The 144,179-nt window shown below is 41.4% G+C and overlaps 2 protein-coding genes across 8 annotated transcripts; both read left to right on the plus strand.

The window, feature by feature from the left end:
- Positions 1-2,567: 2,567 nt before the first annotated feature.
- On the plus strand, positions 2,568-52,972 carry BRWD1 (bromodomain and WD repeat domain containing 1). 7 transcript variants are annotated; one of them, XM_065741730.1, is made up of 41 exons: positions 2,568-2,868; positions 2,996-3,054; positions 3,138-3,167; positions 3,295-3,354; positions 6,191-6,341; positions 7,607-7,705; positions 8,122-8,282; positions 8,897-9,118; positions 10,691-10,791; positions 11,523-11,593; positions 12,699-12,799; positions 14,764-14,804; positions 16,011-16,109; positions 17,463-17,613; positions 18,155-18,289; positions 19,601-19,729; positions 21,169-21,394; positions 21,820-22,008; positions 22,996-23,179; positions 24,020-24,113; positions 25,045-25,185; positions 27,205-27,290; positions 28,067-28,262; positions 29,329-29,445; positions 29,543-29,650; positions 30,044-30,168; positions 30,274-30,356; positions 30,788-30,899; positions 33,817-33,878; positions 35,368-35,523; positions 35,808-35,928; positions 37,273-37,398; positions 37,965-38,043; positions 38,691-38,735; positions 39,768-39,911; positions 41,257-41,409; positions 41,673-41,842; positions 42,805-43,043; positions 44,143-44,328; positions 44,840-45,778; positions 50,875-52,972. In XM_065741730.1, the coding sequence occupies exons 1-41, from the start codon at positions 2,808-2,810 to the stop codon at positions 52,005-52,007; spliced, it is 6,885 nt and encodes a 2,294-aa protein (XP_065597802.1). In that variant the 5' UTR covers positions 2,568-2,807; the 3' UTR covers positions 52,008-52,972. The 7 variants fall into 7 exon arrangements, with proteins under 7 accessions (XP_065597802.1, XP_065597803.1, XP_065597804.1 ...); XM_065741731.1 differs by having other exon boundaries at positions 42,808-43,043; XM_065741732.1 differs by having other exon boundaries at positions 42,808-43,043; positions 44,146-44,328.
- Positions 52,973-54,014: 1,042 nt separating this feature from the next.
- On the plus strand, positions 54,015-60,943 carry PSMG1 (proteasome assembly chaperone 1). The gene is made up of 7 exons (XM_065741762.1): positions 54,015-54,146; positions 54,224-54,324; positions 55,690-55,841; positions 56,231-56,293; positions 59,138-59,336; positions 60,062-60,198; positions 60,758-60,943. The coding sequence occupies exons 1-7, from the start codon at positions 54,028-54,030 to the stop codon at positions 60,827-60,829; spliced, it is 843 nt and encodes a 280-aa protein (XP_065597834.1). The 5' UTR covers positions 54,015-54,027; the 3' UTR covers positions 60,830-60,943.
- The last annotated feature ends 83,236 nt before the right edge of the window (positions 60,944-144,179 follow it).

A 144,179-nucleotide genomic window follows, 5' to 3' on the forward strand; every position in this document is an offset into this window, starting at 1 on the left:
TGTAAGAATTTGGCCAAGAGCTGTAAGGGAAGGAGAGAAAAACTTTCCTTCTTGTTCAGATGAGCTGCTACGTGAGTGTAGCATGCTTTGAGGAGCTGCACCCGCTATGTAGATCTGCAAGTTGGCAGAGCATGGATTCAAATAAAAGTAAAACATAACCAAGCTGAGAGCTCATTCATGTAGCACAAAACTGGTCTGATTCTCTTAAAAAATATTAAAAAATAAATTTTGTAAAGATTTAATAGCATTTCAGGAGAAAGGAGTAAATTTATGTATATGTTAAATATGTCTTAAAGTAAAAAATGAGACCTGCCTTATCATTTCAGTTTTTCCAGAGTGCACCTGATTTCCCCTCCCCCCCCCCCGCTTTATTTTGCTGTATTGCAGCATGTACACAGCTTTACCTGATAAGTCTGTTTGATGCCAGTCAGATAACTGTCAGCCTTGGCTTGGGAGGAGTCAAGATCAAAAAGCAAGTTTCTTCTTTTTCCTCTTGAATGAGAATTTGTCCATGCTCGGGTAACACCTGCAAGTACAGAATCTGCTGCTTCACTTTTGTGCCATCATCAACTTTTAATAGTTGCTTCTGAAGACATCAAAGTTTCACCTCTAACTTAGTTTCTCAAAGAATGCTTTCATTTAAGCACTTCCTCAAATGCTTTCAAATAATAAAGCATTTTCCCATTTTTCCTTCCTACATACTTAAGGAATGTTTAGGTTTTCCTTTACTTTATAACAGGGAATGTCTTTCAGCACTGGTTCACAATGGTCCCACCCCACCGCAGTTGTGTTCCGAGCAGAATGCACCTGGCTTTGACTTCAAATTCTGTGACATTTTTTAAAGACTTGAACTAAATTTGTCACTTTTTCTATACTTCTCCTCCCCCAGTTACCTTATTTGACTGCTTATTTCTGTAGTAGAGTGACACAGCTGCTTTTGCTCTGTTTGCTTTTTTGTGTGTGTTTTCAGCAAATCAGAAACATCAGTTCAATGACTAATAATCTTACTGGTAATTATCCCCAAATAACCTCTTACCTCTACTGAATGCTTACTTCTCACGTTTTGAGTCTCTAATGTTGAGACTGTTGACTTCAACACCTCATCTCTAACACAGATGCTGTTTAGTAATTTCCTAGTGTTTACTCTTGGAGATAAAAAGCGATTCCTTTTTATTTTGCGAGTGAAGGGACTTAAAGATACATTAGTGACAACTTATCTTTCACAGGACACAAATTCCCATATTGAAAAAACAAAGGAAGGCGATTGTGTCAGGAGCACAGAAGCCCCTGGTTTGATTTGAGCAGAGCAAGCCAGTGTTGATGCAGTAAAGAATGAAATGTGCTTTCACAGGAAGTGGAGGTGATTCATCTAGGAGTTCTCATTCTGCAATAGATGGGAAGGCCTTTCATATATGTCAGTGCTTGTTTCATCAGAGCTGAATCATGTGAATACTGGCATGAAAGGGTTCACTTAGCTTTTTCTGTGAAGATAGCTAGCGGTGGGGAGGATTTTGAGAAGGCAAGAAAACAAGCAAGGGATTGTTTAGTCATCATAAGCAGTCCCCTTAAGAAGGAGGAAATCTAATTTCAAGCTTAGCAGTTGTATCCCATGAAGTGTAAGGTTATGGCAGTGAAAGGTACTATAGCTTTTCTCCACAGAGCTTGAAATGACAAGTAATGGGGGGGGAAAAAGAAAAACTGGCAACACTTCACCTACTAGGAAGATGGGAAGGGTGTGTATGGGCACTAGATGCCAGCTGTATGGGTGGAGAACGGGAATGGGATGCATATGTGGGTCTCATGAGTTTCTTTCACAACTCGAGGTCCCTTTGCCCTGTGTGAGTAAGGAATGGGGTGACCGTTAACATTTACATACAGCACTATTCACGTAAGGGGAACCATCCTTTTAAAAACGTGTTTCTGTGAGGCTGATCACAGAAAGGTGGGGTTTTCGTGAAGGGTCTGGAGGTCAAGTCTGATGGGGATAAAATGGAGGTCAGTCTGGAAGAGGCTCAGGGAGGACCTCGTTGCCCTCTACAACCACCTGAGAGGAGTCTGTGGTGCGATGGGGATCGGCCTCTTCTCCTAAGTAGCAGCAGTAAGACTAGAGGGAACGGCCTCAAGTTGCACCAGGGATGTTCATTCAGATTGGATGTTTGGAACAGTTTCCTCGTACGCTCGTCCGTACCGCAGCACTCCAGGAGCGACCGAAGGCGCTGCCTAACAGCCACGCTGCACTGCTGCGTACTCATCGCGCGGAGCCTCCCAGAGCCTGGCAGCCCCGACTCGTCCCGCGCCACCGCCCGGCGCATGGGGCGCTCCGCCCACCGATGTTCGTCACTGCCCGTCTTCTAGCGCGATCCTTCCGCGCACGGGTTCTCCTTCCTCCGCCGGCCCCCTCGCTGCACGTTGTCCCGCGGCGTCGTGTTCCTTGCTCCTTCTCCCCGCCGAGCTCTCCTTGAGGGACTGCCGGACCCGGGGCGGCGGTGGTAGTGGTGGTGGGGGACTACTTTTTCCCCCCGCCCCCCCGGAACGCGCAGGTGGCGGCGGCGCCGTGGCAGTTGGAACGGCAGCGATGGCGGCGGCGCTGAGGCTGCGCTGAGCGGAGGCGCAGGGGGAGGGGAGAGCCGGAGCGCGAGAGGCGTCCGGCGGGGGGCGGCGCGCGCGGATGCGTGAGAGAGAGAGCGAGCAACAGAGGGAGAGAGAGAGCGCGGGGGGGCGCGGGGGAGGGGCGCGCTGACAGGGCTATGCCGGGCCGGGCCCTGCCCGCCTCAGACGCCGCCTGAGCCCTGAGCGCGGCAGCCGCCATGACCGAGTCCTCGGCTCCGTCTGGCTCCGGCGCGTCGCCGCCGCCGCTCATTGAGTCAGGTAACGGCGGCGGGCCGCGGGCCGCTGCTCCCTGCCGCCATCTTCTCGAGGGCGGCGATGGATTACAGCCGCCCCCGGGGCCCCCGCCTCACTCACTCCCGTCTGTCTCCCTCCGTCTCTCCCGCAGAGCTCTACTTCCTTATCGCCCGCTTTCTCAGCACCGGGCCGTGCCGCGGGACGCTGCGGGTGAGTGCGTGGGGCGGGCGGGCGGGAGGGAGCCTGGGGCTGCGCGCCTCGGCCCGCGCTGACCACGCTGTGTGTCCCCGCAGGTGCTGGTGCAGGAGCTGGAGCAGCACCAGGTGCGTGAGCCGCCCCACCGCCCCAACGGAGCGCTCTGCGGTGCCCCCAGCACCCCTCAGCACGCCTGCTGGCGGTACCGTCCCTCCTTTCCCCCTTTAATTTCACTCTTCTTATTTCTCGATTCAGTTGCTCCCTAAAAGGTTGGATTGGGAAGGCAACGAGCATTATAGAAGTTACGAAGAACTGGTGAGACTTTTATCTTTTTAAAAACTTTCCGTTAGGACGGTAACGTCGGAGCCGGGCGCGCCCCATCTAAGGCGGGCCCGGCCCTCCGTCTCCCAGCGTCGCTCCGTTGGGGTTCACTCTTCGGGGTTCCCGCGGCGGTCCGTACCGCGGCCGTGCCGTACGTTAGGATATTGTTTACATAGCAGAGGTGGAGCCCGGCGCGGTGCGGTGGTGCACGCCGCCGCCTGCGTGCGGCTGGCAGCCAATCCGCAGCTGGCTTTCGTTGTCGAGTTCCGCCGGCCAGCTTGTTAGGCGCGTTGTGATTGGGCGCTCGTTATTCTCTGCTCGGTTTCCTTCTTCGTTCCCCTGCAGCGGATTAGGAAACGAAATCGCCGCTCCGAAATCGACGGTTGTGGTTCTTGCGGGTGCGATCCTTCTGGTCTAAACGCCAGAAACACAGCGGTGGGCACTCCACGGCACGTACTCGGTTAAAGCAAACTGCCGCTTATGTGCTGACGCCCCCTAAAATTGGGGCATTGAGACAGCTCCGTTACCTGTCACTCTGCCTGTGCTGTAGTTGCACCCCCTCGTACCTCCTGTGTTGCATGTGAGCGTCTCAGGGTGGCATCTGTGCACAGACAATGACATACTTTTTAAAAATGCTTTCTTAAATTAAGTGCTGCTTCAGTTTGTAAACTGTGTTCCATTGCTTTCAGTTGTCAGTGTGGTTGGCAGAGCAAACGAGGTCTTAAATGAATTATTTAAGTCGCCAGAAGGACAGGTCTTGCTAAACAGGAATGCGCTGTCAAGCTCTGACTTGAATTTAACAGATGTGAAAGTAGCATTGAGTTTAAAAGGTCTTTATTTATTTTAATTCTTCTTACCTGACCCTAGTTCTAGTATGAAGTGATGGTATTTAGAGAAAGGAGGGCTCCTCTAACCTTTCTGTGTTGAGGTACATCACGTTGTCAGTTTAATCCTTCAACATGTACCACCTTCTCTCTCTCTTCTCTATCCAGTTTAAAAGAAGCATCTGTATATACTATCTGGCAGTAGTATTTAAGAGTATTTGGAATCTGTCGTCTGAAGGTCTTCACCTTCTGATCTTGAGGGGCTTTGGGAGCCTCTTTTTGTCTCATCTAGCCTCACTGAGTCTGCAGCGATGAAAACAAATAGCAGTTGTGGTACAGTTATTTGTTTCTGTCCATTGTTGAGTTGGAGTTCAGTTTAAGTGTTCCTTCCACAGTCTGAGTAAAGCTACTTATAAAAAGGTGCCTGGTTTGGTCAGCGTGCTTCTGCCAGTGGCTACATTTAGAATATAAGCTTCCTGATGGTGATGTGTGAGCAGAATGGTTTATAAGACCTGACATAGGTTGCGCTGCATTTTCTGCCCTGAATAATTTATCTGACACTAATCTGTGCCAGTTGAAGAGGCAGAATTTAGAAAGAAAGGGTGAAAAAGTGCCTTCTTGTAATCTTTGTACTGCCAAATAATTTCTCTACGTGTCTTTGGAGCTGATGTGCTGAAATAACATACCTACACAGTCAAAGCTAACTGTTTTACTGATATTTCCAGATGCTGTGCTTCTACCAGGAATACAGCCTATACCCCTGAAACTTTGTACATTACATGGATTCTTAGTATTAGAGCATGTTAGGCTGTTGCTTAAATCATATTGTTCTTGTTACTTGGTTTACATTTGGGCAAGTTTTTGTTTAACTGCTCTTGACTTGGTAGAGTGCAGTATTTTTATTCCTGCTCTTCTGATGATGAGATCAGCAGTGTTGAGACTTCTCTCACTGAACTTCGGTCGCTAGGCTGAGGGAATGGCATCGTAAGCATGAGCTAGTTCTGCCTGAGTTTTGAGCACTGTGGGCAGGAGGCCGCATACCTCTGTTGTTGTGGGCCTGCTTGCTTTTCTTGGGTGTGTTGTCTGGAAATGGCCTCAGTGCTGAAGCAGCAGTACAGCTTTTGGGTCCGACTGGTTCTTTCGTGGCCGGATCAGAGTCAGGTTGGCATGGGTCCATTTGTACCTGCTGATTCACACCTTCCTGGAGTGTAAGTTCACGGTAACAATGGTTTGTTTCATCTAAGTCTGTGTAAACTTTATTAATAGTTTGAGAGTTATTGTGATTAACTTCATTGTTGGATTAGGTTATTTTTTTTTCACCGATCTCCTGGGGAAGAAGAATTAAAAAAAGAAAGCCCCAGACCATATAACAGCACGGTTATTCTTGACTGAGACATCTAAGTGGTTGTGGAGGTCTGTGTATTTTGGAGTATTAGATGTAGACAACATGGGATCTTCCTAAATGGACAAGTGATTGTTCTGATCCCCTTGATTTAAGGAAGTAAGGAAGTCTGGTGTTGTGTAGTGTAGGCATCCTTCAAGGAACCTATTTGTACATTAGATTGCAGTCACCTAACAGGTTATGTGCAACTGAAGTTGTAGTTGCATAAATTCTTAGGCTTGATTATAACAAAGTTTTCCATGAACTTGAATTCTGAAGACCTGCTTTTTATCAATAGAAATAATTGGGTATATTAGGCAGCAGCATCCGCTGTAGAGTGCCGCACAAACAGTTACTGTATATGTGAATATTGTGGACTTTTGTGGGTTAAATGATGATACACAGAAGGTAATTTTGCTACGGTCATTTTTTACTACAGCTCTCCTGTTCTAGGCGAGCGCTTCCTGAATTCACTGGATGAGAGCTTTACAGCACTGTTTTTGTTTCGTAATTTGAATGCACGCACATAAAGCGTTGTCTGAATATTCTTAAGATTATTGACGTTTTTAGGTTCATCTTTTCAGAATGTACTGTATAAATGTTTAAAACTTTAATATTCTGTCAGGTGCAATCCAACAAGCATGTGGCTCCAGACCATTTATTACAAATTTGCAAGCGTATTGGCCCAATACTGGATAAGGAGATTCCACCCAGCATTTCGAGAGTGAATTCCTTACTTGGTGCAGGAAGGCAATCGCTGTTACGTACAGCAAAAGGTATGGTATAGTTTGTTTCTTATTTGAAATGGATATGGTGTGTTTTCCTTAGTATTTGCCTAACACTTTGGGAATATTTTGAAGGCAGTGGGCTTTCACCAAGTGTACTGCGTTTAATGAACCAAACCGCCATCAATCTGGGTATTAATAGCATAGCTGTGTGCTAATTGTTGGGGAGGTGTTAACTGCATCTCGAGAATCACCGTTATTCTGAGTGCTGAGGCTGCTGAATGTTGCCAGTTTTCTGTGTTACTGCAATAAAGTGAACCATCAGGAGACGAGTACTACTTCTTCAATATCCCCAGCATTCTGAATAGTATATTGATTGGCCCTTGTGGTTTTCGATTGTGGTAGCTGTTGTGCTGTATTCAGTGCCAACCTGAGACAGTAACACCATTTATTTTGATAGTTTGCTTGGTTAATGCAAACGGCATCAAAATTAGTACATTGTACATTTGTAGAAAGAGAGTTATTTTCTGTAATTTAAAGTGAATGGTTGGCAGTACTAAAGCACATGGATTATTTGATTTTCACAAAGTAAGTTTTGGCTTTAAACTTCACTCTCTGAATGTTTCGAGAGGTAGGTGTTTGTTCATGCATTTCTACAGTTTTGTTGGGTAGTGAGGCACTGTGGTGTAGGACTACTTTATTGGATGCTCTTGTTTTTTGGTTATCTATCCTAACTGCTTTAAAAGGTGCACTATGAATAACTCAGTGACTATTTTGTACTTCAAATTGGGATTGCTGTTATTTTAGCATGTGTCAAATGACTTTGTGTGAGAAATAGTCACCAAATTGTAAAGTTGGAAGGTGTCTCCTGAGATTTTGTCCAATAATTTGATATTAATAAACATTGTGTTTATTGTTTTTATATTTTTTTTAATCTTCAACGTTTTAATCTGAAAGCGAGTATAAAAATTTGAGGTGAGAATTGTAGTTATGTGTTCTGTGAGCTGCGGGGGCATCACCAGTTGCTATTCAGGGGTAGTACCAAAGCCAAGCTTTGGTTTCTTGATTTTCTTGGTTTCATGTTGTTGTTTTGGTTTGTTGTGTTTTTTTTTTTTTGCTGTTACTGTATAAAATCTGCATTTCTTTTATGCTGTACTGTTCATGACAAGTTTGGGGACTTTTGGTCTTAATTTTTAGTTCTTCCTCTCCTGTGTATGATACCACTGACTGTTATGTTCATTACTGTGCTTTGAAACTGTGGCTGGCTTGGTGTTCTTAACCTGCGTTTATGACAAACTTCCACTTGGTTTTTACAGATTGCAGGAACACTGTTTGGAAGGGCTCTGCGTTTGCTGCTCTTCACAGAGGACGACCTCCTGAATTTCCTGTTAACTATGGCACACCACCAAATCTTGGTATGCTGTTACTGATGCTCACTGCTGTTGGTATGAGCATATGATGCACATCTTATACTGGTCTCACTATGACGCTGGAAGTTATGCCTCAGAACTGGATCTGGAGGCTTATCTGGTGAACTTCACATGACTTCAGTGGAGTTATTCATACATGGGAATAGAGGCCTACCCACAGCACTAGTGAGATAGTAGCCACTAGCTGAGATCTTTTAATTAAACCTACAGATTAGTATTTAAGAATAATTTGCTTTCAGGTAGGAGGGCTCTTCAGAAAAGGGTGTCTGACATAATGAAGTATGTAAGTCTCTTTAGGTATATTCTCAAGTAGTACGTTAGCAGGTGATAAATAGAATGATATTTTAGAAGAAACGTTGTACGTTTTAATATACTAATTCTCTTATTTCTTTGTGTTCTAGTGGAAGTATATCGAGCACAGCAACTAACTGGACATGCAAAGTTCAGTACTTTGTTTCCAGGAAGTATGTATCAGCATGTAAAGATGCACAGACGGATCCTTGGCCATCTTTCTTCTGTGTACTGTGTTGCGTTCGATAGGACTGGACATAGAATATTCACTGTGAGTTGAAATTAATCTGAATCTGAAAATAATAGTAGTTGGATGCTAGGAAAAGAACCTTGAAATTCTGGCTTTGCTAAAGCTTGTGGAGGTGGATGTTAGTACTGTTGGAGTGTAACTGAGAGCTTCATCACAGTGCTGAGTGTAACATCGTTGTATAATTAAAGGTCAGAAGCATGTAAGAAATTGTTGTTACGCGATGTGAATGTCTGGGCAGATATCAGTGCAGGAGCTTTCTTTAGCAATATACTTGTGTGTTCAGCATGTTTCATGTTCATCATGAGATGACAGAGAACAAATAGCTTTTGCAGTATAGTGTAATATTTTAAATTGCAGCAGCAAATAATTGTAATTTCCAGGCTAAATTTAGTCCATACTTTCTGCTTTACCTGGAATAGATGTGCATTGATTGCAGTATAATCTTAAACCATAAAAGAATGTTTTGTTTCTTAATGTTGATCATGCAAACTTATTTCTGTCAAGTTAATTAGCGTGTGTTGTTTTAAATAGATGTATAAATTTACCAAACTCTGAAAGAAATTATTGAAATGAAACTTGAAAACTTATCTGAAATGTCTTCTAAACACTTTGCTAAGCATTGTAAATGTTTCTAGGGTTCAGATGACTGTCTGGTAAAGATATGGTCAACTCATAATGGCCGGTTATTTGCCACACTACGTGGACATTCAGCTGAAATTTCTGATATGGCTGTCAATTATGAAAACACTATGATTGCAGCTGGCAGCTGTGATAAGATGATCAGAGTGTGGTGTCTGAGAACTTGTGCGCCAGTTGCTGTCCTCCATGGGCACACAGGATCCATTACTTCATTGCAGGTATGTTTTGGGTTAATGCTTGCGTTCTGCATCATGAATAGATACTTTGTGTAGTAGTAGAGGTCCTATTAAACAGACAACTTGAGTAAGATACAGCAGGTTGGACAATAGAAGTAAAAATTCAAAAATAAAACTGCAGACTTCTAAAACAGCAAATGCAACTTGACCTGGTACTAACTTTGTTTTTGTTACTAAGTACTGCAAATTCTCTGAGTAAAAATCAATTCTTGCATAAAAGTTAATGAGTGGTAAATGTAAATAAACGGGAATAGAAGTTCCTGAGTACAACAAAAAACTTTTACTGGTACAGGATGTAAAATTTTCAACTCTGGCTTAATATAGTCCCTGGACTTCTTCACTAACTGAATGAAATAAAGTATAATAGCACTGAATTCCCACAAATTTAACCTTTATGATTTCATAAAAACAACACTGATGCCAAAAGACATGTAAAAACAATCTATAAAGTACTTTTCTTGAGAAAACTGTTTCCAGGTAATCACCAGGCATGCCACCTATCATGTTTGAGTTGTTGGAACTGGAGAGAATTTCTGGGTGATATTGTGACCTCCTTTTGTCTGTTACTGGAGATGGGATACGTGGGCTTATGTGGGTGGCTATTCTGATGCAGTCTGTGATTCTTACAGCTTCTGTGATATGGATATCTCTCTTAATCTTATAGCTGCATTATTTCAAATGTTCAAAGTTACATAGTATATTAGAAAACAATCTAAAACAGGTATTTTGTGGAGCAGATGAGCGAGCAAGTTGTTCAGTATGGAGAAGAGGAGGTGGAGGGGAGAGCTCGTTGCTCTCTACAAATGCCTGACCGGAGTTTGTAGTGAGGCGAGTGCTGGTCTCTTGTGAGAAGTGATAGGATGCTGCCTTCAACAATAGCAGTTTCTGTGGCATTTATTTATTTTGTAGCAAGAAACTTAATCATGATATTTATTGTAGTATGCTGGACATGCTGGATCTTTTGCTTAAAAGCTCTTAGTAAGAGGAAGCTTTTTAAGGCTGATTCCAGCACTGAAGGTAGCAGTAATTGATGAACAATTTAATCAGCTTGTCATCTAAAATGTTTTGAGGTTTTCTTGCTGTGTGCTGCAAGAAAAACTGTCTCAGTGAAGCGTCTGTGAGGACTTCCTATAAAGTTGTATGTGATGCTAGTTTGCACATACCCAAACTCTTCTAATGTATGCCCTATTAAATTACAGAATTGAAAAAGTGAATCTATCTAGTGAAAATTCGTTTGGTTTTCTAGTGCTGTCTGTTAGTTCCTTTGTACATTGACCAAATTTTTGATGGGTACTTGTGATTACTTAGGACTTCAAAGCAAAGCAGTGAATTAAATGTTATGTAATACAATAATTGAGACCTGCAGCACAGACTTATTTAGAGTATAGGAGGTGTTACTTTTGAAATGTTATCAGCAACCACTTTGAGTTCTGCTTAAAATGTTATATCATTGCTTTGTTTTTTTTTTATGCTGTGATTTTTTACAAGTTCATAAATAATTTTTAATTATCTGGGTTTATATGTTTCTGACCTTATTTTTTTTTGCCCTTGTAGTTTAGTCCAATGGTGAAAGGCTCCATGCGGTATATGGTGTCTACTGGTGCAGATGGAACTGTTTGCTTTTGGCAGTGGGATACAGATTCCATGAAATTCAGGTATGTAACTGGGGATGCTGATGGACTCCTTTTAATGCATTATTCTGCTTGATGAAAATAAACGGAGTGCTTTGGCAAGCTCGAACTGACTTAACTATCTAGAAACTTTGTATAAATATTTAAAAGCACTAATTATAGTCTTTACAAATGTGTTATTTTGTTACCCTGGGAAATCAATCTAGTTTTCTGTTTTTTCTTCTTAATGTGGTTCTTAATAGCCACTTTGTTTGAAATTTTGGCCACATTAACTGGAAGAGTGTGTTTGTGACTTGCAGAACAGGAAACCAATCACTTTGTGTAGAACTGCAAAACTTGTACCTACTTCTGTAAAATTTTGTGAATTTACATTCCTCAGTAATGATACTTAATAAGCCTTATTTCATGTATCGCTAATGGTTTGTAGCTTGTGAGCACGAGTTCAGCACTTTGTGGATACTGTGTGGGGAGGATGCACACTCCTTGGCTTGTCATGCTTAAGATTGTACCGAAACGTGTAAGCTACTGCTTATGTGGGTTTCAAATACCATTTGAGTGCATGAACTTATAGTAATTTAAAGAAGTAAACCTTATTGCTTATCCTCCTGCATGAGATGTATAGATGTTACTGAATGCATTTCAGTACCTGTTATGTAGGTGTTCAAAGAAACGTACATGTTATGTTTTGAAGCGAAGATAAAAGCTGATTTTTTTTTTTTGTGACAAGTCCTGTTTCAAACAATTTTTCTTTTAAGCAATCGGCCAGTGAAATTCACAGAGAAATCCAGACCAGGAGTACAGATGCTTTGTTCTTCATTCAGTGTAGGTAAGGCACATACAGGTTGAATTTAGCACTGTGATTTCTCCTCTTTCCCTGTGAGCACGTTTATAATACTTGTGCTGTGACAGCTTTAAAAACAAAACAGCCACTGAACAGTTAGCATTGATACGTGTGTGTGTGTGTGTGTTGTTAGGCTGTGACATAATTAAATGTTGTGAATTGCCTTGTTAACAGTAAAAGGCTGTGGAGCTAATATTTCCCATTTGTCAGTGATAGTTTGCTGAAGGAAAAATCAGCTGATGGCTCCTTCAGTCTTTGTCTTTACCAGATTGTTGTAGTACACTGCCATGATTTTGGAGAATTATTCTTGTCTAAGATACAGCAGCAGTGGTTATTGCCAATAGTAGGAGCTCCGGATTCCATGCTGGTTGTATGTGGAGATTGTCATAAAGGTCCCTTCTTACTTAAGAATCCATAAACATATCTGTAAATGTGCTTCAGTCTTGGCTCGTATTCATTCTTTATTCTAATCATGTGGGTAAAATTTTAGGGGAAAGCTTGCTGGTACGAGACAGCATAAACATCAGAAGAAAATTGGAAACAAATAAAATACAGTCAAAGTGTAGCTTGTTAGCTCCTGACCATTTTTAAATTGTTTTTTATTTTTTAAATCAACTTTGGGCAACACTTACCTGGAGCCAAGAAGCAGATTGTTATATTGCTGTCATCGCAGCTAAGCACTGCTCTACTTATGCTGGCGTACCCATACTTGTACCCACTTGTGATATGATTCTCATAGCAGAAATGGTACGCATGCTGCAGTGAAAGAATCATCTAGATGATTCTGATGATGGTTATCCTGATTTCCTGTAAATGAACACCTGTGAGTACAGTCAGTAGTGTTAGGTGTCAAGAGTTACTCCTAGTTACATGTTTTAAAATGTTTGTAACATTGAATATGACTTGCTTGTTTTTACTATGGCTGAGAAGGCATTCTGGGGTAAGAGGGGGATTCCAATCTATGCACATATGTCTGTGTAAATTTGTATTTTTTTTAAACTAAACATCTGAGAATTGTGATCTCTTTTACTTTGTTACACAATAGCCTGCTTACTGCTTGATATATTTTTTTTTAATTATTTTTTTGCAGGTGGTATGTTTTTAGCCACTGGCAGTACTGACCACATTATAAGGATGTATTATTTTGGATCTGAAACACCTGAGAGAATAGCAGAATTGGAGAGTCATGCTGTAAGATTTTTAAATCTACTAATTGGTTGCTTAAAGCAAGTTACTGTTGTTCGTGCAGTGCTTTTATTGAATATGTTTTTAAAACTTGTACAGAATTTCAGCCAGCCATTTTATGTGACTAAACTGTTTTAAAGGATGGCAGGTATCTGTAATTTTAAGGCATGTGTCTTGCTCACTTGCTTCCCTTTACAGTGCAAGTGTGCATAGCCACATGTTATATGATGTATTCAGGAAGTCACTATGTTGAGAAAATTGATTTAATTACCTAGACAGTTGTGATTTCACGTTTTGTGTTAAATCTTTAAATGAGGACTGAGTTTTTAGAGTTTTACAGAACACTCGTGTTCAGTTTTTGAAGCTTAGTCCAGTGAAATCTGCATTCTCTAGAGTCTAAGGGAAACTTGGCTGACATTCACATGGTGAAATTTTAGTGACTTTTTCTTGTTTGTGTTTTCAGCACTTAATACTCCAATCTTTAATGAGCAGTGTTAATGTACTGTTTTATGTAATCAGTACACAGAGTCTTCCTGTGAATGGGACTTGTGTCCTTACATTTGTATAATTTAACGCTTGGATTTTTTTTTCTCCATAATTTGGACACTTTCTTACATCTGTTCTTGTTCACGTGTTTCAATCTTGTTCCACATTGATATTTTTTGTCATATGGTGTGCGAGCTCTTTTTCCACTATATTTAAAAGCATTGAAGAACTTAAGGAAAGGCAGTATATTCTTCCTTAACATTTCATGCTGTACAAGATTTCCTTGAGAGGTACTATAGAGTATCAGGATGCTACTTATATATATATACATAACTGTAACTTAACTATAGGTGTTACTTGGGAGTGGTCACATATGTGGGATACAGAAAACATTCATTTCAGTAAGCAAGTTGAGAAGTATGTAATGAAATAGTGTTGTTTTGTCTGTTTTAAAAGACATCTGTCAAACCTGATCTTGGGAATAACTCTTTTGACGTAGTGAATCTAGCTATGTGGCTTCTGTGGGAGTAGTCAAGCAGCAAGAGCTTAAGCATATTTAAAACTATAAGTTTAGAATTCCACTATTGGACCTCTTTGAAAATTTCACACCAAAGTGTAGTGTTGGTATTTCCAAATGATAAAAATCAGAGCATTAGTAGGGTTCTTAGGTTGCTGGGTTGTATAATCTATGCATGTTTGGGTGGTTCTGCTCATAGGCCACTGTAGTTGGGTAAGGTGATTCTCTACTTCATGTGAGAAGGCAGCTTTTCTGCCAGATATGTTTTTAACACAAGTTTTTAAAGTACTCGGAGCTTTTGTTTTTCAGATGCACTTTGTCAGCCTCTATCACAAAGCACATGACGACAGCAGTCTTTTTTTTCCCCCAAATTTTAGTTTTAATGCTTAGAGTTGTATTTAGTTGAACTCTTAAAGCTCATTAAAGGTCAACTTTTCAAATACTCATCTTTCTTATTCTTTTTTAATATGATTACCATAGTGCTGAATCAAAGTTTAACTATTTCTGTTGTACTGATGAGACTTGATCAACGTGTATTCTGTCAGTGGAGAAGACTCAGCTCTGTAAGATAAATTGAGTGTAGTATCTGCATTTTCTATTACTTTCATTGTAATAAAAATTATAGCTAGCATATTTTTTTTAAGGATTGTGTGAGTGGGAGCAACAGAATTCTCTGGATTGTAATTGGCTTATGATATTAGAAGTATGTATTCAAGTTCATTGGCTGCCAAGTTATTAATGGACAGTTATTTCATCTGTTTATGCTTCAGGTTTAAAGGAAACATTTTTGTTAAGCTTGCATTTTAGATGTAGCATTAGTGGTTAGTGAAGTCTGTCAGGCTTGGGTGTCTCTGTTATAAAAAACACATTTTTTTCATCATTTCACATTTTTATAATCCCAGGTCTGTCAAAACCGCATTTCATTTTGAAAAATATAATTTCTGACAAACTTTTTTTTTTCTCACAGGACAAAGTTGACAGCATTCAGTTTTCCAACAATGGTGACAGGTATGTTGAAAGGTGACTTTGGAGTCAGGGATGTGTGCTTGTTCTTGCATGAAGCTTTCTAGTGAGATCTTACTAGTTCAAACTCAAAGGTCAAATAAGGACTAAGTAAGTGAGAATAGCGAAGTTGCAGCCTGTTCACCACCCTCATAGTAAAGCATTCCTTCCTATGAAAATTAGAATTTCTGTTGAAATGAAAATGTGGTTTTTAGCCTTCAAGGCAGGCTTCAGTATGCAAGCATAAGTTACAGCTGTATTTTTGTTAGGCCCTTTCTCTCTCAGAAGGCCAGGTAACTGAATGAGGACCCTAGTAGTTAGCTTAGTTGTAGTTGTCTGCCTTTTGAGCGTGTCTTTAACTATATACATCTTTGGCTCTATAATTTTGCACTGATACGTCATGCTTGAAGCGTATAAGGATTACCTTTGAAGGCCAAAGGTCCCTTTTGGGACCAAAAGTCCCAAAAGAAAAACAAACCTAAAAAAAGAAACAATCTCACTACTGCTGTTTTTCTTGGTGATACTTTCTCTGGAACATGTTTAGCAATTATTCATATTAGTAATAATTATAAATTCTAATTATAGTCATGATATACCCAGTACACAAGTTTTTCTGTGGGAGCTGAGTCAGCTGTCTTTTCTCAGTGTTGTGATTCATGGACTAGGGAGATTGTTAGGATGTCTGATTGCTTTTTAGTTTCTTGCTTAAAGAATTATTGTTCTTCTATGCTAATAGCTCAGCTGTTTGTGAAGCGTAAGCTGAACTGCTGTCATTTATACCTCAGTATCTCAACGAAAACCCTAGTAGCAGTCTTCTCATTTGTGCACAGTTGTGGGTGGTTTTGCTATGCTGGTCTGTCCTTGCTTCTACATCACTATCTGATACTCTTTGGTTTTAGAACACGTTACTTAAAATAGATACTTAGAGAATTGTAATTGAGAAGGAGTTGAAGATAAAGTTGTTAATTAAACTTGGAAGTTGATACTGTTCTGAGTGTTTTGACAGCTTTGCTCAGCTTCAGTGCAGGAAAACTCTTTTCTTCTTCTGGATAGAAAACTAATAACAGTTAACTGTGGAAAAACTCTTTATACAGAAATTGGCAATAACATTTTCATCAGTATTTCATGGTGATATTTTAATTTGTGGTGTTGTTTCCCTCTGAAAATGCTTCAAAACAAATTCTTCTAACCATCCTTTAAAACTTCTTTAAGGTTCATAAGTGGCAGTAGAGATGGGACAGCACGAATCTGGCGCTTTGAACAAGCTGAATGGAGGAGTATTTTGTTGGATATGTCTGATCGATTACCAGGGTAGGTTGTACTGTTCTCTTTCTTAATCTGTTACATGAAATCAGAATGATCCCAGAGCTCATCAAGCACTGTTAGGATTTAGAAGAAGCCTTAACAATGTTATGATCAGATGGTATGTTTTCTGAAGGGTGATAACGAGTCTTCCAGTGATGTAACAACTTGTTTCATTATTGTCTGTGCTTTCAAAAATGCATAAATACATATGTAGGTAAATACATAAATTCAGATGCATAACTTGTAATTAATTTGGTATAGTATATGTTTAAAGGCCTATTCTTATTAAATTAACAGAAAATCAGTAGGCTTCTATAGCTGGCATGCAGTCAGAAACCTGACATGGTGCCACAGGAGGAACTCCTTATATTAATGAGAATAAGATAGATAAGCTTCTTACAGGAGAGGTGATGAAGGGTAATAGGTGAATTTCATAAAGCTTTTTGTTGACTCTCTTCACTTTTTAGAAGTGTATTAAGAAGTATGTTTGTCACACAAAGTTTAAATTGCATTGTTACAGATGACGATCAGGATATTGCACTGCACTGAATAAAACCTGATAAGTAGATGATTTACAGTAGTACGAAATGCTTAAACACCTTGTGTGAAGACTAATTTGGAGGTGATTAGATAGGGGGAAATAAACAGAAAGCAAGATAAAAACCAACCCAAACTCAGGTATACTATGTAATGGCAAGTTCTCTCTATGAAGCAAAAAAAAAAAAAAAGTGGTTTTGGTAGAAATAATGACTAATGTTTGAAATATGACTGACATCTACCTTCCTGAGGTAACGGGCATAGTTATATTTTTGTATGATTCAGGGAGACTTTATAGAACAGACTACTAGCTGACGCAGAATATAAATAATTCTGTGTTAAAGTATGTTTGAAAGAAAGCCCATTCCTTTAGTTAATGAAGATGCTGAAAGGGAGTTCCTAGTATCTTAGAAATTTAGTCTGGCAAAAGAGAAATGAGGGGAGAAAAAAAAAGAAAACTGTATATCTGAACATCAAACTGTTTGCTTAAGTATTAGTTCTGAGGACTCCATTCTTTGTTTAATATTGATTTTTTTTTCTAACTCTTAAGTTATTCTCCTTCACATATGTACATATATATGTATGCCTGCCTTTGTGAAAATGCAAATTAATCAAACCCAAGAAAGGACAGATTTGTTTTATACTTGATCATTTTAAGAAGGAAATAGTTTATGGACAGAAGCGTCCATAGAAAGTTTTAATAATAAATGTTTCTTCTCTTGTCTAATTGTTAATACTGGAAAATTTACTATTTTTCTCTAGCTTGACATTGAGATGGGCAAATGAAAAATAACTCCTGCCTTTATAACTCTTTTAAAATAGTGACTCGTGTTCAGAAGAGGACAAATATATGAGGCCTAAAGTGACGATGATAGCTTGGAACCAAAATGACAACTATGTTGTTACGGCTGTGAATAATCATCTGCTCAAAGTTTGGAATTCGTCTACAGGGCAATTGCTTCATTATTTGGTGGTATGTAGTTATTTTTCCATGCTTTTTTGAAGCATGTCTTCAGTAAGGCTCTATATTTAGAGTGGCATGTGTGTGCTGAGTTCATCATTAGCTCTGATTGTCTTGAATACTCTACATTAATCATAAGGCAAGTGTAGTGTTTCTTGGATTTTTTTTAATCAAAACTGTTCCCTCCTGCTTTTGAACAAACCTTCCCCCAGTATTATGTAGAGTTTTCCTCTTCAGTCAAACATTTAAACAAAAATTTTGAAATAATAATTTCAGAAAATCTTGTCTGTGTAATAGTTCTTAATAGTGTACATTCATTTGCCAGAAATCTCATATTTCCTGAGTTTTTGTTTGCATTTAGGAAATGATTACATTTCAAATGATGTTTCTGCATCTCAGGAGTATATTGGAGGTGGCTTGTAGAGATTTCATTTGAAAAAAGTCTTTATATATAGTGGAGAATTGTGCAGTGCTTTAAGGTCTACTGTAGATATCCTACTGGTTTGGATTTATATCCTCTTGTTTTCATGTGACTTGCAATTTTGAATTTCAGGGGCATGCGGATGAAGTGTTTGTCTTGGAGACACATCCTTTTGATTCCAGGATAATGCTGTCTGCTGGCCACGATGGCAACATCTTCATATGGGATGTTACAAAGGGCACAAAAACAAAGCATTATTTCAACATGGTAAGAGGTTTTTTTGTTGTTGTGTTTTGTTTTTAAACTCCACTTTCTCTCTACATACAGTTGTGTGTTCAGATATTATTTTAAAAGATCATTGTCAGCATTCACAATCGATACCTGCTGCTATTTCATTTGTTGGTTTTTTTTAAGGCAAAAATTGAGTTCAGTTTGTTGCTAGAACTCTTACTTTGAATTTCCTTGTCACTTTAACTGTAGATGCAATGAAACTCATAGTGAGTTTATAGTTTAATGTGGCAGAAAAGGGGGCAGGTGTTGATTCCCTTATCTGCTTCTGGCTACACACTTCCATTTTCTACCTTGAATCAGATATCTCTTAGTGGACCCTTTTCTAAGCTGAATCAGTTCCCCAGCCTTCTAGAAAAAGTAATACCCACTTTCTTACACTAGTACAATTCTCCAGAGCTTTCAGGTTGAGTTAGGTCAGGGTGCAAGCTTATGAGACAAGGAAGATGAATCTTCACAATGTGACTACAAATGCTCACGAATGTGAGGTACAGGGGGGAGCAAAGCAAGATGTCTTTTTCATCATTATCACGTTCTGATCACTTGGACTTGTTTATTGGTACTTCTCAATCTGTGAGTGCTGCAGATAGTTAACACCAGGGCTTTTCCGCTCCTTGTTCTAAGAGACCTTTTTGCACCTCATTCAAAGTATCTGTTGTTAATTCAGATGAGGTAGGTTCCCGTGGAAAGACTGGAAGGTCTGTCACTTCAGGAATCACATAGACAAGTATTTCTATTCTCAGCTGTACTCAGCTTTGGTGCTTTTGGAGAGCTCCTTTGACATTCACTCTCAGTCAGCTTTGCAGTAAACTCCTTCAAATAGGTTGTTGTCTCTGAGGCTTCAGTATGATACAGTGTTGATATTCTTTATTTATTTTTGTTGTAGTCAGTGGAGAAGGGTTTTTTATACTTCAGGTTTAAAGCTTCATGCTTTTTTTTTTTTGAAAGTGGCTTAATAAATATGTAGTAGCTAGAATTTAACCAGCAGTATACTAACAACTAAAAAGCCTCAAAGTTGTTTTTTTTGTTCTTTTTTTTTTGTTGTTCTTGGTTGTTTTTTTATTTCAGTATATATCCATATTCTTTATGGCATCTCTTAATATTGTATGATTTAGGACTTTGTTTCACTTCCCTTGATGTTTTAATTTAAATAAAGTGACTGGGGACTATTTATTGCTTTAATGGAGTCATTTATAGAGGTGCAGGGCTGCTTGTGACAGAATAATTGATTATTGATGTTTGTTCAGAACGTTTGGTACAATACTCTTTAGTTTCTTTCTTTCAATCTAGATTGAGGGCCAAGGACACGGTGCTGTCTTTGACTGCAAGTTTTCACCAGATGGGCAACATTTTGCGTGTACAGATTCTCATGGGCATCTGTTGATATTTGGTTTTGGCTGTAGCAGGCCTTATGAAAAGGTAAGTTCAGCTTTTTATTAGAACTGTTCAGTTAAGCTTCTAACTGAAATTAGTTATGCCACTTCCTGAAACACAGAAGGTAATAGTTTAACATGTGTAGGGGATGGAAATAGAACGTGTTTCTTGATATCTATGAGTTCCCCTACACATACAACCCTGGCATGGCAGAAACAGCCAGTGTCATAACTTCCCCTCTGGGAAGTAACTAGCAGTACTTCTCCAGAAGTACTGGAGTCAGGCGCTGGAATGGCCTGCCTAGGGAGGTGGTTGAGGCACCATCCCTAGCGCTGTTCAAGAAGCGTTTAGATGAGGTGCTGAGGGATTTGATTTAGTAGTTCAGTGGGTAGGGATGGTGATAGGAGGATGGTTGGACTAGATGATCTTGTAGGTCCTTTCCAACCTTATGAACCTAGAACAGATATCTTCCAGTCACCTCATTTTCACGTCATAATTGTTGAGAATTTATTTCTAAATTCTTAAAATAGGTTAACATTTGCAAGTTGGAGTGTATCACAAAGTTTATTGTGCTACTACCAAATTAAGAAAAAGCACAATGTTTATGTTGGGAATAATTTGCTGTTTTATTTTCATTGTTAATAACTTGTGATTCTTTAGACCTTGGGTTACTCAAATCCAAATTCATTATAGCAGTTTAAAATAAACACAAATATACAGGCAGCACTGCTGACTGTGAAATTTTAGAAGAATCTGTATAGGATTCAATGCTTTGCTTCTTTAGTCTATCAGCCTCTTTCTTTTCTGTTTTGATAAATACATGCCTTTCTGTTTTCTTGAAATAGCTCTCAAAAGTGCAATTCTGGCCTATGTTTTTTCTTCACTTTTTCAATTTTTTAGCAGTTGCAATAGTAATTCCATGTTATTTTGAAGATTTTTTTTTGCTGTACATTCTTAGCTGAAATTAAAACTTGTTCGTCTTGCTCATCATTGCTGGGAGCAGAGATTCTGACTGATCTAATACCTATGTAACTCTTCTACTTCAGACTTAACAGACTGGTTAAGTTGTAGAAAACTTTTTGTGTGGACACTGCGCGATTAAGAAAGGACCTCTCTTTGAGAACTTAAGTTGAACTTGGGACAGTGATTTCCTTGCATGGAAACCAAGGAAACTTTTATTCGTTGTGTGGAAAAAAAATTGGATAGAAAATAAAAAGAATTTTGAATGTTATGGGTGGAACCACACTGATTTCTAAAATTGTTTTTGTTGCTTGCAGAAGTGCTCTCAAAAATGAGAGTAATGCAGCATGTACTAGTTATAGTAATTATGCATAACTCTGCTCATTGGAAACTTGCATTCTTTTTCTTTCACCTTTTAAGGTGGTTTTAGAATATTTCAATCAGTATTGTTTGTTCTTTCGTGTTTTCTATTTCCATGTTTTTTCGTTCAAATTTGACAACATAAAACTTTCGTTTCCTTCTAGATTCCTGATCAGATGTTCTTCCACACTGACTATCGACCACTTATTCGAGACTCTAACAATTATGTCCTAGATGAGCAGACTCAGCAGGCTCCTCATCTCATGCCCCCTCCCTTCTTAGTAGATGTGGATGGAAACCCTCATCCAACAAAATATCAAAGATTGGTGCCAGGAAGAGAGAATTCTGCAGATGAACATTTGATTCCTCAACTTGGATATGTAGCAACAAGTAAGAATGATCTCACTAAAATATATATATCCAGAATTTGTCTGTGCTGTAGTAATTCTGATTTGGGAGAAGGTAGATGTGACATAGGTGGTATAAAACTGTCACTGTTTTCTTGCATGCTTGCAACTGTCATATATACTTATGTTTGTCAAGGATGCTGAGATGTCCCACAGTGAATACTACTTTAAAAAAGCGAAAAAAAAATTTTTTGCTTTCTTAATTTCTGCTGGATCTGACAATATATTATCTGGAGTGTTAGACTCCATGAGCATCTCACTTTGAATAGGTAACTTGAATAATTTCCAGAGTTGTTCTTGTTGTAGTTAGTTGTAGAACATGTCTCTCTGTGATGTGAACAAAGAGATTAAATCATTTGCTATATTGTTAATTACCCTCATTCACATTTGTTCTGTGGCACTTACAAGGTGATGGAGAAGTGGTTGAACAAGTTATAGGCCAGCAGACAGTTGATCAGGATGAACAAGGTTTGGAGCCCAGCATTCTTGATGGTATGATTAGACAATTACAACTACAACAAGATCAAAGAAATGCAGCAGCAGATCAAGAACCTGCTTCAAGTGGTCTGCAGAGTGGAGAAGGAACACCTAGAAGAGGTTAGTACTTAGAGGCTCTCTGAGGATGCAGCCTCATTGCATCTCTGAGGAGTGGAATTGGAGTGGGAAGTGGCAGACTCTTCTCTGGGCTCACTGATGAAAGGATGCGCAGGAAGAACATCGAGCTGGTTTGGGGCAAGGGGCTAGGTTCAGAGTGGACAACAGGAAAAATTTCTTCACTGTGTAGGTAATCAAACACAGAGACAGGCTTCCTAGCAAGATGGTTGATGCCTCATGCCTGTGAGTGTTCAAAAACCATTTGGATGATGGCCTCAATTGCATACTTCTGCTTTTGGTTACTACAGAAGAGTCTAGCAGTTACACTTGGTCTTTAAAGATCCCTTCCAGATGAACTTAATCCATTCTGTTTCCAACAGATTAACTTGGATGTTGTTCTGGGGACTAAACTCCCCTTTATGTAATTCAGTCTGGTTAAGATTTCTTCACTAAAGCACCGTTGTGCCTGTGATTAAATTACAAAAACGAAACCTTTCACTGTGTTTAAAAGCATTAACTGTATATTGTAGAGTGCCTGTTTTTAGCAATACATGACATCAATAGGATCTACACTGATACTTCTTTAAGGTTTTCAGGATGTGCATTTTATCATACCAGGGCCCTTCTTCCTTCTTTGTAGATTTAAACTGGACTTTTACAATGTGTGTTTGTAGTTTCAATTATATATAGCCAGTTCCAGAGAAAGTGCTTTTCAGGACCTCAGAACTGCCTGAAATTGTTGAGAGAAAAATACCTGTTACATCATACTTGCTTTCACTAGGTTAAAGTAGTAGTATAAACGGTCATTTAAAAAGTCCATTTGTCTTGTTAGTATATTTTTCTACAAGACACATCCCTGAAAGCGATCTCTAGACTTCTACACGATGATCATGGAGAATATAGGAAAAGTGTTTTTTTAAGCTATAGTAAGAAAAACAAGATTTTCTTTCTATGTAGTCCAGAATAAATGTTTTTGTTTCGATGTTTTAGTATTTAGAAGGCCAAGTTCAGACATCCAGTCTCCTCCCAATATCGGTCTGCGCCGTAGTGGGCAAGTTGAAGGTGTGCGGCAGATGCATCAGAATGCTCCACGAAGTCAGATGGCTACGGAGAGAGACCTTCAGGCTTGGAGGCGAAGAGTTGTCGTACCAGAAATACCACCAAGCGTACTCAGGTCTGTAGACAGCTGACTTGGCAGCAGATAAAACTATAGAGAAAGCATCATTCTATTCCTTCTACATCAAGTACTGCTGACTAAGCTAACGTAGGTTGCGGTGTGAATTGAAATAATTGAATGGACAGCTGTGCTTAAAGCTTTTAATTGTAAGTCCATTCAACAGCATGAATGGAAAATTAGTTTAATAAAGAATGATTCTCTCATGTTTTATTTCAGTATTTTGAGTCTGCTTAGAAGATAAATGTCTGAGATTCTTGCTTGTTCCAGAAGAAAGGGAAGTGCAGGTTAAGTCTGCACGTGTGAAAGACTTCAGAGAGATCATGATTTTGTGAAACTCTGGGAGGGCAATGTGTTAAGATCAGACACAAACTGAACACTTGATACACGCACAGCAAGATGCATCCTGTAAACTTCAGAACAGCTGAACTTCTTTAATGCGGAAGAAATGAGCTTGCTATCAGTGTGCATCTATGAAAAGGAGAATTAATGTAAATATTTCTTTGTAATGATACAGCTGTATGTGCTGCCATCTGAATACTTGGGTGTGGAATGATTGCAAAGGGAAGAGTGTAAATTAAAAATGGAGTTGAAGCAGTTTCTTCCTCAGAAATGTCAGAATATAATCCTTCGTGATATCTGACTTTTTTACCTTAACAGAAGTCCTCTGACTTCCCAATATGTTGTACTATTGTTCAAATGCCTGCATGTCTGAAATGAATGAAATAGATTTAGATGTGCGGGCTCTAAAAGTAGATCTATTTTTATTAAGACAATGGACCGTTTGATTCTGTATTGTTGAAAGAGGTGCAGTATCAGACTTTGATGATTTCCCTGTAGGAAGCAGGAAGAATACCGAATTGCAAAAGGAGAAGAAGAGAGAAATCTTTACGAGTCAGAGAAGAGAAGGAAGTCATTCCAGTCATTGGAAAAGGTATGCAGCAGCTTCTAGGAACACTGGTATTCTGCATAGGATTGGGAGAAGTCACACTTAAAACAAAGAAAGCAGACATTTCTGAAGGTATGATCGGATCTTCAAAGGTACCTGGTGATTGAGCTTCCACTTACTGCAGGACAAAGTTTGTTTTCCTTCTGTGAACACACAGATTTCATAGTTTTCGTTGTTCTTTTATTTCAGTTTTGCCTCTTTCCATTTAGGGTATTAAATAGAATTTGTAAAGACAGAGTTGGTTTTAGACCATTTTGGTTTTACTGTACTTAAGAGTTTAAAAGACAATAGTGCAGGTCCTTGATAAAGCACTGAGGTACAAATGAAAGTGTTTGAGATCTTATATTTAAGAAGAATTACAGGCTATATTGTGATTCTCTGCTTTTTTACTTCAAAAGATAATGTTTTGTGTATAATAAACCTTTTCCAGAGTTGCTCTTCTTGGAATGTTTTTATCATTTTCAGTTCTTTGGGAGAGATCAATAAGAAGGAAAAATAGATACTGGACTAGTTGTATAAGGTTGGGGCCTAATTCATTGTATTTTGCAGTACAGAACAACTTGATGAGCAGCTTGAGGCAAAATCTGTACTTTATGATTCTAGTAATTGGAAGGAGTCAAGGATTTCTGTTCTTGATTCTTCAAATATATTTAGGTGATGTGAATCGACTTGTCCCTTGCCGTTGCAAGCAGCAGTTTAAGATGGCTATTACATCTTAAATTGGGGACTGGAAATTTAATGGCTTCCACTAGAATTGTTTGTTGTGAAAAGGAATTGTGACGAGATAAGTCTGAAATGCAAAGAGGCCATTTCAATTATTGTATTTGTCAGTGCTTTTAAAACACCCTTTTGAACCCCGTGTTTGCCATGTGTGTATTCCTGTGTAACAATACTTTGTACTTTCTAAATAAATTAGAGTGACTCAGAGTCTTCGATAATACAGTGTAAACGGAGACTGCATAGACGGAAATACCCGAATTACCGAACCCGGAATAACATTGAACAGCTTGATTCTTCTGATGAGGAGAGAGAGAACTGCTTTGGTTTGATAGAGCAGGTAAGTTCTCTTTTAATTTCTGTATTTTGCATTTCAGTTCCTGAAATGTAATTTCATAGTAATGCAACTTTTCCTAAAACAAAACTCTTCTACCAGGGAAGTATTTCTGTAAGCATTAGTACTGTTACCATAAACCGTAACACTTCTCAAGCATTGTTACTTGTTGCCCTAAACTCTTTGCTGAGAATCTTCTAAATCAAATTCACAGACTGAGTCAAAAACCTGATGTATTGCTGAGGTTGACTTAAAGTGAGATTTGGATTCTAGATTTTTTTTAACTATTCCTCTGCAAAAACCTTTGAAATGTGTGCATACACCAAAAGCTGCAGAATTTCAAACTTAAAGCACTTCTATGGCCTAGTAAGGTAACTATTCTGTGGTCTATTTATACTGCCTGGGTCCTGGCTCAGAATTTAAGGGATGAAATGCAGACGTGGGTTAGCAGGAGGGTTTGACTCTTCTGGAGTCAGATGCTGAGTGTGCTGGGGCTGCTTACATTGCAGCTGATTTGACTTGTGCACAAGGAAATAGTTTCAAATGGGGAAAGGAGTGGAAGGGGTTGACAAAGTCAAAACTTGTTGGACTAGTCTCCTGTTTTGTAAATGAAGAATGCTGAATGGGGATGTTCAGGAGCTAAGATAATGCCGTAAGATGATTTTCTCTGGAAAAGGACTCTTCTCTTGCTTAAATAGTAGTAGTTAAGGCTTTAATGAAAAGATTTTCTTATTTTGGTAGTAGAATAGAAAGGGAGCTGACAGAAGACTTGTGTCACCTGACAAATTTCAAGCACTCAGGCAGCAAATAAGTGAGCTATACGCAAGTGTCCAGTAAATGCCACACAAATATTTTTGAAGTGAAGTTTGACGTCCAGTTTTCAGTGTGTTTTGTTTCCCAATTTGTAACGTTATTAGGGAAATTAGTAATGGCAGAGTAATTACAGAAATCAATTTGTGAAATCTCTTATTTTGAAAGTTTAAAAAAAAAAGAAAAAATATTAAAATGAGGTTTGCTGTTAAATGCAGGAAAATAGGTTGTGACTGGTTTTGTTTGTTTAATTCAAATATTTGTAGGATGAAAGAGATCTATGCTGTGTGAAAAGTATTGGTCTTAAGTGGGAAATTCAGTCTGACAGACTGACAATATCAGACTAATTCAGACAGTATTAAAATCGAAATTGCAAGTCAAACTTTTTCTTTTCTGGTTGTTGTTTGGCAGTATAAAACTTGGTACATAAGCAATGCATTATACTTAGTCACTGCAGTTATGGAAAACAATTCTTGAACGTGAAGCTAATGTAGATGTTGAACAACAGTACTTGTGCTGTAATATATTTCAATATACCTGGACTTCTTAATTCTGCGTTTAAATGTATACCTGATTAGTGCTGTGTGATACTGTGCTAATACTAAAATCAGAAAAGTTACCTGATTCTAACTTGCAAACCATAATACTAAAAGAAAAATATTACAGAAATGTCACTCCTGTGACAGAATATAGCTATGCTGTCTGTGGATGTGAGCCCTGGTAGCTTTCCTTGACTTGTTCCTTTTTCAATCATTAAGTTCTTCTATTGTGTTCTAGGTAGGTAGATTTTAAGTTCTACGTGCTGTAATTACAGCATCGTCAGTCAGTGCCGTGAAAATAGGCAGCCAGCTCATTTTCATAAACAGTATGAACTTAGATTAGTAAAAAACACAAAAAACCAGCATTGTTGTGGTAGGAGGATGTCTTGCTTTGTGAAGACTGGCTGCAGCAGGTAGAGCCAGGCTTGGCTAGTAAAATGTGAGTGAAGGCCTAGGAGTTAATGATTAATAGTGCAGTCCTGAGGTTAATCTGCTTAGTTAATATAAAGGAAGTGGTAGGAAAGAATACTTTAAATACCATTTTAACAGCTGTTTTTACTAGCTTTCTTCTTAACCATGCAGGTTAAGTAGTGAGTGTAGAATGTGTTTTTATGTTTAGAACCATTAAAAATATTGTGAGAAAGCGCTGGTTTGACTCATGTATTTTTCAATCCAGGAAGCTGACGATAGCGAGGGCTCTGGCTCATCTGAAGAGGAAGAGGAGTGGAGAAGTGACAAGAAAAGCAACACTTACAGCTCTAGGTAAAAGCAGACAAATCCAGCTTTTACTTCCATGAGTTTCAGTTCAGTTTTGGCAAGTTTTATGGAAATTCTACTGTGATTCATATGTAATAATGGTTTGTTGGTGGCTGTGTGGCATTGACACATTGCATCGCTATCTAGCGTCACCAAACAGTTTTCTCTTTTACAGTCATTTCTAAACCTTCTGCTTGTTGGATTTTTTTGGTAGCTGGCAGTGGAAAAAAAAAAATCCAGATTTTATTTATTTTTTTGGATAACTTAGCAACTGTTAGTCACTCTTAAGATTATAGTTGGTTGAAAATGACAATCATAATTTTGATGAGTAACTTTATTTAGAACAGAAGTTATAGATGTGTTTTTAATCTTAACATGGCTTTCTAAATATTCTTTCTAGAACTCTCTAATAGCAGAACTGTAAAGTATGAATGCCTGAAAGCAAGTTGAGCCTGTGAGATTTGTATAATTATTTTTAGAGAATTCAGCTGACACTTAACTGTTTTGCTACAGATGACTTTTATTCAAAAAAGTTGTGAACTTTAGAATTCAACAGACAGATTTTCTTTGGAAATCAAATTTAAATTGCTGCTTTTCCAGAAAATTAAATATCAAGTAATTATTGGGGGGAAAAAAAAACTGAAATAGTTTTAGTTCTTCTGATGCTTCTTTCTGTGATTATCTGGATCAGGAGATGTTTGTTTAAGAAAATATAGTATTCTTAAAATACTGGCAACTCAGTTCTGTGTTTGTATTCTCCCTGACGCACCCATCGTGGTCAGTGATTCTTCAAGTAGGTACTCTGACTGGATTGCTGATGCAGGGATCAACCTGCAGCCTCCTGTGCGGACTTCTCGACGGAAAGCCATCAGATACTGCAGTACCTCAGAAGATGAAGTGTCAGCGGAGAAATCATCTCCTCCAAAGCGAAGAAGGAGGAAAAGGAGAAAAAAGCCCAGACCAAAAAAGCAGGAGGGGGTATGCAATTGATTTATTCTATTCGCTTTTTACTGGGTTCCTCCTTTAGATTTAAAACGTCATTGTGGAAAATTGTCTTAAAAAAACAGTGGCCATTGCAGTTGGACACTAATATTGTTTACAGTCTGCATTTGAGAATTTGAGAACTCATATCCAAGACATCTACCAAGTTATCTACACTTCAAGTGAAACCTTTTTTTTGTTTAAAATAAGAAGTGTTCAGAAAAATGTTCATAGAAGAAGACATGATTAAATAACTGTACAAAACAGTAGACAAAAACCTTGTAATGTAATCTGTTTTTTATTAGTATATTGTTTGAGAAATCTGGGAGACATAGTTAACTGTATTTATGAAGTCTTCTACTCAGGTTGAATTTTTTCATTTTTTTTAAATATAATTGTTCTTTTTCAAGTTACTTAACTTTTTTTAAATTAAGTAAATATCTTTTATGAATTAATGTATTTTTTTTGTCATTTCCTCTCCGTACTCTCACTTGATTCTAAAATTTTTGTAAATTATTTGAAACTTTTAATATGTATATTTATTGAACATGTGATTGATTTATTTAATTATGCAGCCACTTCTGATATTAGAATTTTGTTTTATCTCTATTTTAAGAAATCCTCGATGAGCAGGGTTAGCTTAATCTTTCTTTAGAACTGTATTAATTAAGGATGTTTGTTGACAAGTACATAATTTGAAATTATACATAACTGTAAACAGTTTAGGGGAAGAAAGCCTTCAATAAGTCTCTGATCACTCTCATAACTTTCCATCTTCATAAGATTCTTATTGAGCACTGAGGATGTCATCTGAATTATAAGGCTTTGATTCTCTTGAGAGTTGCAGAGTAGTTATCTTGTTCACTCAGGTCTTCAAGTAAGAACAAAATGCTTAGCATGAGTACTGCAAATACAGTGTGAGGAAAGCCTTGGAGGCATTCAGCTGGCAGGTTTTGGAAATCAGTCTTACAACACCTTAAGTTATGAATGCCAAATTGTTGATTAGATGTCACGTCAGCAGTGTGTCAGTTATGTCTGCTTTTGCTGTCCATTAAATTTAAAGGCTGATACTCCAACACAACAAGTAAATTCGGAACTGTCGTATGATTGGCATCCTCCAGTTTGGATTACAGACACAGCTCTTCGAAGATCTCCGTTTGTTCCTCAGATGGGCGATGAGGTGAGCAGATTTGTTACATCTCCTTCAAGTTCTTAGCTGCTTACGTATTGTTATAACATTTACCTTTGGGTGTTATTTTACTTTTACTTTTTTTAAGGTAATATATTTTCGACAAGGACATGAAGCTTACATTGAAGCAGTTAGAAGAAACAACATTTACAAACTGAATCCACACAAGGAGCCTTGGAGAAAAGTAGTGCTTAGGGTAGGTCTGCACTGAAGATGCTCTGGGTTTCAGCACTACTAATCTGTGAATGATAAAGATTGTGCTGCACTAGTTATAAAATAGTAATTTCTGAGGTTATGTCATTTTCCTTCTTGCTTTTGTATGAAAACTAGAGGAGAGAACAGTCTTCACTTAACAGAACAGATTCATAGTTACCTCTGAATACAAGTAGCTGTCTTCATATTGCCAAGTCTAACAGGCTGTCTTCCACTGAAATCTCAAATGTGTTTCTAATATTCTTGCTATATTGTATGTGGATATAATATAATATTCAGCTAATAATATAATGTTCAGTTAACTATTATTAAACTAATAGTTCTGTGCATAGTCCAGTCAGTAATACTTTCTGAAACTGTTCGTTCTTACCTGTAGGATCAGGAGTTGGTAAAAATTGTTGGAATTAGATACGAGGTTGGTCCTCCCACATTGTGTTGCCTCAAGCTTGCCTTTATAGATCATGCCACCGGAAAACATACTGACAAATCATTTTCCATCAAGTATGTGCATCTATATTTTCTTGAAAAGTACTGAAAAATTTATTTCTTTAAGCTTCTTCCTGAAGTCCTAATGTACACAGCTGAAAGGGTTTTTTCTTAATTTAGATACCATGATATGCCAGATGTTATTGACTTCCTTATATTACGTCAGTTCTATGATGAAGCACGGCAAAGGAACTGGCAAGCTTGTAAGTGTATTTTCTACATGTTCAATAAGATGACTTTGAAATAAGAAATGTATCATTACAGGATGTTCTAGATGCTGTTTGCTTGTAATTTCAAAGGGTTGTCTGTTAGATAAGGTTAGATGTTTCTGCCTGTTTGAAATTTGAAACCACTAATATCAGTATTTTTGGAAGGATCTACCATAGCTCAGAGATACAGTCTTCAAAACATAAAATCAGCTTCTGGTGTTGTCTTCTCTTTGCTACTTAACCATACAGCACAGATTTTTAGCACCTTTTTTATAATCTGTTGTCTCATCTTTTACTGAGTATCAGTATTTTTAGAGCTTTAAACTGAAATCCATTGATCAAAAATGTTTTAATGACGTACAGAAAAAGCATAGTTAAATAACTCTTGTTAGTAAAATACACGAGCAGAATTTTTTTTCCTCTAGCTGACAGGTTCCGATCCATTATTGATGATGCATGGTGGTTTGGAACAGTGTTGGGTCAAGAACCATATCAGCCTCAGTATCCAGATAGTCACTTTCAGTGTTACAGTGTTAAGTAAGTATAAAAGGATTTTGCACTTCTAATATTAGTAGTGTGAACTGCCTTTTACTTAGCTAGCCTCTTGGTATAAGAAAATAAGTTGTTCAAATGATTTTACTGGCTGTTATCACTTCTCAATGGTACCTAATCCAGCACAACATGAATGTTTAATAATTTCAGGTAACTTTTCAACGAAGGATAACATGTTAAGTTCTTGATTTCTTTGATTGTGTCATCTTCTGTAACAACTACTGCTTTATTTCTTCCATGAAGCAAGCAGCACAATTTCCAATGTATATAAATTACTAGTCTTCATTCATAATTGGTTTTGGATGGGACATGCTGAATTCTTTTTGTTGCTGAGATTGTAGTTCTTAGACTTCAATTTCTCACACTTCTGTCTTTCACGTTTTAATCCACAGAAGCAAGTATAACTGTGGTGTGATTGTATGCTATCACCTGGTCTTGTGTAAATTATGTTTCTAAGTGTAGCTCTATCCTCATGCTTGCTGCGTGAATGTGATGGCAGCACTTTAGTCATTCTACTGCATAGTAGAATTTGGCTATGTTTGCTACTATGTAGGTTCTGTTTACAGTTTGGCCTGCATTTCATCTTTGGGTTATATTTAGCAAGATAGCTGGCAGATAACGTTAACCCTATGCTACCTCAGGCAGACAAATCCCTTTGGCTGGCATGCTTGTCAGGAGGTAATGCTGCACAGGTGAAGGCATGTATTGTTAAGTTCATTGTTCAAAACGTGACAAGGTTGAGCAAATCCAATGGTAATACAACTGGGGAAAAAAAAAACTGCTTAAGCAGTAAAAGCCAGGAACTTCAGAGACAAACTGGTAACATAATAGTTGGACTAAGGCATGCACTCACTTCCTGTGAACTACAAAGCTGCTAGTTGTCCTCAGTTTTGTGTCCATTCTGAACTCACTTCCATCACATATGGCAGTGAATACTTCTCATGCAGATAGTGTTTCTCCAAACAAGACACTTCCTGTGGAAATAGTAATGTTTCCATTCTGCTGGAGGAATTTCTGCTTCGTTTTGTCTTGAGTCAAATTCTTGGACAGGTAGGAAGCTTAGGAGATGTTGGCCTTCTAAAGAAAAGGGTCTTTTTATCACTGTTGCAGTTCAGAGTGCCTACTACCCATGTTTTCCATCTTTTAGAGACAGTATCTTGTGTTAAGTGGAAAATGTTGGAAAAGTTTTGGTTCTGTATTAAATCTGTGAGCTCCATAACCTGTACCTTACTGGAATCAGTCTGTCAATACTAGGAAGGAGCAGATAGTCTTGCTGATGGTCACCCTGAACTTGTGCAAAGATTAAGCTGTTTAACACTGTTGAGCTGTTAATGAAATGGTTTTTGGTAGTCCCTGGAAATGAGGTCATGCTAGCAATGCAAGAGATGTCAGCAAATGATTCAAAGCTTCCTATTCTGAACTTGATTTTTATCCTATGTCTGTGCCAGATGCATTCCTACTCTTGACAGCCAAATGTTTTCTTTTTCTCATCCCTGGTTCTGGGCTTTGCTGCGTTTGTGGGAAGTTGCTGCAATGATTAGCTTACTTTGATCTTGCTGGGGAGTTTTATTACGAAGCTCTGCCATGTTCAGCATGGGGACCAGGGATTTGAGCAACTCTAATTTTAAAGTTCTGATGGAGTTGCAACCTGTGCTGCAGTTTTATGGTTTGGAGGGAACCTGGTGATTTGCAGGCTGATGTACTTGACTGCAGCTTCTGGTATATGTGTGTAATATGAATGATACTACTGAGCCTAAGGTTAAACTCGGAAGTAGGAGAGAACTAGTCTTGCATCTGTACAAGGAAGCTCTGCCTTTCTAGCCCTTTTTAAAATTGTGTTTTTTTCAGTAATAAATGAAGGGGCAGTATTTTGTGCTTTTTTTTTTCTTGAAAATCTCTTGAAAGGATTTCTCTTCAAGAGATGTTAACTAAGATGACACAGTATCAGAGCAAATACTGTGTGTTGAAAATCAGCTGAAGTACAGGGAGCAAAAGAATGACTGAGGTAGTCACTGACAGAACCAGACACTATTAGCAGACTCATGAAAGTATTAAATGAAAACAGATACTGAAGGAAATAATCTGGGATTTATTCACTAAATACCCAGTGATTGTGAACAATGGAAGTAAGAGTGGAGTGTTTTTGTACCAGGATCATATGGCCTCCTACAAATAGTTTCAAATACACAAATTGCTGGTATAGCTGGACCAGTAGGATATTAGGTTGATTCAGAAGTACACATCTTACATTTGAAATACTAAAATTTGCTGTTAGGCACGTAGGAATGTTCCTAACCATTAATGAAATATCAAAGTGAATATGCTGGTACTCTGTTAATGTCAGCTCTATTTGCTTTTGCTTCCTGTTACTTTAGTTTCTGAATTTTATTATTTTGTGTCTTAATGTGGTAGGCCTTCATTCATGAGAAGTTAATATGCCATATAACTCAATTCTTACTTTTTCCTTTCTCTGAGACACTCTTCAGACTTGTACAAATACTGTTGTGGTTGGGGAAAAGAGTCTGCTCCTCCTCATGTTTTTTTTTCTGGTACCTTCCCCTTGATTGTTTTATCTCGTTTTTCCAAGTGTATGCCTTATTTTTCTTAATCAGCTTCTTGATTTGATCATTATAGTATTGATTTTTAGATTGAGTTAAGTTTCATGTAGCCAAGAGTGGGAGATCAATTTCAATTTGAAATTTATTATAAATCATGTTTCCTTTTCTGCAGTGTGACACTTGCTAACCAATACTTCTGTTTATATACGTGAATACAGTACATATTACTAAGGCATAGCAATAATGATGGTGAATTTCTTGAAATATGCTTGGAGGAAATACTTTCAACTTAAGGTTAATGTTAACTTGTGTGTTTCTGTTTTCTTTTTAACTTGGTGAATCAGATGGGACAATGGTGAGGTTGAGAAGCTTAGTCCATGGGACATGGAACCTATATCTGATAATGGTAGGTAGAAACTCCCCTAACTGAACACTTAATATGCTTCTCCCTATTTATGGATCCTTTGTTACACACAGGTTGTGTCCCTGAGATGATTCTTAATTTCTTGCATGGTAATCTCACTTCAGTGTTAGTGAAAATGTCTTAGATATATCTCAGTTTTACTTCCCCCTGAAACTTTCCATCTTCCAAAGTAGTTTTGAAGGAAATATTTGAACTTTGGATTGCTGGCATATACAATAAAACCTTGTACTGCTGGAAGTCATGTCTTGAAAATGTAGCAACTTTCAAAAAAACAACACCACCTAGTTTGCATTATGATATGGTATAAGAATAGGAATGAATATAAATAAAATTTCCAGTCAGTAAATCTTTGCCTATACTTCAAAAACAGCTTCTTGTATAGGTTTACTGGTGAAACCCAAATTAATTGTAAATCAAATAATTGGATTCCTGGCTTGTCTTCCTCAATTCAGTTTTCCAATGCTTGTTGATATCAACTGGGGGAAGGAAGAAAAGTATGTGGAATACTGACAGAGTAGTCAGTAAATAACTTGTTTAAAGGATAATTTTCCAAATCACCTTTCCTAGGAGATAGCTTATTTCCTAAATGGCAGAGAAGTTTATGCTGCATGTATATAGTGTACTGTCAGCAAGTTCTTACTCTCCTCAGTATCTTCCACATCTGTCATTACTAACAGTGATAGTAACTCCTATGGACTGAGCAGCTGAATTTGTCCTGCTCAATAAGAAGATGGACTGAAGATCTTACGCACTGTATGTGATCAGGAACCTTTGTGATCTTGTGTCCAAATTAAATGAGGACATTAGCTTTTCAAAAATAAAATGGAGAAACTGAGACTGAAGCTTGTCTAAAAGCAGTCTGTGGAGTTAAGGGGAAAGATTCCCAGAGGTGTAATAAGTTCTGTTTACTCAGTTGCTCTGTGTTAGCTGCGCTGCATTAATCTCTGCAAGTGTGACTTTCCACAGAGCCATCTGTCACAGCTTTATTTACTATTTTTTATTGTTTTGAAATTAATTTGATCTGCCATGTTCAAAAGAAATATTTAGAAAATATATCATTAAGGTTACAGTTAGTATACCAGGGAGGACATCACAAAATATATTGCCTGCCTTGCACGTGTTTAATGGTTGAAGTAATAAATAAATTTAACTAAGTTACGATCCTATGGAGTCTGGAGCACATATCTGAAACAAAATTGTGCAAGTAATTCTTCTGAGTTATGTCTTCTTTTCAGACTAGTGCTTAAATCAAAAGTCTAGAAATTCAGAATTGCAGAAGAGGAAAATAAGGATATCTTTTTGTTGATGTTGTGTTGCATATTTTCCCCCATGCTTGTACTATCAAACTCAAGGCAGGGTATTTTTCCTCAGTTATGCTTAGCAAATACTCATATTGTTTCGAATATTTAACAAATTCCTCTTGTTCTGTGTTCTCACTGCTCACACTTTCCTTTTTGTTACTGCTATTCAGTTGATCAGCCTGAAGAATTAGGAGCTAGTGTTTCTGTGACTTTTGAAGAAATGGAGAAGCTACTGTACAAACCCCAAGAAGGGGAGTGGGGGATGCGATCCCGTGATGAAGCTTGTGAGCGGATTATCAGCGGTATCGACCAACTTCTGACTCTTGGTGAGAATGGCCTCTTAAGTTTTAGGAAGTTAACTGCTAAATTTACTGACTCCTCTCTTGAGTGCACATGATGATCTTTAAAAATGAACTTTAATAAAGCAGTAGAGATGTTTACTCATTTTTATGCACGGTTCTCTGACTGCATTTGTACTAACTTGCTTATATTTTGGTACACCATTGTTTTTATCGAGAGTGGTTTTACAAACCAGTTAAAATGCCTGGCTCGGTTTTCATATGCTTACGTGTCTGTAAATTGTTCCATTAATTTTGCTGTTTCTTAACAGACATTTCAGCAGCCTTTGCTGGTCCAGTTGACCTGTGTACATATCCCAAGTACTGTACCGTGATTGCTTACCCAACAGATCTGAACACTATTCGAACGAGACTGGCTAATAGATTTTACAGGTTAGTACTAGTGGCAGAAACAAGACAGAACATGGCCTGATGTTCATACACTGTGAGAAGATATAAACTTTTTTTGGTCTTTATTCTAATAAACATTTTGAAAACCAATAGCCTAGTACCCAAATTCAGCATTGCTACTGTTTTGTAGCAATGTTAACGTTTTATTTATTTATTTTTCTTAGTTCTTGGTTGTGGGTACCCCATTCCTGGAGGCATTCAAGGCAAGGCCGGATGTGGCTCTGAGCAGCCTGGTCTAGTGGTCGGCAACCCTGCTCATGGCAGAGGGGTTGAGACTAGATGATCTTCAAGGTCCTTTTCAACCCAGGCCATTCTGTGATTCTGTAGTGATTCTTAAGGAAACTGATTTCAACTTATATTGATAACCATTCCCAACGTTAACACTGACATACTTAAGGGTTGTTAAGTTCTAATGAGTGGTGTATCCATACCTCTAACAAAAATGTAAGGATGTTGATCATCTGGACTTGTGTTTATCATGTCTGTAAATAAAATGAAGATAAGTCAATGCTATTTTTCTTCCTCGACGAGACTGAAATGATGACTTGGTAAACGGTTTGAAATTCTGTAGATAAGGAACTGAAAACCTGGAGTATGGCTTTCATATTTATAGTGCCTTATAAATTTAATGATATAAAAGCTGTATAATTGTGCTAGCTCACTTCTTTGATGTTAGTTTGTAGCAGTTTCTACAAATCTTTACTTTGCAGAGGGAGTAGAGGGTATTTTGCAGATACCATGGCTGAGGTGTATTTGAAAACATATTTAGACCAGACTTCTTGTCATGCTTTTTATTGCTTGTCTTGTTTTTATTATTTTGTTCTTGATGATTAATACAGTACACAATTTGTACCATTTGATGGGACTTTTCCACAAAGGTGGTAAAGGTAGCCATTTTAAAAATGCATAGATTTTTAAGGAATCCTTTGAGTTTGTGATCTTTGGTTTTGCTATTTCAATGGGATTTCATAATTCAGTAGTATTAAATGCCGATGCTTACTAGGCTAGTTGAATTGACAGAACTTTAAAATGGCAACCAAAGCTTTACAGAACTTTGCCAGCTTCTGCAGATTACTTGTCAGTAATGAATTGGAAAATGAATTAACAGAGATGTGCACTGTTATTTTGCTTCCTTGAATTACGTATGCTTCTGTGTGCATGTACATGTGTATGTGAACACGCTTCAGTGAGTGAAAGCTTTGAGATTGGTGTAATTACATTAAAGTAAATGACATTTACCCACATTAGAAAGGAGCAGATAATTAATGAGAGACAGTTCTTAGTATTCAGCTTAGTATTAAAGGTGCAATGTTTTTAAATTTTCAGGAGAATCTCTGCATTGGTTTGGGAAGTAAGATACATCGAAAGCAATGCCAGGACCTTCAATGAACCTGGGAGTGCTATTGCTAGAGCTGCCAAAAAGATCACTACACAGCTCTTAAAGTTTATCAAGTGAGTGGCCTTTTAATCTACATAGTGCTTGTATACTCGTGCTCTAAAACTGTGAGCGAGCATAAACACCTTTAGGAAGATCCCTTTATTAAGAATCTTGTTTATCTGGGAAAATACTGAAATGTATCTTGACACAGAGAAATTTTGACTTTTTCCTTTGATAGTATTCACTGGTATATATAGTATGAAAGTGTCACTTGACTTGAGAGTAGATCAGGCTGTAATGTAGGCCCATGTAGAAATTCTTGTTGCACTGTGCCTCACTTGAGTTCATTTGGGAGGTTTCTTTTGAAGTAAGTTGGTGTAGGCAGTCTGACTTCAGTAGATCAAATTCCTCATGCTGATTTCACCTTCCTCTGCTTACTAGTTCTAAAATGCATAGTATAGCAGTTTTCCTTATTTAATATTATTTTAGTGATATAATCACCTTGTGACATCTGTATCTCAGATAATTCATTTGCTTCCAGTTTTGTAGCTTTTGGTTGTGCCTGGATTTGTTTGTCTGTCTAGAAAGTGATAGCTGTGTTTTTGGTATTCTAGTAACAAGAGATTTAATTACATTACAGTGATCAGGACTGTACAAACATTTTTGACTTATGTAGCACAACTGATGATGAACAAGACTGTCTTGATGCTGATGATCTGGTAAGCTTTTTTATATGAATAATTGCAATAATGCATTTGAAGTGGTAAGAAAATACTACTTCAAGTGTTCATGGCAAAATTGCTTGATTATTTTTAAATGGAGATTCTTGCATGTATATTTACATAGCTGATAGAAAGACTGAACATACCAGGTAAGTGAGGGATGATGTGGGGGGATATGCTTTAATTGAAAACATTTTGAATTTTCTGTACTTGTTCAGGAGTATAACCAAAAATTTTATGCTGTGACTGCTGCCATCAAATAGAACAATTCTGTGTTTTGTGACATTTCATTTTTAAATCAAGAGTGTATGAGTAACTGTCTTTCATTGTATTTTTAATTATCTGCATCCTTGGTTATTTCTAAGGCTAAAACTCATCTAGACAGTAGTAGATACTGAAAGTTGTCAAGTTGTTATGATTGTTACAGTGATGCAGTCTGATATCTTTTTAGCATTTTGATTTCTAATTCAGCAAGGCTTCAAGAAAGAGTGACAGCTCTCCATTGGAGGTTAATACTGTAGGAAAGAAATTACACTGAGCTGTCTCACTACTTCAGCATCATCTTAGTACTTTCACATTATAAAGCTTTTTTTTTATTTTGAAGTTATTTATGGGAAAAAAATTGATAACTTTATTTTGTGCAGGATGATGAAAAATGTCGTCCAAGAACATCATACAGAAGAAGAAAAGTGAGTGGACTGATCTTTCCCATATATACTCAATTCAGATTTGCCAGGAAAAAAATCGTTTAGCAGACTGTATTGAAATACTGTGGGACTGATGCTTTGTTTTGTAATAATTAGTTATTTTGTTTTTTTTTCCCTGACAATATAAAGAAGCTAAATGCTTTGCATAAATAGTTCATTGATGTTTTAATATATCTGTATATGTTCCATATAATAGTCAAGGAGAATCTTTCTCATAAATTTGTTATCAATGCTGTTCAGTGTGACAGCTTTCAGTTATCTGGCTGATACTGAAACGCAAGTGTTAATCAGCTGAGATGCTCAGAAAAAAGAAATACATTTTAACAATGGGTATATTCAGATTTCTAAATTTGGAAGATATTGGGAGATATTTTTCTGTGCTTTTTGTTACTAAAAAAAAAAATCCCACAAAAAATATCTTGAGACAGCAACTTGGAAGGCAAAAAAACCCAAATCCTGGCATCATATTTTTGCACTCACAGTAGCTTGGAAATGTATTTATCTGATATGGTGTGCCCTTGTGGCCAGGAAGGCCAGTAGTGTCTTGGGCCACATTTGAGAAGAAGTGTGGCCAGCAAATTGAGGGAGGTGATCCTCAATACTCTGCCCTGGTAGGGGCTGAATGTAGAGCGCTGTATCCAGTTCTGGGCTCCAGTTCAGACAGGGATCTCGTAGACAAGAGTCCATCAGAGGGGTACAAAGATAAGTAGGAGCCTTTCCTCGTAAGGTGGATGCTCCAGACTGAGCCTGGGACTCTTAAGTCTGCAGAAGATTGAGATGGGATCTTAACAGTGCTTACAGATATTTTATAATATGAGAGTTAAGTCCGTGGGAGCAAACTCTTCTCAGTGGTGTTCAGCAATAGAACAAAGGGCAATGGGCAGAAACAGGAGTACAAGAGATTCCTTCCAACCCCTATGATTCTGTGATTGATACTTTGATTCTGAAATAATTCCAGTTAAATGAAGTTTTTCAGGCAGTATTTCAATAATATTTTTTCTGGTTTTTTTCAAGGGACGGGGGAAAAGAGGAAAAAGCATGAAAAATGGCTATGATGAAAACTGCTGGAAAAAACAGTGTATGGAACTAGTGAACTTAATTTTCCAGTGTGAAGATTCTGAACCTTTTAGGCAGCCAGTCGATTTGGACCAATATCCTGTGAGTTGTTTCATGAGCCTTGTAAGATAGAAATATTACTTGTTTCTTTCTCTTAGCATTTGGTATAAGACCCTCACGCTTCTCTTGGAGTTATTAGTTCTCTTTTGCTTTCAGTTCTCAACCATTGATGCTTATCTGCATCAAGGTTAAAATTTACCAGAACATCAGCAGAGGAGACAAAACAGCTGTAGAGCAGTGGAACTTTGTCTACAAACATCCTGATACCTTGAATATGTTAACTGTTTTCCATTTAATGTTCATTTAAAGGATGAAACTTAAATAGACAAACAGTTCACAGTCAGTGTAAACTACTTATTTGTAGTTGCATCAGTGTCTTGTGTACCCATTGTCACTGCTGTCCGTATTGCCTTTGCTGCCATCTGCATGTTTTTGGGAATCTGTTCTCTCTTTGAAGCTTCCCATCTAGACAGAATATAGGTCTTGGTTCACGTGTATGTCTGAACTATGGATTCTGTCCAGTCCGTTTTGCATTTTCTACTGTTGCATCTTGGAACATCTTAATGTTCTAATGGCCCCTCTTCCAAATCAACAAAACATTTTTAAGCATTTAAGCATTCAAGCCTTCCTGCAACTTTATCACGTACTTTCTGCAGCAACTTCCAAATTTCAGAGATCGTTTCTCTTCTATAAATTATGTCAGTGTGCGTTGCTTCTGAGCTTTTTTTATGTCTTTTAGGAAAAAAGAAAATAGCAAACTCTAATGGGGAAAAAACATACGAACTTTTTAACAAATATGCAACTTTTTTTTCCTGTGATCTTCACGTCTTGAGTTTGGGTCTTATTTCAGCTTTCAGAAACATCTTAGGAGTCTCTAAAACTCCACATTTGCAAGAGAGAAAGACAAAACTGTGGAGTTCAGGCTTTTTTTTGTTTTAAAATTTAAACAAAATCGGTTCCTCGTTGTAAAAGGCATCAGTGAAAGAACTGCACGGATTGCTACAGTCTTTATTTCTCGTTTTGATTAGCAGTAATAAGGTTGACTTGCATGTTATTGTTACTAAGTAGTCACTGTTGAAGTGAATTGGGAGAAAAGAAACTGAAGAACAGTATGTGCAAGTATGTATTGTATCACATCACAATCTTTAATAAATTCTGAAGATGACCTTGAAAAGATGCAAGATTTTCTAGGACATAATGTAGTGGAGGCTTTAAGTCAAGTAGTTTCAGCAGAAGCTTAGCTGTGTGCTATGGCAAGTACTTGTTTCTTGAGCCAGTGCTTAAAATAATCTTAGCTCCTGATCAATTCTAGAATTGAAATTCAAGGTGATTGTTTCTCCTCTAACAACCTGAATTGCTCTTTTTTTTTTTTTTTTGCTTTATCTAGGACTACAGACATATTATAGACACTCCAATGGACTTTGGTACAGTGAAGGAAACTCTGGAAGCTGGAAACTATGACACTCCAATGGAACTGTGCAAAGATATAAGACTCATATTTAGTAATGCAAAGTCTTATACTCCGAACAAAAAATCAAAGGTAGATGTTACTACTGGGGTGTTATACTTCTCATAATGGAGTTAGGTATTATTTTGGAGTAGTTTTTATTTTTCAGTATTTTAAGAAAATTTCTGGTCTAGTAGGTAACGGTGAGAAGTGCAACAAAATATTGAGTATGCTTGCCTATGTCTTGTGTAGCAGTACAGTACATTGTACTGAACAATTTCATTTTTTTCTAATTTTAGAAAAGTTAGTCTTAGATGAAAGGTTTCGTTATTAACACAAACTACTTTCTTGCATAGATTTATAGTATGACCTTGAGATTGTCAGCACTATTTGAAGAGAAAATAAGAAGAATTGTTTCAGATTTCAAAAATGGCCAGAAACAGAACGAAAGGATACGAAGAAACCAGAGGTACACTAGAAGAGTTCAGAGTCAAAACTCAACGCAGCATCCTACCAAAACACCCAGGTAACAAATTATGAAGAACTGACTATATTCACTGACACATTTAGTCTAGGAAGAGAAGAACAATTGTTTTATGTAGTGGCTGCTCTTAAATTGTTAATTTGCAAATGGGTTCAAGTGAAACAAAATAAAAATGTGGTAAATTGTTGGAATTGAGCATATCCCTTTCTCCTGCTCTCTGGCCTTCCTTGTCTTTAGGAATTCTTGGAGTGCTTGGATGCATATATGTTTCCATGTGTCTAAAACATCTGAAAATTTTAGTCTGTAAGCAACAAACTGTGAAAACAGTAGTTCTAAATGTGAAAATAAGCAACGTTCTTTTGCCTGGTGGACTATGCATTGCTTATGTGTAATGCATGACCTTTCCTGTCTAAAATGTTATTAATTTAGTGTGATCAAATAGGATTGTGTGTAACGCTCTAGAATGTATTTTAAGGAAGAAGCACATAGGTGAGTTCCTCTCCAAACATGCATTTTATTTTTGACGATACTCTCAAAAGATGCTGTTTCTTCATGGTTTTGGAACAGTTTCCATGAAATAACGTTAGTATGCATAGCACATACTTTGAGATTTGTGTAGCTATCAAGAGACTGAATTCAACAGAAGTTGAGGCTGTTGATGCAGTCTGCTGGTAAATGATAGGAGGGCGCAGGCATAAAAAGATATTCAATATTACCTTCTTCGGTTTTGAGTAGAGAGAGAGAGAATGTCTTTCCTTGTTTAACTTTCATTAGGAGCATGGACTATTATTTTAATAAAAGCAGTCACTGCTTATCTTCATCAAAGTTAAAACTGTCCTGTACCATGTTAGATTACAAAACTAACAAGCCTTCCGTAAATGTAAAATCATATAGCATATAGTTAAGTAAGCTTTCAGAGAGAATTACTTTTTAAATGCTTAAGTGTCTATATTTTTTTTAATAGTTTTACAAGCTATGTTGCTTCTACTCCTTTCCCTTTTCAGTAGAAATTTAAAGCAGAAACCATTAAAGTCTCAGGCAAAAGTTGAATCTGAACAGGAAGATTCTTTTAGTCAACCTACCTCAAGCAGAGCAGCCTGTGTTGCAAGCCATAAAACAAATGCTAGCAATTACAACCATAGTTCGTCTGGAGAATCCTCTGATTCTGCATGCCTGGCATCATTTGAAAGGAATGGAAAAGCTAGATCTACAACACTAACAAATCGTTCAACATTGTCATCAGGTAATTAATGGAATCTGTTTCAAATGAAGATTTTTATCTATGCATTACCTACTAATGTTTTTGGTTTATTTTTTTCCATTAAATTGTCCTAATTGCCAACTGTATTCTGAATAAAAAAATACAAACTTAACAATGCAGAGATTTTAGACATTTTTATACAGTTTGTATTTCAAGCAATGCAGATGTGTATATAATACATTAACAAGTCAAAAAAGTTCTATGTACTAAAGAATATTCTGCTTTAAAATCCTATAGAATGTGGTTGATTAATTTTATTAATGAGAAAAAAAAATAAACCACATGCTCCTAAGGAGAAATTTATTGCTGCCATAGATTACTTAGAGGTAGGGCTGTCTTGGCTGTACGTAGATCTATTTTGCAGTCACATGGACAGTACTTTCCTGCAGCCTTGTATGTGGATTCACAGGAAAGCTGAACGGAGTAGGTTCAGGTGATAAGTTGACCTACAAACCTTTATGACTTGATGCTCTTTAACCAAATACAGTAAAAGAACTTTTTCACTTCATGCAGCTGTTCTAGCAAAGTGGTTGTGGTGAATGGATGCCTCTTACTTGAGAGAAAAGCATGGTGTATTTGATTTAAATAATAATAAAGGTCATGTTCCTGTGTATGCTACGTAAAAGTTAAAATCCAAATTAGCAAAAAGTTCCCAGGATCATGAAATCTTTCCTGTCTCCTTTTCTTTTTTTTTTTCCTCCCTGAACTTTGCATTGGTAAAAGTTGAGCTTCTTTCACAGGACAAGGATACTAATCCTGGCAAAAGCAATTTGCCAAATATTTCAAGTTTTTTTAATGTGCATTTTTCTTTGGGGTTTTTTCAAATAATATAGTTGCTGTTTTACTTGAAACTTAAGCACATCTTGAAGCAACTTATCACCAGACACCTCATAAATGTGGAGTGGTCTATTTTGTAGATCTGTCAATTTCATATGTGCAAAAGACTAAGGCACAATAAAAAGTGTATTGTTAGATAAAATTCTGAGGAAATTTGAAGATTTCCTGCATAAGCAAAAGGCACTTACTAAGTGAAAACTGATTCCTTAGTATTCTAATTGAGGATTTGATATTTTTTTTTTAGCAGAAAGTGAAGTCGAAGGTTCTTTAGCTTCATCTACATCCTCTTCATCCTCTACAAGTAGCTCAGAAGAGAGCAAAGAAAGCTCTGTGGTTCTTGTGTCACCTCCACTACATAACGGTATATGTAGAAGAAAGAACATCAGCTGTAGAGTAACCAGAAATCAAGCTGCTCAACGAAAACAAATAGGTAAGATTTGAGTAGTCTTCTTCTGAATGGCCTAAAAGCCAGGTGTATACATGTATGTGTGTATATACACATACACAGAAAAATAAAAATACTAATTGTAATTAGTATTTCTTCAGTTGTTGTGTGTTGTGGTACTATTTGTATGCTTAGTAGTAGATCTGTTGCTCTCAAAATGCTGCTTTCTGGACATTTCAAGATTTTTTTCAGTACTTAATGTAGGGAGGGCAGAGGCCAAGAGCCTACTGAGATAGCATCTCTTGCAATGTTCTGTTTCTTGAAGCAGAAGCAGTAAAACATAAAGCAGTTTTCAAAAGAAAACCTAGAGTGAATCCAAAATGTCATGTATGATTATAGGTCAATAATTATTCTTGCCAGACAGCAAAGCCACCTAACTACTACTAGAGGGATCTGTTTTGTTCGTCATGTCTGTGGGTTGAACCTGTTCCACATTTGATAAGGCTGAAAAAGATACTGCTCTTGAACGTAAGGCTTTCATCCTTCTGTTTCACAGGTACACTTCCCCAGGAGAACGGGAATACAAGGAAAGCTGTCAGGAAAAGGTTATATGAAACTGATTCTGAAAATACTTCAGTGGTGACATCTGAATCTCTGAGTAATAGTACAGGGAGACATAGAAAAATCCCACGCAGAAGTGCTACTGTGGCTGCTACTAAGTTAAGACTAATGAGTGATGTGGAAGAAGAGGTTTCGAGCTCAGAAAGTATTGGTATTGGATGCAAAAACAGAAAACTGCCTCACCGAAATGCCTCTGCTGCAGCCAGGCGAATGTTACTAGAGGGGTCTGAGGACGATGCGGGTTTGAAGTCTGAAAGTGAAAAAGAAACAGTTCTTTCTCTACCTGCTTCATCTGCTGTACGAAGAAAATTTGTTAGTGAATCTGAAAATGAAAGTTCAGATTCTGAGACAGACACACAGATGAAACAGAAAACCTGGCAAAGCAATGGCCATAGGCAGTTAAGAGGGACATTTCTTTCTCCCAAAACGAGGAGTCCCACACAAGGCTTTTCAGAGGAGGACTCCAGAAGCCATAATTCGGAGGATGGGAGCAATCAGAAAGCCAACCAGTCAATGTATGCAAATAAGTTTGTTGTGAGCAACTCTGAGGATGAAGCATGTTCTGATTCAGATACGTGGAATGACAAAAAATTGTTTGGTCTGCACCTTGTTGCTCCTATAAAGAAAGCAAAAGTCTTGAGTGATTTGGAGGACACAGCAGAATCTGAAACAGAAGACCGACAGGATGGGAGAAGTGTTGTTTCAGAAACCTTGGTGCCCTGTAGAATTACGAGCCCTAGTTCTGGACCTGGTGCTCGTTTCAACGACTCTTCTGATACAGAATCTGAAACAAATTCCAATAACAGTAATTATTTTGATGTTTCTTCAAAAACAAAAAAGAAGAGAAAAGGAAAAACAAAAATCTTCAGAAAAGGTAAAAAAAAATTCAAGTTAATGACTCTAACCTCTGATACTGACTAGATGGAGGAAACATTAGTATGAGTAATGAATGGAGGGATTTGGACTCTTTGATAAAGTGTAATAATAGTGTTCCTTGTAAGGTAAGAACTAGAAATCAGGCAAAGTGTAAGGCATGGTGGGTGGTGCTGACAGTGGAACTGAGGTACTGACAAAACTATTTTACTTTTGTGGTGGTAGTTTTTCAGTATTTATAATTCATGATGAATGCTGACAGTTCTTGAGCAATTCAGGTTATACATTTGTCCATTTAAAAAGTCATTGGGTCACTACTGTTTTCATTATTTCATTAGTACTTCCTTCTCTGTGTATGTATTAGCGCAGAGTATACATGAATGAATTCTACCGTATCAAGTTCAAGGTACCAGAAAATCTCAAAAGGAGAGGAATTTGTTCACTTTCATCAGTCTGCTCCTTGTTTTAAGAATTTCAGTAATAAAAATCGATGGGTTTGTGGATGAAGTAATGGTTCTTACCTTCAGGTATTGCCCCTTTCTGTTGAGAATTTCTGTGCTGAAGCAAACTGACAGCTATTATTTTCATTTCAAGTAATTTTGTAGTCTTTTAAAATGAATTTGATAGTGTCAGAATTATTCCTATTTTCATGGCAAATTTTAGGTTGCCAGTGTTTGAGGTTTGGGTGTGCTTTCGGAGAGCAGGTTTAAAAAACCAAGAGGACGATCTGATATATACAGAGCCAAGACAGTTAAAGTCATGACTGAATTGGAGGCCTGCTTGCATGTGAAAGAGGAGTATATCATTGTCCTGTGCAGTGTTCCTGATAAGTACCTTTTGTGCATTCAGTTTCATTAATCTGGGGAGTTGTTCCCATGTGGTTCTGTTGAAGTGTTAGTTATCTTTCATACAAATTGATTAATAGCTCTGGACAGTGTTTACAGTAAAACATGTATTTGATATTTCAGTTTATCTAATTTGGGATGATATCACAGGTAGTCCAATAACTCTTTTGTGTATTGGCGGATGCCTTCTTTAGCTCATTTTGTTCTTCGTTGGGTAATGGGTGCAGCAGGCATGGTATTAGCACAGCCTAGTTTACTGTGGTTTACCAACAGGCATATGTATTCCTCTCTCCTGAAGAGGCTGAAAGTTACTTGTAAATAAGAAGCTTAGTGAGTTTGCACTTGTTAATGTTATTCTTTGGGTACTGCTGTAGTGCATACATGCTTTTGTTTAACTACTTAAGTATTTATAGGATATAAATTTATTTGAATATTTGGCTAATGTAAGAGGCTCTGTATGTGATCCAAGGGATGGCCAGATATTCCTATCCAATACTGCAGCCTGGACTCCCAGGTTTAGAGCTTGATAGCATGTGCTACAGCACTGCTTGTTGCAACAGCAATGGATGAGGTCTTTATATCTCAGTGTCTGTCTTGTAAATGTTTTCTTGTTAATCCTAGTTTGTGGCTAATGGAGTTCTTCATTTGATCCTCCCTGTCTGTGCAGTCTATACCTTTGCAGCATTTAATGCGTGATACTTCTGCACAGTTTCATTAAACTGATGCAAATTTATTTCATTTATTACCACGGTGTGTGTCAGAAACATCTGAGATAGTTTTTAGGAGACAGGATCCCCGGTGAAGAAATTTTTAATTTGCAATTGCAGTGGCAGGCATCCCCAGAACCGCACTCACTGCTACAGCTTGAAACAACTTTGGCCATCCCCAAGATAACTGAATCCAGCAGCTTAGTTAGGTACGCTGCTGGCTGATGCTTATCCCCTATGCCTGAGTCAGCACCCCCAGAGCTGCCCCCTGATCTACAGTAACAGAGAGTGGGAAGGGTTTATTTAATGCAGGAAGAGCTAGGACTGGAGTAGTAATTAGGCTTTGCTTTAGTTTTCCATTAACATCTTGTCCTCAATGCTCTGCTCAACAGCATTGGGTTCTTCCTCTAATAATTAAATATGTAATCCTTTGGTTTTCTGAGCATATGCCTCTATCCAGTGTCTGCAGTATCCTACTACCCCTAGGAATCATCTCAATTCCTTCTTCATTCTGGGCAGGGGTAGCTCAATAATTCCCTGAATCCTCTCTGGGGTTATTCTGTGTTTTCCCTTGGAGACCAAATGTCCCAAATACATAACTTCTTTTTCTATGTACTGTAGCTCATTCTTTGATACTCTCAGTTTCTGTTTCCCTAAGAAGTTTAGTAGTTCGTTTGTGCTCTTTTAACTTCCACTCTTTCTGGTCCTGATAACAGAGGGGAAAGATGTGCAACAACACAGAGCACAGACCATCCCTGTGGGCTGCCCAAAGCAGCTGTAACTACTTATCATAACCAGAACCTCAGTTGGGATTCACTGCCCCAGCCCCCTGACTCATGTTACCCCTTTTCCAGTATTTAAAACATACATCCTAAAGGAGATCTCTCCAAAAATTCCCCCTTCCAATGAAGGTGCATCACCCTCCATTGAGTAACATAATAGTGGTAAAAAAAAAAAAACAAACCACAGAAAACAACATCCCATTTCCTGTCTCTGCACATAATTGTTTGATTAACAGGTCTGGCTCCTTGGGCTCCTGTGGCATCAATCACCAAAATAAAACAAAAACAAACAAACTTGTGAAGTATTTGGAAGGAGCTGTGAACATGCAGTGGACTGCCCCAACCAAGGGTTACAACTGTCTTACTTACCTTTTCTCATGCTTGTTTGTGGGGAACACCCAAAACCTCCCCCCTCAGAGAGTAAGCCTACTCCCAAGACAATATAATTAACTCACAGCCTATAATTAATTCACAGCCTTTTTTTTTTTTTCCCTCCAATTTAGCTTTGTTTCTTCCTTCATTTCCTGTCTTGACACCACCTACAATTCATCACCTTAACTTATCTGGGTCCTTTTTTTTTCTTGCCATCCTTTCCACAACTGTAAATATCTTTCTTTCCCTAACCTCCCCCTTCCCTTGAGGCTGGGCACCTCTGCCCACAAAACAGAGGCCCAACCTCCCACAATCTCCTGGGGCTGGGAGGGGAAGGTTGCCTCATTGGTTTTTCACTCTCCTTCTAACACACACTTTCTGTGCTTCTTTCAAAAGGTTGCTCATTTCATCCTATCTTCTGAAACTTCCTTTGCCTATCAGCCAGGCTTTAGTCACAGTATTGACAATCAAAAGCCCTTGGGCTACAGATCTGTCAGGGTCCATCCCTGAATACCTTTGCACCTTGTCTTTGTCTCCAGAAATTCTACTGGGGTTTGTTTCATCTTTGCCTTGCTGAACCTCAGAAGCTCTGGTAGAATTCTGAAACTTGGTTGCCGCTTCCTTAATTCCCACAATTATTGTATCTCTCAAGTCCCACACTGTTCCTGTGTTGCTCATCGTTATTATCCTAGTTAGGGGTCTGCTAACCAGTACTGTTATTTATATCTTTTTTGTTTTGCCTGGAAAACACCCCTGTCCTGGTGGGTGGGTCCTCTCCCACCCAGCACAGCAGCCCACCTAATCAGTTCCCATTCTTCTTCACTGGACAGTATGCTTAGGGTAAGCATTCTTATTCTATCTTGCCATCAGCCAGTCACCATCCTGGTATTTCCATGTCTCAGAACTCTTCTTATCATGTTGATGTGGTTGTTCTTACCAAGGCCTCTTCCCTTCTGTCTAAAGGACACTTCTTTTGTTCCTGATGCCTTTTCAGACAGGGAAGTTCCAACTTGCCTTCCCTTCCTTGGGCATGTCATGCGACAAAATATTACTTATATATTGATACTAGTTAAACATAAATTGTTACTGGCTATGCCTACTTATATATAATCCATTTGCAATCTTTATTTCTAATTTCTGTGATGCTAGATGGCCGCAGAGACTGTGAAATAAAATTCTTATCTTGTTCTTATGCAGAAACAACATTCTATTCCCATGTGTGTGGGAATGTTGCAGTTACTCCAGAGTGTATTTTAATTCTAGTAATAAGCTTTAAGTAAAAAAAAAAAATAATGCTTTATGCAATTTTGCTGCCAATTTAAGACTGTGTACAGAGTACAGGTTGTATAGGTTTAATAGTCCGGTAGCATGTTACGTAAAGTCTGGAATACTGTCTTGTGTACAGTGTGATGTTGCTGTCCTTCAGTCTTTCATTCAGTCTCACAAATTAGCTGCTGAAATGCTTAAAAAAAAAAAAAAGAAAAGAAAAAAGCATAACCCATTTGTCATGGTACAATTGTTTTTTTTTATCAGGTCTCTCAGAATACATTTTCATGGCATTTATTCTTTGCAGAGTTGGGGGAAAATATATTGTTGAATGCTTTCTTTACACGTGAGGTACTGGGGAACGAAGGAGACCAACCAACTTGAAATTTATTTCAGGAACTTCTGTGTTTAATTTTTAGCAATACCTAATAGCAGTTCTGCTTTACTTAGAAGGTAAAAGTTCAAAGCGTTTATTTTGATAGCATCATTCTTGATATGTATAGATTGAATATCTATTTACAGCTCAGTTTAAGAAGCAGATGCTATATTAAAGACAATGAATTGGTAAATTGGAATATTCACTCTTAGAAGCAGTCTTACAGTTTAAGTCTCAGAGAAACCAAGGAGTTTAAAGTGCTTTCTATGAAGCAATTCTAAAATAGGGAGATTCACCTGGGACTTCTGTCTGTATAAAATACTATAATCTTTTTAAGAATAAAGAGTCTATATAAAAATTTATTTTGAAAGATCCAAGTGGAAAAAGTAGTAAAAGTTACAGCTTTAATGATGGAAATAGGATAATGATGGAAATAGGAGTATGAAAAAGGTTGTTGACAAAGTTGGTAATTTGTGAGGCAGTTTTGTACAGGGATGCTACAGAATGTTACTTTACAACCTTTCCATCATCTCAAAGCAAAAGACTAATCCCAAGAGTTAAAAACATGCTTAGGACTGAGTGTCTGGCTGTATCCTTAGTAAAGACTTAGGGTAGATTGCACATAATGGTTGAAATTAAAAACATATTTGCACATTTCATTAAACGTGATTATGTGTTTATGCTTAATAAATGAGGTATTTCAGGAATGCAAGTTATTTAAAGGAGCTTCTAAATGTTCTGTCTTGTAGAATCTACATCTGAGGAGCCCAGACAAAGTGGGAAAGTGCTCAGGAGCAGGACGTGTATTATTAACTACAGGAAACACATAAAGCTGTCTAATACAAAAAAGAAAAATCCACGCCGATGTGCCACTCTAGCAGCTAATAAGATTAAGATAATGAGTGATACAAAGGAAGAGCTATCAAGCTCGGAAAGCATTTGCACGGTGAAGAAGAACAGAAGGCAGCTTCATGGCAGCACGTCTGTGGCATCCAAGAAGAAACTGATCAGCAGCTCAGATGTAGATGTTAGTGTAATGTCTGAAAATGAGAAGGAGCAGGATTCTGTTGGAAAAAAAGTTCTTTGTTCTGGATCATCTGCTCCTAAGAGAAAATACATCAGCGAGTCTGAAGATGAAAAAACGGAATCGGAGGTGGAGACGGAATTGAATAAAAAGGAGAATGATGATAATGACAGTCAGACACAGAGAACTAAAAGTGATGCAGCTCTTAAAAATACATTTGACTCTTCGGAGGAGAATTCCACAAGTCACAAAGTAGAAAATGGGAGAAACTGGAGAACTTCTGATCAGTCAACTTCAGCCTACAACCATCGTATGAGCAACTCTGAAGAGGAGGTGGGTTCTGAGTTAGCTAAACGTGAGACTAAAATCACCAGAAGAGCACCAAAGAAAAAATCCAGAGCTCCTTTGAAAAGATTAAAATTATCAAACGACTTAAAAGAAATGTCAGAATCTGCAACTGGGAGGAAGAAAGATGAAAAAAGCTCAGTATCAGAGGATGTGGTAACAGCTGGGGCTGCAGGGAGCTCGAAAGCCAGTCTCAATTGTTCTTCTGATTCAGACTCTGGAACTGATAACAGTATATACAGCAATGCCCCAGAAACAAAAAAGAGGAAAACAGACATTGTTAGAAAAGAAATATCAAATTTACCTAAGCCTTCCAGAAGACCCCTGCGAAGGAAACGTTGGAAACCTAACCAAGAAAATGACTCTGAAGATTTGGAGTATACCAAATACAGAAGAGCTAACCGGCGTACTAAGATAAGAACTCGAAATCGGGGTAGGCGGACTGTAAGATACGACGATTGTGACGATGACGACGATGACAGAGGTGTAGGTGATGCAGCTTGTGAAACGTAACCTTAAAAGGAAAAGCCAGCCCACTTTTTTTTTTTTTATGGTAACAGCACTAGAACTCATGTTGGATGCTGGCTCTTCCTTGTCCTACATTTCAGGGAATATATTTATATTTTTCTATGAAAAAGTTATGAATGTGATTAGATGATGACTTTCTCCTTTTCATATTTTGACTTGCACTTGCCTGCCCATGTAGCAGCATTTAGCACAGATGCCAAAATGTGCCTCATTATAGGGGCAATTTTTTTGTCTTTACTGGTATTTTATTACATATAACAAGAGTTTAAGAGAAAAATGTTAAAACACTGCGCGACAGGTTAATAGCAGTATGTTGAGTATTATTGTTATGGGTGCTGCAATGGAATACTACCTAGGTCATTCAACATTCGAGAACAAATTTCAAACATCTCTAATGCTGTATGAAATCATATTCAATATTAACAGGCTTATAAATAATAGTGTACGCTATAAAAATACGGTGGAGGCTAGTACTGCATCAAACGAGTCACGAGCAGTCACTGAGTTAACGACATTACAGCTTCTGTTAGTACAGATGTTAAATGTTCTGTACGTTCATTAATGAGAACATGCAACTAGAACCAGTTACCACTTGAGAAAAGCATATTTGCCAATCAAAAAGGCCTGTTGGTGCTGGTAAAGAGAGGGTTTATACTGACAGGTAGTACGATCATTAATGTGACTTCTATACTGTAAACTTACAAATATGAAATGCAGGTGAACTCTTGGGCCTAAGGGTTTTTGTGTGTTTTCTTTATAAAATAGAAAAACCAACAAAACACTTGTTCTGTTTGCTGTTTTTGTTTTTTTTATGCGCGAGAAGTTGGAGGTGCGGGATCCTTACATTCCAAACCGTTTTTGCTAAATCTCTGTTGGTCTTCCACATTTGAACTTACAAGTGCTTTAATGTTAGACTTTTGCGTTGATTAAATGTTTTGGTTTTGATGGTTGCCGTTTATCTACCAATTTGTGAAATGTTTGAGGTGGCTGTTGTCAGACAATAATTACTACATAGAAGATGAATGCCCTGGGGGGAGGTAAAAAATAAATACAGATTCTTGGTTGGCCCTGCATCCAGGAGAATGCATAGCACCTCTAAATTCTTACTTTTCCCTGGAGCTGCACAGGCTGAAGCCTCAAAATCACTGCCTGTAATCCAACACGAGGTGCTCTGCTCCTTTCTCACTGCTGTGGGTTTCCTGCCTCTCCTTTGCTCGTTCAGTTTCTGATGTATTCCTTTAGGAGAAAGTTCGAAGTGCTAGTTGTGACTCAGCTCAAACTGAGACAGCAAGCTCATTAGTATTCTAGCAGATCAGACAGGTGATAGCATCTTGAAGGGCTTTGGGGAAAAAGTACAGCTTTATAATCACACTTAGTAATATAGTTAAGTGCTTTCACAAATGCCATTGAAGGAATGGAAGTGCTGAGTGGCAGCAGTTACTGAGAAACACTTCTCCACCATTGTTGCTGACATTGTGCCAGAAGGTGCCCTGACCATCATGCTCTGGTATCTATAATGCTAGCTCAGTATAGGGAAGTACTTTTTGTATTGTTTTTCCTTAAAACTTCTGTATGAAAAACTTCTGTATGAAGTCCACGAAGCAGCTCGCTTATGCCACTCTTGCCTCAGGAGCTCTCTTTATTTATAGTCCCTTAATTTCATGTTAGAATCTAGTACGTTTGAGCTGTTTATTTGATTTTATTTTATTTGTGTTTATTTGTTATTTCTGTTAAGTAGGTTTATGAAATTCCAGCACGGCGGTGTCAGGGAGGAAACGTGGCTCTTCAGCGTGGCTATTTCTGTTAACAGCTTCTGGCCTCGGCCTTCCCGTACGAAGGTGGGAACCGCTTAGCTTAGAGGCCGAGTCGGTCCTCCCGCCGGTCCCCTCTCTATGGTAGGTGCGGCCAGAGCGCCGCAGCGCTGAGGGAAACTCCATGGTACCGGCTCAGCGCGCGTGCGCGGTGCACGCCCGCGGGGGAGAGGTAGGCGGGAGGCCGCGGAGTGATGGCGACGTTTTTCGGAGAGGTTGTAGTGGCTCCGTCCCGGGCCGGCGTGGACGATGAGGAGGAGACCGAGGAGACGGCCGAGGACCGGGAGATCCGCAGGGAGCTGCAGGAGAAAAGGTAGAGGCGCGGGGAGCGAGCGCTGCTTAGCGCCATGCTTCCCGGCGGGTGTTTGCATGCCCGGCCTCTCTCGGCAGGGAGATCGCCGCGCTGTGGGCGCCAGGAGCCGCGGGGAGCACTGCCGAGGAGCCTCTCCCGTGCTCCAGGTTCATCCTCGCTGTAGGACACAACGCTGTCGGTACGTGGAAAGCGACGCGCGTGGGTCAGCAGCGGCCAAACCACAGTGTTTGTGGCAGCAGCCTGCTGGGTTGGTTCGTGGTGGAGGGATAGGAAGGGGGAAGGCAGAACGTGTTTTGTATTTGGATTGAGCTGGGACCTCAACCTTCATCCTGCTTGTGCGTGGTGCTCTTACCTAGATTGTTATGTTTTCGAAAACAATCTTCTGATAATGGCACGTAGCTCAGTGCTGTGCTTAGAAACAGGGCTCTGCAGTCATAAACCCGTGAATCAGTCGGCTCCAGCGCTTCTGCTCGTGCTTCAGAATGCCTGGGAGGTGGCCAACTTATCCCTGCTGTGCCCAGGTCATGTAGCACTACTGAACTAAACATTTGGGTTACAGCTCATATTTTACATGTTATTTCAGCTTTTTTCTTTTCAGAGCTCTGGGATGTTAACTAACTCTTCCTGCCTGAATATGGGAGGAACTTCTCTGAAACTTAACTGTTCTGATTTTGGAAACTTTCCATGTCCTATTCATCCACTTTCTGTTTAGTTTCATGTTCTTGTGGAAAATATGGGTTAAATACAGAAATTTCTGACTTTGAATCCTCCTTAGCTTTTTTTAATTACTAGTGAGCAACGATTCTTTTGTACAACTTTTTTTCATGTTTGGTTCCCCTCTTACACTTCGGTCCTACACTCATTCCTGATGCTCTGAGATGGTTACACGCTGAAGGCAACCTTTCCCCTTCCCACACATGTTTACCATGGCTTTGTGCTTCTGAATAGCTCTGTCTCTTTGGGTATGGAGGCATCTTAAGTCTTCCGTACATGTAGATCATCTTTATCCTAGTCACCCTCCTGAACTTGTTTGTTTGTTTGTTTATTGAGGTTGTCTTCTCTTTCATATGAGCTAATTTATAGACATTTGATTCAGCCACCCTTCTGCCACCAAGGCTTGCATGCTCGTGTCTCTCACTTCCTGGAGACAGAGTTAAGAGTTCTGCCTTGCTGACTTTATTTTTTTTTTCTGAGAAATCTGTTGAATCTGATATGTCAAGAGCTATAAGAGACGTAATATTTGGTAGCACTTCTTCTTAGTGTATGCTAAAGGTATCCAAGTTGGCTGTAGTGATACTTAGTACATCCTATTGATGATAGAGATCTCTACTGAGGTGTAGAACTCGTTCTTTATATCTTGATTCAATGAGATTACTCACATTCTTGATCTCTGCTGGATATGGTTGATAAATGTATATCAGTAAAAATGTTTCCAATATACCTTTATAATATGAAGACGTTGAAAAGAAATGTTCCACTTTAGCTATTTATTTGTAGAACAGAGGTTTTATTCTTTGTAAATTAACATTAGCGTTCTTTGCAGCTTTCCTGTCTTCTTTTATTCTGGATTCCGTATGTTGGAAAGTAGTTGGAGCTGTGAAACTGTGGAATGAATGGTGTCAAACAACCAATGCAACAAATGTCCTCCCAACAGATTCTTTCTGCTTGTTCTATCAATTAATATCAGATCCAACAGTAAGTGACTTACGCATGAATTCCTCTATATTTTAGTGTTCTGAAAAAGGGAGCAAACTCCTTTCACACTCACCTTGCCCAGGACAGACATAGGTAAAGCATTAAAGATGCAGCATTTTGGATGAATCTCACAAGAAAATGTGAAGGGTCATTATGGTCACTAAAACTGCCTGGAGTTTCTGGCTTGTGGAGTTTAAAGCAAAGATGGTATTACATGGCAGAATACTTCATATCCAGCTACAAATGAAAAACTTGTGTTGGAATAGAGCTGAAGAATCCCAGGAGTACTGAACAAGTTGCTGGCTGAAGTCATGTCACCTTTACACGTGATCACAAGCTATTGTTGTGTCCTATAAACCACTTATACAACCTTTTTCTTTCTTTGTCAGGTTTTGTTGTGCCAGTGCAGTTGCTATGTTGCTGAAGACCAGCAGTTCCAGTGGCTTGAAAAGGTATAACTGCAAGACAACATATTGAGCTATGAGATCTTAGAACTGGGGATCTTCAAGTTAGTGCATCTGCCTCTTCTCTCTGCTCTTCAATACCTGACTGTACTGCCAATAACGTTTTTACTGTGACTTAGGTGCTCAACAAATTTAGAATTGGGAATTCTGAGAAATTATTTTCTAGATGTTGCCAGTTACTGTAACTCACTGTGCAGTTAGAGAGTTTCAGTTTTGTTCCTTTCCTCTGTTACGAACTTTTTCCTGTTCATCTTAACATTCCAGTGGCGTGTTTCAGCTGGTATTTCAGCTCTGGGAGAATCCTTCTGTAATGAACTTGTAACCTAATTTAATTAGAAAAGCTGCCAGGTAAACCTGTTGTGAAATTCATGGTAGAGTTTCTTCACAAATGGGTGTGATGCATTTCTTTCACAAGGTGGAAGTCTGAAGCTGCTTCCAAGTTAGTATCTGTTCCATTTGTTGCTTTTCCCCCAAAAAAAACATCCTTTTGTTTTTAGTAAAGTAAGTCTAGGAGGAATTTTCAGGCCGTTGCTTTTGGATATGGATCTCGGTATATAGACTCAAGGGAGGTATGGCTGATCTGGTTGTGGTTTAATCCTGTGGGGCAGCTCAGCACCGCAGTGGTCACTCCCTTCACTTCCAGTGGGAGGGGGGAGAGAACTGGGGACAGAAAAGAACTTACAGGTAGAGATAAAAACTAGAAATAGAACTGTATACTAAAACAAAAAAGGAAGAGAGAAATAATAGAAACAAGTGGTGTACCAAGCAGTTGCTCACTACTGCTGACAGATGCCCAGTCAGTCCCTGAGCAGCTTTGTCTCACTTGCCAGCAGGCCAGGCCAGCACATAAGGCCGATTGCTTGGGTGCAGGGGAGAATTGTACAAGGGTACCAAGTAAGAGAGAGCCACAACAGTTGTGGGAAGGCAAACGAGATGAAAAACTAGGGTAACTTTGTTGAGTGATACAGAGATTTCAGACCCAAGTTTGTGGAAAACTAATTTTGTTGTCATTCCGTGGCTGGTAGATAAGTTATTTGATTTTGGTGAGGGGTTAGTGGTTGAGTAGAAATTTGAGAAACCTTAGAACCTTAAACATTTTGGTTTTGCTGTATTCCATGCTTTCTTTCACTTCGTTTAAATTGGGAAAAAGAGAATATTATGTTTTTTGCTGTCTTCTCCATTTTTGTTTTTCCAGCTGTTTGCATATGTATTATTTCAAATGTGGGTGGCTTTGAACAGTAGAAGCATACAGTTTTAACCAAGTCAATACTATTGAGTGTTTTAGAATTTATGGTTATTGCTATTTTTAAATGTAGAGCTCAGTGAGCAATCACTGACAGAATGATGTGCACTTCTGGGGGACTTTAGTTGATAGCAGCCAGTGTTCCCAGTCTGAGTAAACAGTTGTCCTTTTACCTGGCAGGCAGATAACACCACACTGCCATTACTCATTCCCACCCTGCTGTGGGATGAGGGAGAGCATCTGCAAATGAGCAGAAGGTGAGCAGAGGTCTGTGGGTAAGAGGTAAGGGCGATTTAATAAGAAAGAGACTGGGGGGGGGGGGGTGAGATAGAGAGAACAAAAGAGAGAAAAGTAATAGCAAAGGAGTGGTGCACATTGCAGTGTAATTGCTCACCACCAGCCAGCACTTGGAGCAGTGGCATCCCCCCTGGCCTGTACTCCCAGTTTTGTTGTTCAGTATGGGGACATCCACATGGGCCAGAGTCAGCTGTCCTGGTTCTGTCCCCTCCCTGGGCACCCTCAGCTCCTTGCTGCTTGGGCAGTATGAGGAGCTGAAATGTCTTTGGCTCTGTGTGGGTACTGCTCAGCAACGACTACAACAACAACAGTGTGCTATCAGCATTATTTTCATCCTGAATCCAAACACAGCACCGTACCAACCACCATGAAGAAAATTAACTCTGTCTCAGCCAAAACCAGGACAGTAAACGCCCCATTAATTGAAAAATAAGTGCTTCTGAAAAGTTACACCAGTTTTATATTGCAGTGGTAACACTGTAATGTGAAGTAGTCGTCAGGTCCACTTCTGTCATTGGTACTGTGTACAGAAACAGGCAACTTTTGTAATGTTTACTAAGTGCCTAATTTCCTTTATGATCACAAATCTGGACAAGAGTGCTGAGAGGGAAAGCGCACATTTCTCATACTTCTCATTTTGACATACATCCCTTAAAAACAGTGAAGGGCTGTGCAGTATGTGTTTTGTGATGGCATGCAGTAGATCTGAATACATTTGGCATGATGTTTTTATAAGGTAATTTGCGTTGGAGGAAAACTGCATAAATATTAATTATTCTTTCTCAATTCTCAGTTCAGCCTGAGGATAATTAAATAAAATCTGAGTATTTGAAAATGAGTTGTCATATGTTTAAGTACAGCATCATAAATCAGGAACGCCATCTGGGGAGCAGAATCTCAATTTCTAATGTCTCTCAACTTGTCAAGCTACCTTGCTGTTATGAGCAGCCTGGTTTTTATTTGGAGCCTTTTTTTTTTCTTCTACTATCACCATTAGTGAAAATAGTAAGCCTTGTTTGCAGGTGAAGGGATAGTGATGAAGGTCTGAAGCTTCTTAAGAAGACTGGTAGACTTGGTAAAGATGTCAGCTCTTTGCTCTCTTTCTTTTTTAACTTCTGTCACAATGGGAATTTGTGTGATGTTTCCATTCAGGGGATTGTGAATCAAATTTTAGTGAGCTGTGCAAGCAAGCTGCTCTTTGCTGCCAGCTCTCAAATTGAAATTAGTGTCTGTGTTTTTAACACTGATGTGAGAAAATACATTTTGCTGATACGTGAACATTTTTCTTTCAGGTTTTTGGCCATATAAGAAAGGAAGGTTTGCAAGTGACCATTCTTTCAACGTGTCCTGTAGCTGAGTATAAAACCCAGGAATCCACTTTGACACTTCCATCTCCGTTTCTGAAAGCCTTAAAGACGAAAGAATTTGAAGAGGAGGTCTGCTGTCCTCTGCTGGAGCAACCAAACATTGTGCGAGATCTTCCTGCTGCTGGTATTTTTCAAGCTCACTTGTTTACAGTGCCAATATGAAATTTGCATTGAAGAAAATCCAATTGTAATCTTTACTTAATGTTACAAACTGTCTACCAGATCAGCTTCTGTGAAGTTAATTCCTAGCAGTTCACCATCTTACGTGTTGCCTTGGAAAGTATGAGCAAATTTTCATTAAACACTTGCAATTCCTTTTCCCACGTACATGCATGACTTAAGGACTAGAAAACTACTTAGTGTTACTTCATGAATTGTCCTGAATATTGTTTTTTTGAGGGGGGCATTTTACTTTTTATGAAGTAGACATTTTTCAGTACGCTATTTCCATCGAGTGTCCAGTTTGAGGCTTATAAAGCCCGTTCAGTTGGAGTTAAGGAGGTTTCATGATGCTACTGGTAGACCTCATGGGAAGGTTAAATTTGGTTGTGTTGTGTGCTACAGTAAAAACCTCTGTGAGGGTTTTCATTATAGAGTACCAAATGAATGTTAGCAACCATGAGGAATGGATGGCAAGCTCTTGTCTGGCAAGAGGTAAAAGTTGATTTCTCTAGAAAATCTGTTAGTAGTTTGCATTTTTATTTTTTCTTTGTTTATTAATTAGACGTGTGATTTCCCTTGAACATATTTACCAGCATGAAAGCTGGTACCAGCTTTTTGGTAGTTTATTTTCTCATCTACCTGTTCGCTGCCGAATGTAACACACATTTCCTTTTCACTTGTATTTAGTTCTGAGTTATTGTCAAGTGTGGCAGATTCCTGCAGTATTGTATCAGTGCTACACCGATATCATCAAACTGGACACGGTTACAATTGAAGCATTCAAGCCTCTGCTTTGTTCTAAACCCCTGAAGAATTTAGTCAAGGTACATTTTCATATTTAAAAGTGAACAAGAGGGTTGGTCTGTCTTCCCATTCCTGGCATTGGGCTGGTGATGTGACACACCGACCTGTAAAGCCTGGCTGACTTTAATCAAAGTATAGTTGGTTCAGAACGCCCTCCTCACTTTTGCCAGTTGGATTTCCATTTCAGTGACAGAAGACGGTTGTGTGTGCTGAAGGACTTACTTCAGCTTGAAGTGTGGGAGCTGCCAGTTAGCATTCATTTACAGCATAAATGTAAGTGCAGCTGGCTAACCCTTAAATGTTTAAACTTGGAAGGAAAATAACAATGAAAATGAAGGGAAGAGAAAGGCAAATAGATAAACCCCACTGCACTGTTAAACTGCACATTCCTTTGGTGCCTTTGACGGTCTTTTGGATACCTTCATTGAGAAGATGTGATATTTGCATACAGTGAACATGTTTGCCAGACAGATATTGAAATTTGGTATGGGTGACAGTGAGGCTTGGTGGGGTTTTTTGGTTTGTTTTCATTTTGTTAACAGCAATGCAGAGAATGCTGACCGTCTCTTCTTTTCCCAGGATGTGTCTGAAAGCACAAAGATTTTGAAGATGCTGAGAACCAGTGAAGCTCACAATAATATCTATATCTGAAGAGGACACTTGCAACACAGACAACACTTGTTTTAAATTCCAGTTCCTTCCATAGCGGGCACTTTGGAATTATAGTTATTTCTTCAAAAGTGGAATAAATTCAACTTAATTTTTACTTTTGAATCCATTTTGATTACTTTCTAGTTCATCACAATAAACACACATTTCTTCTGTAAGGGATGGAAGACTTTCTCCAGGAGTGACTTAGTGAGAAAAGATACCTTAACTGTGCAGAGCAGTTGCTTCTCTTCCTCCTCAAGGATTTTGTCTCATCTAAATTGTATACAAAAGAGTAAATAAAGTCAATGTATTCTGTCTATATCTAGTGAGAACACCTATTTTGTACTTCAGTTTGAAACATAAAAATTAATATATTGTCTAATTTAAAGATTCCTGTGGTGAAGAAAATATTATGTGCATCTTTTTATGTACCTGAACATGTAAATGTGTACGTGTAACGTGTAGACATATGATGATTAGGAAAAGGTGCCTTGCTGGTGTCATTGAACAGAGGCCTTTAAATTGCACACAGCTTTGGTGCAAAAGGAACATAGCAGCTTTAGATTTTTCTGCTTCCTTAAACTCTGACTTACACTACGTGTCCAGTGTATTCCTTTCATGGAGCTGTCATCTCTTCTGGTTGGGAAATCCTTGGCTTAGCCAATCCCCACTGAAGCAAATAATTCCAGGCTTCAGCAAGCCCGCTGTCATTTCTGTTGGTCTGGGGTTTCATTTGATGTTTTACAGTGCACACTATTGCAGTTGCCACTGAAGTAGAACATTCTTTATGTGGATTTAAAGTTGAGTATTAATCAAGACATTGATTTGAACTTCAGTTAATATAGCTCGAGTTAAGCAAGGAACTGTTGTTGAAATGGTACTCTGTTTTCAAATGGGCTTGAAGCGTGAAGAGCAGGGTGTGGTTCCTGCTATTTTATTTTTTACTTCTCTGTAGCATTTGAATTTAAACCTGTTCTGTTACGAGTGATCTAAGTTGAGAATTCTGTTGTTCTGGAAGAGTTGTGCATTGGCTGCATCCATTTCATACTTTTGCACACTGAATGTGTTTTGTTACATGCTTTATTATCAACCAGAAATACTTCCTAAAAATAGTCAGGCTTTTACGGGATCTGTAAATAAACTTCAGGTACTGTTTTTATTACCCATGTAACTTAAATGTGTTTAAATCTTTTGAGCTGTAATTCAGTTTTTACCACTTAAGAGTGTGATGTGGGAACACCCTTAAACACCTTGAATAGAAGTGGCAAACAAAACTCAAGCAGTTCAGCGATTAAAAGACTGAAAACTCTTCCATACTTGGAAGCTAGGTTAATTACCCTTTGGAGCATTCTGTCAGGTTGTGATCAGCCTCCGTAGGCTGTGAACATCTACCTGGGATGTGAGGATTTAGTTAGATGCCATCTGCTGGTTTCCATGATCCACATTACAGGTGAGGTCAGGCTTTGTGCTGTACTAATTCCCAGTGGTGTGAACCTGTCCCGTGTGGGCATGTGCACACCGTGCAGTAAGCCAGACTGTCTTGGCATCGTAGGGCTGGGTTGGAAGGGACCTTAAAGATGATCCATTTCTGTCTTTCATTACCAGGTTAAGCACTTGCCCCATAAGCAAGCTCTCCTCGATGCTTCGTCACAGTAATGTGGAAGTCCTCCCTGTCTGGTGTGCAGTCTGTGTCTGCAGCCCAGGAAGAGCCGTGCCTTGAGGTTGGACTTTCTTCACAGGAAACAGAGATGATGCAGACAAATATCCTATATTTGTTTATAAGCAGAAGTGCTTGAATTTCATACAACTAAATGCAGTGAGAAACCATTAATCAAGGATATTCACTTTTTGGGGTAGCAGGATGTAATGAGATACTTCCAGTGAGAAGAGAGCACACAATAATTGGTGTGCTGATCATCCTATGAACCTGGGGTTTAAGGTGGTCGTTGAGAGGTAGAGGTGTATGAAGTGTGCTATCTCCTGCTGGCTCCCTGCTGCTCCCACAGGTCACAGCGGAGGCCTCTGTGCTGCTCAGTTTAATTTGCCTCCAAGCTGCGTGGCTGTGAATGTGAGGAATGTTTGTTGTAAAGGGCTACTGAAATGTAGTACACTTTAACAAAAATAATCAATATGTAGACTTAAGTGTTGTGCTAAGCACACAAGAAAGACACAGAGGCCTTGGAGAGTGTTTGGAGGAGGGCAATGGAGCTGTGAGGAGCAAGTCTGATGGGGAGCGGCTGAGGGAGCTGGGGTGGTTCAGTATAGAGAAGAGGAGGCTCAGAGGAGAGACCTCACTGCTCTCTACAACAACCTGAAAGAAGGATTGTGGTAAGGTGAGGGTCAGCCTCTTCTTCCACATAACTTAAGACAAGAGGTAATGGCCTCAAGTTGCAACAGGGGAAGTTCAGAAAAATTACGTACATATTTTCCCGAGTCAGTGCTGTAGGTCAGATTTTATGCTGGTTTATTCTTGAGGTGTTTTTTGGTCTGGCTCTGATTTGGGCTCAGCCACATCTGATGCCATTCTCCAGCAGGCGGCAGGTCTGGTCCTCAGTGTGCTGACTCAATCAGCGTGGGGCAGAGGATGCAATACCCTCCACAATGGTCAGTTGTCAGGGAGGAAAGCCAACCATGCCTTCCTAGCTCCGACATGTGGCTTCCAGACATCAGCATCCCGTGCGTGTTATGAAAATGCATGAGTGTTGAATTTAACCCATATTTTAATAATTTGGCCACCTGCACCATATCCTAATGATCTTAAAATAGAGGATTCGAGACCCTCTGGATAATTATTTATAGCAGATGTTAAATCTTTGGTGAATTCTACACATTTACACGCCGTGGGAATGATACTAAACGTTATGCTTACAAAAATAACCCCAAACATATTTATCTCAAAGAATGAGAATGGTTTCATAGCAGGAAGTGGATGCGGGAAGCTGTGTCCATTGTTGTGGTTTGTTTTAAAGGTGTGCTCAAAGAGAGATGAAAAGGGCTTTGGTCATTACTGCAGTTGGACAATATTCTTTGAGTGTTTCAAAGACAAAAAGCGTTCTTTGTATTTTGTTACACGACTTATCCAGCTGTTATTTTCTGGCCTATCTTTTGTTGTTATTGTTTTTAGTCAGACCTTGAGAGCCAGAGACTCACTGACCGTGTGTCAACCAACTGTGCAGGTAAGGTGCAGCAAACTCAAGATGTTCAGAATCAGGCTTGAAGTAGTGTTTGTGTGTGCTTTAACACTGATATTTGGTAAGATATGTTGAGGGAGGTGGGCTTGACTGACATATTACACAGGTAGATTGTGGTAGGTCAAGGAGGAATGGTTTTATGCTAAAAGAGGGGTGATTAAGTTTGGATGTCAAGGGGAAAATCCTTACTCAGCATGTAGTGATGCACTGGCACGTCTGCCCAGAGAAGCTGTGGTGCCCCATCCCTGGAGGTGCTCAAGGCCAGGTTGGATGGGGCCCTGGGCTGCCTGAGCTGCTGGGGGGCAGCCCTGCACACGGCACGGGTTGGGGCTGTGTGGGATTTGAGGTCACCTTCAGGTTTGGCTTTAAAAAGGCTAGAACAACATTTTGGGTGGTTCTGGGGTGGCATCTATCTCCAAGAATCTTCCAGGAAGAGTGAAAGGGTTGTTGGAGGGCAGACAAAACTGCAGTGAAATTGGTTATTTTCCTGTGAAGATTTTTGCTTGGGGTCACTGTAAGCGCTGTTGATTTCTATGGGCTTTGGACCAGTTTCCTCCTGTATAAATTGTATATGAGTTTAATCAACAAATAAAATCACTGCTTAGGTCTTGAAGACGTGAAAGAAATGCATAGAAATATCCAGAACAAGCGAAACAGTTCCTGAACTGTCACCTGTGAAAAAGAAAGCTATAAGTCTTGAGAAGTAAATGTGGAAAAGCAATACCTTTTCCACACATGTAAGTTGTTTTGGTTTTTTAAATCCATTCCATATATCTTTAAAATTATAACATTATGAAAATGAGAAACCAGTTAGAACCTTGTGGGTTGAAAAAACAGTGGCTCCTATGCTTGAAAGACAGTAGTGTAACCTGCAAACATTTCAGCAAATCATCACCAGTGCTCAATGGGACCTTTCAGGTTACCAGATCAGCTGTGTCTCTGTGTGTTCAGTGATTTCCTTCTCTTTTTTTTGCCCTCTGATTCAAAACTGTGTGAACATTTTCTTTTCTTGGGTGGTGCTGTGTGGAGCCCGGAGTTGGACTCGATGATTCCTGTGGGCTCCTTCCAGCTCGGGATATCCCGTGATGCTATTTCTTCTTTATTGCTGGAGTGACTGAACCAGAATAACTTAGAAAAGTGAATGTGTGGACGTCGGTAAAAATACATGAAAAACTTCTGCTCTTTTGACAGAGGGGAAAAAGACAGCACAGAATTCAAAAGGGCTTGTTACTGTTTGAAACATTTTGTTTCGAGGTTAAGTAGCCATTTGTAGTGCTTTGTTTTGTTAACTCCGGAGCAATTTTACCTTTTGTTTGTGTACCTATGTAGTGTGTATATAAATACTTACAAAGCGTACGTACACGTATTTACAGCATGTATGTATACATGCGTATGCACACGCATGGAGTTTGCTCCGAAAGTAATGCCTCCTATTTGTTTCCACGGAAACTACAACAGCAACGAAGAGCACAGTAGTGCTGTTCGACAGAGGAGATTCTCAGCTACGATATAGGCAAATGTAAATGGTGTATTATATACAAGTGCGCAGCGGTGCCGCGTGAGGGCGGTGTCGCCCAGGGCAAGGCTCGAGCCGGGAGCCTTATCGGTACGGCTGGGAGATGCTGGGCTGTTGCCTGGGCTCGGGCCGGGGCACTCCGCTTCCTTCCCCTTTCTGCCCCTTCTCTCCCTTCTGTGCCCTTTGCACCCCCAGGGGGACGCGAATCGCCCAGATCCCTCCTCCCTGCAGTTTCCCTCGTGCTTCCCTCCTGGCCGCCAGGCTTCCCTCCCACCCCGAGGTAAATATTTGCACTTTCAGTTGTCCCAGGGGACAAAATGACTGCTGCTATCTTTAATAAAGTCACAACCATTCAGGTTTTTTTTTTTGTTTGATTTTCTCTTCCAGATTTTTGGAGGCCCTCACGCTTGTGAGTGGAAGCAGGGGAGTGCTGGAAATGCAGTTATTTAGTGATGCTAGCTATCACACTGTCACCTTTTCAAGTATCCCTGCTGCCTGCATTTTCTTTCTATGGCCCTTAGAGTGCTATGTGAGACCTGATGGTATGTTAACTATTTCAGCTATTTATCAGCACTATCCATCAGCAATTTGCTGTTGTGATTGGCACCGATTTTACAGCACTCTGCTCTTTCCTCTTGCCACGATCCATACATTGTGCCATGTTTTCAGATCCTGACTGATTTCTCCATATGGTTTCCATATGGGAACATGTTGCTCTTGTTAGCCACCTTCAACTCAGCCTGTCAGCCAGGTCCCCGCTCAGAAACAAATAAATTGTCTCGTGTCTACTGTATTTCCTTTCAGGCCGCACTCTCCACTTTAAACTTGGCAGTGTTTCAGGGCAATCAAAATCCAATCAGTGGCCGTGCTAACTCCATATGTTTTATTTCCAGGCTATGCGGGTGCAGGAAGCCCTGACTATTTTGGTGTAGAGTGAGTTGTGCGCAGGCTAACATGCTGCCATCGTGCTGTGCCTTTCCCTCCAGCTGTGCCCCTTGGGGAGAGGAGCCCCTCCAGTTCCACACTGTGGTCAGTCAAGTACTGCAGGTAAAATTTACTACCCTGGAACACAGAGTGAAAAAAACATAGACTGCAATCAATTCATAGAATTAAGATTGGGAAAGATCTCTAAGATGACCTACTCCAACCAGCAGCCCACCCCCACCATGCCCACTGACCACGTCCCTCAGTGCCGCATCCACACGGCTCTTGAACACCTCCAGGGATGGTGATTGCACCACCTCCCTGGGCAGCCTGTGCCACTGCCTCACTGCTCTTACTGAGAAGAAATGGTTCCTAAAATCCAATCTGAACTTCCTCTGGCATTACTTGAAGCCATTCCCCCTCATTCCTCCCCATCAGACTTGTGCTCCAGACCCCTCACAGCTTCGTTACCCTTCTCTGGACACACTCCAAGGCCTCAATGTCTTTTCTGTAGTTCAGTGTGTTAGAAGCACTCTGAGGATCGACCTTGCAGACAAAGTGAACTCATCACATAATTTTTCTTCAAATGAAGTTCGGATACTGTTGGGAGATCTTTTGGCCTCCTCTCCTAGGTGCAGTGCAGGAGCCCAGCTGCCAGCTGCTCTTGCCTCTACACATGGCACAGCCGTGTAGAAACTTTATCTCCATTGAATGGTCCTGTTGTGTTGCCTTCTTCTCTGTGGTTGTAGACAAAAGGCCTGGCACAGTGAGAAGGACACCTCAGTTTGGGGATTTTTTTCCTAAAACAAGTCATTGGCTGTGCTGTGAGCACGCGATGAACTGGGGAGAGCACACTGCCAAAGCACAGGAAGCAGCAGGAGAGTTGCTGTATGTTAATATAGTATTTAATGTGCCGTGGGTTCCCAGTAGTTACAAAACCATTCATATGGTTTGATGGCTGCATACAACTTTCTGTGGTTGCTTTACATCTGGCTTCAAGAGTGATGGATGTGAGATTGTCACTATGATGTCTGTTAGGAGTACCACGAGGCCTTGGGAGAGGCAATAAACCAAGATTTGTCATCGTCAGGGGGCTGATGTGGAAGATGCTTTGAAAAAACCCTCGGCATGACCTCCTGCCTGCAGAGCAAAGCCGGGCCTGCAGGCATCAAAGCAGTGCCACATGTCAGGGAAGCCTGCCAGGCACAGGAAGCCTGGAAGGTGCAGGACACTGGACTCAGTATGACAGCTGAGGAGAGTGAAAGGTCAGCTTTGGGTCCAGAGCAGGCTGGGACACACAAATACCAGGGACTTAGTTCTGTCACCAGCAGTTCCTGTGGGCCTGATCTACAGGAACTTGGAAACAGTTTTTTTTTTAGGAGTAAATCTCCTTATTCTCATTTCACTATTCAGTCTTATTCAGTTCATGAGTTCAATAAACTTTTTAAAGTCTTTTCCTGTGCCATTTGAGTTTTTCCAATGCTTTCTAAATCCCAACCCACGTTCACTCATTGAGAAGCTTTTTCTGTTCTTCCCACGTTACTGCTATTATTTGTTTTTCACAATTGCCTTGCAAGCTGCTTTTTCCTTACCTCTAGTTTCCTTGTTTTATTTACACATCCTGGCTTCTTTTGTTTCTGGAAGAATAAAAAGTGTGGAGGTTCCCATGAAGTATTACGCAAAGTAACAAGTGCAGCATCCATCCTCCTTTTCCTTTTCTTCTTTGTCGCAGGCTTATGTTGACCAAGTAACTCCACTGATCAGCTTAGACTTTGCTGCTTCCCTGGAGCAGGGTGAGGGGACGTTCCTGGCTCCTGGTAGGAGCTGTGCTGGAGCTCCCTGGCAGCCTCCTGGAGTTTAACAGAACAGAGAGCAGGAGGACTTATCCATTCCTTTTCCCATTTCCACCAACTGGATGTCTGTTTCATTGGCATGCAGAAGACACTCATTTTGATAGGATCAGATAAGAATAACAGGTCATAAGGATTAATATTTTTAATTGCAGGTGAGAGTCTGGCCAAGAATAGTGTTTAGGTTTTCAGCCATCAGGCCCTGGAGCGTGTCCAGAGAAGGACAATGGAGCTGTGAGGGGTCTGGAGCACAAGTCTCATGGAGAGTGGCTGAGGGAGCTGAGGTTGTTCAGTCTGGAGAAGAGGAGGCTCTGGGGAGACCTCATTGCTCTCTACAAACACCTGAAAGGAAGTTGTGGTGAGGTGGTGATCGGCCTCTTCTCCTACGTGACAGTGATAGGAGGATAGGGAATGGCCTCAAGTTGTGCCAGGGGAAGTTCAGGTTGAGTACTGGAAAATGTTTCTTCTCAGATCGATAAGGCAGCGGCACAGGCTGCCCAGGGAGGTGGTGGTATCCACATCCGCAGTGGTGTTTAAGGACTGTGTGGGTGTGGCACTGAGGAGCACGGTCAGTGGGCATGGTGGGGATGGGATGGCAGTTGAACTACATGATCTTAGAGGTCTTTTCCATTTTTAACGATTCTGTGATTCTCTGCTCACCAAAACATTACATACAGAATGAGCGAGATTAATTTCATTTGATCCAAGGTCTACTTCCTCCGTGCTTTTAGCCCTTTTCATTGTATTTAACCTAAGGAAAATAAAAGGAATAAAACATTTGCAGTTATAAAGTGAGCTAATTACCATTTTATTATTGTTCATTTAGTTCTGAAGTGCTGAGTTCTGAGGACTGAAGCTGAACCAAGTAACCAGAGAACTTTGAAATAGTACTTCTAGCTGGGTGCATCTTCTGAGAAAACTGAAATGAAGGTTTAGTGCTTTTACTTTTTTCTATAGTGAGATGTGCCTTTGCTGTTCAGACAAGGAGATCTGAGCAAACTGAAGGAGACGCAGCCAATCAGCACTTTTGGAGTAGAAGCAGCTTCCTGGGGCATCCGTTGGAATGATGACTGTGAGAAAAGAGCAGGAATCACTTAGGAAGCAGGATGGCAGTGTTGCCACATCGAACGAGTTTCAGCCCTCTGACACACGCTGCTTTGCTTTAAATCCCTCTGTCCCTGTAAGGGGTGGTATTTCATGAGACAGAGCACTGTGGCAAGGAAACCCCACAGCTGAGCAAAGCCCCTACCCTTTTTCTCTGCTCTATGCTTGGCTTTGTATTTTTTATGGATATAGCCTTAGTATGTAGGAAAATGAGTCTGTGGTTTTCGATGTACATTCACCCATCAAAAAAATTTCTTTCTGGGCTCTTTTGTTTGAGAAAGAGAGGGAATTACTTGAAAGGGTCCAGTTGAGGGCTACAAAGATGCTGGGAGCAGCTCCCATATGAGGAATGACTGAGAGACTTCAGATGGCTCAGTCTGGAGAAGATTGAGAGCAGATCTTATCACTGTTTATAAATATCTGAAGTGTGGGAGTCAAGTGAATTGAGGCCAGGCTCTGTTCAGTGGTTCTCAGTGACAGGACAAGGGACAGAAACTGGAACACAGGAAGTTCCATACAAACGCAAGGAAGAGCTTCTTTACTGTGAAGGTGACAGAGCACTGGAAGAGGCTGCCCAGAGAGGTTGTGGAGTCTCCCTCTCTGAAGATATTGGAGACCTGTCTGGATGCTTTCCTTGACCTTCTGTAGGGAACCTGTTTTAAAAGGGGCTTGGACTAGGTGATCTTTAGAGGTTCCTTCCAAACCCTACAGTTAATTGGTTCTGTAATAATTTAGTACCTTCCATATCTGTATGGTGGAGACTAAGTAGAAACGGAAATTAAACAGACCATCTCCTTGGAGCCCGCCTCTGCAGTAGGTTGTGTCTTGATGTCCAGAGGCATAACCACTGTCATCACTGCACACCAGATTTGCCTGTGTGCAACTGCAGGGTGACTTTTGTGATGAATGTGAAAAAAATGCTCAGAGCTGGTGGCAAAAGGAGATCTTCAGTGACAGCTTTTCTCCTTGAGGATGTTGTCTGGAAACTACCTCTCTGGGTTTGGCAGGAGTGTTGGCACCTCCAGTGCTTGTCAGTGTTTGGGGAACCTCTGGTTTGTTGCTTTCTCAGGTGTGGTGGGAGCTCTGCAGTGGCTGCAGCCTGGCAGACAAACACTGTTAGCAAAGACCACTGGAGGCTGTGGCGGAATGTAGCTCTCAGAGAATACAGGAAATTTGCATTCAGGACACACAGAGAGAGCAGAAGTCCATAAAAATGACAGTGACAGAGAGCAGATAAAGTGGAGGAAGAGGCAGGGAGAGGCAGCTGTATCAGTTGAGTTTTGTGGCCCGGACAGTTCACAGATTCATAGAATCTTTAAGTTTGGATAAGACCTCTAAGATCATCTAGTCCAACCATCCATCTACCACCAACACTGCCCACTAAACCATGTCTCTAAGAATTACATTTACCATTTCCTTAAACACCTCCAGGGATGGTAACTCCAACGCCTCCCAGGGCAGCCTGTGTCACTGCCTCACCACTCTTTCTGAGATTAAATGTTTCCTAATATCTGACCTGAACCTCCCCTAGTACAACTTGAGGCCTCTCATCCCACTGCTGTTACCTGGGAGAAGAGGCCAACCCCTCCCCTGCCTTGTCACATCTTTCTTTCAGGTGACTGTAAAGAGCAATAAGATCTTCCCTGAGCCTCTGCTTCTCCAGACTGAACAATCTCAGTTCCCTCAGCTCCTTCCCATAAATCTTGGGCTCCAGACCTCTTTCCAGTTTTGTTGATCTTCTCTGGACACGCTTCAGGATTTCAATGACTTTCTTATAGTTAGGGGCCCAAAACTGAACACAGCACTCAAGGTACACCAGAGCTGAGTACAGGGAGACAATCGCCTGCCTGATACTGATGGCTGCACTTCTTCTGATACAAGCCAGGATGCCATTGACCTTGGCTACCTGGGCCAAGGAGAATTCTCCAGGAGAATACTGTAGGAGACAATATCAAAGGCTTTGCTGCTGTCTAGGTAGACCACATCAGCAGCCTTTCCCTCATCCATCAGGTGGGTCACCTAATCAATCTTAGGAAGAGATGAGGTTGGTTAAGCAGGACCTGTCTTTCATGAACCCATACTGGCTGGGCCTGATCCCCCCAGTTGTAGCACACATGCTATATGATTCCACTTCAAGTCAGACAGTGGTCTAATGGGTAGGAAAGAGTCAAGACCTTAGCTTCAGCTTTTACCCAGTGGATATCTGGGCTATATGCACTGTTTTTCACTTCACATCTAGGGGCAAGAAGGTTTATTTTAGTTTTCGTCTTGCTGTATCCCTCTGTTTTTTAAAGGAACCATGGTTCCTTGCTCCCATAGCATCCCTCCTCCACCTCATTGCTATTTTATACAAGCAAAGTCTGAATGCTTTGCTGAGTTGAGACCTTGCTGTGGGGGAGATTAGGGGTTACTACAGGGAACTGAAAAAGTCATCTCATGAGGAAGGCAGCATTTTGAGGAATGGCAGGTAAGACAGCTCTCCATATTTGTGCAGCCCTTGCTTAGCCAACATGCCGGAGTAAAGCAAAAATCTGCATGTCTCCTTTCTGTGATAGCCTAGCCAGTGTGAACAAGGGCAGTGGAAGGAAAATGATTCAGGGGTCTTGTGACGTCTTTGGTTATGAGGATGTAGTGAACCAAAAATCTAAGAAATGGATGAGTCAGTATCCAATGTTTCAGGGAGCTAAAATTTTTGGGAAGCCATAGAGAGCAGGGAGGGCTTACTCCTATGTTTTCAACATCCAAGGGGACTGGAACCTCTGGTCAAGATAAACCTGATGCTATAAGTGCATTCATTGCATACCTTTGGGTGGCTGCATTTGCAGGGTTCTCAGAAAGCAGAAGGAAGATGACTATGGATGTTTCAATGAAGATGATGTGTTCGGTAGTCCATCCTGATGGAGAGGAAGCACTGAACTCACTCAGAGGAACTCAGCATCCAATAGTTCTCCCTGTCTCAGTTGCAGTAAAACGGTTCTAAGCATATTCTTTCAAACTTTTTTGTTCCTCATGTGCGTCTGGGTCTTCTGGTCACAGCATTGCTCCTGACCATGACTTTCCCCTTCCCTTTTCTTGGTGGCCTGACAGCTGCCCCTTCTCCCTCTTTTCTCCCCTGCATGGCCATGCCTGGGGCATGGGTGTACTTGTTTCCTCTTGGCCGCCCTGAGCAGCTGTAGATATGCAGCCTGTCTGGAATTCTGTCCATGTTTTTTGTGTCTTCCATTCTGTAGGAGCAGCTCTGGGCCCAGGGGCCATAAAAATATTTAATGGAAAGAATGTACTCTACGCTGCTGATTATTGTTATTTTTTTAGTGCCTAACATACACTATTTTTAATAGCAACGATATTTTTGGAAGTGTGTATAAAGTGGGGCAGGCAGACACCTCATTTTAGTGCTATAAACTTTTCTTTCTGTACCGGGGGAAGAGCAAACAGTGAAGCCCTTCACTGCTTTAAATCAGTGTAACCTCTTGACACCTGTGTCAGCTCTCCCTTTACCACCTCTTGTACTATAACCAAAGGAATAAACACAGCAGTGGAGGAGAGGTGTAGGAGCAAGCTTATTCTGCACTGTTCTGTTTGCCCCCACCCTGTACTGTTTGGAAGCTTTCATCATCCCAACCAAAATCAAATGTCTGTTGCACTTCTCTTTTTGCAGTGTTGCAATATAACCTGCAAAGGGTGTGATGTTCACCAACTTGTGCAACTGTAGTATAGGCATTCCAGCTAAAGATGCTACCGACAGCCGAGGGGCTGGTGTCATTACACCTGAGTGATGAGTGGCAGCTCCAGAGGAGAGTGAGCTGCCTGCCTCAGTCCCAGTTCAAATAAACATGGTGAGCCCAAGGACTAGTCCCTGGGGCTGGTGGTGGGACTGACTGGGGCTGCTACCTTGCAGGGGAACCCATGTCATGCCATAGTCCCAGCAAACTGATCATCCACAAAGCAATACAGCATCAGACTTCTCTTTGGTTTGGGGTGCTTTCCTCAGTTGTGTGACCACATGAGGAAATTCAATTCCAGAAATAGAAAAAAAAAAACCCAAAAACAACTCATAATAAGAAACTGAAAGTAGAAACCAGGATATGTGTTAATTAACAAAAGCAGAGCATCAGCTATAAAATTACAGAGGCTAGCCAGTCATTTGTAAATGTGCAGAACCACCATCCCAAAATTTAGCGTGAAGTTTGAGCAACAAAGATTAACTTTATATTTTGCAGATAGCTTGTCACTCAAGGATATCAAAGGCCTTACACAAGCCCAGGTGAGGGATTTAGCTATTTCTTTTTGTAACTGCAGCTCTTCTCAGTTATGTAGTTGTTTATTGGATGTTGTTAATGATCTTGTGCTCATTCTCATTTTCTTTAAGGCCTGACTTCATTTTATGATTTGCACTCACAGAATCACAGAATTGTAGGGGTTGGAAGAGAATTCAAGCGATCATCAAGTCCAACCTTTCTGCTAAAGCAGGTACACTACAGCAGGTCACACAGGTAGACATCCAGATGGGTCTTGAATATCTCCGTAGAAGGAGACTCCACAATCTCTCTGGGCAGCTTTTTCAGTGATTGTTTTAGGAGACAGTATTTGGGAACATGATAACAGAAGTTTCAATAAAAGCTTAAACGTTCAGAAGGAGAAATAAAGCGGTATGGACAAGTTACTGTTCCATATAATCAACCTGTTTTTGAGAGTTACATAAAAAAAAAAGCACCTTCAAATAGTTTCCATAAAGAAAAGTGAAAACTCCCGTCAGTGCAAGGCCATTGGGAGCAACTAGCTCATGCTCAGTGTAGATGGAAGGGAAACATTGAGAATAGCCTTCAGTTTCTCTAACTGCTGTTTTTCTTGGACTGCAAGGTGAGCTAAACACTGACGAGAAAATGTGAACTTTCTCCAACATGCTGAAAAATTCAGATTCGGGTCTTTCATTGTCACTCCGTGAGTGCACTTATTTACTCATAGGGCACTTTTAATACAGTGCGACGGAGACATTAAGCTCAAGTCTGGTCTAGTACTCTGAAAATAACTCACCATTTGGGAGGAGAATAAAGAGTGTTAATCTCAGTTCCTTGGCTGAAATTCCTAGTAAAGTTTTTACTTCTTCATTCCCAAGAATAGGTGCAGTGTTTCTCAAGAAATAATTCATATTCAGAATGTTACTCTGTATATAAAATTTCAGTGCACCAGTGCACAACTAATCCTTAGAAGGAAAAGTTGCCCTCAAAAATCTAGCCAGCTCTGCAATACTTAATGTATATGGACTTGAGTGATAGGCAAAATGTTGAAAGAATTAAGCTGAATGTATTTCAGGAGGAAAAAAAGCATTAAGAAAACTTTTGGGTAAATCTTTTACAGATGGCAGACAGCTTAATTGCTGTGGTAAACTTGTCTGATATTTTTGGAAAAATTTGGGTGCTACAGTAATCCGTGGAGCCCAGCGGGCCCAGGCTTAAATGACTCATGCACATCTTAATCACAATTTGGTTGCTAAAGTTTCACCCATGTTTTTGGGGGTGAGTATTTTTCTTCTTTATTTTATTTTTTTTTGTTCAACTCCTTTTAACCAGTTTAAAAGTTGTATGTTGTGTTATTTGGATGGGAAAGCAACAGAGGCCTCAAACGAAGTGAATGAGGCTACAGTTCCTCTATACCAAATGTCTTCCTGGAAAGCTTTATGCTGTACACAGCTGGACAAACTTTATAAAAAAACAACAACCAAGTATGTAGTGATGTGGACCATGGTTCAGGACACAGTGTTAATAGCAGGAATGCAGCCTCTGGCTCTCCATTGCAGTGCATGTGTACTTTGCTGTCCATTGCTCCCATGCCAGCGATCGTGTTAACATCCAACACAGGCACACAGCACAGTGCTTAGTCAGCAAGTCATGGAGGCAGAAGCCACTCAACACTTTGTCGTAGGCTGTCACTCTATATCTGAATGGAAGCGGCTGTGTTGAGACTAGACTTCAGTGGTCCAGTGAGACCACTAGACTGTAAAACCGTACTCATAGAATCACCAAGGTTGGAAAAGAGCTCCAAGATCATCTAATTCAACTGTCCACCTACCACCAATATTTCCACACTAAACCATGTCTCTTAGTACAGTATCTAAGTGTTATTTGTACACCTCCAGGGACGGTGACTCCAATACTCTCTTGGGCAGCCTCTGCCACTGCCTCACCACTCTTTCTGAGAAGGAATTTTTCCTTATATCCAACTTGAACCTCCATGGAGCAAATTGAGGCCATTTCCTCTTGTCCTATTGTTAGTTACATGGGAGAAGAGGCTGGTCCCTGCCTCACCACATATTCCTTTCAGGTGTAGTTCCCCTGAGCCTCCTCTTCTCCAGACTGAGCAATCCAAGCTCCCTCAGCTGTTCCCCATCAGACTTGTGCTCCACACCCCGCATGGCTTTGTTGCCCTTCTCTGGACATGCTCCAGGGTCTCAATGTCTTCCTTGTAGTGAGGGGCACAAAACTGAACACAGTACTTGAGGTCTGGCCTCACTAGTGCCGAGTACAGAGGGATGATCACCTCATAGGTCTTGGCGGTGTGTGGGCAAATGAATCTTATGTGTGATGAAGGAACTGTGATCCTGTATGGGGTTCTGTCAATAGCCGAGGGTCAGTACTGAGCCTGGCTTCATTTGATTCACCATGTCCTGGCATGGCCTTAGTGCTTTCTTTAACAACTTGCTTCTACAGAGGGGATATTTGTTGTAATAACAAGTAGTAGAAAACAATTTCTGCTTCTCTCCAAAGAATACAGCTGTTGTGCAACTCAGAAACTTGTCTGTCAGTGGGAGGGTGCATTGTTAGGATGCTCTGTGATGGGGTGTTCTGCATTACAAATGCATGCTTAAGTGTGTGATATCTAACAGCATGTTTGTTTTCCACTGGATCATTAACACGTATAATATATTGCTCTTGCTGGAAACTTCCTGAGTGTAACTTGTCACAAATCACGTTACTGGTGTGCAAGTGTTAGCAGGTTTAGAGCTCTAGTCTGTGTTCTGCTGTTTAGTCATTTTTGAAGCTTTCTGAGGAATCACATTAGCCAGGCTGATGTCATTGTTCCTCAATTCATCCAACTCTTAAATAAGATTTTTAGTTTTGTTACTCTCCAGCAGTGATTGCTTTTAAAGGCTGAACAGTGCTGATTATGCTCTTTCTTTAAGGGTGGATGTGGATCTGGTCTCTCTCACTTCACATTTCTCTCCTCTGAACGAGAGATCCCCCAAAAGATAAAGCAACTTCAGGCTGAAAATAAACCCACTAGAGAGTGGGGATAGGGTTATATACTGATGTCCTTCCTCAAAAACCACAGCATTTTGGAAAAACAACCGAATATTTCATTAGTGTCCCAGTTTGACCCTTAAGATATCCTATTTTCAGGGTTCTCCTCTGCCAGCTGAGTGGCTGGCACTGCCCAGTGCAGGTGTGTGCCTTCAGGAGGAAGGCACCTTCCTCATGGGCCACTGAACCATAGCAGTTTTCAGCCTAGAAGGCGAGTACAGCACAGCACCAGGTCTTGGGCTTCAGGAGCAGGGCTGGTTTTTGTTTGTTTGGTTTTTTTTTCCACTAGGAACAACCTCAAATAATCAGCACCTTTATGGATGTGTTTTTTAAACATCGGAGCAGCTTGATGTTACATCTGCTAATGTGTTCACAACTGCTCTTTGCAAAGCTGTCCGTACATGCTATTGAGCTACAGCTTCTGTGAGGGGGAACAGCACTAGGGAGTTTGTGGTCCTGTGTGAAACAGGTGTTTGAACATACTGCTTTGTGCTTGTATTCCCTGAATGCAAGGCATAACCTTTTGCAGAGCAACTGGCGAAGCCATCTCAGCTCTGGCACCTGGAATATCCAGTCTGCAACCGTGCTCCTAAGGGGATTTTCCCATTGCCTTCACAGATGGAGATGTCTGGAAGCGATTCCTGCATGGATCTTGTGATAACTACAGCACTACTCCCCTGTGGCTGAAAAAGGCATTGAGCGTGGAGTGTGTGAATGGAGCAAGCATTTCTTGCACTTCACTTGCTTTTCTCCCATTGAACTTCTACTGACCGGTGAAAAAACTTGTCTGCTTGGTGTTTCTCTCTATCCTCTGTTTCGGAAAAACAACAACATGACTGCTGAGATGGTGTATGGTGCAACCACCACACAGCTTGCCTACAAAGGAAGGCTGGAGAGAGTGGGATGAGAAGTGCCTGTTGTAGCCATAAAAAGATGAGGAAACTGTCTCTTTGGCCACCAGGCTCCTGGGAAACCTCTGAATGAGCAGTGTTTTGAGTCAGCTGGAGCCCCACATGAGTTCCTGCAGCCATACAATTCCTCCGTCAGGACGAACTGTGAAATGAAACCACAGCTTCCCTCAGAACACTGGGTGAAACACTGCAGCCATTGCAGCAAAGGAGTGTTTTTGTGGTGTCTTGAATAGGACTGTGCTGTCACGACAAAAAGTTATTATTTACTATGTCACTTCCTAAAAAAAAACCCTCTGTATTTACTTGAGAGAGACAGGAACATTCACAGAGTGAATAATTGCATCTATTTTAGTCACTGATTTCAGGATGGATTGATTAAGCTTCTAGAGTTTGTTTATCCCATCCATTGAAGGTAATCTAGTTTGAAGGCAGGCTCTGCCATCAAGGTCTCCAGCTTACATGAGATGAGATGGATCCATTACTTTATCCCACAAGCATGAGACCAGATAGATCTCATTCTAAGAGAGAGTCATTTTTCCGCTTTGTGTTGATATTTTAATCTGTGCAGTGGGACATGTCATGGAAAGATTATTGTCCCTTTGAAGGAATCTGGTCCCATGTTCGTGGAATAAGAAACAAATCATAGTAACTAGCTTTCTCAATCATTCTCTCTGAAAATAGAGACAGCAGGTACCTCTAGGAGGGCGCATTTGGGTTTAAAATTGGTAATGAGTCTGCTGTAAGAACATGGGAAATGTTGGTGCCTTCACATGGGTCTTTTCTATAAGGAGACAGAAAATGCTGAAAAGTTGATAAAAATATGAAAGTCACTCTGCCTGGTTATAAAAGGGTATTTTGAGGCCTAAGAGACAAAAAGGCAGCATATCTCATTTTTTTGCCTCATGCAACATGGAAGAAAACTGATCCAAGTGTTTGATACATGCTATCTGAGAGCTAAGACAAGATGTCACAGCCCTCCAGCATCACTGAATTCACGTTGGGTATTAGGAAGTATTTCTTGTCAGAAAGAGCAGTGAGGCAGTGGCACAGGCTGCCCAGGGAGGTGATGGAGTCACTGTTCCTGGAGGTGTTAAAAAAAAAGGGAAGATGTCATGCTGAAGGAAATGGTTTAATTGTCATGGGATGAAATTTAGACTAGATGATTTTAGAGGTCTTTCCAACCTTAATGATTCTGTAATTCTATTTAATTCAGAGAAATACGGAGGACCCGGAGAGTGAAAGCCAGGTTTTCTTCTTGCAGTGCCCTCTCCTCCTCTTCACTGCCAGGGCACATTACTCCAGTGTTCCAGTGTGCATAGAGCACAGGTGAGTGCAGAACTCAGAGTTCCCAGAATATTTGTCTGTAAAAGATGGTAGGAACCTGTAATTGTTACAGCTATTTTCAGCAGTGTGCTGCAGCTCCTGGCAGAGGGCTGGCTGCTCAGTGATGGGGTGAGCAAAGCTGAGGTGTAAAAGGTGTTTAGGAGGTAATGGAGCAGCAGGCTTAGCTTGGGAACTGGGGCTCCTCAACCCTAATGCTTTAGTCTTGATGTGGTGACAGCCCTGGGGATAGCCAGAGGTGGATTTTTGCTTTAGAAATTGTGAGGGATGTAAACAACTGATTAGCAAATGAATTAATATTCTCATCTGGTGTTATAGATTAATAACAAAATTGAATACTATGCACACTTATCTAGTCTGTTGATTTAATCTCCTAAGATTTTATCTGCTGTTGATGTAATCTTTACAGAGAGTGACACAGTATATGAAATTCCTGCTCCTTGAACATGTTATGAAATCAGATTTCCTTCAATCTGTAAAACACAGCGTTTCAAACCTGACTTGTGAGCAGCTGTTGCTGGCAGAGTCCAGAGACCTGCAGTGTTTCCCAGAGGAAACCCACACTCCTCTCCCTCTCCCCAGCTAGGCAGCATGTGCGCTGGCGCTGAGCCCTGCTCAGAGCACCCCTTGGAAACAGCATCTCCAGCTTCAATTTGCACTGTGACAGATAATCTTGTCATCGTAACAGTGCCAGAAGCATGCTGTGGAGAAGTAATACCAATCATTAAAAAGAGAGATAATAGGAGTAAAGCCCAGAAGCCTTTAGGCATGAGATTCACCTGGCTTATGGCCCACTCTGCGGCTAACCTTTCCCGTGGCATTCATGTGTGAAGCCTTTTGCAGTCTGTTGCTACAGTATCTGCAGTTATGAAGTACCTAGAAACCCCAGAAAGGGGCAAAGCAAAGGGAAGGTGGTGCCTGCTGAAAGGAGGTGCTCTGAGGAGTACTTTAAAGGGAGTCTTCCTGCCAAACAGAGAAGAAACAATGAGATCGGTTGTGCTAAAACCCAAACCAACTTACCTACATTTAACACCATGTTGGAGAGATTTGGCTCTTTACACTTGCAGATATTATGTGAATTTGATTTAATATGGAGCAGATTATGAACAGGTGGAAATTAACATATGATCCACTGTAATCTCCATGAGGAAATAGGAGGTCATTGTGCTTAATTTACCAAGAGTGGTCAAAATAACATATCTGTGAGTGTATCTCTGGTGCAAGGTCACTTAGAAAAACACTCAGACCGAAGCAACAGCAGATTTAAGTCCTGTTCATTAAGGTCTCTGGTCCAGCTCTCTCTGCTCTATTGGCAAGCTGTAAACGATAGCCTTTCATCTTGCTGTTTGCCTGTCTAGAAAAAGCTCCTTTTTTGTGTGTGTGTGTGCACTTCCTGAGCATACTTGACTACTGGAGTGAATAGAAACTCTGTAAATGAAAGCACAGTATGATTCAGCTCTCAAAGGTGTAGAAATTTCTTCTTTAGATACTCAGAGGAGTAAGTTCTGAGTTGTTTCTTCCTGTATGTCCCCAAAATGCATTTAGCTGACAGCCAACGTTTCTAGCCAGATAATGAGTTTATTTTTCAGAGGCTGTACACAGAGGATTTGTAATGGAATTTCTTCAGTCCCTTACTATTTTTAGAGTTAACATGCAGTTCTCTCTCAGTTATAATAAGACAGCAGGTGCTCAGTGAAACTCAATGATTTTCAAATGTCATATGTCTCTTTTTTTTTACTGGTAAGATTGAGAGCATTTTTCCAGTGCTGTTTAAGCCCAATAAGTAAGTAAATAAATAAATAAATAGTGATTTAAGCATAACGGAAACTCTCTGTGAATCGAGACCAAATGTTAAACGATTCAATAGAAGAACTGCATTGTTTTCATGGAATAGAGAAGAAATCTGACTGTGAAGTGACTTTTGGAGGCCTCCACCCATGTCCCCAAATTTGTGAACTGCAAAGTCAGACTGGATTGTTTAAGGTCTTCCCCACTTGAGTTTTGAAACCTCTGTTTGGAACCAGAATGCAGAGCTTGCAGTGAATGACAGATTCAAAGAGGTTGGAAAAGTCCACTCAGATAATCTGTACCCACCATGCCTACTGACCACGTCCCTCAGTGCCACATCCACATGGCTCTTGAACACCTCCAGGGACAGTGACTGCACCACCTCCCTAGGCAGCCTGTGCCACTGCCTCGCTGCTCTTTCTGAGAAGAAATTTCTCCTAATATCCAACCTGAACCCCCTCCTGGTGCAACTTAAGGTCACTACCTCTAGTCCTAAACACATAGCCATCTGCAATGGTCTGGTGTTTGGATGCTTTTCCTGGATGGGCACTTGTGTTCTTCAGATGATGCAGAGCCATCATGTCCACAGGGTGAATGAGAGAGTCTGGTGAACAGCTCGACCTTCTCACAGCCTTGTTATCTCTCTAGAAGTGGTTTCCTTAACAAACTTGGGCTTTTGTTTGGCTTCCAAAGGACAGACTCATTGTACTTCGTTGTGTGTTCAAACCGAAACTTTAATACTCTATCAAGTCATTAAAATGCTAAGAAACACAGGCCTTTTCCTTTTATACTCTGTGTACAATAAAAGTGGCTTTCAAGCAGAATTTCAACAATATTCTTGCTTTGACATTGAAAAATTCTTGTGCAGAGCTGTAATCATTCAAGAATTGCTGTAATAAACCATTCCATTTATAGAAATGTAAACAGTATTTATGATAGTGCTTTGGACAAAATCTATGCGTGGGCCTAAGTTTAAAAAATAACAGTGAAGGAAGAACATGGCACACAGAGAAAGAACAATCTGATGACTAAAGCTTTGACTGTCACAGTGGCCTTAATGAACCCACGTACTAATGTTAAGTGATCTTTTATTTGAGATTCTAGAAAAGATATCAATTTTCGGGAACTTCTAATTACCCTTTCACTTTTTTTAGCATAATTTTGTTAAAGCACCTTATGCTGATCACCTCAAAACCAAAGACTTTAAAAAATAGGCCTTATCCACCACTTTTCTCCACAAAATTTTTGTCTTGTTTCAGTATCCAACAGCTACTCATGTAAAATAATTTATCAGTTTACAGCTATTATTTTTTTTGTAAGGGTTACTGTGTCTGGTGATATCTGTAACAGGGAAATAACTCTTTTTCTCCCCTTTTTTCCTACCTATCACACTTCTACTTTATGTTCTTCCTCATCTCAAATTCATTTTGTTGAGAATGTGGACTGTAGAAACAAGTGCTCTCTTCAGTAGAAAAATAAAGATTTAAATATATGGACAAAGTGATATTTATTATTTTCTTCCTAATGAAGTGGTCCTAATGAGGATTTTAACAAATCTGCTACAGAGAAAAGTCCAAATTACTGTAAGTGTAATTGAGCCCAATATTTAATTTCTACTCATACCCACCTTTTCCCATTCGTTCCTAGCTTGGTCCAGTTAGTTCTTTGGAGGAAACTGCTCAGTGGAGGTCTCACTTGGCAAAAGTGAAAATCCATTCTGTGAAGTTTGAACAGAGCAAACACAGCTCATCCTTTCAGTTGGAAGAAGACCTGATAAGAAATCATATATATGGGTATCACTTAGAAACAGGGAGAAATACCACTCTTGGAATATTTTGCGATGATAGTCAAACATGCAATCCTGCTAGAAGAAGATCCATTCAGAAAAAAAATTGTAGTTTTGAATGTGAAAATATGACAGGTTCTTTGACCTTTCTCAAGACTGCATTTGTTCAACTGACTAACACCATGTACAAGAAATCACAGCACCAAGTTAAAAAAATGCTGAGTAAGTAGGTCCTTGAATTCAGTAGGTTAGGCTGGTGTGATGATCTACTCAAAGGGAGCTGGGGTCAGAGCCAGGAGGAAGATAGATCCTGTGGTGCTGTGGTCACCAGAGCGGATATTTTAAAAGTAGCCTGTGGTTTGGCTGAAGTGGAGTGAGAAGAAACAACCTGTTCCTTAGTGTTTCCTGAAGGGCCCAAAGAAGTAGCTGGACTGGAAGAACAGGTGGCTAGCTCATCCTACAGATGAAATCATGGTGTGAAACTCAGACCCAGAATAACCAGGAGGAAGAAGGGGAGCTCTGACAGCTGTGGAAAGGTGACTGCCCTGTCAGTTACGAAGAAACAAAAGAAATCTTAGGAAGAGGAAATGCATGCACTAATTACAGCTTGAGGAGGCAAGTCACTGAAATAAAGTTTTACGCATTTAGAGGGTGCCAGTGGCCCTGCCAGAGTCCCACTTCATGCACAGGATCACAGAACTGTATGGGTTGGAAGGGACCTCCAGAGATCATGGAGTCCAGCCCCCTGCCAAAGCAGCTCCCTAACCCAGGTTGCACAGGTAGGCGTCCAGGTGGATCTTGAATGAGACCCTCAGAAGGGGACTCCACCACCTCTCTGTGCAGCTGTGCCACTGCTCCGTCACTGCGCTGGGAAGAAGTTCCCATGCACATTTGTGCTGAACTCCTATGTCTGTTTGTGACCATTTCCCCTTTTCCTATCACCACACACTGCTGAGAAGAGTCCAGTTTCATCCCTTTACCTCCCGCTTCTTAGATATTTATGGACATGGATCAGATCTCCTCTCAGTTTTCTTTTCTCAAGGCTGAACAGTCCCAGGTCTCTCAGCCTTTCCTCATAAGAGAGGTGTTCCACACCCTTTATCATCTTTGTAGCCCCCCACTGGAGTCTTTCAAGGAGATCCCTGTGTCTATTTTGTACTGGGGAGCCCAGAATCGGACACAGTACTCCAGGTGAGGCCTCACCAGGCCAGGGTAAACCAGGAGGATCCCCTCCCTTGACCTGCTGGCCACACTCTTTAATGCACCCCAGAGGTGGGAGTTGTAACCATCCATGTTAAATGACCTGAAGATCAAGCTTGCATTAGCGAGAGGTGGAGAGAGGAAACCATGGGTTCCTGTGTTCATTTGGAAATGTGTTTCATTGGTCTGGGTGATTAGCCTGTCCAACTTTTCAGTGGTTCCCTGCAAGTTAAGATCTTATCTTAGGATAGGACTTCATCTATAATATTTCTAGATACCAGAAATCCTGAACGGCTTGGAGTGAGAAATCTTTCTATACCAAATAATACTTCAGTGATTTTTGGGGAGGAAAAATTCAGGTCTTCCAGTTTTCTGCAGTTATCCCCACTCATACTGCCTGGGTCATCTTTTTGAATAAAACTGTATGATCCCTCAGCAGAAGAGTCTGAGAAGCTAGGAGAGAATAACATTGAAAATCCAGAGGTGGCAAGGCTTGTTTTAGCATTCCCAGTTGTTTTTGAGATCAGTGTGTCTGTAAAAAGATCCTTGTCTCCATAGCATCTCACGGAGGAGGGCAGGAGCTGATCTGTACCTGTGTATAAACCATGAACTTTATGATTACACATTTGAAATTAAGGGGAGAGAAGAAGCCACTTCCTACCAGGTGTGAAGTAACGATCTCTACACACACGGTAGAAAAATGTACAGAGGCCTAGGAGCAGGTGAGCACTGAACTACAGCAGCAGTGGTGGATCTGATGTGGTCTGATCTCAGCAGGCTGAATCTGAGATGCTGAGCCAGTTTTTTTGTGACTGAAAAGCTTATAATGCATGGTCATGGTTGCTTTTGGCACATCTTCTTTACCCCAATAAAGTTTCAAACATCTTCACAGGAGAACACTTAGTGTTGTAACATGACAGGCCAAGGTGAAGAGAGAGAACCAACCTCATGCTTGAAGCTGTTGGATAACAATTGTGAAATGTTAACTATCAACATAGATCATGAGTCTGTACAGAGGATTTGTTGTGGAGTGATTAATACAACCCATAGGAACTGTTGTTGAATTTCAACACCTCAGCATTTGATTATTTTAGGCTTCTGAGAGCTAGTAAAGGTGAAATAAAACATTTGTTGCCCACTAGGTAGAAGCAGGAGTTCCTGATTTATTTTGCACTTATTTTTGTGTTCTGAAAGTAAAACAATTATTTCTTATTCCACTTGGCACGCTTTGATGCATGAAAATCTTCAGAATGATGGAGACAAACATGGACAGTCAATTATAACCGCTACAAAATCACGGAGAAAATAAGCTACTGCTTTTCTGGAAACCTAATGTGTACCGTGTGTTGATCTAAATTTCTTCCTTTTTGGGATCATGACAAAAGTTAGAAATAACTGTTTCTGAATGTAAATAGTTATATTACAGAAAAGATACCCTGATTTATGCCTGTAACGCTGACTTGGCATGGTGGCAGCCTTTTCCAAAAAAAGGAGTGAGGCAGTGGCACAGGCTGCCCAGGGATGTCGTGGAGTCAGCGTCCCCAGAGGTGTTCAAGAACTGTGTGGATGTGTCACTGAAGGATGTGGTCAGTGGACATTATGGGTGGTAGGTGGACGATTGGACTAGGTGGTCTTAGAGGTCTTTTCCAACCTTAGTGATTCTTTGATTCTTTGAAGCAACCAGGCTTGGACACCTCTGAGATGCTTTTGAGTGCTGGCAGTAAGTCAAACATGGTGAGTACCACTTTTTCAGCCTATAGAGGGAGCAGAGTTTACTCCAGCTTTTGCTCTGACCTGCCACATAGCAACACCACAAAAATTCACCCTGAATGAAGTCTGGAGACTCTAATTGTTTCCCTGAATATAATCATTTTTTCCTACTTCTTCTTGCCTGACTGTTTGAGCAACCTGTCACTACTCATCATCAGGCTCTAACGTACATCAGATTAGAAAAGAAGATGACATGCCACGGAGTTAGAGGAGATATTTATTTATTAAAGCTTTTAGAGCTTAGCCTCCCTCTCCCTTGAGCACACACAAGAGGAGAGCACAAAAACCAAGAGCTGAAGGTCAGCCAGGGCTGTGTGGGTATCGGGTGACCTCCCCATTGGTGTTTGCTGAGTTGGAAATGCTGGATAGTGTTGAAGCACTGACCCTTTCTGTGAGTGAGCTCCATGAAAATGTAATAGTAGGTACTGTATGCTAACTTGAAAGCTAATGTGTTATTACTGGCTTTTATATAGCTGGTTACCCATGGATAAAGCTATATGATATTTATTATAGCAGGGCAGGATGGCTTTGTAATTTGAATATGCTTCATTCACACTAGTGACTTAAACAAAGTGTTTCTTCATTTCTCTGGCTATTAATGGTTTTCTCGTAAGAAACCATGAAGTCAGTTTTGTTGTGTTTGTCAGCTGGGTTTTGACTGTGTGTATTCTGTATTCTGTTCCACAAAGGAGTTATTTAAAACCACCCCTTCAGTCTTAATTAATAGCAGACCCTGTGGAAGGCGAGCCCTGTGGAGCTGGAGAAGTTCCCGTCTGGTTTCCATTTAGCCTGTGGCTGTGAGTGGAAGCACGGCTGACTCCCAGCACAGGGACCTTGGCTGCTCGGCATGCTCTTGCCAGCCTGTAGAGTACCAATGATGAAGGCAATATTCACTGACCAGCATCCAGCCCTGGCTTCTCCTCTGGGGTACGCTAGGGCAGAAAGTAAGCTTGCAACCACCTCTAGTGCTACCTCCTTCAGCTAAAGGCCCACGAGGGTCTTTTGGAGACTAACTTCCTATCCACAGCGTTTAAATCTTCCAGCTGTTAGCTGTGCTTTCATTCAGCTTTCAGTCCTGATCCAGGATTTCCCCTCTGCCATCTCTGAATGCCAAGTCTTATACCAGGGAGCCAGTCAACGCAGAGGGGTGTCATGGTGTTCCCACCATCTTCACATATGACTGTATATTTTACTGGAACTGCAAAAGTCAGACGTGAAGAAGTATTTATCCCTAATAAATGTACATAGTGTGCCAGTTCCCTGGTTGGCTTAAACTTTTCAAAACCTCTACCTACCCTTTTAATTTATGCATTTGATCTGTCTGCTGTAAACAGACATAAAGTCCAGAGAATGTCTGTTTCCAGAGGATAGTATTTTTCTTTTGAGTTTGGCTATGGAGGGCTCTCTTCTGCATATAAGTTTCAAGTAGTGGGCTAATAAATGCAAGCAGCTCCTCCAAACATCACTCATCACGCCAGGATAAAAGATGGTTCTGCATTCATGTTGTCCTCCAAAAAACTGCATCTCAAAGCATCAGAAATTAAAAAGTAATAAAGAAATAAGTCCCCTCCTAAGAAGAGCTTTTTGCAAATACCTTCTCTCTGAAGGAGACAATCTACTTTGAATGAAGTCTTGCACATGTGAATGGCTTGCACGAATGGAAGCTTGAATGAGGTTTGCATAGACCCATTGGTTTCTGTCTGGAGAGAGCTCATTCCTGCCCTAGATGGAATGAGAACCCATCTGTACAAGGGCTGAGTGAGGCCATAAGGGACAGAGAAGATGCAGAGCTGAAAAATATACCATGACACCCTGGCCAAACTACCAATGCTGCAGCCAACTCTGAGGCCTCTTCTCTTGGGGGGTTTGGAGAGCTGGATGCAAAACCAGAAGGTGAGAGCTCCTGTGTTCTGCACAGCCCTCACATACAAAGACTCGTATTGTGTTTGGTGCTGGGGTGAGAAGTGAGGGCAAATGTACTTTCTGCTTTGGGCAGCTTTCAATGTAGTAAATCAAAACTCATATAAAAAAGCCTCAGGAAATGCTGAGAGTGGTCCTAGCATAGCATGCAGCTGCAATTATCTGTTATTTGTCATTTTAGTATCTTCTGAATATATAGTCAAGAGAATTCTGAACTTTGTAGGAAAAGTGGTTGCTCTAAGAGGATGAAACTAAAAAAAGGGCAAGAGGACAGCAGAGGCAGCACAGGACAGTGGGAAGAGCTAGGAAAAGGACACTCAACCACACAGTCAGTCTTGTTCCTCCACCCTGTATAATGAGTGGCTTCCCCACCAGCTTATTGCAGGCTTTGGGATTGTACAGGTTTATGAAAAGCTGAGTGTAGGGGCATCTTTAGCAGGCACCCATCCATCAGCACTCATAAATTTGGACCAATTTATTGAGAAGTACAGAAGATGGCAAACAACAAAACTCAAAGAGCAAAGCCACTAGGAAAGCCTACATTGGGTTCCTTCACCTGCAAAAAGAGTCTAGACATAGAAAATGTTTCCAAGTGAATGTCACCTGAAAAGCCCAAAGCATAATGCTTCTCAGACACATTGACATTCTCCTTATTGAAAAACCTCAGACACTGCATGTCCTGGGTGGTCCAGTGGTACTGACTGCCATCTCATCCCAGAGCAAGAAAAATATGGACAGGCTCACCACTTCTCCCAGTCAGGCTTGGTGCTTGGTCTGAGAGTGTTTTGAGGGCAGAGTCCTTTGGGTTTTGTGGACGTTTCCCACTGTCATCCTGGCTGCAATAAATGCAGGCTGAGCTACTGAAGGAAACTGGGCCCATTACATTGATGCACCATTGCTAACTGCTCACTGATCTGCTGACCGTTGAAGTTAAAAGAGATTATAAAGTTAAGTATTTCTTGATATCTAATTATTTAAATGACTAGGCAGATCTAATTAATTATTAAGCAGCCAATTACATTGTATCAAAAGCTGATGAGAAGTGAAAGAAAACTAAAAGAGAGTGGGTTTAGATTAGGTATCAGGAGGAAATTCTTTACTCAGAGGGTGCTGAGGCACGTTACTGAGGAACAGATTGCCAGAGAAGCTGTGTATGTCTCATACCTGAAGGTATTCATGGCCAGGTTAGATGGGGCCCTGGGCAGCCTGACCTTAGCAGGAGGTATTCCTGCCCATGGTAGGTGGTTGGAATCAGATGGTCTTTAAGGTCCCATCCAACCCAAACCATTCTGTGATTATATGATTCTGTGAAAGAAAAGCTTTCAACTAAAATTATTCTAAAAAGAATTAAGGAACACTTAATGCAAAAGGAGACTGAACTCTGAGAAATCATAGTACAAACAAGATGTAGTGAAAAACTGTGCAGCAGCCTCTCCTTTTAAGGGCTCACAGAGAGTGTTTGACACTTGGAACAACACCTGAAGACTCTACATTTCAGAAAAGAGGAACTTGCTTTTTTCCACCTCCTCCTTTCCAATAAAAGAGGAAAAAATCAAGTAGGAAAAATATAGTCGTCAGCAAAGGAGTGCTAGTTTTCTTAATGAAGTCTGCAGAAAAAATATTGAGTGCCTACTTGAAATTACTAAATTCAGAGGGGAGACGTAGCCTCCATTCTTGACCTGTTTCTGATGAATTCACTCACATAATTCAGACATACAAGCTCTGTTGCCTCTACCAAGTAATTATGGGGGCTAAGGGTTTTGGACATTGTTTAGATATAAAAGTTCTGCCTGAGTAGCTACACAGCCCAAGCCTCTTCATGCAGGCAGTGAACAGTGGCAAAAATGCTTTGGCAATATATATTGCAGGCATGGTGAGCAATATAAGACGTACAAAAGCAAATCTTTTTATGCTTGAAGGGTTGATTCTATATTAAGGTTTTTGCTGTCATTAAAATGTTGCAACAATAACAACAACGAAATCACAGCAGCTATGTCTGACCACAATTATTAGACAAAAGTTTAATGTGACCACTTAGCATGTCTTACAGCATCAGCTTCAGTTTGTGGGATGTGTTCACGAAGGAGTAGTGGCAGGTGAGCTGTGAGGCAGCAGAGCTGGGGCGTTTGAGGTGAGAAGTATTAAAAGGAAGGAAAGTTGAAACCATGTTGGTAGCAGAGAATTTTCAGTCGAACAATAAATGCCCACCATTGCATGGCTTTAGGAGTAACTAATAGAAGCATTACCTCCTAATTTTTTTAAGGTGTTCATTCCATGTGCAGTGAAATATTTTGTAGTGAACCAGGAAGACAGGGATGGACGAGGAAGCTCTGGGTCTTCTGTGCTGGAGTTCTTGAGGCATACCAACATTTTCTGAAACTGCTCTTCCCATCAGCTTTTCTCCTTGTCAATAACATCCTTGAATAGTTGTTAATATTCAGCAATAGAAGAAGAAACGTTTTCTACTTGAGAAGCAGGCACTGTTCTAAGCAGTTCTCTTTGGCTAGTGTTGGCAGAGAATATGAGAAACCCAATAGCTTGTGAATGCTTTTAGAAGTCAGATGAAGTATCTCCCAGCAGTGCTAATAAGTGATGTAAGCTTCAAATAGGCTGTTGGTGGATAACAAAAATAATTCCAGGATTACTACAGAACACAACTGAAGATGTTTCAAAACAGAAGCCAAATCATTAATATTTCGAAATGAATCTCCATTCCATTGCAGTCCTTCCAACTTCCACTAGGCTTCAACCAAACTTTTGCTGCAGACCACAGCACCCAGCAGACAGCTCTGAAGATTTCTTACCAGCAAGAAGAAAGGTAGAAAATTTCAGGGAAGGAAGAAGTCTGGCTAGAAAACTGACAGAGCAAAAAATTCTGCAAACAAGTCAAACCTCAGGCTAACAAGAAAAGCAATTTAAATGAACTTCTGTAATCATGTAATCATTTGCCAGAGCTAATAAAAGAGAGCAGAACTCTCTCTTCAGATCTGTGTTAGGCTGCAGTGTCACTGCTAGCACTCAGCTGGAAGAAGAACAAAATGATGGAGCTGGGGTGCAGAAGATAAATCCCAGCCCCACCCATCTGGGACAGTAATCGCTGCAGGATTTGGCCTTCTCTAATGCCTGAGAAGTGTTGGCACTAGTTGAACCCAAAGCTCGAGCGATGTTATTCTTGCCAACCTGTGTTAACATCTCTTTCAAGACAAGTTTAATCACGTTCTCAGAAACAGTCATGGAGAGACAGCACTGAAAGCCTGGGAGAGATTTCTGGAGCAAGCTACCCTTGAACTGGGGCTGTCCTTGAGGTTTGGCACCAGGACTTCCTCAGGGTCTGATGAGACAAGGAAAGCTCTCATCTGCTCACCCAGAGGGCTCCACAAATTCAGAGCCCAACTGGAGTCAGTGCTTCTCTTAGGAATTTGCCATCCATTGCCAATTTATTGCAAGAATGCTACTGTACAAATGCTCAGCTCATTGTGCTGTGAACAGCCCTCTCCTCCTGATGACCCCACTGTTCCTCCCATAACTATCTAGTTGGGCTGAGGCCAATGGAATGGACTTTAACAAGACCAACTGTTGAGTTCTGCACTTTGGTCACAGCAACCTCATGCATCACTACAGGCTTGGGGCATGGCGGCTGGAAAGCTGCACAGAAGAAAAGGACCTGGGAATGTTAGCTGACAGCTGGCTGAACACAAGCCAGCAGTGTGCCCAGGTGGCCAAGAATGGCATCTTGGCTTTTATCAGAAGTAGTGCAGCCAGCAGGAGCAGGGAGGTGATCATCCCTCTGTACTCAGTACTTGTGGGGCCCCAACTTGAGTACTGTCTTTATTTTGGTGCCCCTCGCTACAAGAAAGAAATCGAGGCCCTGGAGTGCGTCCAGAGGAGGGCAACAAAGCTGTAAAGGGTCTGGAGCATAAGTCTGACGGGGATTGTTCAATCTGGAGGAAAAAAGGCTCAGGGAAGACCTTATCGCTCTCCACAATGACCTGAAGGGAGGCTGTACTGAGTTGGGTGTTGATCTCTCCTCCCATGTAATTAGTGACTGGATGAGAGGGATGGCCTCAAATTGCATCAGGGAAATTCAATTTAGATATCAAGAAAAATGTCTTCTCAGCAAGAGCAGTGAGGCAGTGGCACAGGCTGCCCAGGGAGCTGGTGGGGTCACCATCCCTGGAGGTGTTAAAGAACTGTGTGGATGTGACACTGAGGGACATGGTTAGCAATGAGGCAATATTGGTAGTACGTGAATGGTTGGACCATGTGTTCTTAAAGGTCTTTTCCTACATAAAGGAACCTATGATTCTATGATTCTGTAATGACATAGCAGTGGGTTTTGTAATGATAAAGCTTGATGCCACCTGCAGAGCAGGTTGTGTATCATCTCTAATGAGACTGGCCAAAGACAGAAATCTGGTTGGAAAAGAGAAATTTTGTTTCCACACAAGTGTTTGGGAAGCAAAGAGGATGGATAAAAAAAAAGTCAGCGGGTTGTTAGGAAAATACAGGTTTCCAGTTTTGCCAGTGTGTGGCAGTGGTCCTTTAGCAATTGCAGTCGCATGAAGCAAAGCGCTGTTAAGTTTCACATTTTGCTGCAGAGGCCAACTTGGAAGAAGACCCAGACAGCCACTCACTGGGTGTACATGGGATTCAAAACAATCTTTGAGACACCAATGAAATGCAAACATGTTTTTAAAAAATTCACTGTAAGATCCACAGTAGCTTGACCTGAGGTGTGACAGAAATGAATTGCCAATAAAACCTGCCAAGGAGGAGCAGTTTAAAGGATGCCTTTAACACTGTTCACAATAAAATAGTTTTCACAAGCAGCTCATATATCTCCCAGCCTCTCTGGGATGTGTTGCTGCTGAGTGATTCTGGAGTCATTAACGGATTGCAAACTCCCGCTCTGCTCCGCTCCCTGCAACCAACTTGAGATAGTAAAACAGCTCAATACCTTTCCAAAATGATAGCCTTCTTTGAACTGTGCTTTGAAATGGGCCAGGTCTGAGTAATGAGCAGATCTGATAACTGCTGAGTGTTGGATATCTCACTACTCTTTGGACCTCCAAGAAAATCTGCCTTGGTTGCAACTCCAGCTCTCAGTTGCAGGATACTCCCTTGGCTGGTGCCTATAATGTAGGGAGCTGAGCATGAGGTTGAGCCTGGATCCATTAAGGATGAAATTTGAAGCTGTAGTCTAGAGAACGTCCAAAGCAGCTTCTACTTTGTCCTGGAGCACCCGGAGCTCACCCTACTTGGGGCTGGAGGGGTGGGACAGAGCTTCTCATGGGAGCCACCATGGATTCTGTTCACATGTGGTCCAGGGATCCCCTTTGCTGATCCAAATGTTCCCCTGTGCTATACCTGGCGGCTACGGCTTGTAAAGCAGAGGCACTGATAAGGTCTGTGAGAAGATTTGTGTGATGCACTGCAGCCTACATGGCTGTCCTAAAAAAATAGGGAAAGGAAAAAGGAGCAGGAGTGGGATCAAACTACTTTCTGGCAAAAGCACTTGCAAAAATGCCAAGGAAACAAGGATTTGTAATGGGAGTGAGACATTATCCATTGATCCTACCTGCTCTTCTAAGAGGTGCCTGTTTTGGACACAAGCTGGTGAATAGCTGCACTGAAATAGTGAGCAAATGCAAGCTAATTTATTTTATTCTTTGTTCTCTTTATTTTTGTCACCATGCACTGCTACCACTGTGGGGTGACAGGGAGGGGCCGTGGCTTTTGTGGTTGTAAACAAGAGCTCCTTGCACAGCCCTAGGAGGTGCTGGCACTGTGTGAGTGGGTGTGCGTGCCCTCCTTTGGGATAGGTGCACAGGAAGGCAGTGAAGGAAGAACATCAGGAGCAAAGCACAGAACTGCTGAATTGAGAGCCCGGTTTACACTCAGCCTACTCATATGGAAGTAAGATGGTAGCTAGTTGCATGGGTGGTGTTTACAAGTGCTTCTGGGTGTGTACAGATCCCTTGGTTTGCCTGGGACAAAGAGCTCTACTGCAGAGCGCTGACGTTTGCCTGGTGTTCGTGTGGTGTGTGCCTGTCATGACCCTGCGCATGTTTAAAAAGAGGCAGGGACAGTTGCTGTGATCTGAGACATCTGTCTTTAGGGTGAAAACCCAGAGGAAAGATTTCATAAGAAGAGAATATCCAAGATGCTCATTCTGAAACTCTCTTCCTCCCAGATCATCCTGTAGAAAGGACGTTATGTCCCTCTGCCAATAGCAATGATTCCATTACCACCAACATGGCTTTACTGCAATGATAATCAGTTCAAACAGGAGGGTGGCAGTGCAGAGGGGGCAATAAGGATGAGGACTTCTAACATAAGGATGCCTGGTGGTGCAACCCTGGAACTTCAGGAACTGGATCATGAAACCACAGTACTTTAAAAAGCAAGTGCTGAAAACGGAAGTAGTTTGTGGAAAAAAAGTGCATTTGGCTGTCTGCTGTTCTTGAGGAATGAGGACCTGATTCTACTGCAGCTGAAACTCCCTCAGCCTTCTTTGTGCTGTTCTCTTCTGTTTATCCCTTGGAGATGGCCAAGCATGGAGTCTCTTGAACCTTCCCTGGTTTTGATCCTGACAACTATAAGAGCATCACAACATCAGTGAGGACTTTCAAATTTGCCAGCCCAAATGAGAACGCAGCTGAAATGCTAGGATGGTGCCAAAAACCTGCCTCAATCCCCAGAGCTCATTGCTTCAAGCTGGTTTCTAGGATCATGTGCTTTGCTGAGAGGTACCTCATAGTGCCCATCTGGGTGTCAGAGCATTGTAACACTGAGCTTGCCCAAACATAGATGGCGCAGCAGTTTAACTAATCATTAAACTGTTAATTGTAAAACAGTAGCTCTATAGCTCTCCTTTAGCCAAGTGCCCTCATAGGTGCTGATTTAGGAAATGCTGATGTAGGAACAGAGCTGAGGTATAGGGTCGCCTCTAACACCATGGCAGCTCCAAAGAAAACAGCATCTAACTGCCCCAAAATGGGTGGCTCTGTCTGGCCTGTTTGAGCTGTGCTTGCAGATACAGGGTGTCATCAGTCTCACAGCCCTGCCAGAACCCTCAAAACCTCTCACTCCTTACAGCAATTAAGGGATTTTACTCTCACAATCACCCTCTGATAGGGAAAGCATGCATTCTCGTGTAACCAACTGTAAACAGATTTACAGGATTAATTAAGTGACTAGATTAAGGTCATGCAGGAAGCTGTGGTTGAACTGGAAATTTCAGTGCAGGCTTGCAAACATTTGTTTGCCTGGCTCCCCATTCGTTGACCAGCTGCCTGCCTGCAGGATCACAAGGCAGATTTGCATCTTCTGAAATGCCCAGGCTGTTCCTGACAATGGGGAATTGCACTGCTGTCTCAAGTTCCTGATTTCTATTATTTGATCTATTACATATCTCTGTGTTGCATTTGCCATTGTAAGAGATCATAAAAGATATAAAGAGATAATATTGTATCCCCAGACACTATTTCAGTGTGATTGTGGAAGCAGGAAAATGAAAACTGTGCTTAAAGTAGACTCATTTTAACACATTTGCCTTGCCAGTGTGATGGAGCCCTGGCACAGGCTGCCCAGAAGCTGTGGGGTCTCCTCCTTGGTGACTTTCAAAACCCAATGGGATGCAGTCCGGGGCACCCTGCTCTGGGTGTCACTGCTGAAGCTGAGGTTGATCCTGGTGGACCCAGAGGGCCCTTCCAGCCTCAGCCATTGTGTGACCTGAGTGGTGTTTCACTCCTAAGTGAACTGGTAGAAAATTGGGTAGGGGCATGGTTGAATGAATAGGGAGATAACTACTGCTGTGTATCTTAGGTTTTATTTCCTTTCCTTTTGCAGATATGCATCCCCATTCCTTTGTGTCAGTGTTGAGTATTTTGCAATGTGGTTTTTTCCTGGTGTGTGTGCAGACCTTTCTGCTTTGATGGAGCGGCACCAGAGGCGTGTTTGCCTCACAAAGTTTATTTTGAGAGCGTCCTACTTGAATGATGATGGGCATGCCACAAGCTTCCACTTGTTGCTTGGGCAGAAGGTGGAATCCTGGGGTGGGGCATGCCAGGAAAGTACGCAAAGCCTGCTGATAGCTCACAAAGCTGTTTGTCTGAAGGGCATTCATTCTGCAAGCCCCACCCCTTCCCTTAAGAAAAAAAGAGACATCTCCTTCAGAGTAAGATCACCCTCCATGTTTGTGAAAAGGATAAAAAGGTCATAGGTGTGGACACGTCAAATAAGCAGCTTCTAGTCACTGAAATCTCAGTACTATCGCTCCCACTGGGCTGAGGGCGGGTGCTGAACACACTGCACAGACAGCCAGGAGTTCTTGAGTCCCTTTTGTCCTGCCCCAGGCTGTGCAGGAGGAGCATGGATGGACCTGCAGGTTTGTTGTCATTCTGTTAGTAGCAGCTTGCATTCCTATCAGCCTCTGTTTTTATTAACATGGTGGCTTTTCTGTTTTGGGGGGAATTTTTAGCTGAGGTATTTTACAAGGTGTTAAAATGATTCAATAAATAGCATGCAAAATGAATCCCAAGGGGAATAAAACAAGACCTCTTTAAAACAAACCTTGCCAAAGAGAAGATGATATTTCAAATAACAGCAGAGTACATAATAGAAAATTTGCTTAAAGGGTTGCAAAGGTTAAATGGCTTCTCAGAGCAGAGAAAGACTCACTAAGTAGAGGGATGAACAGAGATTTATGAGTATGAGCAGAAAGAGAAATGGCTGCAAAATGAAGCTGTACAAAGAAAAGAAGAACTAGGAAAGGAACTCAAATATAAGAAAGCAGGCTAACAGTATTGATGGAGAGCTCGCTAAAGAATATTACCATAAATATCTGCTATGATCCCAGAAACAAGGAATCATAGAATATCCCAAGTTAGAAGAGACCTATAAGGACCATCAAATCCAACTCCTAGCTCCATGCAGGAGCACCCAAAATATTTCTGCATGTAGTTAAGGAAATCTGCTCAACCATTCTTGCCTTCCTTTTGCATGTGCCCATCACACCTATTATGTCAGCTGGACTGAATTGTCTTAGCGGTTCAGAGTAATTAGTTCAGAGCTCTAGGTACAAGTACTTGCAGCAGCAAATGGCAAATCACGCAGTGTTAATATTAGCACTGAACTTATTTGCCTTATCCTCCAGTCAGGAAATGGAAACAATGGCATGCGGCTTTATGCAACCAACACAGCTTAATTGCCAATAACAAGTACTCCCAGTGAACTGTTTAAGAACAATTGATGGATGCTGACTGGAAAACTGCATCACTTCAAGGCATGAAAACATGCTTGGAAGTAGATATGGGCTTGGTATTTTTTCTATCTTTTCCAAAGATAGAAAATAGAGGTGGCACTGAGTAAGCTGTTAGATACAAACATCTTCAACTAGCAGGACGCAAGCATAACAGAGAGGGGGAGGGATGAAGAGCCAGAATCTGCAGCACAGACTGAAGAAAAAATGATTGATGAAGGGGGAAGAAAGGTGTTAGGAAAACCGATAAGAAAACTGGCAGCAGAGTTTTGGCTGTGGCCCTTTGTAACTCAGGAACTGAATAGCTTGTTGTTTTGCCAATATTAATGTTAGGCTACAGCGTGCCCCTTCTTCCCTGATGGATGAACCTTCTGTGATATTTACTTTTTTCTAGCTCTGCTGCATCGCTGCATCATTTTCCCTGCCTCCGCAGACGATGGATAACCAAAGATAGTAACGCTTTCTTACGCAGTTCCTTGACAGCTGGTGGTAAATGACCTGTGTCCCTGCAGATGTATTTATGGTTCAGTTACTCTGTCATTTGTGTTTCACTGATCCCAACTCTTATTATCTCCCAGATGCATTTGTCTGCCAGGCTCCTGCTCCTGTCACCTGTGTAGCAACTGTAGCTGCTCAGGGCTTCCCTCATCCCCATAATTCACCACGACCTGATCTCTCAAAGGATCTTGTGCCTCTGTCTTTACCCTCACTTCATTTCTTTCACTTCTGTGTATTTGTATTGGATTTCTAAGGCCTTCTAAATGCTCCACTTTGTGATCTGCCTTGCAGTCCTCTGCCAGCCCTGTTTTGGAAGCAGTGAAGAGCACTGCTGTTCTTGGGCTGATTTTTGAGTTGATTCTGCACGAAACCTTCACCAACACCTGGGCAGTGCAGCTGAAGTAGTGCTGCTTGTTGGCAGTGAGTGTGTGCCAGCAAGACATGTGGGGCACCCCCAGCTGGTGGCAGAAAAAAGGAGACCAAGCCCTGACAAAGTATTAAAAGATATTACAGATTCCACAGAAAATTCAATACAGCCAAAATGAAAATACCTCTCTGGTATACAATGGCAGCATTGATGCTGTTTTACTTTAGGTGTGTAGTGTAGGATCTTAGGATCACACCCCCGTCTTTCTTGGTCTTGTTCTTGACTATATAGGGAGTTTGGTCAGCTAACTTTGGTCCTGAATCACAACCACAGCAGATGACTAACACTGCCCTAAACAGAGCTCTTCAGAGTAAGCTCTCATCATTTCCCCTGGAGCTCTGTGGTTGGCAGGCGTGGTGCCTGCAGGCATGGTGTGGGTGACCTCGGCCGTGCAGGTGGCTCTGACTGTCCCCACTGCTTCAGGAGATGTCTGGGAGAGGAAGGATCGAGGAAAGCAGACTACTCCTGCCTGAAGGTGATTTGTGGGTGTCCCCTCCATCCAGGAACACCCCAAAGATCCTCTTCAGCCCCTCAAGATCACTCTCCTATCAAGCACCAAATGCACATCCTAGACAGGAACCAGGGGCTGCTGCATGGGCAGTGTATTCAACATACCCAACTCAGCTGCTCATGGTACTCAAGGGGCATACCTGCTGGGAGCAGGAACAAAGCAAAATTCCTGCCTAGCATAAGGATCTTTCCCACCTGGGGGTGTCTCTGACCTGCTTCTGTGCCAGTTTTTTCCAGCAGCATGGTCACATCTTCCCATGTGCCTTTCACCTGGCTTTCCAACTCTTTTGTGGCAAGGATGTAATTATTCAAATTGCTCTCTGTAGTTACTAGCAGGCTGTAAAACTAATAACTTGAAGCGGTGCCGTGGCCTGAATAATGTCCTGGATTCTGAAACAGTGAACTCCAGTGAAGGTAAATTTGTAGCTGGTGTGGATGTGCTGCCAAATTTCTGCTGAACAGCCAGAATGCCAGCAATGCTCCCTTAAAAGCTTCCCTGATACTTGGGTCCGTCCTCCTCTTTCTCTTTTTCTTCTTTAGTGGCTGTGGCAATGCTGCAGTGATGTGTCTGGGTTGTGGGTGCTGTGTGATGAGGGAAGATGGGCACAGTAGAGTGGCTCGTAGAGCACTTTAAAAAGCCCTGTGCCTTGAGCGTGCAAACAGAGCAAGCTGTTGAACTGACAGTGAGCTCTGTGTAAGTTTGTTGAGAAAAGAACCAAAAAAAAACTAGAAAGTCACCGGAGGGCGGCCCATTGATGCTTTCCAGCTGCAGACAGCTGGGCACTCAGCCCAGCTCCTCCCACCAGCTCTGCACTCCAGGCTCTGGCTTGGAGATGCTAGGGTACAGAAATACGCAGGGCGGCCACGGTGATTTTCTTCTCCATTCCTGGAGTCAGGTGGCAACCGAGTCTTCCATAAATAAGAATCAAAGATTCAAATGGACGGGCAGCTTAACACCACCTACTCCATATAGCAGCAGACTGCTGTTGTCTTACTCTTTGGACCAGATCCAGCTGTTGCTCTGAGACTGAAGGAGCACAGCACCGGGAGCTGGAAGATTACAACCTCCTCCCGCTGCCATGCTCTACTTGCTGTCTGTGTGGCAGCACAGCCACCAACAAGCTCTGCAAAGTGCTTGCACATTTCTCACGCGTGCTCTCCTCAGCCCCTCACGCCAGCACTGCAGGCAGGCTGGTTCCCAGGAGTCGAGTGTTTCCATGCCATGCTTCGTGGATGTGAAAATGCAGCCCCAAGTCAAAACTCTGGCAGGAAATGTTTCTTACTCATGCTACACACTCACTATGCCCTGTCCCGGAGGCCACGCTCACAAAGAGCAAACGCCTCTGTCAATGCAGGGACGGTCTTGAGGTGTGCACAAGACTGCAGCTGAGTGCTCCTGCATTGCTCTTGCAGTGTCCACAGGGCTGTGTGTGCTTAGGCAAGCTCTCTGCTCTGTGTCCATGTTCTCCCATGTGGGAAAAGGGAATAATATTTGCTTGCCGACCTTGCTGGGGTGTTGGGAGAGTGCAATGAATGTCTGCACAGTGCTGCAGACATAGGACGTGTTATACAAATGTGAGGCACTGAGGTGCTGAGCAGTGTGTTTGAACATTGCAGGAAGGGGAAATACAGCCTTCAGACAGCTACAGGTCCAGCAAGGCAGGTTTAATGCAGACGGGAATGTTTAAACTCACAAAGAGGGTGCCAAAATGCATTTATTAGGAGGTGATGGACTGCAGGCACTCCATGAAGCACCAACTTAGGAGGGTGAGCAGCTCTTCAGGATGCACATCCACACCCTAGCCAGCACAGAGATCCTGGGCACTGAATCCTCCAGGCCTGGGGGATGAATGAGAGCACAAAGCAGGCTGGCATTCCCAGCAAGTAGCCTAACAATAGACAGAAGGTGATAAAAGCAAGCGCTGCAAGCTCCTGCCTGTCAATGCTTGTCACTGCTGCTCTCAGGCATATGCCAGAGGCACTTGTTTTCCTGCAGGACAGTGAGCTCTGGTAGCATGTCCATGTCACTGCTGGGCAGAACTCAAGCCCCCAGGCAGCCAGGGTGTTGATGTGGGAGGTTTCTGAGCCCCCATCTCTCAGGGCTGGCATGTTCTGCAAGGAACAGAAAGCAGAATCTGGCCAGCGTGGTTTTGCCAACTATCCATGTCAGGCCTAGCCATGGGCACGCCCTTCTCCAAAATTAGTTTGTAAGGAGAAGCAATGCGGTGATGCTTCATTGTATGGATGTACATTAGAGTTCGGTGTTCAAAGCATGGTTAATGGTTGTAAAGAGCCCTTAGTCCTCACAAGTTCCTGACAGAGACACCTGTCCTGTGATGCAGGGCTTGGCAGCATGGCTCCCCATGGCAACCCAGAGAAACAAACTGAAGGTCTGCACAGAAGGGATAGCTGGAGGGAAAGGGGCAGGGAACAGCCAAACTATTTTTATATTTCCAAACTATGCAGCAGTTATTTTTCACTTTCAAGTGCTAAATTCTCTCTGTGGTATGTTTACTTACTGGGTGATACATCCTTTTGCTTTTCTCTGGTTTTCTCCTAGCTGCAGTCCCACCTATCCACCCAAAGAACTTCACACTTTTTGAGTGAACACATGTCTCCCTGCCCTTGCCTAGAATTGATTTTCCTGGTGTGTGTCTTCATTACTGCTGGCAAGGTATATGCTCTCTATCCCTCACCCCAGCATGTGCCAGGCTTCTCTGGGCAGAGCTGGGACATACAAGAGGTGAACATGGCACTAAAACGGGGCTAACACATCCCTGTGACAGCTGCAATCTATCACTGGCAGCAACTGGATGACCCCAGGCTGAGCTGGAGCTTCCCATGCCACCAGGTGCCACCTGAGACATGTCTGGTCCTGCTGCCCCTTGGAGGCTTCTCTGTGGTATAGCATGGCAGCAGGCATAATGGCTGTGGTGGGAGGCCATTGCTTGCCCTCCTCTAATCCACAGAGGCCCAAGTGTGCCCAGCATGTGCTCTGGCTTATCTAGGTACAAGGGGCACTGTTTAGCACAATGATGGTTGTGATAACAATAAGGTACTGCTCAGTCGATGGTGACAGCTAAGAAGATCAGGCCCGAAGACTCAGGCAAGGGTACCAAATGGGCCGTGGCTAGTTTGTAGAGGTGAAGGTGTGTGCTGGCAGCTGTGAGCACATGCCCCGCAAATCCCAGGGGTGAGGTGGAAGCTCCACGGCTCCAGCACTTGGTGCCAACAGGCAGGCACTGGAAAACAGCTCAGGCAGCCTTGTGGCCAAATGAGTCTTCCTCAGCGATGAAGGACATCGGTAGTCTGAGTTACATGTAGAAAGAGTCAGGTAGGAAAAATTTCCACATAACTCCCAGAGGTGACAGAAATGCTCTCTTTGAGAAATAAAGGCTCTTTGCCTGATTTGTGTTATCTATGAGAAGCAAAGAGACTGTTCTCACTCCCATCTCAATGGCAGGAACTGAGCCAGGCTGAGAGATCCGACATGGGTTGGGATTTGACTCATGCACTTTTATATGCCTGCACCATGGCTGTCTCCACCAACACCTCACCCAGCACTCCCTTTACCGTCCATGGGAGATATGGGTGTGTTTGGGGTATGAGTCAGCTGGTCTGTTTTTGCTTTCTGTCTTAAGATAAGGTGAACTGCTCTAGATTTTACTCTTTAGCCAAAGGAAACGTAAGGTAATTTCACTTAGCATTACTCATAATGTAATAACGTAGGTAAGGACCCCAGAATTCTTTATGATTTTGCTGTGAAGAGAGAAGGAACTCAGTGTCTCAGAAAACAGAGGCCAGCTGTGATGAGAACAATGCTGTCATGCTTTCTCTCCTGTTAATCTGATTTTGCTTTTAAAAGATTCTTCTCGTATTGTGGTGGAAGGAGTTTAATAGTAAATCATAAAAGCACAAGGGAAAGGGAAGGAATTTACTTCAGAGGTAGCTATCTCTTTTCTTCTTTCACTTGCATTTATTTCTCTGCTGGCTTTAGGCATCAGGCTAAAAGCCATAGGTACAGAACAAAGCAATGAGCTTGGTTATCCATGCTCACTTCGCTGCAGCCACAGTTTCCAAACTGATATGCCTGACTTAGGACACCATAATGTCCAGCAGTGCGCAGATGACAGAAGTGGTAGCAGATGCTGGTGGCCATCATATGTTTGAGATTTTTCCCCCAGCGACTCCTTGAGGTTCAGCAGCTTTCCTCAGCAGGCAGTCAGTGGGACCAGGCATGCGGTCCTGACACAGGAAGGAGCATTTTCAGGCTGGTAATTTATAGCCATCCATTGCTGGAACATGTAGCAGACGTCATACTAGATCCTGCTGTGGTCATCTTGTAGAAATGTTTCTTCTTAGTGGAAAATACATGTTTACGGAGATGCTAATCAAAACAGTTCTTCTCTCTGGGCTTACAATGCCCCAGGAGACCAAGTTTCAGCACGCAGTATGTTACATGTTAACTAGGTAACTGAACAAATGAATCAACAGAGAAATTAATGAGATTTCAAAGGTGCAGACAAGTTAGAGCCGCTTCTTTCCATCTCTATGCAAATTCAGCTTCCCAATTCAGAAATCCCCAAGACACTTCCCAGGCTTGCACTGCATGCTCAAAGCCTGGTGCAGCCCTGTGCCTTGCTGCCAGCTGCAGATCACGGATCAGCTGTGGTGTTGCAGTGCTTTGAGGGAGGGCTCAGGTCTCTTGGGTGGTTATTTGCAGCAGATAAAGAACAATAGCTCCATTCTTCACATGGCTGATTCATCGGACCTTTGTTCTTTCCCATTGATGTGCTGGAGGAAAGTCACTGCAAGTGCCATTGTTTTCTCAGAGTGTTTTCGAGGGCTTTCTTTCCTCTGCTTCATTCAATGGTTGTGTTTGTTTTCAGATTATTTCAGATAGGAGAACGCTTAGATATTAATTCTGTTTTGCTGCTTGTGTTAGAAACTGCCTTTGAAAAACTTTCTAGGCTCATTTGTTTGCGCAGTAAAACATGTCTGAAAATGATTCATTGATGATTTTAACCTAGCAGGGCTGGTAGGAGACAGATACAGTCAGAGGGGAAGAGGCATCCCTTTTCATCCATCAGCCTTTGCTCTGCAGACCAAGCTGCAGCTGCCTGCCCATCCGCTCTCACCTTGGCACAGCTCAGTGACCTGCATCATTCCAGTAGGTTGTAATTAAGCCATTCCTAATTTCAAAAATGAAAAGAGGAAGCCCTGCTGGAAAGCTTGCATTCATACAAATACGGTTGAATTCAATCTTTTTTTGCCGTGTGTGTGTGTGTGTGTTGTACCTCTGTTACACATCCTAGAGCAATTATAGGAGAATGAACCCATAAAAAAGGCCTAAAAAATATGCCTGAAACCTCACGTGTATTTTCCAGCTATGTTAGGAAATCTAAGAAAAGCCATTTCCTCTTTTCACAAACCATCTTTCTTTGAAGAAAGCTGTGCTTAGAATAACTGTTTTTAGATGCCACTATGTGGTATTAAGGGAAAGTATTTGTTAGATGTGTCTCCTTCATAGCTCAGCTGAAGAACCATTCAAGAAAAGTCTGTCCGCTGCCCTTCCAATACTGTGGTATTGCAGAAAAAGCAGAGGTGTTGTTTCACTGGCAGAGAAGCCATGTGTGCAGAGGATCACAAAGGATGAGACAGCTTTGCACCTCCAGCAGTACTCCTGTTGGCACTGTCACTACAGCACATTCTTGCTTTCATAGCTAGACTCACCTAAGGCAAATTTCTTTTCACTTCGGTGTCAGAAAGACAGAGACTTGTTTCAGAAGGAGAAAAACAACAAGAACATAGTTACTATTCTGTGGAGCACTGAAGTGTGTACAAAAAACTGATTTAATATCTGGAAAGTGATGGATCCTTCTATCTGTCTACCCACACAAACTCTGGCTCTAAACATAACGTAGAAAAGATTTCCGTGTAAAATCATCAGGACCAGCAAAGTGTTGGTTGCGTGGAATGTGGATGGGTCACAGCAAAATAAAAGAAGAAAAAAACCCATACATCTGAGTTAAATCTTTTGGGAAACTGTTGGTTTGAGCTTGAAATTTGTCATGAACATGTGCAAACATGCTGGAATGTGACGCAAGGCACTAAGTGAAAAAAATACCCAAGGTATTCCCCGGTAGTTGGTTAATTGTTAATTGTTTATTGTTCTCAGCTCTGGTCTCAAGCAGCAAGATTGGTGGAGGTAAAGAAGAGCTTCCAAGAGAGTGAAGAGCATGAATAAGAATGTGTTTAAAGAACTCACTGACATATCCATTCAAAGGCTGCAGCTCTTGGCGTGCCAAAGTGCTGGCACTCTGCTCATCTTATTGGGCCTGGAGGCTGCTGGGATGATGTGTGAGGGCTGGATGTGGACAGCCTAGGGTGAAAGAGAGGATGTCTTGGGGGAGGGAAAGAAATATGAGAATTATGACTAGGGATGACTGGAAAGTGAGACAGCTTGCATCGAAATAGTACAGAAATAATGAGTGGCAAGTTTACAGGGTAAACTGTAGACAGGACTCGAGTGGATATAAAAGTCATATGGATGAACCTATTATGTAGAAGCAGTCCTTGGCCAGGGTCAGCGCAAAACCCACCAGCTGACCTCTCTAGGCTCCAGAGACAAGGCACACAGTAATGCAGGGAGGCTAAACCATATGCAGGAATAGTGACAGTAAAGAGAAGCCAGGTGGACTGAGGTGGACTGTGCTTGGATGGAGGTGCTCTTCCAACTCTTGCCTACCTAGGAAAGCTGGAAGATTGATGAGGGAGGCATCAGTGATGCCCTTTCAGATACTAGTCCCAAGACTGTGTTACTTGAAAATTCACTAATAGCAGGTTGGGAGACAACTAATAAATAAGGAGTTTTTAGGGCAGAAAATCCCAGTTGTTAGGTAAAAAGAATTCATGAATTTTTGATTACTTGCTTTAAAGAGAATCCCATGAAAAGAAGATACGGTGTCCTACAAAGTGGTGCAATTCCCTCATGCTGGATGGCATCAAACTCCAAATGCTGCACAGGGAGAAATCTTCTCTCCCAAGCCTGCCAGCCCAGGAACCAAAGCTTTGGTGAGTTCAGGTGGGGAAAAAAATATCTTAAATAGATTATGTTTATTGTCACTCTGCAGAACTGCAAGCACCAGTAGATGGGAAACATGAAGAGTATATGGGCTTCTTGCAGTTGTCTCAAGGGAAATAGGAAATAGGACAAAGCTGCTGTGCTCAAAAATCGCTGTGAAAGAAGACAAAGGAGAACAGACAAAATAGTTTCCATTCATTCTAAGGAGGTTTAATTTAAAAGTCCTTGATGTAGATAGATTTTTTTTTTTTACTTATTGTTTAGCATCCATGGTTTGCACATATCTGTGAAATCCTGTCTTTGTATTCTGTGTTCTACTTTACACTTACACATTTGAGCCCACATTCTCTAACTTGAATCCTTTGCTGGCAAAGCATAGGCAGTGGGCTTGTGAATGCCTTCAAGAATCTTTTGTAATTTGAAAACCTGCTGATGCTCCAAATCTACCCATACACCTCTATGGGTACCACTTATGTTATGATGATCTACCACTTATGTTTATGATGGACAGCACTTTGGAAACATGGTAAACTAGGACAAATGATTAGAAAAGACTTCTTGAATCACCCAGTCCAGGTAACCTTGTCATATGCTCCCTTTCATAATTCAAACCCCACATTAAGAGTAGGTAGGTTATTTGACTCCATTGTCTCAAGGGAGTCCTTTCCAGACTATGATTACAGCAGTGATTTAGACATTTTTTCTAATTAAAGTCTAAAAATGTTGGTGGCTGGTGTGCATCCATCTGTTTTTACAATGAAACTGTCCTTGCCTAAGTGCCTTTCTTCAGAGTTTTTGTTTTGCTAGTATAAGCTACTAGCATATATATTCTGGTAATGCAGACTTTGTTTTTCGTGTGATAGTCCTGAAAACTTTTCTCCATCCCCACTCTGTGACCCTTGGGAATTTATGTCACTTAAGAATGGGGAACCTACTATCGTACCTGCTATTGCAAATGAGAGCTAACCAAAACTATGTACAGCAGTATTACTATCTCCCTTTGTGACATACTGGTAGCAAAAAAACTTTAAAAACGTTTTAAGGCTGAAGCTCTCTCTTTACAGCTGCAACATGTTATTGTTCATAACTGCCCTTAGCTCAGGGGAAAAAGCTCTGTTGTTGCTAGCTGACGAGTTCCTTGCTTATAGTAAAAATGAAGTAGTTCCCAAGTGAATGAGCTTGTTTTTATGCTACTGTGTTTCCTCCTTTTTTCTGTTACTTTGGTTCACAAAGTACTCCTGGAACATAGTCTAATCCTCTGAATTGATGCTTCTTCCCAGTTTTGTGTCATCAGCAAATTTTATTAGCACATGCTGACGTTCTGAGCCAACGCCATGAGAAAAAATATTAAGTAAGATCAGTCTTGGAAACAGTTATGAGGAAGTACCTCTGTCACTCTGACTGTTCTCTATTTACTTGTCCTCTCAGCCAGAGCTTCACCCATTTCAAAATTCATGCATCAACTTCTGCTTTTCCAGGATCATTCACATGCTACCCTGCAGTCTTTTTGGAACCCAAGAGGAAAGATTTACTTCAAAGCTCATATCTCAAAAATAGGCTGCCAGATTTAACAAGGATGATCTGCCTGTGTTGAGCTAGTCTTGTGCCTCACTGCACTCACCTCTCTGCCTTCAGCTGCACCTGCTGTTTCCTTCTTTAAAACACTGGCTTCTGTGAAGATGAGGCCTGTAATGCTCAGAACCAGAGCTTTAGCAGTGCTTGGATGAAGCTATGCTTTCCTGTTGTTGTGATTGTAGAATCACAAAACCATTAAGGTTGGAAAAGGCCACTAAGATCATCTGGTCCAACCATGAACCTATCCCCACGTGGCTTGCTTTTTTCCAAGCAGTCAGCATCTTCTCCACTCTCAGTGGTAGGAGCACAGGACAGGAAATGAGAGGACACAGCTGTGTCCCCATTCTCTTGCTATAGACCTACACCTGGCCAGTGCAGGGAATTAAAATGCTTATGTAAATGGACCATGAGTATCAGCAATCACATTTTTTGAGAGGAAGAAAATAGTCTGTTCCTGTTGCTTCTAATCTGTTGACTTTCATAAGCCTGTCATAAATAAAAACATTTAGTTTATATAGTCTTTTTATTACCACTTCTGAGCTACATAAAGTAACATTTACCTCATGTTTAATGATGTGGTACTTTTTCCAAAGGAATATGTCCATGCTCAAACTTAGCATCTCCCTCTCCTAATGTCTCCATTACCAGCTTATTTATCAGTTCATGGCGTACTGCCCAATTAGGTATGTGTTCCAGTACCTTAAAGGACTGAGAACAGCTTTATTTAACAGTTGGTAATTAGAAGTGAGTCTCTGGGGAGAAAGGCTTCTCCTGATCACCACTGCTTATTTTTAAAGATGTAACTACAAAAGGTTCAGTGAGGTGAGGGAGCAGAACCTACTATCATTAGCTATCATGTGTTGAGGTGTACTTTGATATAACAAGTGCAAGTCAAACAATGGAAACCATAGTGACACTGAAACCAAGGTTAATCTACAGTGACAGTGAAGACCACCAGCTTCAGTGGTGGTGGAGATGAAGGAAACCTAGTGCTAGGGATGAGGGATTCAGATTTACCAAACTGCTGATACCTTGGCTACGTAACTACTACAAGTCCTTGGGTGCTGAGAGTGTGAGTGAGATGTTGACCAGCATCACAGCTCACAAAAGACTTCTGGAAATATCAGGCCTTGAAAGTGTGCATGTCTCTATCCCGTCGCGTCTCAGGATTGTTAACCAAGTCAGCATCAGAGGAAGTTTATGGTTATTCACCTGCAGCATGGGAAAGTTGTGGGGCTTTGATTGTACACTGAGGAGTTTATAATAAGACAGATGGGAAATATTCACAGCAGCTACTTTTAAAAGCTTTTCACTTTGTTTCTGATGAAAGGACAATCTACAGAAACATCCTTAATCCAAGGAAAGGGACAAGTTAGTATAAAATACATGGTGGAACTTACAGCAGCCTTGAAAAGCATTCTTTATCTAATGATATTCCTGGGTAATGGGTCTAAATCAAAGACTAAAGTGCAAGTAAGCTCCTAAAAATTATCTTCTGTGGTATAGGAGAGTACATGGATGCTTAATGTGGTTATCATACACATAAGTAGTGTATATTTCAGTCAGCGCTTAAGTTAAGCATTGAGAAAACATCATGAAAGAAGTAAGAAAGCAGTAACACTAGGATGCTTACCAGTCAAAGGTTCTATAACATAATTTGAAGACTAAAATTAAGCTCTTATTGATGGACTACAGATGTTACTGTTCCAGACCCAAATGAAAGGGGTTTAAAGGAGTTTGTCTTTTGGTGAAGTTAAATCAGGGCTAGTGTTTCTGATTTTTTTGTGTCCAGTTGAGCAGTGTTTAAATACAGTATTTAAATACTTTTTTCATTGAAGGGGAGGGGAATTTATCTAAATTTTATAATTCTTCCTCATTACAAATTTTTGGTTTTATAGATTCCTTTTTTTTTGAGTTTGAGCATAGGCTTTTCGCTGAGTCAGCCCAATGAGAGCTTGTTGAATAGCACTGCTCTACTTCCATCTCTGAGAAACAAATGGTTTGCTTTGTTGTTTGGTTCTGCAGCTGAATTCCAGTATTTTCCTTGCCTTACTACTAAAGAAGAATGCCAATAGGACAAATTCTTCTTTGGAAAATTGTCATGCATTTATATGCTTGATAGCTGGAAAAAAATAAATTGGGTCTATCTGTTAGTTTTCAGAGCCTGGATAGTTGTCCAGCTGTGAATTAGTGACCTTAGTGGGTTTCATTATTTGGCTGAGAAGTCATCAAAAAAAACCCCACAAAAAACCCTGCACAAAACAAGTCTGACTTGAACATCTGGAAAATTAGGAGTGGAAAATAAATGAAAGGGCCTGATGTATTCTGTGCCAGTAGGATTTGCAATCCAGAAAGAGATGCAAATGACTAAGGCTGACTGATCTACTTTCTGTAAGCAATCAGCGTGACAGACTTAACCCCTTTTTTTTGTTTGCAAATTATCCTGAATTAAGTGCTGCTGCTTACAGATGTGTTTGCTATTTGCATACACTTTGTGAATAAACTTCTGCTTGTGTGTTAGTCATGCACTGTTCAGCATGACTATTGCTTGAGTGTTTGTTGTTTATAGGGTGTGATTCACCAGACCTGCAAAGACCTCTAAGGAGGGCTGCAATGAGCATTACTAGAAATATGTGTATGAATGAATATTCACAAACTGTGAGCATGTTTGTGATGCATTTCATCTCCTTGAGAAATACCATATTTTGGAAGAAAACTATCTGTACAGAAGTACTCTGTAATTAGGAATCTTTGGAATGGGAATGGTTGTGGAAAACTTCTTGAAGCCATTTATATTTAAATCTGTCTGAGTTTCTCTAACAACATCTTCTATCAGGTGGCCAACAAAGGGCAGAAAGGTGTGTATGACACTGGCTACAACCTAGTAATACACTTGATATGGTTCTCGTATTGGCCTTTTGAGATAAGCATTTGGGCCTCCATCACAGTGCTGTGGTTGCAAACTGGCAGGTGGGTGGTCTTGGTGCACATTGAAAGGAGATTTTGGGGTGTGTGGTATGAGACCTGGTTACATGACCGGCAGGTCCTTCCATGTGCATTCAGTGAACATCCCACCTGCTTTAGGTCAAGTTATTGCTTGGTTTACACTGGGAAATGCCCAGTATCCACATATTGTGCCCACAAAAAGATTTTTACCTCAATTTAAAAAAAAAAGAACAAAAAAACCCCACCAACAAACAAGATGCCACTTGGTTGTCCCATACTGGCAAAATGGCTCAGGTCAAGTTACTGGTGAGTACAGAGTAAAAATATTTGCTATTTCAGTGAAAAATATTAACAAAAGTGTCATTGTGTTTCCTTTCTCTTAGACCACCCAAAAGAAGACCCCTTTCTCCTCTCCGAGGATCTCTGGTCTGGTTCCTGCTGTATCTCACAAGTGCAAGGATGGAGGCAGTTCCTGGACCCCAGTGGTGTTCAGCCTTACTGGAAACATGGCATAGCCAGAAAGTAAAACTGGGGGCATTAGGAAAATGCAGAGTGTGAGGAAATGGCAGGAGCCATTAGGAGACTAATATTAGAGAAGTTCCATGGACACATAGGCTGGCTCTGTAGAGCTCAGGGCTCCCTGGCCACGTAAGAGTTTAATGATCCCTTCAAAAAATATATTTTATATCAAATATAAACAGTCTGTGCTCTTGAGATGCCTCCCTTCCTCGTCTTAATTTTCATTAAGAAAACACAATCAATTCTGCTTTAGGGTGTTGTTTTGTAGGGGGGGAAGGGAGGGAAATAGAAGCTGAGGAAGATCCTTTCTTTGTTAGTTTTAAGGCATGAAAAGGCAAGAAAACAAAACACATGGTAGAGGATTTGTTGTAGCCCCTGCAGTCTCCTTATCTTTCTTATTCTGCTGACTTCCTGCTCTGAATGCTTTGGCAGCTTCGAGGGCAGCGTATAAACTTTGCAAACATGAAGGAATTCAAATAGAACCCTGGACGTCATCACATTTTCCAAGTTGGACATAAATCACAGTTTGTTATGGTTATTCTCTTGAGAGGCAGAACATGTGCAAGGAGATAAGAGCTTGGAGGAAGGAGAGGCATAGGGTATCTCAGAAGAAAAGAAAGGTCAGTAGGAAAGACCTGGTAAGAAATGTTTTGACAGTGTCAATTGAGCTGAACAGCCATTGAGGAATTGGTGTGAGTTCTCATTGTTGCAGGGACATTGCCCCACCTAAATTTAAGTAGATTTGCTATGAAGCTGGCAGGAAACTCTCTCCCTTGTCATTCAGATTTTGTGTCACTGAAAGTGGGATTTTCCTGGTGAGACAGTATTTTCCAACCACAGTAGTGCATGATTCATTGGCCAGATCCTCAGGTGATATAAATAGACACAGTTTCTGCCAGCTTTAGTGGTCTTGCACTGACTTACATCAGCACAAGAATCTTGGGATGGAAAGTTCCCATCAGTTTGCCTGGTCTCTACCCCAGCTGCTGCCAGCTACATCAGTCCAGGCCAGAGTTAGGAAGAGTTACAGAGCTGCAGCTGTCCCCAGCTAACTGTAAAACTCAGTTTCTCTTAAGCAGCTGAAGGCATAGACCTTTTCTAATATTCATCCTGTGTTTTCCTGTGTCTAATCCTGCTCTGCTCTTAGTTTAAACCCTTTTTTTCTCATTTTCTGGTGCTGTTTCATTGTTTGGGGTACAGGATGTCCTGTTGGCCCCCTGCAACAAAACTGGGCACCCAGAGTTTTCTGCTTCAGTGCTTTGTCAGAGATCTGAACACTGGGTTTGGCTGTGAATGTAGCTCTTTTAAATATTAATCTTTTAACTGGAGTGTTCAGTGCTTATCTGGTGGGAGGTTAACCTGAGAAACTGCTCTAGAAAATAAGGTAATTATATTTATAACTTGGCTGCATTGTGTGGAATGCAAACAAGGTTAAGTAGCTGTAATTACCTATGCAGTACGCAACGTGTCAGTTCTATTCTATAGCAACAGGAGCAAGGCCAGCTGAGCCTGGACCTGTTGGTTTGGCTGCCCATGGGTTTCGAAGAAGCTTCCACCCTGCCACTTTTCTCTGCTTGACCAGCATATTTCATAAGAATAACATCCAATCACAGTGTTAACTGCTGCTCAGAAGTGTTTTTATCTCCCCTGGTATGCTATTATTTGCTCCGTTATGATGCCACAGAATGGACGAGTTGAACAACAGGTTGTAGGATGTTTGTTATTTTCAGACATATTCAACGAGGCATTTTTTGCATCCCTTTTATACTAGGTCTCCAAAGAAAGGAGGGATATGTATCATTTGGCTGAGCTCATTTCTTTCAAATGAAGAATGACGTCAATAACTTCTCTGAGTTCCAGAAATAAAATACAATGAGACTTGCTCTTTTTATGCTGGATTTGGCAACAACAATAATAATAATAATAAGAAGAAGTATACATACGCATGTATATATATACAGTATATATGAAGACCACTGGATTGCCAGCAGAGATTTGAATTTGGGCAACAAACATTTATTGCAAGTATATTCAACTTGTGATTGCAGCCCTACATGGCAACCCTTAAGCATATCTCCCATGTTGAAGCTACACCAGTTGAGGGCAGCAGGTCTGTGCTGGCATTGCTGGGTAATGCACATCCAAGGCTGTGGGTAGAAATGAGCTACAGAGGTTGTAGAGCCCCATTCAGCAGTTGTTATAGGGTTTGTCTGTATTCCCAGACCAATTCTGCCTGCTCAGAGCCTCAGGAGGGCACTGCTGCCTCCCCTGGTGATTTCTTCCTGGGCCTCCCCTGGTGATTTCTTCCTGGTATTTCCCTTTTGACTTTTTATCCCTTCCAGCTACACTGCATTTTGACGACACCTCAGACCTGGTTTCTCACTTTGTCTGAACTTAGGAGAATGTGGGTCTGTGGTGAGCAGAAACTCTTCAACTCTGGCCCTAGAAGAGCAGTATGTGCAATGGATTTCTGTTCTGGAGAGGATGGGAAGGCCAGGGGGAGGAGATGGCTGGAATCTCACAAGACAGTTTCTCACAGGTGTATGGTGAGATGCTGATCTTTGTGTTGTGTGGGTTTCTCCAAGCTTAGCTATGTGTCATCTTGTCTCTATTTTTTTTTCTTTTTAGTCTGTTTCTCTCCAGTGGGCTTTTTTTTTCTGCTTAGAGAATGCAACAGTTAGGTGAGATGGGGCTTCATCAGTAGCTCATGTCCTTTCAGCTTAGAGCAAGGAGCCTGGCTCCTCACTGCCTGGGCCGGATGGGCTGACATGCTAACTTTTTCATGGGTGTAACAGAGAAGCCAACAACAAGGATGAAGCAGTTTGAAGGCCATGCAGGGGGCCAATCTTAATGAAGACCCTCAAGAGTGATACCCCAGAATCTTTAGTTCTGCTGTCTCTCTTCTATACCAAGGTGGATTCTCCTGTTGATCTCCTTCCGTTAAACATCTTCAGGTTGCCCCACAACAGCCATCCAGGCTTTTCTCTATCACTTTTTCTCTCGTTCATTTCAGAGGGAAGGTAAAATGGGAGAAAGAGAGGTTTTGTCCAGTTCTGGGCTCCCCAGTGCAAAAAAACACAGGGATCTCCTCAAAAGAGTCCAGCAGAGGGCTACAAAGATGATAAAGGGTGTGGAACACCTCTCTTATGAGGAAAGACTGAGAGACCTGGGACTGTTCAGCCTTGAAAAAAGAAGACTCAATGGGCATCCGATCCACATCTATAAATATCTAAGGAGTGGGAGGCAAAGGGACGAGGCTGAACTCTTCTCAGCAGTGTGTGGTGATAGGACAAGGGGAAATGGCCATAAACAGACATAGGAGTTCAGCACAAATGTGCATGGGAACTCCTTCCCAGTGCAGTGACGGAGCAGTGGCACAGCTGCACAGAGAGGTGGTGGAGTCTCCTTCTCTGGAGACGTTCCAGACCCGCCTGGACGCCTACCTGTGCAACCTGGGCTAGGGAGCTGCTTTGGCAGGGGGTTGGACTCCATGATCTTTGGAGGTCCCTTCCAACCCCTACAATTTTGTGATTCTGTGACAAGGTGGTAGTCTGCCTTCCAACTGCCTGTGGGAACATAGAAAAGTGGTTTTGTGAAGGGTCTTGGGAGAGGCTTTGCGAAGTAGTGCCAGGGCTAGATGTCCAACTCCAACATCACACTAGGAGTCATGGAGCAGCAGATGCTGTTTTCTAGGAGCTAAGGAAAGTGGCTGGCTGCACATATGTCTGTGCTCTTTGCAACGACTTGTTTTTAGACCTTGTGTTCATGGGAAAATGCTCAAACTGATGACCACAATACACATGCAGAGTTAATAAACTGTATTAACAGAATAGTATTAAGTTTTAGAAAGTTTAAGACTTGAGCTGTGGGTCATGATTTTTGTGCTATTATTGTTTATTTGTTGTTGTCTTTTTTCCATTCTTTCTTTGGGTCTGGCAGATCTGCAGGCATTAGTCCTTGCCTTGATCCATTTGGTCATATTGTTGCTTTCAAATGCTCTGGTTGCCTAAATCCCTGTTATTTCAGTTGGATAGCCTTCTCATTTGGCTCTGCACTGCTGCAGCGGGTGACTGTGCTGTGTAAAGGCTTAGGGGTCTGATTCTCATTTACATTCTGGCAGCAGGCGCCTTCCCACCCACTTGATGGTCCTTCTACTCTGCTGGAGTGTTTTGTCTCAGCAAAGTATAGATCCAGAAGGCAGCCTTTCCCATCACATGGGGCTGCATGCTCTCTGGACCAGAATCAGCCTGCAAAGTGCCCTGTGATCTTGCTGGATGAAAAGCTGGGTACAAAATGCCAGCTGGGATTTGTTTTTTGCAGCTACAGATAACTTGGTTTCAGTGCCTGCCCCCATCTGCTGAGGGACTCCCAGTGGTGTCACACTGCTTGTAGGCACTGGCTGAGGATAGCACCTGTCCTAGGTTCACAGCAGCCTTCAAGCAGACCTGTTCTGCACTTCTGGTCTAAGGCACCACCAGAGACCCTTCCTGCAACCTCTTATTCCTGTGTTAGGTAGCTATCTAATAACATATTAAGGGGTTGTCCCTGCAAATTCTGTGGGAACATTTGATTGATTGATCAAGTCATGTTATGTACAACAGTAGTGTTACTGATGTTAGTCACGTGCCTGTGGTTCATGATGTGTGCCTGTATCCAGAGTAAAATTAGTAGGTGTGTCTTATAAACAAAAAATAATAATCCTATGAGTCACAGTTAAGAATTTTCCCTTCTGTATGAAGTACTTATTAATCTGGAATTTTAAATGAGGGGAAGGGTGGCCTGGAGACAGTTTGTGTTCACTTGCTGCTTCTTCCTGCATCTGGAAGAGTGGCTGGCCATGATGGGTGATCGTGGACATGTGTGTGCTGGAGCCACCTGTCAGGCTCCATGACTGCATTGGTGTCAGCTGCAAAGGGAGCTCCAACAGGATCACTGTGATGTTACCAACAACAGCAATAAAATAAACAGAGATCATTTTTAGAGCCACTGCTGACAATTTCACTTCCTAAATGTGGGGCTTTTTTGGGTTGCTTTTGCTCATCTTGGTTTTTAAATGGATCTGAAAAACCCATTATTTCATTGTAGAGGTGGTTGCCCTGTTGTCAGGAGCTGTTGTCATCAGATTCTGGCATAAGCCATACGACAAGCTTCAACTACCTCTCTGGGAAATTCACCTACTCTTCTGGGAAGGCTCTGCTCTACAGCCCAGACTGACATATGCATTTCACCCTTAGTCCTGTGATTGCCCCTAGGGAAGGCACTATGTCTTTATTAAACACAGGCAGATATCAACAACAGGTCAGAATGTAGGTCAGGGGAGCATCTCATAATTTTGTAACTCTGATAAAATGATGTCATGCTATCTGTCCTCCAGAAAACGATCTGGCAGATAAGAAGGCAACAGCTTCCCTGTCAGTTTGATCAGAAGATTTGTGAGGCTGTTTGATAAAGCTCCTGTTGTGATAGACCTAAAATGTTGGAAACATCTACGGTTGCTTTCAGGCTTTTTTATCAGTTGGAAGCCTCTGCCAGACCTCCCTTGTGGGAAGGAGACTACTTCTACTCTCTTCACATCTGGACCTCGTTAAATTAATTTTGGTAATGGCAAAAGCAACTTTATCTTGCATCTCCATTGAAAAAATTAGCCCTCTGCATCTCCAAATGAAGACTGCACTGCAGAAGTATATATTTCTCTCACCGTGCCCCATGACAAATCAGCTGTGTGCCTCTTGATCCATTTAATGATGCTGCTTGTGGAGATTTCACGGAGGCAAAAGATTGGGAAATAGTAGCACTGTTGCTTATTTATCTCACAGTAGACTTGGTGTATTAAATCACTGCCCCACTAAAAGCCTGTCTTTCTCCAAGGCCCCTTTATACGAGGTCAGCTTCAGCAATTAAAATGGCTTCTAAATCTTTGGTTGTCATTACAACACTCTTTTTTTTAAAGAATGCCAACGTTCATTTTAGAGCCATAAACATCTTGAGTAATTGAGCATTTTATCTAAACATAACGAGAACTGTAGAAATTATTTTTAGAATTTGAGCTTTAAATAAACAGGATACTTTTAAACATAACTCCATTTTGGGCAATGGGATGTTTTCATGGATGTAATGGCTATTTTCAGTATGTTCTCACAAGGCTCTTCTTTTTAAATGTGATATTTTACATTTAAATTGGAACAGAATGGAATTTATATGCACAAAATATATTGTGAGAGGTCAGCTCTTCTTGAGAGTAAATATTTGTATATATGTGGGTGTGTGTGATGTGTCATGCAAGAACACTGTGTAACTGTAGGAGTTAATTTGGTTTAATAATCAAGCTGTGAAAATCTAACAGATTGTTCAAACTTATATATTGGTTTCCTAGTGTGAAAGGCATCACTTAAGTATATTTGCCTATTGCTATTAAATGTTCTTTGTATAAACATAGGTATATATATATACATACCTAAGTAAACATTAGCTGTGATGTTTATGTCCACCAAACTGCTTTGTCCCACTTCTTAGTTGTGGAAAAATTTGATGCTGTTCAAAGAAAGTACTGTAACATACATAAAGACTGGTATTTTCATGCTGTTGTGTGATGTTTTTGGCATTACTGTCTGCACCAGCAGCAGGAGCAGCTCATTACAGCACTGAGCAGAACCACGTTATATGTTTGTGTGAACAAGAGAGGGGAGATGTCTGTAAGTCAGCTAGAAAGGGGTATGTAACATTTCTGTTTTCCATAGGTAAGGTACATTTTCAGCAATGCATGCTTCTCCGCTGAATCATCCCTGACACACCTACACAGGGCTCTGATTTGCCTCAAATAAGTACTGATGCCTGAAATAGATCTGAGCAGACATGTGCAGCAGCAGTTGTCATAAGAGAGAAACACATTTTATATTTCATGTTATATATTGTACGAATTGCCAAACTAGTTTACAGAGGAACTGAAAAGATTCAGTTCTTGTTTTCCAAGAACTGTCTTTTCTTTTCTTGTCCTGTTCATCCCTGGTGAGCTGCCTGCAGCATGTGTATGCCCATCTCATGTCACTGCAGGGAAGATCTGTCCTGTGTTGGACTGCAGATGTCTCACAGTACTGTGCTTAGCCAGCAGATCCTTGCTGGAGGCAAGTGACCTGGTCCACTTCTCTATATTAAATCCACTGCTATTATGTTAGGCTTTACCTCTTACATGCTGCGAGTGACCTTGCCCAGTTGTGACTGCTGGGTAAGTGAATTTTTGTTTTTGTAAAGGCCTGTTTCCTCCCTGCCCTCTTGCTAACCCACATATGGACAAAACTTCCCACTTGAAAACCAGCCCATCCCATTAAGCTTTTCAAGCCAGGTGATGATTTCAAATGGTGGAGTGTTAGGGAGCCGCTCCCACGCGTTCCCAATGCCTGCTGCTTAGGAGAACATCTCTATCAGGCTGTTGACACAGGCTCAGAACAGATGGGGTGGAGAAAGACGGGCCTGAAAACAAGGAAGGTCTACTGCTGCCTGCTCTGTCTTTCTGGGGCAGTAGAAACACGATTTTATTCACAGTCAAATATCCTGGTCTCCAGCGTGGAGAAAAAGGTGACAGAAACAGAGAATGTTGTGTTTATTCCATGCTTGGTACTGGTGGCAAGTTCTGAGGTTACTGACTTCACTGTTTGTGCTCACACATTCAGGTCTGAGATGCTCACCTCTGTTATCTTCTGAGTTTGTGATGCACTAGGACATGTGATTTCCATGTTCTCAGTTTCAAGCTCATCCCTGAAAGCATGCAAATGCCCTTCAGTTGCTCTAAAGTCTCAGTAAACCCATGCCAAAAACAATGCCAAATATCCACAGAGCTCAGGAGCCCAACCTCTGATGGAAGTGAAGCAAGCTGGCCTGTTCCCTCATTGTGGGCTTTCACCAGGGCAGGACAAGTGGAGCTCTAGGCAAAGGGGCAGCTGGAGTGCAGAGAGAGCAATGTCAAAAGTTCAAAGCAAGAGATTACTGATGAACAGTGGCAGTATTAATTCCCTTCCTCGAAAACAAAAGGGAAGACAGAAGTGGATGGAATCCATTACATTACATGTAGGTGTGCATATCTGATGTTTGTTTCTGCTGGTGTCTAGGCAAATAAAATAAAAGAATTTAGGACATATTGAGTGTGACCACTCATTTCTGAGACATGAGATAAACAATAGATGATTGTATGTTTAAAGTGTTTTCCTTGACAACATTAAATAATTTACCGCTAATGGCAGGGAATGATAAAGAGGTCAGTGAACTGCATTGCCCTGCACTTGAACTGCATGAACTTCATCCACATTGTTTGGACTTTTTTGTTTGTGTGTTGTTCTACTTCCAACAATTTGTTGCCTTTACCACAAAATAGATCCAATGGAAAATGCCCATGGGGAGAAATGGAATAGAGTGTACATAGAAAAGCTGCATATGTGTGGGAAATACGAGAATTCATGTAGTGTCTGGTTGAAGGAGGTTCACTGAATAGGCCCTTTTGACAGAAATGAACCTAGAAGCAGGATTATCTCACCTGATCCCAGTTTTGTTTGTTTGTTTGTTTGTTTTTTACCAGGAAGCAGAGGAAGAGTTCTAAACTCTTTGTTTCTTGCCCTTTCAGTATTGTTTCTAGCTTATTTCCTGTCTGCTAGTTCTCTTCTCATGGCAGTCATCTCTTGCTTCATCTCCTTTGCTGTCTTTTGGCAGCTCAGAGTTCCTCATGGCTTCCTATCTTCCTTGATCCTAGTGCACAATGGTCCAAAGCTTAACCATCGCTCCAGTGAGACAGTAGTGAGCACCACCCTGCTTTCAGGAGCTCTGTGAGGGAGGAGGACTTATTGTCCATAGTGGAAGACAGGATGGCTTCTTCAGCTGCCTCATGTTCCTCCTGAGGTCTGACCATGCTCAGGACCTCTCCTTGATCTCATCCCAGTGAGGGACAGTGACTGGGATACTTCTTCAGCTTTGTTTACTGAAACTGCCTGCGATACATTAGTACCATCAGATAAAGTTAGATTATACCAAGCTGTGTCAGCTCCTGGGTTCAAAACCTACAACTTGCTGGACCAAGCAGAAAATCACATCTAAACTACACTGTGGTCCTCCGTTAGGTGTCAGGAAGTCAGATCACTGTTGTAGGTGCAAATGCATGACTGGGCTGGTAGCTGCTTGTGCATGTGCTGCTGGGCTCGGTGAGATGAGGGGATTGTCCTTCTCTGCTCTGTGCTGGTGCAGTCTCACCTCAACCACTCTGTGCAGGTTTGGGTGCCACGATATGAGTACGTAAAGCTGTCAGAGACCAAAGGAGATGTGCAGCACAGAGCAGAGGAGCTGAGGGGAGGCCTGATGGCGGCTGCAGATCTCACAGGGAGCGGAGGGGCAGCGCTGAGCTCTGCTCTGTGTGACAGCGACAGGGCCCGAGGGAACGGCATGGAGCTGTGTCAGGGGAGGGGCGGCTGGGGGTTAGGGACAGTGCTGCACCACAGCGCGGTGGGCATGGCACAGGATGCACAGGGCAGGGGGCACAGCCCCGGGTGTTGGAATTCAAGGAAGGTCTGGACAGTGCTCTCAGACATATGGTCTGATTTTTGGGTGGTCCTGTGTTGAGTCAGGGGTTGGACTTAGTGATCCTTGTGGGTCCTTTCCAGCTCAGGAAATTCTTTATTTCCATGATTCTCTGTGTGCTTTTAACTTCCTCCCCCGTGCCCTCCCCTTAACCCCCCCCCCGTCTCCCCCCTGGCGGCTGTGCTCCAAGCTGGAACCCCAGCAGCCTAGTTTTTGAAGGGTTTCCTCTTGATGGACACCACATGAAAAAACCTGGCCTCCAAAGCATACTGGGGAAGGGAAGGTAGCAGTTGGGGGACTCTTGCTTACCACAGGTCTTCAGAAAGAAAGAGTAAGAGCCTTTCCTTGGGAAACACATGATGTGGATAATGTGCACGTCATCCAGTCTGCTGCTCTCCTGCACTCTGGGAAGAAGTTGCTCTGGGTAGGCAGAAACCTGAGCAAGCTAAGAACGGCAAAAGGCAAAATGGACCTTGCTTTGAAGGGAGGGCTATTACTGGCTTTCAGGGACAGAAATCTCCCCAAACACTCTGTTTTTGGAATGTGGGGTAGGCCACGTCACTTGGGCAGACTGTTTTCAGTAATGATATGAGAGTGTTTTTTCAAGAGCAAAGAGGTAAAGGATGCAGGTAACCAAACATTTAATTTAAATGGTGTAAGTGAAGAGTGACTTGCAGAGTACTTCAGAGACAGGTCAGACGTGCAAAATACCCATCCTTCATAGGGTCCAATGAAGAACAGGAAAAATGATGTATTAAACTTGTGTAGGGCTATTTTTGTATGTTTCTTTTGGTTTTGCTTGCTTTGATTTGCTTATTTCTCATTTCTGTGTCCTTGGAAGAATGTTTTTTCTGTTTTGAGCTATCTCAGCAGAGAAAACAGGATTTCCTAGGTCTCCTTGGCTGTCACAAATTCTGCCAGGGCAACCTTTCCCAGTTCACTGTATAAAAGGCAGAACTAGAAGCTTCTGGGTAAAGCAGACAGACTGGCAGGCAAAGCCAGGTTTTATTCACAGACCTCTCTCCATTTTGGGTGCAGTGCCAGGCACGAGGCCAGCACAACATCCTTTTTCCACTCCTATAGCCATGCTGGAGGGCTTCCCATTGCCCACTGTTCTCTTCTGGTCCATATAGTCAACCATTGCCATGCTCTGCAGTGGGGATCCTCAGTAGGCTTTGTCTGTAAAACAAACAGGTAATTTTATTTTCCATGGGCCTCATGCAAAGTTATTTTACCATCTGTTTGCAGAGACATATGGGGAAGGGAGAATTTAAATGATAGAGGATTATAAGAAGAAAAAGTTTATGTGTCTTTTAAAGGTAAGACTGCAGATAAAGAAAGGAAGGACGGAAGAAGGCTACAGAATATGATCAAGTCCATTGAGAAATGTATGCAAGTGAGAGCAGGAAGATACATGAAGAGGTCTGAGAACTTGCTATTTCTTCTCACTTCTCATCTAACAGAGGAAGAAGGTTTTGGGTCACACCGTGCCCTCAATCCATCTCACACAGTATTTCAGTGTGAGTATGCATTTCCTGAGTGGTATGCTTGAAACATGAAGGGCTCCATTCAGTCCAGCTGCAGTACTCTGAGAAGTTGTTTGCTCCTTCACCAACAATTATTATTCCCATAGCAAAAAAGCATGTGGGCTTATGACGCATACATTCAAGATTATGGTCTGATGTATTAAATAGCACGCTAGATATTTCGCCTGTGGCAGCTGAGAGAAAAGCACTTTGCCAGCTCCGCTATAGCAGTGTTAATTTGGTGGAGGGACCAACACATGCAGGTCAGAGCCCTGTACATGGAAGTTGGTTGTATCCCCAGTAACTGATGGACTAAGAATAAGGCTTCACCTTCAACAGGGGCAAGTGAAAAGTAGCTTAACTTGTACTGTAAAGTCTTTGTGTTATCATTAAAAAAAAATAGTGGTCAGAAATTGGGAGCTCTGAAGTGAACTGAACATGTTCATGCTGACCTGTGATTCATTCTGCAGATGAGAGAAAAAGAGAAATTAATGCTGAGACTGGATGGACAAAGCATCAGTTCCAGAGCACACGTAGTGAGAACAGACTTCGTCGTCCTGGTGTCTGTTTAATGAACTGATATTCCTGAAGAGATTTGAACCTTGATTCTTAGGTCTGTTAAGAGTTTTTGTTGTCTTAAGTGATGACAACAATTCTTTTGGTCATGGCCACACGGCATGTATGTTGTTTTAGCAGATCTGTCTTTATCCACAGCAGATTTGACTGTTTCACTGGGGCTTACAATGTAAGGGTTTTTCAAAATGGCACTTTGATTTTTTTTTATTGTGGTTTTATTTGCATGCAGTCAGTACAGCAACAATAACCTTTGCTGCTGTGAAACTACTGATGGCTTAAGGTTAATTTGTGCAGAAAAAAGCAATTGCAAAATCAGCCAAGGCATAAATTTAAAATACAATGGTGCTTTTGCTTCAGTGTACCACAGCATGCATGCCTGTGTCGGAGTAGCACTATGTCCAAGCTGCAGATGCATTAAATTTTAAGTAAATCTAAAATGTCAGTGAAGACAAAGCATCCTGAAATTTAACAGCCAAAGGGACTGAACTCAACCTTATTATATACATTTTTTTCTTGTAACTCAAATCCAAATAATCTCTGACTATCTGCACTATGATCATGCCTTCATTGAAGCACTGAGACCCATGAAGTTCAGTTTTTGTATGAAATATACAGTGGTAGGGGCTTGCTGCTGTGATATTGATATTAGACAGGCAAGAAGAAGAGAAAAGTTAGTGTCATGCTGTTCCTGTTCACCTCCCTCTTTGCCCTTTGCAAGGAAAAGATGCTACAACTGCTGTGTTTGCACCTAGTAACTCATTGACATGTCTTATATTTTGAGCAAGTATTTATGACTGCCAGGCAAGTGTGGCTCAGTTCTTCAGGATTATGTCTTCTCACTTCATAGAATGGCTTGGGTTGGAAGAGACCTCAAGGATCATGAAGTTTCAACCCCCCTGCTACTTGAGCCTGAGACAGATGTTCGTTAAGGATGGTTCCTTGTATACACATCTGTGCTGTTGTATGTCAGTCACAAGATCTGCCGGGCTTGTGTAAGCATGTGGTGAGCTCTTCTGGCATTGGATTTTCTGCATACAGATCATTGCCAAGTATTTCAGCAAGAACGAGGACGCTATGCTTTGACAGACTGTTCCCCATTGCTCAAACATATGGTTCCAAAATCATCTGCACAGATTGTTTTCCTCCTTTGACAAAGCCAAGTTTCATTATACCATGGTACTGGTACATTTGCAGCAGAAGATTGTTTTAAAAATAAATCTCAGTACTCTTTATTCACCAGTTTGTTTTGAAGAGAATCTTAAACTTCTTCCTGAGGTTTTCTTGTTGTTGTTTGTTTCATCTACAATTTACTATATAGCACAACAGCACAGAGCACAAGTATTATCATAAAAAACTTTTTATTAGTAATCTTTGTGACCTGCATTGGCAAAAATCCCATACCTAAATTCCACCCTGTTACCCAGCAGTAGGTGTGACCAGCGAGTGACGTTAGTTTCGCATTTTGAGGCTTAAAAAAAAAACAAACAAAACCAACGTTTAATAATTTGCAGATGTTGGCAGCCTGCAGTGATGCCTGAGTTGAAGCTCTCTTTGGGTGCCAAACCACAAATATATATCTTTTTTTTTTTATAATCTACAATTCCTGGAACTGAAAGAGGCTTCAAAACAATCAATATGTAAACATGAATATAGAGCATTCCCTTCTGAGCATCACCAGTGCTGCTACTGCCATGAGCTCTCTGCTCAATACAGAGGGCTTTTTCTTATTAACTATGTCTTTCTTCAAAACTAGTTTGCTTTTCACTCTCTGTTTAGAGGTGTAGGTGTGCAGGGCTAGTACAACCTCTTCAAGAAGATGAAAGGTATTTAGGGTTTCAGAAATCAGTGAGGCATTAAGAAATGCAGAATGTTTAAACCTGAAAAAGGAACATTATACTGCTACATTTCCCTATATGCTTTCTACTTGACATTACCATGTTCGATAGCCTTGAAACCTGAAGTTTACTCATTATACTTTGAACTTGCGCAGCCCTTTGTCTTTTACTCCCCTCCATTGATGTACTTCTAAACTGAAGGGACCACCTTAGAAAATGAGCTTTCACTTCAAGGTCATGCAGCAATTGCTGTGAAACTTGCTTTGAGAGGTATTTTGGGAGCTTTTTTAACAGATTTGCTCACTAGGAAATAACTGATATCATCACTGTGCTACCCCAAGGAGTGACAAGTTGTGGTCAGATGCAAATGACTTACACCAGGGTTGAGGTTCCAGTATAGACAGCCATGAATTAGGGGTGTTTGTCGTCAGCCAGTGTCTAAGACAACAGTAACAAACTGGGACACCACAAGATGAGGTTCTATACAAATACATATTGAATAGAGGCTTCTTTCCCCCCCCAAAAAAAAAAAAAAAAAAAACAACCATGTAATAGAAATGCAAGACAGAAGCTGAAAGGTGAAGAAAAGAAATGAGGGTGGAATAAGGCTGCAACAAAACTGTGCCAGTCAAGAGGATATTTGATATTCTCAGAGCACCTAGCATTAACTTTTAATTCATTTCTGTACTTATTTTTGCAGCCTTCCTGACAGAGAGGATTTTAAGAAAAGTTTGAAGGATAGTGAAGTTCCTGGGAGTCTCTTTGTAGTTGAAGACAATCTGTCCTGAAGCTCGAGGGAATCTTGGAGAAACCCCTGAGTTGCTTGTTCATAATGCAGCAAGCTGAGGATGGAAGAGACACTGCTGTCCTAACATACTGTAGGCTGGAAGGCTGTAGAAAATGAGTGATGGTGACAAGATGCTGATGGTTAGATTTGCCAGGGAATGTGGGAGGGACTTGCCAGATCTTGGCAAGTTTAAGGGTCATACTGTTTAAATCCCAAATGATAAAAAAATGGTGGAGAAACCAGATGGAAAAAAGGATGCTGTAGTACAAGGTCCAGTGGAAAGAATCATAGCTATGCCAAGAGATACAAGGGAGGGAGGAGCTCAGAGGGGGGCCCAGTAAAACACAAGTAGTCAGTGATGACAGGATGGAAACTGCAAAACTATGTATGCCTATGTGAGTGGGAGTGAAGGCAAAGATTGAAAGATTATACATAGAGAAATTGGAAAATCAATGGAAAGCTAGAGAAGGAGATGGAGAAGAACAGAGTTAAGTAACCAGCCTTTTAGGTGAGTGGGAGAATGTAACTTGGCTGCAGATGTGATGTTAATGAGAAATGAAGGAGTCTGAAGAAGGGAAGTAGACAGAGGGACAGGAATAGTGCATGAGTGAAGGACAAAGAAGTGGGGACGGAGCCTCAAGAATGAAGGTGAAAGCAGGGTGAGAAAGGAGTGGCAAGTGTGCAGAGCTGTGTACCTGCAGCAGTAATGAGCAGTGTGTTGTGGATGAATGGGTTCTGCTAAGAAATGTGCCGGGGAGAGTTCTGTAGAGGCTCCCATAGGAGCAACCCTCCCCTGCCCTCCTTCCAGCAGTGCCAGATGCTGCTGCTGGAGACTGCAAGACACTTTGCCTTTTGAATTGAAACTACAGATGTTTCTCCCCAGGGTAGAACTGGGGACTTTCGTGTTTTAGGAAGAGGAACTAGAGCCAGCTATTTAAATTATGTGCATGACTCAAGAGACCTGTATCTCTGTGTATTAACTTGAGATGAAACAGTGCATGTGTTTGAGCAAGAGACCATAAAGGCTTTCTGGGTAAATGCTACATAGTTTATAATCCGTTTCAATGGCAGCAGTGTTCCCTCCAGCTGGTGAGTGAAGGCAGCCCTCTGTACTGGGTTCATTGCCTGGAATCTGCTGGCACCTGGAGCTACCTTTTTTTGGCTGTATTCAGGAGCTCAGCAACAGCCCCCAGGGTGCAGAGAGCTGGCTGGGACACCCAGAGGGTGTCACTTCCTTGGCAGGTCTTCTGCACAGCCTTTGCCACTGGAGCTATCAGTTTTTCTCTTCTGCCCTGCTGATGGGGAAGAGGGGTCACCTCACTGCTGGAGGTGAAGGCTGAAACTATTGCCTCTTTCCTTCTTTCTTCAGAGAGAAGAAACTCACTCAAATATGAAGAAGGTAGTACCCTAATGGGTAAATTGAGACATCAAAGAAAAATGGGTCCTGTAGGCATAAACCTGACTGAAGTTCACAACACCTGAATGCATGGAGGCCTAAGTAAGGGTTAAGGACTGCTACCAAGCAGGCATTGCTGTGTTGTGCTTATCTTGGATGGCTTTGAAAGAACAAGTAACCCAAGTTCAAATCCATTCCATAGAATCATAGAGTCATTTGAATTAGAAGGAACTTTTAGAGGTCATCTAGTCCAACTGCCTTGCAATGAACAGGGACAACTACAGCTAGATCAGGTTGCTCAGAGCCCCTTCCATCCTGACCTTGAATGTCTCTAGGGATGTGACATCCATCACTTCTCTACGCAACCTGTTCTTCTTCTTCTGTACTGTTCCTCTGCTTCTCTACCACTGTATAAAAACCTTCTTCCTTATATCCAATCTAAATATCCCTTCTTTTATTCTTTTAGTCATTTTTCCTTGTCCTATCACAGTAAACCATGCTAAAGAGTCAAGGACAGACCCTGCTAAAGAGTCTGTCCCCTTTTCTTACAGACCCCCTTTAGATACTGAAAGGCCACTCTCAGATCTCCCTGGAGCCTTCTCTTCTCCTGGCTAAACAGCACCAGCTCTCTCATCCTGTCCTAGTAGGGGATATGTTCCATTCTTTTGATTATTTTTGTGGCCTTCCTCTGGATGTACTCCAACAGGTGCATGTCTCTTTTTTACTGAAGACTCCACAACTGGACTCAGTGCTCAAGGTGAGGAGTACTATTCATATTCACTTATTCATTGCCCCCAGCAGAGGGGCAGGATCACCTCCCTCACCCTGCTAGCCATTCTTCTCAGGATGTGGTTGGCTTTCTGGGTGGTGTCCAGCTTGCCATCCAAATCCTTTTCGTCAGGGATGTGCTCAATCTTTTCATTCCCCAGCTTCTATTGATAGTGGTGATAGCCACGGTCCAGGTGCTTGACTGCATTTGAATTTGTTGAACCTCATGAGGTTTTCCTGGGCCCACTGCTTGAGCTTATCTAAGTCTCTCTGGATGGCATCCTGTCCCTCAGTGTGTTGACCACACCACACAGCTCGGTGTCACCCCCAAACTTGCTGAGGGTGCACTCAAACCCACTGTTGATGTCACTGATGAAAACATTAAACAGCACTGGTGCCAGTACTGACCCCTGAGGGATATAACTTATCACTGATCTCCATCTGAACATTGAGCCATTGGCTACCACTCTCTGGGTACCATCTTGCAACCAGTTCCTCGTCCATTGCACTGTCAACCCATCAAATACATATATTTCCAATTCAGTGAGAAAAAATGTTATGGGGAACAGTGTCAAAGACCTTACTAAAGTCCAGATTGATGACATCAGTGGTTCTTCCCTTGTCTGTTGACATAGTTACACCATCATAAAAGGATACTTGGTTGGTCAGGCAGGACTTGCTGATTTTCCCATATAACATCTGTGTTTTTCATATACCTTACCATAGCTCCCAGGAGCACGTGCTCCATAATCTTCCCTGGCACAGAGGCAAGGCCTGGTTGTTCCCTGGGTCATTGTTTCTAACCTTAAAAATGGATGTGGTACTGTCTTTTCCAGTCACCAGGAACTTCACTTGACTGCCATGACTTTTCAAGTATCAACAAGAGTGGCTTGGTCAGTTTTCTTGGGATTCTGGGATGCATCTTGTTGCGACCCATTTCTCCTGGCCTGTTTCTGAGAGAATGTGCAAACTTACCCTGCCCTGGAACTGTAGTTCTTTATAAAAATCAGACTAATTTCCTCTTTCTTATTTATTTATTTCTTATTTATTTATTTAAATAAAGCATTATTAGGACATCACTTCTTCCTCAGGAATTCTATGGTATCAGATTAATGGTGTCTGAAACATGTCATGATGATGCATAATCTTACACAATGATCTCTTGTTCTGGGACTAAAAGCTGTTTGTTTACATAGTAGAAGATGACCTTTTGAAAATAAAGAGCTGGCTCAGTTTAATGACACTTCTGAATTTCATAAGATCACGATGCAGGAGAGAAGTGATGTTGCGCAACCAGGAGCACAATTTCCCATGCCTGCTGTGACTCAGTGTTCTGCTGGTGTCTCAGAAGTCAAAATAGGAGAGCAAAGGATGGAATTCTAGCACCAAGAAAGGCAGTTTGATAGGTTATTTTTAAAATTATTATTATTATGCTCTTCTCCCACGGGACCAGCAACCTGCCCAATTCTTATGCAGAATAAGAGTGCTATATTTTTCCAGCCAGCAGCACCACGTTTATCAAGCAGGATTCCTCTGTACTAGTCACCCTTAATCCCTTTTACAGGAGAGAAACAAATGCAAATAAGATGCAATTCTCCTGTTCTGGAGTGTCTGCAAGATGCACTGCCATTAAATTCAATTACAGAGGGGAACTGAAACCCAGCAGTGTGCGCTCCCAGCAAGACATCTGCTTTACAAATAGGACACAAAGCTCAACAACTGACTGCAGTTGTTGTCTGCTGAGTTGGATGTACTGAAGACTAAAATTTAAGGGGTGTTGACTCCTATTTTCAAAAATCTTTCCTGACCTAGATATCATCTGATTCCTCCCTGTGCCCTGCCTCCCTGTGCCCTGCATCTGCAGAAAGGGAGTCTCCTTTGTTGTCCTCCTCCATGGACACAAGGGCTGTCTGAAGCTGGCTCTGTGGGGCTTCCTCCAAAGCATTTTTCCCCCAGGTCTGCCCTGATGTGAAGTACAGGGAAGCAGAGTGGAGGATAAAATTTGTTTTTCATAAGAGAGAGACGCATTTGTGTCTGCACTGGCCTGCCAGAGAGAGATGCACTGCTTTTTGACAAGTGTGTTTTCAGTATAAAATATGAATAGTTTAAGCAATGTTTCTAAGTAATGAATTTTGGTTATGTTATTGTTTTAGTGTCTAAACAACAATGCGGAATTCTTATGGAGTGAATTTAATGAGCTGTCATTAATCATAAGGACTCTATATTGTTAATAAGGGTGAATATTTAAAGTGCCTAGTGTTACAAATTGCCACAGGAAGAAAACATTTGCCAGAAGCCTAAGTGCTAAGCAGGCAAAAAAGATATTATTATCACCATTTTAGCAAAGCAAGCCTCTAAGATGTTGATTACACTAAAAGTACGTGTCAGAGCTGGGAATCGGAAGAAACAATGCATCTCCAGGCTTAGTGAAATTCACACTATTATATTGATCACAATCACATCTTATATTCCTACTAAATTAAAGTGTAATTTGCTCAAAAATATAGTTGGTTGCATTTGGATCCCAAATTCAAGTCTTTGCTTTGACTACTACAGAGTACTGAAGTGTGGTGTCTTATTTGTGAAACCAGTTCCATCCATTGCAGGCAAGCACTTGTTTGTTGTGTTTCCATCCAAGAATCCTGGTTGTGGATGTTCAGTCATTTGATTTTTTCTTTTTCTTTCTTTTCCTGAATAAGATTTTGTTTCACTAAATAAAGTTCAGCATGTATAATCACACCAAAAACCTCCATGTTGTTAAATCTAATAATATTGTAAATAATTAAAATAATTCCATACCAGCCTTCTCAATAGGTTGGCATTGTTACTTGAGAATACATTTGTCTTTCATTTTCCCTCTTTCCTTCTTTAATGTTTTTTGTTTGTTTGTTTTTTGAAGCCTTCTCTTACAGATACATTTTTTTTTCCAGAGTATGGAAGTCAGAACTCTGCTAGAATTTCATCTAGATACTCTTTTCAAGTACGTATTTTGGCTTTACAAAGCAACCACACTCCTTGGGGATTCTTTCTTGTAATTTCATAAAACATTATTAACTGTGGGAAAAAAACTTGATCTCTTGTTGTTGCTGAGTATCATTGTGGAATGGTGTCTTTTTCTTTCTTTCTTTTTCTTTTTTTTCTCCTCCAGGGACAATTGATTTATGGGAGCTGTCTCCACCAGCTCTCCTAATTAACTGGCTGTTCTTTTATGCTTCAATAGCAAATAAAATCTGCATTTAAACATCTCCTGTGGATCCCCACCCATTGGTGCCCCCTGCGCTGTGAATCATGCCTGCCATTCCCTCACCCGTTTGCCTTGGAGCCCACTAGGGGTATTTATACTGTCATGCTTTTTTGTGCTTCTGAAGACACGCTGGACACATTCCCAACTATTGGAAGGAGTCAAAATGCCATACTATCCTTTTTCTCACATTCATTTTTCCAGAGGTCATGAATTGGCTATGGATAAAATAACAAAAAGGGAAAAATGGGATATGAGACAAGTTAAAATGTTGGGCTGGGTCTGATGAGTTTAATTTCCTCTCTTGATAGGTCAGTCTGGTATGAATGCAGCCCTCTATATAATGGACTTTGACACTGAGTGTCAAAACATATGAATCTGGAGTGAAAAATTACAAAAGGGATTCTCAACAGCTAATGAAAGTACATGTAGCTTTTGGGGCTCATCTTTTCAGAGGAACTTTTTAGAAATTAGACTCCATCTGCTTGTTGGAGGTGCGATACATGATCACCAACCCCCTCTTTTAGTTAAAAAAAAGAAAAGAAAAGAGAATATTGCAGTAATTATGGAACAGAGCCTTAAACTGGTGCCACTGGAGACTCCGTATGACCATCTCATGTGCAGGATACATGCTGTCCCTGCAGACACTCAAGGTCAGACTAGGTGGGGCCCTGAGCAACCTGATCTAGCTGTAGATGTCCCTGTTCACTGCAGGAGATTTGGACTACATGACCTTTTAAATTTCCCTCCAACTCAAACAATTCTATGATTCTATGATACAAGACTAAAGCTGATGCCACCATACTTAAGTACTGCAAGCTGTCAGAGCTTCAGTTATGCCTGAACTTGGCTTCATGAGACAGATATATGTGAATTGTGACAGCTTTATCCAAACCTGCAAGGATGTATGGAGATGTACAAGCAGAGGATCTCATCCATAGATTTAAGTTCATTGAGGTCTCAGTCCCTCACCTCCACTGGGAGGTGTTGTGCAGAGGATGAGTGCAGCTACTGGTGTGGTTTCAGAGTAAGACTCCAGCTGCAGAAGTTGCCAGCATCTCAGCCAGGCTCTGCAATGTTGTTGGGGCAGACTCAGTGTGCTGCTCCTGCAGAACAAGGCCTGTACATCTGAATGGTGACATCTGCCACACTGCTTATGGCACAGCTTCTGCAATGCCATCCCAGACATGCTGTTGCTGTATGCCCAGAGCCACAAGTGATATAGTTATGTTCTGACAAGTATTTGTGGTATGGGAACTATGTTTTCTATACGTGTCATCACTCTTTCCATGTCCTCGACAATGTGGGGAGACTTGCACTAAAGGACACATCAATCTGTGTTTGGGTAAAAGACCAGTCCAGGATTACTCTTCTGATTCGCCCAATTACAAAGCTAATGGGTAGAGCCCAGTTGCCCTTTGACTAGGGACACTAAACACACAGATGAACTTGCCTACTCTGTGACAGCCCATCCCTTTATTTTTGGTATGTGTTTCTATACTTAATGTACTTATTAATCTCAATTATCAAATGAACTGATGAAAGCAGGACAGCCAGCTGGCTACATGCCTTCCCAGTCTGGTCCCAGTTGTCCTACTGCTCTCATTGCCCAGTAACTCACCAGGGCAATCCACCCTTGCAAGGCTGAGACCTCCCAGTTCTGGTACTTGAAACAAGTTCTGTTTTTCTTTAGAACCAAATGTAAATGCTCATTTCATTGCTTCCTTTCTTTCCTATTTCCACTGGGTCTTCCAATTCTGTATTTCAAGAGCAGACAGTGCCCATCAGGGACTGAATTCATACCTGTTTGTAATAATCTCCAAAGTCTCTTACAGGCATTTATATGATACTTCTGATGGATGATAGGATGAATCTCCACAGGTTCAAAATATATACGTATATATGCTGCTTTACAACATGCATCAAAGGTCTGAAAAGCCTGTGAGACTCAGTTTTTCATTCTTATAGGAGTTGTAGATGTTTGTGAGGACAAAGTGATTCAGAGTGAAATTCAAACCTCAGTCTAACTTTTTGACAGTAACCACTGACGTCACAAACTCCACTCCCATTTGTCCAAGCTCAGCACAGAAGACCTATCTTTTGCTAATGAGAAATGACAAGCAAGCAGGGTTTCTGGTTCATGGGAAATCTTGTGAAAGTTTTGACTTAATTTAATTTCATTTTATTCCTATTTCCCAGAAATAGGAGTTTACTTCTTAAAACTACTGAAACGCGCTGTTTACTAATGAAATAAATAACAGCAGCTGGAAAGTCAAGGATGGTGCCAATTGCACAAGGAGCTGCCAGGACAACAGGGATCTCTGGCTCTGGAGCAGGAAGGGAGCCTGGGAGCAATCAAAGCCCTGGCTTTACCTTGAAAGCAAAGGATTTCCAGATTGCCAGCTATAGGAGAAAAAGCTCTAAACAGATATGACTCTTTGTGAAGGAGATATAGGTTTGATGAAGAGTATGGTAGTCCTGGTCATAGAATAACAGAAGCATAGAATCACAGAACAGACACACAAGGCTGGAAATACCACTGAGAATCTTGACCAGCCCATCACCACCTTACCACAGAGAATCATTAAGGTGTCCCTAACTGCTCGAGGTGCCCCTGAAAGCAAAGTCACACACCTGGTCTGGGCTCACCTTCCCTTACCTTGGTCACCACAGACTCCAAGGTCTGTGTATCTGCAATGGGAAATACCCTTCTGGGACATGGCACTGGGTGTCTCTCATATGTGCTACTTCCAATGAACATCTTTGTGGTCCAGGAGGATGTTTTACCCATGCTACCCAAGGCATCTTTGTTTTAACCTCAGGGCAGGATGCAGGAACAGTTTTTTTCATCAACACTCAGTGTAGTGTAGCCTGTGACATTGTACAAATGCAGCTAAGAAAAGCCTGTGGCTAATTTCCACCTCATTTTTCTCTCTCACCTCTCTTTTGCTTTAACTATAACACTTTGAGAGGGCAGGGGACATGTCCCCCCTCAAACAGTGCCCTTATTTCAGCTTTGGAAAAGCTAAGAAATTGTATAAGTTGGTCTTTCTCCTTGAGATCTTGGACTAATCAAGAGCAAATTCCTCTTTATAAAAACCCTGAGGTTTTTATCCTATATATCCTATGATATCCTATCATTTTATAAGAATTGTGTTATCCTCTGTAATCTAACACTGTAACAAGCTTTATCCACCCAGACTCAACCTGCAGTTCTAGCTAAGACATTTTTCTGCTGGGATATTAATATTTTAACAGTCCATCTTCCATGCTAGTATGTCGTCAAAGTTTGCCTCTGCTTCTTAGAGAGACATTAATAAGAATGCTAATGGATATGCTGATAGACAAAAAATAAAGTCTTGTCATGCTCTGTTTCTCTGAAAAGTTGCAATTTGAATCATATTTTGTTATGACTTCTCTTCCTGTGTGCCCAAGGTTCAGCAGCATGAAAGCCAACCTGCTTCAAGTCTCGCTCCTCGCTCTAATTTTTTAGGCTGAACACTCACTGATGTTTAACATCAGCCTGTGACAGTGATGTCCTACACAAATGTAAACCAGGTAATTGGAAGTGTACCCTACTCTCATGCCAAGTATTAAAAGTGGCTCTGCAGTTTTAAAAAAATAATAAAATCAAAGTATTTATATGTTTTATAGCAACACCTTCTTAAAGTTGTTAGAGGATTTTGCATTCATTTTAGAGGGCTGAGAATGCAACACGCTCGGGACCAACCAACACAGACCAGACCTCCATCATTTACATGAATTTACGTAGTATGCAGATCCAGAATCATTTGATGTAATGATAAATGATTTAAAAGTAGATAATCAGAAGCAAACGTGCAATTTATTTTGTGTCCACTATTGAGCAGATAGGCAGAAGCAAAATCCGTTGCATTTCAGCCATTCCCTTCTTGTCATTCCCACAGCTCTCTTTAGCCTGTGCTGTGTTTCACATCTGTCCTTAACATCCAACACTTCCAAACAGATCCACTGCAGCACAGAGAACAGCGTTGCTCACAGCCCCCTTTTTAATTATGTGAATGGGTGTTAGTATGTGTTGGTGAATTGTTGTGTTACAGACATGGTGGCAACGCCTGACTTCTGTAGGGGGATGCAGCTCTCCTTTGCTCCTGCCCCACTCAGCTCGGCTGCAGTGCAGCTCAGAGGTTAACACTCCAGGGGCCGCCTTGGGTGCGACATGATGGGTGTCTGGGAATTAGCTGTGTGGAGATGGATTCCGGGCGAGGAGATAAAAATAATTGGAAATGTTTCTCTTTGCCATGAAACATCGGACATTTACATGAGTTATGAGCAGCCAATATGTCTTGTTCTCCACAGAGGCAGGTAGAAAATGGGTTTATAGCTGGCGAGATAAGCCTTCTCCTAGAAGTTGTTGACTAATACAACATTAGAAATAGCCCTCAGTTTTCAAAGCCTTGGGGATTGACCAGTGAACCAGAAAAAAATTACATCAAAATGTAAAGCTGGCACTTCTTCAATGCAGCTAAGTTGAGAAGCGAAGGGAACCAACCAGGAAGGACCATTGTAAAATAGTGTCATTGGAATTAAATAGATGATAACTTGTGAGACGGGGAAATTTCCCCAGATAGAGCTTGGCTACGTGCCTGCTCCATTTAAGTGCTTTCTGACGGTAAGGCGACAGCAGACAGAAACTGGGACTTTCAAAGGAAGTTTATCTCCCCTTGTTCCAGTCTCATTCTCTAATTGGCCTGGACTCTGGACCATTAAAAGAGCTGACAGATGCTACTGGACTGAGAATATGAGTAACTGACACAGTTAATGATCTCGGGTAGGCTTATTAAAGGGGGGATGAATTCTTTATTTCATGGGGAATGTAAATGAACTTTGCCATAGGCATTAACTGCATTTAATTCCATGCTAGAGCCCATTCATCCACCCACAACTTGGATAAAAGCCCAAAAGTAAATGTGATTCTTTCTGAAAGTATTTCTTATGATCAAGTACTTTAGATACAAAGAATTGAAAGTACTTTTGGAACATCGCTTTGAGAAATTTTCTTCTTTTTTTTTTTAGTGTTAAAATAATCTGCTTCCGTGAGTGTAGAAATTGGCAAGCAAAAACGCGTAGGAGTACAGATGGGTGCAATATTTTTATTTTGTGCTTCAGATGATACCATATGCCGAGCCTTAGGAGGTGCTTTGTTGCCAGTAAGGTACAAATAGACATTTTCAAAAGGTGAAACCAAAGGCTGTCTACTTGCCATGTTTTCAAGCAGCACGCTCTAGTGAAACTTCAGGCTGTCCTGAGAGAAACAGCAACTTGTCATCTTAGAAATTCAAATTTCACTTTTTTGTCACTGTGTTTTCTCTAGAATTGCCTTGTCTGTGATCTTTCAAGGTAACTGTGAACAAGATGCTCTGTCCTAGCTGAGCAAGTAAGTGGGTGATACTTTAGAAGGTGGGCAATATCACTTGCTGCTGATATTTGAGAATAGAGCAGAGGGCTGAGGATTATCTTCTATTGATTAGTAATTATGCAATTAAGTATAACAAGATATTCACCTTTGATATCAAGCCCTTAGGCAGCACATACTGTGCCACATTTCAAAGCAGTCTCTGATCTGCTAGCACAGAAAGGCTCTTCAGAAAACAAGGTGGTTAGGAGGATCTCTGGATGCCAGCATGCTTATTCACCTTCGCCCTAAGAGAAGCTGCAGACAACCAAGCTCTTTCCATAACACTTATCTCCATCTCACCAGTGTTTACACACCATGTCATTTTATGACATTTATTTGTAGTATCTGTTGTTACCAAGGTTGCAACAATGGCAGACCTTGGGAAGGTGGGAGGCCTACATTTTGGTGCATCTTGGGCAGCATCACACGTTCCGTAAAGACAAAACTCAACTTGTGAGCTGCTTCTGCCTGAGCTGGAGCTCATCCGCCCACTCCCCACCTGCTGTTCTGCACTGCGACCACACTGGGCACCCTCAGGAGGATGTAAGAGAATCATAGAATCACAGCACCATAGAATGGCAGGGATTGGAAGGGATCTCAAAGATGATCTAGCTCCAACCCTGTGCTGCATGGGTAGGGATGCTCCTGAACTCCTGAGCGTGTCTCCCTGCTGACCCACAGCTCGGTATTTGTGTGTCTCAATTTCTGCTGCTGCTTGCTTCAGGAATTTGCTTCAGTGCTGAGCCCCTTTGCTGCCAGGAGGAGCTGCCAAGCCCTGAGCAGCACAGTTTCTGACACAATACCTCTTGCTCCATGGATAAGGCTGGCTGAGGGACACACTTCCGTTTTAAAATTGTGAGGCTTTAGTACTTGTTTCCACTCATTTTTTTCACAAATTCCCAAAACTCCCACACCCTGTGTGACCACTTTAATTGCTGTTGATACAGAGCAGGAAACAAAGTTGTGACTGGGCTGAGAAATATTTTCTAATAGCAGTATATTTTTGGTCAGGGGGTTCTATGCGTTTTGGAATATATATGTATTTTTCCCAGATTTGTTGATTTTTTGCTTTTTCATAGGCTTTATTAAAAAATAATAATAGTAAAGCAATGAACAAATTCTAACTTCCAAGTTCTCATGTCAGTGAATGGGCTGAAATACCAAAGGTGTATGGCAAGGCTCATACTATTTATTAAACCAATCTCATCCTAGTCTCTGTTTCATAATACTGAACTTCTGTGTTTCTTCTTCAGATTGACAACTGTTTCTAACTAACTCTGTGCTGCATTCAATCATCAACTGATCAGAGTAATTAATTTGTTTTTCTGACAAACTTTTTTTTCCTTCATCTTCAGGATTTCTTCAGTTTGCCAGAATGTTAATGTTGTGTGCCTTCTGTTTATTAACAGTTTATCCTTGGACAGACCTAGCATGGAAATAAAGAAGTTAGAATTGAAGTTATACATCTTTACCCTGAAGTATTACAGAAGCTGAAGAGAAGCAGCACTATTTACTGAAATGTGACTTACTAAAACCTGTGAAAATGTCAGGCCAACCAGATAATTAGAGGGGACCTGAGCTGTCATGATTTTCTTGGCAACATCACAATTATTAATTAGGAAGGATATACTATTCACTGTGACATAACGCAGCAACTGGAAACAATAGAGTATTTCCACAGTTCGCCATCTGTATGCTGTGTCCAGGAAAACACATTAGGTGGTTGGACTGGTGCCAGTAGGGTGCAGTGATTCAGGCAGCCCAGTGCCAGTGACCAGAAGGAGCCGATGCTGAGTGCTCCCATATGTGGGTAGGTGGAGAGGCGTAAATGTCAGGGTAGTCACGGCGAGCCAGCAGCCGTGCTGAGCTTCACCAACAGGCCAAGTCTCTGTTTGCACAGCACCTGGGAGCCAGCAAGGTGGTAGGAGGAAGCTTGCTCCTGGCACACCTCTTTGTTCACGTCAGTTTAAGCCATGATGCTGCAGAGTTTTACTGGAGCTTGGTGCAGTGCTGGGCCACCATGTTATGTGAAGAAAATGCAGATTGTGTGTGTATTGCTTCATGATGACTTGGTGTTACCCTCTGAGCGAACTGATCAGCGGCGGTGTGGCTTTGCTGGGCTATTTGTTTCCAGAAAAGATGGAAGAATAATTGTGGTCACCCACAGAATCATTAAGTGGTACACTTAATGCTGCTGCTGCTACTGCTTGCTGTGTGTGTTTTCCTTGCTTGGCTCACCATCACTTTACAGTTATTCATTCCAGACACTGAAATCTTGCCCAGAGAGTGGTCATACTGGAAGCACAAGAAATCACTGCCTCTTCCATGGCTCTACTACAGGGGGTGACCAGCCAGGGAGTTTGGAGAGCGTTAGGGCTGATTTGTGGTGAAACATCAGGAAAACACATCTCCCTCCTAAACCTGCATCAGTACGCAGCTGAAGCAGGTTATAGGCCACCAGCTCACTGTGTAGCCCATCTGCTTTTAGCAAAGAGACAATGGGGATGCTCCTCACTGCAGTGATGGGAGCAGGCAGGCATGGACAACTCAGGTCACTATTGCAATCACTGCAGCAAATTACCAAATCACAGAATGGCCTAGGTTGGAAGGGCCCTAAAGATGCCAAGCCCCAACAACCTGCCATGAGCAGGGCTGTCCCCCAGCTCAGGCTGCCCAGGGCCCCATCCAACCTGGCCTTGAGCACCTCCAGAGATGGGACACCACAGCTTCTCTGAGCAATTAATGCATGCTAACTGTTCATTGAACAACGAGTGTTACACTGTATCAAAAGGCTTTCTGGCCTTCAGGAAATAAAAGAAAGAAAAAAAATGTAAAGAAAAAAAAAAAGAAGAAAGTATTTTTCCTGCTCGTAATGAGAATGCTGGTGTTTTGGTGCAGCAGAATAAGAGGAAGTTCTAAGATCACCTGTAACTGGTACCCAAACGAGTGTTGCTGGGAAGTGCCCAGGCAGAGGAGATAAGATCCACCAGAAGACCAGAGCAGAGCAGAGCTCTCAGTGATGCTTGGGTTTACATCCACACAGCAACAAATAAAAATGGACTGGTGACTGTTTTCCTTGCTGAGGGCATGCCTTGTGCTTGCGTGGCTTAGTTCCCTTCCTGCTACCCTTGACAAACAGGGATTCCTTGTTTCAGCTTCATGCTGGGAGCTTCTCTGCTCAGTGATCATCCCAGGCTACAGTTGGCATGTATGCTGGCATGACTCCTGGCACCACTGCCTGCTCTACGAGCAGTGGCTCTGCACAAGGCAACAGGGCTGGGCTTTGCAGGTGCCCTGGTGTAACTTGGTCAGCAGTGTCCAAACACTCCTTGAACTCCAGCACTCAGGGCTGTGCCCCCTGCCCTGTGCATCCTGTGCCATGCCCACCGCCCTGTGGTGCAGCACTGTCCCTAACCCCCAGCCGCCCCTCCCCTGACACAGCTCCATGCCGTTCCCTCGGGCCCTGTCGCTGTCACACAGAGCAGAGCTCAGCGCTGCCCCTCCGCTCCCTGGGAGAGCTGCAGCCGCCATCAGGCCTCCCCTCAGCTCCTCTGCTCTGTGCTCAGCACACCCAGGGGCCTCAGCTGCTCCCCACACACCTTGCTCTCTTGTCCCTTCACCATCTTTGTAGCCCTCCTTTGAATGCTCTCTAATGCCTTTATGTACTAATTTATTATGGTGGTGCACAAAACTCTACTCAATGATGCCCTTTTTTTTTCAGCCTCCATGCTTGTCCTTGAGAAAAAACATTCTAGAGCCCAACAATGTGTTGCACAAAGAAATTTGTTCAATGCGTGTTCTCAGCCTGGCAAGAGTGACGTGCTTTGCTGCGGCCAAGGGGTTAAGCCACGGCAAACATAACGTGTGATGGATGGCCAGGAGGTATTGTTAGCATGTGTGCCTGGCACACAGGGAATCAAGAAATGAAATACCTGATTGGTCATTTTCATCCTACATCAAACAAACTTTCCTTTATGTAAACAGAGGGAATTAGTTAATCCATATATACTGCTGGTCTTTGCTCTGCTACAAAATCAAACAGTGTCCTGCATTCAGGATATTTTTTCTGAGTCAGAAGCAACAACAAGAGTGATATATTCAAGTCCGGTGAAATGGACTGTAACATTTGGCGATGCATGCAGGTCTTGGAATATGTGTTTCACCAGACTAAGCAGTGCTGAATATAATCCTTTGAGTTCCCCATCTCACACACATTCAGAAAAAATAAACAGCAGTGTTTATTGAGCAACTGTCATTGCCCCGTGACTCAAAGGAGGCATTGTGCTGTCCACCTGCAGATCTTCTTAACTTTCCTTCTGTTTTCTCCTCTTTTGTAATGATGAAAGCTCTCCCACTTGAAAGGACAGAAGGGCTTTATTTATTTTTTTTTTATTTTTATTTTTTAACAGAGAATTGCAGACATTAATAGGTGGAATTTCCAGGCAGTATTGTTTCAATTTTAAAAATTAACAGGAGCTTCCATTCTTTAGCAGAGTAACCTCCAAGAAGTTGAAGGAGGAAGATGCTCATCACCTCTTCTCCATGGTGTATAGCTCCTTTGTAAATAGAATCATAGAATGGCTTAGATTGGAAAGGACTTTAAAAATCATTGAGCCCCAACCCGTGTCATGGGCAGGGCTGCCCCCCAGCAGCTTTGGCTGCCCAGGTCCCCATCCAACCTGGCCTTGAGCACCTCCAGGGATGGGGCACCACAGCTGAACTGGGCAGCTGTGCCAGTGCATCACTGCCCTTTGGGTAAAAGATTTCTTCCTAACATCTAGCCTAAATCTCCGCTCTTTTAGTTTAAAGCCATTCCCCCTTGTTCTGTCAATATCAGACTGTGTAAAAATTTGGTCCCCCAGGAGTGGCACATGAGAAACTTGCGTGCACCTCCTGCCATTGAAATATATTACTCAAGCACAGCATTGCTCTACATATGCCCGTCAGGTCTGCGATGTAGCAATGATGTATGGCACTCATATGGTTCTTGCTGCTTTAGTAAAGTATCTGGGGAATTACTCAGCTGTACTTTAGTAGCTGTGATGGTTTAATATAACCCTTTCATTTAAACTCTCCCTCCCTGTGGCTGTGTTTCCAGTAGAACTAGTGACTACTTTGAGAGGCTTAGAATTAGTCTGTTAAAGACATTTCTTGCAGAAAGGCAGGGCTCAAATGCTCTCGTGGCCATTCCCACTTGATTTTGCTTTACCTCTGGCTCCAAGGGAAGCTGAGGCTTTGCCACTGTCCGTGGGTGGTAAATATGCTTAGCTAAGCAATCGCTGGGGTAATACAAAATTCAGTGAGTCATGCAAAGCTGCTTCTTAAGTAGATCTGAAGTCTTTCAGGCTTCTCTGGCTCATTAAAATCCAAAGCGAATGGGAAGGACCCAGATCTTACTGCTGAATGAATCGTATGAACTCTTGCAACATTTATTTTGATACCATAAAAGCTATGGCCAAAAAGTGATGCTAAATCTCAGTTTAGAGCTGTTAGGGCATGTTTATCCTAATCTTGGCCACCTCAAAAAAAAAACAAAAAACAAAAAAAAAAACACCAAAAAACCAACAAACATAAATTAAAATGTTCTCCTGCTGCAGTACAGCCTGCATGCCCATCTTAGCCAGCAGTCTGGATGCTAACTACATACGTTAACTTCAATCTTATCTACAGAGCTTAAAAGTCTGCTGCTCCCATTACTTCTTTTCCTTTTATAGGTGTTAATGTTTCTGGATAGACTTTAAAGGACACTTCGCAGATGTGTATGGATACTGCTCACCAGCACTATATTGTAAACCAGGCATGCACTGCAAATTGCGCAATACATCACTGCTATTACTAAGCCCCGATAAAATGACTTCTTCTGTGATAAATATGCTCAAGCCCTTTCATATGTTGCTTGAGTAAATGATAAAAGCTGCAGTTAAATTTTAATGGCGTATGTTTACAAAGGCATTTTTAACTAATGCCAAAATATACAATCTGTAGTCTGTATTTTTATACACCCCAAGGTGGAGTCTAGGTTATTTTTATGGTAAACATATGGAAACTTGTTTTACGTTCTATTTTTTTTTCCCAAATAATTTTTTTTCATTAGGCTGTGATTTTTTGTTGATACATTCAGGCTGTTGGAAGAACTGGAAATGGTGCAAGAATCATGACTGAATTTCTCCCCTTTTTAGGGAGAATAAAGGGCTGGCACGCATTCACAGATTCATTTTGGTTAAAGACAAGTCCCTTACAGTGCATATGTGAGCCTTTAGTTCCCTGCCTGGCCCTCAAGCCCACTGCATGTGCAGGCTATTATGCTTGTAGCTGTGTGAGTTAGTCTGCAGGTGACACTATTCAGTCAGAAGAAAGTGTTGTATATCCTAAATGCCCTCTGATGTTACACCTTGATCCTAGCTAATAATGTTAGTCACAGAATAATGCCAATATGCAAGTACAGGCAGTGGGATTTATTTATATCTTGATCCGTGTCTTGTGCGGGTGATGAGACTTGTGTACCAGGATGAGTCTGCAAGACACCTGGCTGCTGGCTTTTACAACCTTTCCTTCCTTGGAGTGAGGGAAGGACCCTGAGCCAGCCATATACTGAGGCTTTGAAGACATCCTATGTATTTTCCTACTTTTATTGTCTGTGACAACAGAGCCCAATGTAGGACTTAGAAGACTGCCAGACTTAGCTGCAGTTGAAAGGAGTCTGACCAATCCCTTCCCTTTCTATGGCCATGAAGCTCTGTGCTTGTGGGCACGTGCTTCCCTTCACACATGGGCATGGTCCCAGTGCAGGTAACACTACAACTCATGCATACAATTAAACAAGTATGTGCATGCTTATGGAGTTGAGGCCAAAAATCAGATCATACTGGCTTAGCAAGAGGCAAATCTGACCAGCGGTTTTACCAGCAGCATGACATCACATTTTCTTGACCTATCATGAGTAATATAATTACTGCCCAGGATGAGCAAGGTGTGAAAAAATAGGACGTGAGATGAAAGAAATTACAAGGTACTGATGAGACAGAAGTTAGCATAGGATCCAGGTCCAGCATGAGTGAAGTGCAGAGGTCTGGGGAGATGGTTGTAAGAAATGAGAGCTGAGAAGGGCTGAGTGATCTGGTCAGGCTTCATTTCCCTTCATGCCAGCAGTCTCCAAGTGAGCTGCCACACTAAGCTGATCCTATCAAGTTATGGAGAGAAATGGATAATGCTGGGGGCATGGGTTCCTGCGAGTCCTAGATGAGCAAGCTCATACACACGCTATATCTTCCCTTGTGCCCCTATACCTTCAATTCGCTTCATGCTCACAGGACCTCTCTTTTGGGATGGATATCAGGGGTGGAAATAGGATTACCGGACATGGAAGCAAAAAGCCAAGCCCCAAAAGACACAGGAAGTCCCTATGCCACTCTTCCCTGGCCCACTACTAGTCAATTGTATTAGCTTTATGTGAGGATGGGGTGGACTTGGCCAGAGAGGATTTCTGCTGTTGTGAAAAAACTGGGGAAAAAGAGTCTTGAAAAAAGAAAAGAAACACAAGAAGAAAAAAATCTTTTTTTTTCAGACACAAATCATTGGTATTATTGCATCTGTAGAGTATGTGACAGTATTTCAGAATATGTATTAAATAGACAAAAAAACACAGGTTTGTAATATACACTTGCGAGTTAACTTTTCTTTAATAAGAGTCTAAGTAGTGATCTGGTAAACAAGGACTGGTCTGAAGTTGTGGAACCCATAACTGAATGCACAGAAGCACTAACAAGGATCATATTCCTAGGACTGGCCATTTCACTGTCCTTGACGACAGTAGTATTAAGTCCTGGAAGAACTGAACTGAGGAGAGCTACCAGTCTGGTACCTTGATGAACATAAAACAAAACAAGCTGTCTCAAAAGAGACTAAAAATCACAAGCTGAGAGTCACTGTGAGTGAGCTCAGTGTAACTCTGGGGTACCTCCCTTTGCAAAGATGATATCACACAAGTGGGATCCTTTGGTGCAACTCCCACTGGTTAGCTTCATTAGGAATGATTACACACCTGTTAAAAACATCCTATATTGCCTGTAGCAGGATGTGGCCCTAAGTGCAACGAAACGAGGCAGGTTGCATGGACAGCCCTGCGTAGAAGTTTTGCAAGCACGTGTTCCAGACAAATGTTGCAATCTCTGTCCACCCATCATATGAGTCTTGTAGGCAGCATGGATGGGATGTCAAACATCATGAAGCCCTGTAGTACCACTCCATCGCTTGAAAGGGATGTTGTGATGAGCAACACAGTCCTTAGTTTGCTATGTAAATGTAAACATAGCTGTTAGAACCAGGGAGGGAGCTATGGACAAACTGAAGTGGTGTGCGTGTAGTAGCAGGAAGATACTTACCATGGAAATTGAGAGTAATGTGGGATTCAAAAAGCCATGGGAGTTTTCCTTTGCTGGCATTGTGTCAGCCTCAAGGGGCCCAAATGAGTACAAAGAACATCGTTGTTCTAGTAGAAAAGACTTGTACCCTTGTACCTGATCACTGATACATGAACTCACATGACCTGTCCAGAAAGGAAAAACTTGTAACAACAGAATTTTTGCAGTGTTACCTGTACTTTTTTTTCTGAGTTAACACATGGTCTTTGCACTACTTTGAAGATTACTGCAGTGGCACAGAATGGTAAAGAGTTAAAAAGAGTTAAAAACAGATGTCAACCACTCATGTTTTTTGCTCTAAAGTGTCTCAAGTGGGTCTTTGACATGTCGGCCACAATGCCAGGTACAACACAAACTTTTATGAATTATCTTAGATCTTGTAAAAAAGT

Source organism: Cyrtonyx montezumae, unplaced genomic scaffold (genome assembly GCF_038088225.1).
Source record: "Cyrtonyx montezumae isolate F1298 unplaced genomic scaffold, pur_monq_1.0 scaffold_3, whole genome shotgun sequence".
Classification (NCBI taxonomy): Eukaryota; Metazoa; Chordata; class Aves; order Galliformes; family Odontophoridae; genus Cyrtonyx; species Cyrtonyx montezumae.

What these genes read in the sequence shown, in the direction of transcription:
- BRWD1 (XM_065741726.1), top strand. Translation starts at nt 2,926, where the DNA reads ATGGATTACAGCCGCCCCCGGGGCCCCCGCCTCACTCACTCCCGTCTG. An exon ending in CTGGACATAGAATATTCACT is followed by an intron (nt 8,283 to 8,896) that starts GTGAGTTGAAAT and finishes AAATGTTTCTAG; the next exon opens with GGTTCAGATGACTGTCTGGT. An exon ending in GTAGCAGGCCTTATGAAAAG is followed by an intron (nt 19,730 to 21,168) that starts GTAAGTTCAGCT and finishes GTTTCCTTCTAG; the next exon opens with ATTCCTGATCAGATGTTCTT.
- PSMG1 (XM_065741762.1), top strand. Translation starts at nt 54,028, where the DNA reads ATGGCGACGTTTTTCGGAGAGGTTGTAGTGGCTCCGTCCCGGGCCGGC. An exon ending in AATTAATATCAGATCCAACA is followed by an intron (nt 55,842 to 56,230) that starts GTAAGTGACTTA and finishes TTTCTTTGTCAG; the next exon opens with GTTTTGTTGTGCCAGTGCAG. An exon ending in CCCTGAAGAATTTAGTCAAG is followed by an intron (nt 60,199 to 60,757) that starts GTACATTTTCAT and finishes TTCTTTTCCCAG; the next exon opens with GATGTGTCTGAAAGCACAAA.